Source organism: Diadema setosum, chromosome 22 (genome assembly GCF_964275005.1).
Source record: "Diadema setosum chromosome 22, eeDiaSeto1, whole genome shotgun sequence".
Taxonomy (NCBI): domain Eukaryota; kingdom Metazoa; phylum Echinodermata; class Echinoidea; order Diadematoida; family Diadematidae; genus Diadema; species Diadema setosum.
In genome coordinates, this window is record NC_092706.1 from 12,625,109 (window position 1) to 12,747,004 (window position 121,896).

Below are 121,896 nucleotides of genomic sequence, written 5' to 3' on the forward strand. Positions count from 1 at the left end.
CTTTTGTCCCATTCATTCCCCAGAGCACGGCTTGAATAGGCCCTAAACTTCAATGCCTCTTTTCTCCTTCAACACTTTTCCAGAGTATGCTCCTTCTGTCCATTATTTAGATAGGTTAAGAAAGACCACTGTGTTGAATTTTCATCATTTTAAAGCTTGAAAGTTCGTTCTTTCAGAATATGCCCTCAACTGAAAATCTATGTCTGGCGACTTTCTCCTGGTTTTCTGATGTGCACATAATATCAGTTGTGAAATGAAAATTATTTCAGTTCGCGACTACGAAAGTTTATTATTTCTAAGGTTCGTTAATCTTTAAGCTATATATACAATGTATATACCATATATTACATATATATATATATATATATATATATAGAGAGAGAGAGAGAGAGAGAGAGAGAGAGAGAGAAAGAGAGAGAGAGAAAGAAAGAGGTAGAGAGAGAGACTGCATTCTTATTATTGCTACATTAAAGAGCAGGGGCGTCGACGGGGGGGGGGGCAGTTGCCCCTTCAATGAAAATATGGGGGGAGCAAAACATATCATTTTGCCACCCACTCTCCCAATTCCCGAGATGAGAAGATTTCCTTGCTATTTTTATCTTTAAAAAAATGTCCAAATATTTCACCCACTAGATTGCTGCGTTTCAATTCTAAATATGAAAAAATTTCTCTCGCGTGGGACCCTCCCCATTTAGAGTATTGTTTGGGTCCTTTTTTTTATACATTTAGTACACTTTTAGACTGACAGATTTCCCAATGTTTCACCCAAAAATTGTGTACCAGATCTTTCACTTCACTTAGATAAAAATGCAAAAGTACTTTCGGGTGGGAGGGGATATCTTTCAATTAACCCTTTTCCCGTTTGATTTCCCTGCATGAATTTAGTAGCGCCTACACTAAAAGTTTTTTGGGGGGGATTGACAGCTTCCCAAATTCCATCAAAAATGTGTTGAATTCTGAGAGCGCAAAAGCGCCTTCGTATGCAAAGGCATCAATATCTGGAGGACAAGGAATACAAACATTTCATTTTGTCCCCTCAATAATTCCAGAAATGAGGAAAAATTTCTTGCTTTTTTGATAGAAAACTGTCCAAATATTTCATTCATTGTGGAAAAGATTGTTGAATTTCAATTCTGAAAAATCATGCAAAATCTCCCTCGCATGGGAGTCCCGCACCCTCCCCCGTTAGGTCCCCTTCCATACACGTACAGTACACTTGGGGGATGGACAAATTTCAGAATATTTCATCTAAATGTGTGCATCATATCTGTCACTTCAATTCAAATATATTCAAAAGTTCCCTCATCCTCTTTTAATATACCTTTCCCCTGCTGGGTTCCTGTCCATAGATTTAGACTTGAACACTTTGGGGATTGACAATTTTCAGAATATTCCACACGAGTGTGCATCAGATCGTTCTATTTCAATTCTGAAAATGCCAAAGCTCTGTCGTATAATATGGGAGGGTCTATCCACTCCTACCCCCCCCCCCCCGTCAACTTCAATATGACCACTTAAGGTCTACACAGTGATGTCGCACACGCAGAACAAGAGTTGAGATACCGCGATTTAGTCGTTCAGTTTCTGTAAATATTTATTTTTCTTACATTTTTGACAGGAAAAAAAAATCCACCAACAATTTACACCAAAAGTGCACCAAATCGCTGAATTTCAGGTCTGAATATGCAAAGTCTCCCTGGTATGGGAGGGGGATACCCGCATCCCCCACCCCCCCCCCCCCCACCCCGTCGCTCCACTCCCTCTCACAGATTGTCCAACTCCAAGTTTTGCCCCACCCCACGGATCGATGCTGCTGTAATAAGGAGGTAAATTCCTATCTTCTTAACGTTTTCAACCATGTCATATCCCACTCAACCCATGTTTTGCAACTGACAACGCTGTCTCCATTATTATCTCCCTTTAATGGGTCCAGGGTTAAAAATCTATAGATTACAAAGCCTTACACTTGACCACACAAACCACATTCACACACAATAGTCATCCACAATTCATCATCCACAATTAACAATAACACTTTCTAGCTTTCAAACAAGCTTCATTTCCTGGTTGTCTCGGATCAAATCGTAATTACCACCAAAATCAAACGAGAGAAGGAGAATAAACGACTCGGCCAAAGAGTGAAGAAATACAAAACTGCCAATGCAGATGATCCAAAAATGGGTCCATTAACCGATTAAACCAGTATCAGTGGGGGCAAGAGAACTTTGTACATCCCGAAGAAAAGCACGACATCTGATATCAAAGTGAAAAGATTGAGCTGAGGACTTTTTTTCCAAATCGATTTTTTTTTGGCTTTAATTACTTTCCGTATGCGATATTATCATCCTGAGGAGCGTGATGCTTCTCTATTTTTTTTTTTTTGCGAGTTTAAAGGCAGCTGGGATCAAATGAACCTTATACCGATAAGAAGTAAAACCGATAAAAGAAAAAAATGCCATGGAAATCTGATATGCAAAATTGATCTACTTGGTTTCAGGGCTGCAGCGCATATAGCTCTTTTGTATCAGTTCATTCGTTTCACATTGTTTTTTTTTTTTGTTTTTTTTTTTTGTTTTTTTTTGTTTTTTTTTTTTACAGATATTGTACTCCTACACAATGTAAGTAGTAGCAGTTATCGAGCAGAAGCTCAATCCGATAAGCAAGTTGTAAATCTCGCATCCGACAGATAGGAAAAGAGAAGTAAAGAAATAAAAATGAAGACTCCAACTCTTCGGCTAGCAACCTGGAACGTTCGATCTGCTGCATGTGCTTCAAAGATTGTCACTCAAGAGTGGGACTTAACGGATACAGCCACTCAAGGCGGTGCAAACTTCCTGCCTAGTGCTACGCCATCGTTTCTCGAGACGAATGGATGCCAACATACATACAGTGATAGAATGTAAACCTTTATACTGATTTATGATGAACAATGAGACTGAAATGAATCCATCAAATCAAATGAAATCCAAGCAAACAAAGTGCTTTTGTTCAAATGGCGCCATCTTGTGGTGTTACCAATGAAGTACAGTATCTCCCTGGCCTAACATGTTTCTTACGAGACAGATTTGAACTGGTGCTTTGTTCACAGGCACTTACACAAGGCCTTGGTATGCGATCGGTATCCCGCGACATATTCGTTCTCAGAGAAAGCTGTTGCGTTGGTAAACATCAAGTGGTCTTTCGGAGTTTGGGCGTGGAATATATACGATATTTCAGTGTCCACGATAAATCAGCGGGAACTTTATCACTGCTAAAAGAGTTGGTGGAGATATTCGTTCAGTGTCACGTTGAGAGTCGAGCTCGGAGACTTCTTCAGCCTTATACTGGTAAGCAAATTTGCGGTGTGCATTATGTTAGGGAGCTTTAGATTCACGACGCGGACGTTTAGACGACTGTTGCGTTGGGTGTTCTCCTCTCTCCCTGAGTCGTGCTGCCAAGTAGCTTTGGATTTCAGCCTTTACGGAGTAAAATGCCCCCACAGGATCATTGCAGCAAGAACTCTCTGCGTCGTGAATTTGAGCGGACGCAAAATTGGCCCAGAACCGAAATGAAAACTCAGACGACGCGAGATCGATTTTGATGAGCAATCTTTCGCATGACACGCACAGAATTTTTTTGTTTGTTTGTTTCCCCTGAACGTCCGCGTCGCGAAAATCTAAAGCTTCCCATAGTCATGCATGTGACGGGAACAGAATATTCATTCATCAAATTACTTGTATTTCAATGGGGTTTGCCTTCGTATGTACGCTTTTTCAGCACCATTAACACGCAGGGGCTCGTAGCCATGCTTGAATAGCACAGCCTTCACTGAGGAATAGCGACAGCACACCCATTGCACTCGTTACAAGTTTGTTACAAGTTTCTCCATTTGGAAGTCAGCCAACGATCGGAGCGGAAGATGCTCATTAGAATCGGGTAGATTCTAAAGAGGTTATGGATTTTTGACGTTTTACATGTTTTCACGCTACAATAACAATGCAGACAATCACATGATATAGACATTAAATAAAGTGAATAAATTATGTCATCACTCGTTAACCTATCTTTGGTCCTGACACAATATTTCCTATCCGGAAGCGGAATCATTGAGAATGGATATTGTGTATCATAAATCTTGCTACAGAGAAGAAATAACTTGGGACAGGGGGCGTTGTTAGATCATCGACCGAGATATGAATCTAAAATTACCGTGGATAACTTCAAAATCCTTGAATTTCTTCATTTACGTCCCATTAAAAAAAACGGTTACAGCTCGTTATTCCGAAGGTTCGTTATTCCGAAGGTTCGTTATTCCGAAGGCTCTTCAGTCCGAAGATTCCTTATTCCGAAGGTTCGTTTTTCCGAATTTCATTTTCAGATGAACAAATCTTCGGAATAACGAACCTTCGGAATAACGCCACAAATGTTCGGATTAACGAACCCTTTTTCATTTTCGGATTAACGAACCTCTAGGTATAGGGAATTTGCGTGTTTCGGATTAACGAACCTTCGGAATAACGAACAGCACCCTAAAAAACACGAAAAATTCTTGCAATCAATTGGAGCACTTGTAGCTCAGTGGATGAGACCAAGGATTATCAATCAGGACGTCCTCTGGAATCAGTTCTATCCTCTTTGCCGACCCGGCCTCTTCACTCAGGTAGTCATTCTGTGGCGCATGCGCCGTTCCCGACTTCCCCCGAAAAGGGGTATATTTTAGGAGCTCAGTTTTGGGGAAAATTCCCGAAAAAATCGTTGAAATAGTGTGTCTTAAAGGAATTTTTTTCCCTGAACTATTTTCAATTAGTATGATTAGGGGTTATTTTTAAACCTTTCCCCAACAATCCTAAAACATGGTCCAGAATAGCGTTAGTTTGAAATCACCAAAAAATTCCAAAATAGAGGTAGTGCGGATTTTTGGTGTTTACCCCGATTCTAACGAACGTGCTAACTGTGATGTTTTGTTGCAAAGCACGCCGGACTGACGTTCCTTTAGCAGGGAAGTAGGCATACGTCTTCTCTGGTTTATTCAGTATGAGAAAGTCTCTAAATACATTCCTGGACATGCAAGAACTGATATTGTGGGCACTCTTCACTTCGGAACTCTTCCTTCATTTAGGGAGTAATTCTGCTATCGTTTTGCTGTGGTAGGGGTAAATATGCACAGCCCTGTCGCTGCAAAAAAGTCGCGATAGGCCGTGCTTCGCACGACTGATTGAGCTTTGAAAGGGGGTGAATTTCAATTTCAATTCATTTTCAATTCATTTATTTCATACTTCTCATTTATGAATATTAGATCAGAAATAATAGCACAAGTTCTTTTACCGTGTCAACAATGTAAAAAAAAAAACAATATACATGATAATAACACAATAATTGTAATGATAACCCGTCGAAATCGGAGTGGGGATGTACAAAGAGATGTATGACGGGACCTACATGAAAGCAAGCTTGTTTGGCTGTAAGCCCCGAGTAATCAGTGTTTGTGAAAAAGAAACGGAGGACGGACAGAAGATTAGACCAGGCGATTAAGAGATGGCTTCCCTTCCAGAAGCCCGTGATAAGGGGGGTCACTATCCTGACCTATTTCCATCCCTATAAAGAGGGTATTTCTAAGTACCTGGAACAAGCATAAATATGGGTATGATTGACCGCCTGAGTAGGGGAAGGGGGAGGGGGGGGGGGGGGTTGCCAAGTCCTTAGGAGGGGACCCAAATCCGGTAATATCGTGGTTGCCTGCTTATAAAGCATTCATGGCTTCCATAGCGCTCATGTAAAAGAAATATTGTAATCAAATTCCAATCAAATTCTATTCGTTAAGATAAACGTGAACGTGACGTAAATTCTCCCCTTACAAACAAATCATGTTAAGGGTAATAATCCCCCTGCTTTCTCGAAGAGATAAGTCAAGTAATCTTTTATTATGCTATCAGAGGAGTGAAAACATGTTGATCAGGAAAACCAAGCTGCAGAAAGTACAGAAAACCAATGAACACAATCCACTACAAGGCTTTGAAGGAGGGGATTTTCAGCTTTAACGTGATCAAACCTCAATGTTTCTCACCCATAGGATCTGTGGGGGCGCTGTGGCATAGTGGATAAGACTCCCGACTCCCGATCGGAGAAGCCGGGTTCGATTCCCGCCCAGTGCTTACGTCCTTGGGCAAGATGTTTTACCCACAATTGTCCCTCTCGACCCAGGTGTATAAATGGGGACCTGGCAACGCTGGGGTAATAATAATGGCAGGGCCCTCTGGTAGAGCAGTGGCAACACTGAAGAGGCTACCCTGGATAAATAAGACATTATTATTATTATTTTTCATCGAGGTAAATGGTGAGAATTCAAACATGTAAAAGTGCCAGAAAAAAGTTCCTAGTAGAAATTTCAGAGTTAGTGATGTAAAAAAAAAAATAGAAATGTCAAAGGTACATATGTCAAGAAGGGTAAATGTGTAAAAGTAAAAAATGTCAAGGATGAAAATGTCTAGGGAAAAATGAAAGATAAAATGTGACAGAGGGAAAATATCAAGGGTAAATATGTCACAGATAAAACGGAAGGGAAAATGTTATAAGGGTACAAAATGTTAAAGGTATAATGTCTTGGATAAAAGTATCTGAGGAAATTTGTGAAAGGCACAATGCGGGGGAAATGTCAGGGGTAAGAATTTCACGACGAAAACTTCCGAAGAAAAATGTCAAGTGTAAAAATATCAAGAAAAATATACCGGTAAAAAAAATATCTACACTCATCAGACCTGGATGTTTACCCACCACAACAAATGACCCGGAAACTTAATGTGTAGGAGTGTTAATTGACAGAAAAAAAAGGATGTGTATTTAGGGGTCTTGGTAAGTCATTAGTGTTTGCTGATGAAGAGGATGTGATTTCAGGCATCTCTATCAGATTCACCTCAAAACCTAGTATACTCCTCAACGACGTTCAATTGATGAATATATCCAAGTATCAAAGCAAATGCTGACTGTTTAGAAAAGCGTAAGGTTTTCGTGTACTTCAAATGCAAGGTTCCTCACACACATGTATTAGTCCTTATGAGTGTTGGTTCCCCAAATCATGCACTTATGTTTTGTCACAGAAAACAGCAAGTCAACTATAAATTGGGTTTTTTACTCCAACGCATTTTGTCCTATTTCTGTAGAACACCGTCAGGGTATATTTGGCTCCTTTGAAACGAAATAATTAAAATGAATCGATAGGGGCATCATATTGTGTACAGGTCACTATATACGTTCGTGGAAACCCTGTATGTTATCAGTATTTTCGCTTTGTGAATATTAAGTTAGTCTATATAAATGCTTTTATCTATTGACAGTAAATTACATCATGCGGGTCTTCCAATCATGCAATGAATCAGCACGAGATAATGGCATTTTCGGGATCTACGAGAACTACTTTGGCTCTAGCGGTGCTCACCGGCATGGCAGGATTCTTCCTGCAATTATTTTTGCTACCTGCACCATCCACATCTCTGACCTTTGACCAAGACATCGCATCACTTCCGGCGCCTTGCCAGTACCTGGTGAAGTCTTCTAGCGTCAATTGCTCCCGTCGAGGTTTGACAAAGATCCCAACTGATATCCCTCTTGATACCCGACGTCTGTCTCTCTCCTACAACCGACTGGACCAGATTCTTAATGACTCTTTTGGTCGACTTCCCGAACTGGAGTTTCTGTCACTTCGATACAACAGGATCCGTTTGATCGACGTAGGGGCTTTCATAGGCCTTCCCCGACTACAAACCATCAATCTCATAGGAAACAATTTAACGCGCATTCCCAGTCAAGTCTTTCATCAAAACTTTTACCTGACTGATCTCTTTTTAAACAGCAATCGCTTTCAATCGATTCCTTCGCTGGACTTGAGAAGACAGAACTATATTCAGTCCATCGATTTAAGCAACAATACCATTTCATCAGCTAAATTCAACATTCTTCTTGCTAGTGGATGCAATTTGACAAACGTGGCACTCATTGATAATGAAATCAAGATGGTTGACGAAGGCGACCTGGAGAATTTAGGGAGCGCAAATTCAGTCAAATTAGTAGATTTCCGTGATAACATCGTGCATAAAGTGCACAGCGCAAGCTTTCAGGGGGTCCATATTGAGGGATTACAACTTTTCGGAAATCCATTATCCCCGACTGGCGCCAGAGAGCTCTTTGACGGTGTGGGAAAATCATCTCACATAACCTACGTTGGTCTCAGTGAGACCAAGCTTGGAGGCATTACCCAATCCGTCTTTGCCCCCCTCAAGGGATCGCAAATAACTCGTTTGTACCTGAGCGCGAGTAACATATCCCACCTTCCCGACAATGTGTTCTCATATCTGACAACTGTAGAAGTTCTATCGCTGAACAATAATTCACTAAAGACAATATCCTTTGTCGCCTTTACAAACATGACATCCGTTTCATTGGTGTATATTGCCTCATGTAGAATTTCACAATTGGTGACGCCACAGACAACTGGCACGTTAATGCCTCAGCTCTCCTCACTAAATCTCGCCAACAATAATCTGGTGGAGATTCCACCAGAAGCATTCGTCGCCCTTCCAAAACTCATCTATCTGAATTTGTCTTTCAACATCATACGACATATCGCTTCTGATGCATTTGCTGGCCTAGAACACCTGGAAAACATTTTTCTAGACAACAACAACTTAATCGATACTTTCAGTGTCAATGTGTTCCATAATTTGCCAGCCCTACGCGTCCTTGATGTCAGCTATTCAAACATAAATGGTCTTGATCCTGCTCGATCCTTCTCTGGACTATCAACCCTTGAGGAACTATTCGTGGCCCAAAATCCGTTGCACGCGTCTGACTTGTGGGACTCCGAGAAAAATGTTTCGGTCTTCCGGGATATGTATAACTTACGAGCCTTGGATCTCACTAGAACCATTCTCAAAGACAACATTCCGTCCTGGGGATTTGATGGACTGAGTCAGTTACGTCGGTTGTATTTGCAAGATGTTGGTTTGGTCACATTGCCGACAGAACTTTTCAAATCTTTGAGGTCCCTCGACACTTTGAGTCTTGACGACAACAACTTGCAAGAACTCCCAAATCTAATATTCCAAAGTTTGTCCAGGCTGGGTTCTCTTTCCTTGGGTCGAAATCAACTTTCGGGGTTACCCCCTCTGTTATTCAGAAATACAACTAAACTATATCAGCTTGATTTGACAAGAAGCGGAATTGATGTCATTCCCGAAGAGGTGTTTTCCCCCATCTTCAGCAGCATCGCTTCCCTTGACTTGTCTTACAATTCTCTCTTGTGTGATTGTCAGAATGAATGGCTTCGTAACTGGGTGCACGACAATTACGACAAAGTGTTCTTGAGTCATACCCTGTGTTCTGTTAACTCACCAGCCGAACTTGTTGGACACAGTTTTATTGATTTCCAACCGATTGTTGTTTGTGGTCCTCGCGTACTTCTTTACGCTTTCATCGCTATATCTGGCGTAGCAGTAATATTCATCGGGATCACAGTGTATTACTACCGATGGTGGATAAAACACAAGCTTTTTCTGTTGAAGCTCTGCATTATTGGGTATAGAGAAATAATCGACGATGATGAATATCGCTTTGATATCAATATCGTTTTCCATGATAACGACGAAGAATGGGTCATTGACCGAATGGTTCCCGTGGTCCGCGAGAAGTATCCCGAAGCTGTCCTCTGCGTGGGTGACGACGATCTCAGAGCAGGACTCTTGCGGCTCGATGCTGTTGCGGATGTCATCGACAACAGTTACAAATCAGTGTTTGTAGTCAGTTATGCTTCCATCGAAAGTCCCTGGTACATGACGAAACTGAGGTTAGCCCTTCAGCACATGAATCATTCGCGGCGTGACGCAATATTATTGGTGTTCTTAGAGAACATAGTAGACGACAGGTTACCATATGTAGTCCGCCTTCTTTTAGGCGTTAACCGACCTTTTCTTCGCTGGTTCCCAGACATCCGACACGAGGAGTATTTTTGGGATCAATTTTTGAAGTGTGTTAAAAAAGCAGTTAGACTAGATGTGACGCTACCAATATAGATTGTTCCATAAAAAATAAATAAATAAATAAAGGGGGAGGCACAATCCCCTTGCCTTGTTTGCAATGGAATGCTGTTTGGCATCCTCAAACTTCATCGTGTAACCGTGACTCTCAACTGCATGAATCTTAATGTTCTTTGGGATGCTTTTGAAATTGACTCTTACTTTTCATATTATCAACCGAAAATTCCCAATGTCATTGCACCTCAGTCTTCTGAGAAATGTGAAATCGAGGCATTGTATGGATATAAATGAATGTATCGGGAACGCATCCGAAAAGGAAGAGCCAGATTAACAACGTAATTATGATGTTATTCGGGAATAGATTGTTTGCTAACGTGTATAACATTCGTAAGAACCTTTAGGAGAACGGTTGTTCCTAAGAACCAGAAAGCTTGTCCAAGACTTTCTTCCACATGAATTATCAACAACAAATGCATGAAGTCTGTTTTCCAAGTAAATACCATATGTCCCAAAAAAAAGAAGAAGAATACAACGGGACCCTCCGCAATGATATCTTTAAAATAGTGAATCAATCCAAAATAATACAAATTCAGGGTATGAAACTATAACTCATTGCCCACATCTTACAGAAAACCCCATTCGATTTGCTTCAGTGGTCAAAGAGAAATGAGGAATTTTGTAGAGGATGTCAAGAATCTTTTCCCTCCAAGTTCTGTCTATTGTATTCACACACAAAAGCATTGAAGTGCTAAACTTGGAAGAATCAGACTCATGACATGCTTTACAACTTTTCACATTTCTCTCTGTGACCGCTTAACCAAATTGAATGGGGTTTTCTGCAAAATAGAGCTAAGACGTTATATTTTGAGACCCTGAAGTAGCATTTAGACAGTTTAATCCTATTGGGTGTTACCGATGCAAAAATTTGACTGTATTTTTTTTTTTTTTGGGGGGGGAACATACTGTATAGCGTGTTGTCAGAGTCAATACACCAAGCAATTTTGATGCGTTATCAAACTATCGGTTTCGGAAAGTTACACACTGAACTTCCTGTTTCCCGTAATGACGTATCACTCACAGTAGTATGGTACATAGGGCTGAGATGGAAGAGAAACACGGAATTTTTGTTTAAGAGTTATTTTTGGTGTCATTGATGAGGAAACAAACTAATTGTGCTATATTATACACCTATGTTCTGTATCATTGTCAACAATACGAAAATGTTTATAGCCCTACATTACTAATATGGACTTATGCCATAAAGTATACAACGCGAGGATAGCAAATTGGAGTCTATTGATGTTTACCCTCATATATTGTAGTTTTTTATAACCAATAACACACGAATGTTCAGTGTGATATTATTATACCCTTATAAAATGATTTATTTATATCATTATTGTACTTTGTTATATAACTATGAACCCATGGATTAAATGGTGATTAAAGACTCACATTACTTAGACTTACTCTGCTAACGAGTGCAGCCATGTTGTTGAATGTATACCAGTGATCCATCTTATGTATTATATATCTATATGTATATATATATCTATTTATATATAAATACATGCATACATACATATAAAACAAAGTGTGAACTACAATGGTCGGCAGTGCTCAACTACATAGGAGCTCATGTAGTACAATATACAATATAGTGACTCAGATGGACAGTCTCTTTCGGGCGAAGCCACGTCAGCAACTAAATCAACTTCTTATGCAGTTTCTTTGTGCAAGACAGGCAAGCATTATAGCTGTGTTGCACTCAAGCAAGCTGGTACACAAAAGATACATGCACGTGGCTACTACACACGTGAGTTAGTGTGGCGTGTGAAGGGGATGCGGATCTTAGGATTATTACTTCGGTAGTCTACGTAATGAGATTCATCCAGTGCCGAATCGGGGCCGGGGGCGCTCCGGGCGCGCGCCCCCTATTCATTTTTTGTTAAAAACAAGAATAAGTAGAGATATTTGAGTAGGCCTTCCCAGACAGAGTAGAGTAGCGAGGGATCGGAGCCGGTGCATGCCGTAAGTTACCAAGTTCGATACTGAAGTGAAATTTATTTCAACTTTCACTTAATAAGCATGACACAAAATGAACACACTGAAGTTTGGAACATAACTGGTAATGATTTGCACAAGTCTGTTTTGAGCAAGACAGAAGTGGAGATTTCAAGTTTTGCTTTAATCAAATGACAACCTAATAGATCACCTTCAATGCATTTACATAAAAATAGATTGGGATAACAAAAAGGAAATTTAAATGTCTATGGAATTAGCTAATTCCTCATAATTTCAGTAAGATCAAATCAAATCACCATGTTTCGTGTTGGTATAAATGTGAGGTTACATGATGGCGCTGCCCATTTGGAACGAGACCGGTACAGGGTCCCAACGCGTGCCTATGTGCACAAGGAAGGTGCCGAATAGAGAGTGTCATATCTACCGGTTTGTATATATTTTTGTTCAAACTATTGTATGTAGTATCCGTGCATGATATCCCTCGAATAACTTTGTAAAGTTTGGAAATAAATAATGTATATTGGAAGGTAAAAAACAGTGGTTACTTGCCTCATTCTATAGTTCCTTTATAAGATGACTTGGTATAATATGGGGAAGAAATTGGAAGGCGGAACTACAGTCATTTTATTTAACATTTTATTTACATCTAGTTCCTTTTCCTCTTGAAGTGCAGTCATGACCACAGATTTTGTATGTGTGTGTGCTTGAATCGTCCTATGTGTGTTTGAATGTAAATCTATACGTATACATGAAGAGTTACTTTCTAAACGGTGCTAAATCCTTTTGTCATCAAATTGAACATTTTTTTTTTTGGGGGGGGGGGTGGAGAAATGTTTTTATTTTAGTAGTCCGTAACATACCTCTTCAAATTAACAAAATTCAAGTGAGACAATGGAGAAATCGTGCAATGAAAAATTACTTATTCCCCATAAGATGATAAGCTATACGTCCAGCTCTATCCAATCAGAAACCCGAATGTATGATGCTCGACTGCATTTGACCCAAGAGGAAGGACGGGCTGGCTAGGTTTCCTAGCTGTGTTAGCTGTGCAGATGACCCACATATATTACCTGATTATTCATCTTTGCAATATTTCATTTCTATATGCGTGTTATAGAGATGATTTGGAGAGATTGAGGAAAATGGAGGAGAATGTATCGAGATTACAAATCGGAAAAAAAATGAATGAACTTACAGAATCTATAGTCTCTATAACGTTTACTTGTTGTTCATTGTCGTATAGCACAATTTTGTTCCAAAAAGGACTTAATCCTGAACCCCCCCAAAAAAAAAAAAAAAAAAAATCAGTTCTTAGAAAGTCAGATTTCTTCATGATGATAATGATGATGATGATCATGATGATCATGATGATGATGATGAAACAGCATTTGTATGGCGCCATTTATCTGTAGAAACATTCAAAGGCGCCCAGCTCCCAAAAAGTGTCACACATCATTCACAAAGTTGCTGGAAAAGATAAGTCTTCAGTGCAGACTTGAATGTATTGAGGCTGCTGCATTTCCGAAGCTGGACTGGTAGAGAGTTCCACAGACGTGGTGCAACAGAAGAGAAGGCTCTATCCCCGTACATCTTTAGGCGGGTATTGGGAACATGGAGAGTCAGTCCAGTACAACGTAGTCCTGGTCGTCGCTGACGTACACTGATAAGCTCAGACACGATAGCCAGGAGACAAGTTATGGAGAGCCATGACACATTTTCTTTATGACAGGGCCCTCTATAGGTAACACTGACGATGCTACCCTGGATAAATGAGACATTGTGTTATTAACATTATTATCATCATCATTGTTGTTGCTATTATTTTCATTATTATGGAGTACTCCTGTTGATATGGGACACAGCAGTCATTGCTGTCCTCGCCATCGAAAGTTGATTAGGTAATTTTTGTAAAGGAACTCTTTATATATTATAACTGAATATCATGAACGCTGTCTGTTCAGCAATCAAACAGAAAAAGCATGAAGACGAGGGTGTAGATAGGGGCATATCCCCTCCCACACGAAGGTGATTTTGCATTTTCAGATCTGAAATTCAGTGATCTGGTGCAAATTTTTGGTGCAATACTTTTTCACCGAAGTGTTAAAATCACGGAATTCAGCTCTTATTCCGAATGTGCATCATCTGTGTGTATGTACATGTACAAAGTCTATAGTGAGGTAGAGCTTAGGGGAAGGGGGATTTCCCCTCCCGCTTGTAGAGCTTTTGCGTTTTTAGATTTGAAATAAAGCGATCTGGAGCACACTTTTTTGTGGAAAATTCGGAAATTGTCATTCTCCAAAATGTACTAAGTCTATAGTGGGTAACAATTAAGCAATGGAAGGGTGGCATGATACCTCTCCCATATTCAAGGGAGCCTTTTTTTTTCAGTGTTAAGCTTTTAGAACTGAAATTCAACAAGCTGGCCCTCACTTTTGTTGGAATATCTGGAAATTTGTCAATCAGAAGAGAAGTGATGTAGCAAGTCTATGGAAAGAGATTCTGTATAATTTTCTGATTGCAGTTAAACGTTTTGGTGCACACATTTTGTGTCATATTTGGAAAACTGTTTATGTTCAAAGTGTAGCCACGGTCTACTTCTATGCATGGGGGGAGGGGGGGGGGAGGGGCGGGCGAGTGTTATCTCCACTCTTCCCGTACGATGGAGCTTTTGCCTTTTTAAGGTTGAAATTGAGATATCTTGTATACGCATATTTGATGAAATATTTGGGAAATCATTAAAAAAAAATGATGGGGGGGGGGGGACTGAGAGAGGAAAGGGTCGATTAAAAGGGGAAATTCCCCTTGTACATGAGGGAACTTTGAGTTTTCGGAATATAAGTGATAAGTCTTGTGCACTCAGAATTATTCATAATTTTTTGTAAATCTAAAAAGTGTACTAAGCTAGGGAAAGAGGCAGAGAGGGGGAGGGTTTGGGAGGGGGATACCCCCTCCCAAGCACGAGAGATTTTGCATATTTCGAATTGAAATTCAAACGATCTGGTGCACACTTTGAGTGAAATATTCAAAAAATATGATCTCATTTGATGAAAGGTTGCAAAGGAGACCCGCTTCATGTGCATGCATACAGTATACACGCATTTTTTTTTCCGCCTCCCAAATCCCCGGTCCAAATCATAGGGGGGGCGACCGCCCCCATCGCCCCCCCCCCCCCCCCCCGGCTGCGCCAGTGCTTAGAAACATCAGACACACATACAACACACACTCCCACACACATACAACACACACTCACACACACATCCACACACCCACAACAAACGCACACACTCACAACAAACACACACATACGCACGCACACACACGTACACACCAAACCACTTTTTTTTTTCAAATTCCAATACACACTCACACACACACACACACACACACACAAACAGAATGCATGTCTTGAGTCCAGATCATGCATAACTCAAGGCACAGACAGCAGGAAGGACTGAAAAACACTATTGGATATAGTACACTATCACCGTGTAGGCTTTAAAGCGCATATAATTAGTGCATGGTACACAATTATATGGACAGCTAATTATAATGTGCTATTCTGTCTTAAATGTTGCTGTTTGTGGCACCGGTTTATTAGCCAGTAGGCCTAGGTAATCATTCACTGACGGTAAGCACAAATATTCAGTGGTTATTCAGTGAGTGCCTCATCATAGTATTTGAGGCATTTGGGGCTCCTAAACAAAGTTAATCATGTCAGCACAAGTGAGAGTGATAGGTATTACGTGTGGTACCTTCGCGAATGCTCGACTTCTCGACCTCTTTGCTAATGGCGGCGGGTCTTTCAATTGGCCCCGCTTCTATATGCGAGTGCGCGCTCTATTACATATAGAACTTCTTTGGGTGTCGCCCAAACAAAGAGAATCAACAGTACTCTTTGTATCATGACGTAGTGAGTGTTACGGGCATTCTTCTCATGCCAACTTCTGGTACGGTTATGGTACACTTTTAGAGCACATCGGTAAGTGGTTCACTTTCGGAGCACATCGGTAAGTGCCTGGTTCACTTTTGGCTCGGTGTGGTTTACGGTATGGTACACTTAAGTTTGGGAGAGTTCGAGCGCTGCTCTGGAGCGAGTATAATGGTACGGTAGATAATAATGGTATGATACAGGCTGCCTCTATCTGACATTACTTGAAAAATATTGAGAACACTCTAAGTAACCTACAATTTTTACAACTTATACAAAATGTTCTCTTTATGCTTTGTAGAAAGATCGATACTTTACGTAGGTTGTATTTACCACTGTTTCAATTAAATAAAATCTTGTTTTATAGAAAACTTGGCTGTTTGTGTTACAATCGCATTAAAAAAAAATCGGCAAAAGATAAGTCACCTGTAATTGCTCAATTTTTGATAAATCTGTGTATTATAATGACGTCAAAATGGACCCACAGTTACGTCATATCTTGAATATGCATTCTCTTTGTGTGGCAGTTGTTTTTTGTTTTTTTACTTAATCTAGTTGCAGAACAGGTAAATGAAATAAAAATGAATTTAAATAATTTACGAGGAATCAGATACAAAAGCGATTGCATCAAATCACTCACATCAAATAAAATCCATGCAGACCTCATGATTTTTTCAAATGACGCCCTCTCGTGGTTTGACAGTGATAGAAAGCAAACTTTGCGAGAGAGATGCAAAGTTGTTCCCGTACGCGCTCTGATATTTGCGTGCAGGTATAATCCTGCGATGTATTGGTTCTCCTAAAAACTAACAAACATTTACGCTGTTACTTGTCTTTCTGGAATTGAGTATGGGACAACCACACATGATGTTTTATTGTTCAAGATATAAAAATCAGCGATAAGTTTAGAGCAACAACGACCACTATCGGTGCGGGAGCTGCTGGTGATATTCTTTTAGCGTCACGTCGAGATCTCTGCCTAGGGGACTTTGGACTCACTGAGGTAAGAAATATCGATATGTGTCTATTGAAAGATATTCAGGGTCTACTGTAATGTAGATGGAGGGAAGAATGTTTCTATTCATCAAAATAGTAGCACAGGGTGAGCCGTTGTATGTGCACTCTTGACTAGTAGACATGGTCGTGATAATGCTTGAATAGTTGCCACTGAGGAATGCTAACTGTACACCCAGCGTGCATGTTGAAGTGAAAATACAACGATCAAAACGGAACAGGTCTCTTTTAGAATTGGGCACACGCTAAGGAGGTACTAACGAAACCTCAGAATTCGACCCTTATCTTGTTCACGGATTAACGACCTTTCTTTCTGTCTTTCTTTTTCCTTCTTCATTTTCAGATTAACTAACCATCGGAATGACGAATCTTTTTATCATTTACAGATTAACGAAGTCTCTAAATTCATTAGATTTAAAAACAATCTGTAAGATTGTGGTTCGGGGCAAATCCCAAATCAGACTTGAAAATTAGATTGACTTCAGAATCTATCAGACTGAGATTTTCAATCCAATTTTGGATTTGTCCCTCATCTAAGTCTAATCAATTTAGAGAGAACCTTCGGAATAACAAACCTTATTTCATTTTCGTAATAACGAAACTTCGGGATTGCAAAATGTACAAAGTGTTTATCTAGCACCACAACATTTTAGTAGACAGACACAAAGAGTTTGAATAGATGTTACGTTTTCACGGAGGTATTCTCAGCTCAAACCTGATATAAGACTTATCAAACTACATATAGATGTTTTCTAATCCATCAAAATATATGACAAAAACGCGAACATGCAAGAGTACTGCCTGTGAGGAAAGAGGATATGAATTACAGTCTGGTCCATTGCACTTGGCAAGCCTTTAATGTTTGTGGAAGAAGAAGGAGATTTAACTTGTAGGCAACTTCAACTCTTTAACAGTATTCTAAATTCAGCATTCAGGGTCTGTGATGTAGAGTTTCAGATGTATTATGTGTTTGCACGAATGAGAGTATAGGTTCCCTAAATCACACATTTCAATTTTGATTTCAATTCCAATCTCAATTTATTTTCATATCTCAATGAAAAGTACATTCGTGTCCTGTCAGCACTGAAAACAACAAATCAACTACAAATTAGGTTACAAAAAAATTGTCCATTACCGACTGTTCTATAATGGGGAACTATGAAGATTATGCGAAATTAAGATTTTTTTTTTTTTTTTTTGCCTGAAGCCTTCAAAAAAGGGGGAGGGCAATGCTTCTAAATTAGATAAGTTAGACTTTTTTTCCTGAGACAGAAGTGATTGTATAGAGCCAAGTTATGAGTATCAGGTTAATAGATTCGTGACGGTACTTTCAAGTTTTTTCATGGCAGATATAGTGGTAGTCCCCTGGGGCCCCGTGGAAGGGGGAGGGACCTAATAAAGGCCCAAATTTAACATCGCTAAGGTGATAAAATATACAGGCGTAAATATATATGTATATATTATATATATATATATATATATATATATATATATATATATAAAGTATTCCAACTTTAGAGGGTCAATTTTTTTTCTAACTGTCAGCTATGGAGAGCCCAATGTTAGTTGAGAGGAAAGAAGAACTCTTCTTTCCATTGACACCTATCTATGTTAAAAAATACCATGTATGATTGAGCATATGAGCTTTAAAGACAACAATGACAAATTGCACATTTTCAAAGTTTTAGTGTCGGCTGAAGGAACAATGAATGTTTCACTGAATGTAAATGAAAGTGACCAAATAAATATGTCAGCTTGCACGACGGCAGGTTTGTGTTTAAGTTTTGTATTTGGGTTTCCTTTAACATTTTATGGTCCATAATTATAACCTTTAAAGGACAAGTTCACCTTCATAGACATGTGGGTTGAGTAAATGCAGCAATATTAGTGGAACACATCAGTGATAGTTTGAGGAAAATTGGACAATCCGTTCAAAAGTTGTGAATTTTTAAAGTTTCTGCTCACTCAGGGCTGGAGATAAAGACTACTATAGCTTGTGATGTCACATGTGTACACAATATAAAGAAATAATAAAGAAAATTCAACATATTTTCACTTTTCTCGCATAAAAAAAAGAACACTTGACTTCTCTCTTTCAAGAGGCAGGGGGAGTAATATTACCCTTATGTCAGTAACAAGTCGGAGAAATGTGCACTTTATTTAAAAAAAAAAGTGAAGTTTCATGAAATTCTCTTTTTATTTTCTTTACATCATTGTACGGATATGACATCATACACTTAGTAGTCTTCTCATCAAGCAGTGACTGCGTAGACACTTTAAATATTCACAACTTTTGAATGGATTGTCTGATTTTCCCCAAACTTTCAGATGTATGGGTTCTACTAATATTGTTGCATTCACTCAATCCACATGTATATGAAGGTGAACTTGTCAGCCATGTCCGATAACTTGGTCACTCTCACAATTGGCCAACCCACACAGTTCAATTTTCTCTGTTCATATTCAGCACATAGCTTGCTGCGTCTTGAATATGAATAGAGTAAAATCGATAATGGGTTAGCCTCTGTGGGAGTGACCAATCTTATAGTTATCAAAAATGTGGTCATATTAAAGGTTATCGACTATAGAAGGTTAAGAGAAACCTTAAAATCACAAACCTGCAGTCGTGCAGGCTGGCCTGTAAAATTGACCACTTTTATTGATAGATCTGATCATTCAGTGAGACATTAATTTTCCTTCATAATAGCAGGCAAACTTGGAAAAAATGCAGTTTGTCATTGTTGTCTTAAAAATGCAATTTGTCATTGTTGTCTTAAAAATTCATGTGCTCAGTCATGCCTGACATTTGCCAACATGATTAGATATCAATGGAAAGAGGAGAGTCCCCCTTCCCTCACAACTAATACTGCGCGCTCCATTAGTGACAATATTGTAAAATAGTTATCCTTCAAAGTTGGATTACCTTTTTTTTTTTTTTTTGATACGCTCTGGATATTTTAGTATACACGAATGTCCCCCTCCTGTTTTGTTCTCTTTTTAATAGGAAAGAATTCGAGGAAGGTGAATTGCAATACTCAGGTGAGCGCTATACCCCCGAGCCTGTTGTTACTTTATGTAAAGCTAATGTTTTTGTTCGTTTGTTTTATCTCTTGACATTACATTGCCGCAGGCGTCTTTCAATCAGCCATGAATCGGCAAGGGATTAAAAGGATGATGATGACATTTTCTAACTCTACCAGAACTTCACTCACTCTGGTGGTGCTCACCGGCATGACAGGATTCCTCCTGCAATTATTTTTGCTACCTGCACCATCCACATCTCTGACCTTTGACCAAGACATCGCATCACTTCCGGCGCCTTGCCAGTACCTAGTGAAGTCTTCTAGCGTCAATTGCTCCCGTCGAGGTTTGACAAAGATCCCAACTGATATCCCTCTTGATACCCGACGTCTGTCTCTCTCCTACAACCTCCTGGAGCAGATTCTTAATGACTCTCTTGGTCGACTTCCCGAACTGGAGTTTCTGTCACTTCGATACAACAGGATCCGTTTGATCGACGTGGGAGCTTTCGTAGGCCTTCCCCGACTACAAACCATCAATCTCATAGGAAATAATTTAACGCGCATTCCCAGTCAAGTCTTTCATCAAAATCTTTACCTGACCGACCTCTTTTTGAACAGCAATCGCTTTCGATCGATTCCTTCGCTGGACCTGAGAAGACAAAACTATATTCAGTTCATCGATTTAAGCAACAATACCATTTCATCAGCTAAATTCAACATTCTTCTTGCTAGAGGATGCAACTTGACAAACATGGCACTCACTCATAATGAAATCAAAACGATTGACGAAGGCGATCTGGAGAATCTCGGGAGTGCAAACTCAGTCAAATATGTTGATTTTAGTGATAACAGCGTGCGTCGAGTGCACAGCGCGAGCTTACAGGGAGTCCACATTGAAGGATTACAGCTTCAAAGAAATCCATTATCTCAGACTGGTGCCAGGGAGCTCTTTGAGGGTGTGAGGAATTCATCTCTTCTAACTTATATTGGTCTCAGTCAGACCAAGCTAGGAAACGTTTCTAAGTCCGTCTTTGCCCCGCTCCAGGGATCGCCGGTAACTCATTTGCACCTAAGCACAAGTAACATATCCTACCTACCTGACAATGTTTTCTCATATCTGACAACTGTAGAAGTTTTTTCGCTTATCAAGAATCCATTAAAGACGATATCCTTTGTCGCCTTTACAAACATGACGTCTGCTTCGAGGTTGTTTATTGCCTCGTGTAATATTTCACAATTGATGACGCCACAGACAACTGGCACGTTAATGCCGCAGCTCTCCACACTAAATCTCGCCGTTAATAATCTCGTAGAGATTCCACCTAGAGCTTTTGTTGCCCTTCTGAATGTCGTCTATCTGGATATGTCGTTCAACAACATCCGATTTATCGATGCCAATGCGTTTTCTGGTTTGGAACACGTTGAAAATATTAACTTACAGAACAACAACTTAATCGATACTTTCACTAGCGGCACTGTATTCCATAACTTGCCAGTGCTACGCGTCCTTGATGTCAGCAACTCAAACATAAACGGTCTCGATCCTGCTCGATCATTCTGTGGACTATCAACCCTTGAGGAATTATTCTTGACCGGAAATCCGTTGCATGCATCTGACTTGTGGACCTCCGAGAAAAATGTTTCGGTCTTCCGACACATGCGTAATTTACGAGTCTTAGATCTCAGTGGGATCAGTCTCAAAAATAAAATTCCATCATGGGGATTTGATGGACTGAGTAAGCTAAACCAGTTATATTTGAAGAACGTTGGTTTGGTTAGATTGCCAGCAGAACTCTTCAAATCTCTGTTGAAACTCGACACTTTGAGTCTTGACCACAACGACTTGGAGGAACTCCCAAATTTGATATTCGAATATTCAACCAGGCTTGGTTCTCTGTACTTGAGTCGAAACCAGCTTTCGCGGTTACCCCCTATGTTATTCAGAAATACGACTAACCTCTATAAACTTGATTTGACAAGGACTAGAATAGGTATCATTCCCGAACAGGTCATTTCTCCAATTCGCGAGAGCATTACTTCCCTTGACTTGTCTCACAATTCTCTCTCGTGTGATTGTCAGAATAAATGGTTCCGTATCTGGGTGCACAAGAATTACGACAAAGTGTTCTTAAGTGACACAAATTGTTCTGATAACTCACCGGCCGAACTCGTTGGACGCAGTTTTATTGATTTCCAACCGATTCTTGTTTGCGGTCCTCGCGTATTTCTTTACGCTTGCATCGCTATATCTGGCGTTGCAATAGTTTTCACCGGGATCATAATCTATTACAACCGATGGTGGATTAAATACAAGCTGTTTCTGTTGAAACTCTGCATTATTGGGTATAGAGAAATAATCGACGATGATGAATATCGCTACGATATCAACATCGTTTTCCATGACGACGATGAAGAATGGGTCATTGACCGAATGGTTCCCGTGGTCCGCGAGAAGTATCCCGAAGCTGTCCTCTGCGTGGGTGACGACGATCTTAGAGTAGGGTTCTTGCGGCTCGATGCCATCGCGGATGTCATCGACAACAGTTACAAATCAGTGTTTGTAGTCAGTTATGCAGCTATCAACAGTCCTTGGTACATAACGAAACTGAGGTTAGCCCTTCAGCATGTGAATTATTCTCAGCGTGACGCGATATTGTTGGTGTTCTTAGAGAATATAGCAGACGACAGGTTGCCATACATAGTTCGCCTGCTTTTAGGCGTCAACCGACCATTTCTTCGCTGGTCCGCAGACATCCAACATGAGGAGTATTTCTGGGATCAATTTATGAAGTGTGTTAAGAAAACAGCCAGGCTAGATGTCACGCTACCCATATAGATTGTTCCGTAAAAAAAAAGAAGAAAAAAAAAGAAGAAGAAAAAAAAGAAAAGCTGCAAACACCTCGATCACACGAGGAGGACAATAAGCGACATGTTCGCGAAGGACAAGAATGTAGTGGTGTGACCTCTTGCTATGGGTATTCTGCGATGCTACGGCACGGCTGGTTCGATGAATTTAAATGTTCTCTATTCATGCTAAGTTAAGAAAGTTCAAGCGCAATTTTCCTACGCAGTACCCGCTGCATGCTATAAGGATTAGAACCAATACTTTCTGTCGGACGGAAGCTCTGTGGTCTTGTGGAGATGACGCCTGTACGGAGATCAGGTCGTAGGTTCGAATTCTGCTCGAGTATGTACGTCAATGATTTTTCATCATGGCTACTACTTAAACACTGATCAATTCAGCGGTTATTTACGTCGATGTAGGGCAATTTGTCAATCAGTTGCAACAAAATATCATGTTGACCTCATTCAATTTCAAATCTGAATTTTACTGCGAATCCTACCTTGTGGATGGAAGTCAGAAAAGAATCAAGAAGAATTTAAGGTACATATTGGGAGGGAAAATGTCTGTACATAGGGCCTACATGTAGTAATTTGTATCATTATACTTCCTATATTCTAACAGGATATGGTGGCGATTGTGTTCCTGTCTCACTGACTATTATAAGTATTTTCACAACCTTTTCAAGCAAATGACAGGGTATCTGTAAGTGGACACTTTTAATGAGCAATTAACATTGTGCAGCTTTAAAGAAAAGGTCTATTCAATATGTTTACCCAATGAAGGCATCCATTCATAGTCTTTTGTTCCACAGTTTGTAATGGATTCTTTCAGACAGTAATAAACAATAGACCCTCGACACAGATCATTTCACATGGTCTTGAGCTGCTCATATCCAAACGCGGAATGTCAGTCATTTTATTCAGCCATTTATTTTCACTCTATTCTTTTTCCTTCTTAAGTCTCAATTACGGCCAAAAACTACCTACTTTCGAAGAGAGCCCAGTAAGTAATGAAGGATATCGCCTTGAAATGAGGCACTGATCGAAAACAAAAGTTGTCAGAATAAGCCATTAATCGAAATAGAAATAAAAAAAAAAGGTACTCTTAAAATACAATAACACCGAATAATGTGTTCACATATTAGAATATCGCGGAATCATAATCTAGCTCATAAAGATTGTAGACTTGCAGCCTCTTTTACTTTAACACCGTTGTCAGAATTGCTGTCATTTAACGTGTGTGTATGTGTGTGTGAGCTTGTGTGTGCTTGTTTGTGTGTACCTACGAGGTTTTGTATGTTTGAGCAGTGTATGCATACCCCAAACTTGTACAGCGGGATTGAGGGTAAGATGAAGGAATTTCAAATTCACCTCATTATTTCCATCAACCTGTATGATGAACATAAATCCGACATGGTTGTCTGAAAGTGCCGTGGTCGACTACACGGTTTGATGAAATCAGTTCACTTGTTTGGACAATGACTGAGTAATCATATTCGTACATCACAGAATCATGAAGAATTTTATTCCGAACATCATAATGTGTTTTTTGCATTAATCTAAAACTCAGTAATTGAACTGGGATCAGGTCGTGACACCATACGGCATACGATTATGAAAGGAAAAGGGCACAAAAACTTTATGATTCTATAGTCTGACGATTTTGATATACGTTCAAAATCACGGACACAAGCTAAATGCCTTGCACAATCTCGTGCAGTCAACTTGCAACCTCTTGATTAACATCATGATTTCATAAACCTACCAACTGTCTTCTTTTTAATACAATAGCAGCCCAATCATTTCAACTGTGAAAAGATTTGCACCTGCGGATAGTTTGTCTTCTTCTATTTACCTTTGGTAAGCCTACAACATGCAATGGAGGCATTCCTTCTGCACATAACGTCCTAACAAATTTGTCAAGTGTTTCCAAACAGTACAGGATTATATAACCGTGTCACAGAATACATGTTTTACGCTTCGAATTGCCAGTATCCTAGAGTTCTTTATGTCATGGTTCCAATTGCATGATGACATCAGGGCCCCATTTTATAAAACTTGTTATCAGTGACAAATTGTCATAGTTATTATAAGCTACTGAAATCCTTGCATCTGATTGGCTAAGAGCAAATTTGTATGAATCGGGACCCAGATCTCACACACTTAAACAGTCTGACACATTTTGTTTGAGAAATCCCCAAACCCCAACAGCTTAATAGAACTTTCTTACAGACATACAGGTTCTGACGTCTGAAATTCTCTATCTGTCGAAACTAGAGCCCTTTATTTATTGTGCTGAATTAAGAGAGCTGTGAAAAAAATTGTGTTCCTTTGTCAATGATGGTATTTGTAGAATTTATGTCAAACAATTCAATTCAATTCAATTCAACTCATTTATTTTCATTCTTCTTCTTTTTATCAACAAAACATAACACAAGATAAATCAGGTATTATATCATAAACAAAAACATTTGCCTTTGCAATAAATAAATGATATCGATAAACATAAGAGCGCATACTTGCAAAAAAGAAAATAATACAAAGTCATGCTACAGTTGAAAAGAAAAAGAAAGAATAGAGAGGTCCACTAAAAAGCAAAGCTTGTATATTGTGAACCACTCATAAAACTTATGAATTACTTATTTACAAACACTTGTGACAAATATGATGTACGACAGGACGGGACAAAACAGAAGAAACACAACAACATGACACAACTTGCCAGAATAGATGAAAAATATGGAAGGAGAGAAAGAAAAAGAGAGATTGAGAGAATGCCTACACGCTGAACAAGGGAAATGGAACAGGGGTTGGTAGAGAATGTGCTTCATAGAGTTGGCGCTGCATGCAGCTGTGCAAGGATTGTGATGGCTACTTCATTACGTAATAATGAATTCAGTGATTGAATGATTGGTGGGTGGATGATGAACCCTGAGATTGACGAAACCTATAGCTAATGAAAAAAAAAACATATCAGAGGGGATTTAATAATTTAAAAAAAAAATTCAACTTGCGCTTAAAAGAATACAAAGATGGGGAATTTTTTATTTCACAGCTCAGTGAGTTCCCAAATCTAGGACCGGTGTATATGAATGTATTCTGAGCCAATAAAGTTCTCAGGAGGGTTAAATGAAACTCATCAGATTGTCTAGTGGGATAGTCATGAAAAGACTGGACCCGTGGGAACATTGAGTTGAAAATACTGGGAAGTGCATTTACATTGTAATTAAACATAAACTGATGAATAAGTTGAAAAAAATACAAATCTTAAATTTTCAAAATCTTGTATTTAGTAAATAATGGCTCTGTATGAGAACGTGGAGGGACGCCAAAAATAATACGAATAAACCTTTTTTTTTTTTTTGTAATAACAGTAGTTTATATAGTAAATTTTGATGGACACTACCCCACGCTAGGAGTCCGTAATTACGATAAGGTAAAATTAAAGAAAAATACAACGTCAACAAAGAGGACAATGGAATATGAAACTTAAGTCTATTAATAATACCAATATTGGGTGAAATTATTGTACTAATGTTCGTAATATGCGGCCTCCACGAAAGTTTATCGTCCACTGTGACACCAAGGAATTTTATATGAGAAACTCGTTCTAACAAAGTGTCATCAAAAACAATACCTGTGCCTAAATCTTCTATAGAATTACTAAAAAGCATATACTTAGTTTTCTGGAGATTATGTTATAATTTATTAGCTCTTATCCACTGAGTTACTTTTTTCAATTCGGAATTAACGATGCGTACAAGAGTATCTGGATTTTGGTGAGAAAAGAAAATATTTGAATCGTCAGCAAAAAGTATAAATGAGAGTATGTCAGATGATCTGCAAAAGTCATTGATATGAAATAAAATGTAAATGTCCTAATAAACTACCCTGTGGGACGCCACATTTAATGAATTCTAAACTCGAGCTGTTCTCGTTCAGAGATACATATTGTTTTCGGTTTTGTAGGTAACTCCTACACTCCAAGGCCTTCCCCCGTATTCCATAATGAGACAGTTTATAAAGTAATATTTCATGATTAATTGTATCGAAGGCCTTGGAGAAGTCCAGGAAGATACCAATAAGATGAGAATGATTATCAATAGTATGTGCAGCGTGGTCAATAAACCGTAAAAGACCATGAATGGTGCTATGTTTCTGACGAAACCCAAATTGAGAATTTGTAAAAATATTATGCAAATTCAGAAAATTAATTGTTCTTGTAAATATCAATTTTTCCAATATTTAAGATAAAGATGAAAGCAAAGAAATATGTCTATATTACATATATCAGAATCATCTCCTTTTTTGAAGAAAGGGAAAACCTTAGCTACTTTATATAAAATCAGGAAAAACACCACTTGATATGGATTTATTGAAAATATATGAAAGTGGGTCAGCAATTGAAGATATAATTCCCTTTAAAATAAAATTACTGATATCGTCATAACCGGCACTTCGCTTGTTATTCATTGCAGTAACAATATCTATTATTTCATATTTTGTTGTTGGAACAAATAAAAAAAAATAGAACTGGAATTGGATTGACCTAAAAATTTTAGAAAAATGTATATTTGACTGCGGTTTTTTTTTTCTGCCAAATTCTCTCCAATCATTGAAAAATAAGAGTTAAAAATATTGACTATATCATTGGGATCTTCAAAAACTTTATTATCATGTCTTATTTTTGTAATTTCTGATTTCTTTTTTGATATATTCATAGCCTGCTTCAACACCTTCCATGTATTTTTGATATCATGTTTATATTTTTCTAACTGAATCATATAATATTTTCTCTTTTCCAACCGTATAATCTTCGTTAAAATATTTCTATACGAAGTGTATTTTTTTTACTTCTCATTTTTTTCATTTTGAATTTATAATATAACATATTTTTCCTATTTATTGAATGAAGAAGGGATTTTGTAATCCATGGTAATTTGGGGGAAGTTTTATAATCAACTGACTTTTCTTTTAATCTAGAAATACATTCATCTAAATATCTATTGATTATCCCTGAAAAATTCTCAAACGATACATTTATATCATCATTATCATAAACACTATACCAATCAGCCCTATCTAAGTTAGCACCAAGGCTAGCCGAATTTTCTGGTGCAGCTCTATGTCTGAATGAAGAAGAATGGAACTTATTAACACAGTGTTTAAGGTCAAAACATGCTATTATGGGGAAATGATCAGTAATATCAGATAAAATTATAAAAGAATTTAAAATCTGCACAGAATTAGCAAAAAAAAAAAACATTATCAAGGAGGGTGGCGGAATGATTTGTAACACGAGTTGGCTTCGAAATTAATGGCAAAAAAGAAATTCTTGAGATGTATTATCATTCTTAATCAAATCAATGTTAAAATCACCCATTATGAAAATACTTTTATTAATAAAAAAGGGCCTTTTAGTAAGTTTGTTATACAATCCAAAAAATCTTTAGGACTTGAACTTGGGGGTCTATAAACAATACCAATTATAATATTTTTACTTTGCGGAATAAAAATTTCCACAAACAGGGACTCTAGAATATCATTCATGATATTAAATTCATCACAAACACTAGATTCAAATTTTTGAGATAAAAAAACGCAACCCCACCACCCGTCCTGTTCACTCTGTTATTAACAATAAAATCATAACCATTTAATGCATACGGCAAATTATCATCAGATGATAACTATGTTTCAGTTAAGCCTATTACTGAAATTTGATGTTTATTTTGGTTATCTAATGATATCTGTAATTCATCAAAATGTTTATGAATGCTCCTTATATTTAGATGTAACATAGAAAATGTGCATGGTGAAAAACTCTTTGTAAAATCTTTGAATTAATCAACAGTGACATACTTAGAAGGAGTTTGAGTTAAATCATATTCAAAATCAAAATCATTATATAAATCTTTTGAAGATGAGTTAACATTGTTGGCAATAAGATTATCAAAAAAAGCAGACGAATGTAACTCATTCCGACTTAATTCCGAAGGGAAGCGTCTAAACAAATAAAAGAGTTCATCGTCATCAAGGGAATTAAATGCTGCATTGAGTCGATTAGCCATAAGGAGAGTCATAAAGTATATGAATGCATGTCAACTGACGAGTTTGTAAAGGAATGAAATATGATGGCACAAGGGAAGCACTAACAACCCCGGGTTCACGGATAGTACAGCGAGTAGGCAAATTCACATAGAGATAGATTTCTGGCAACATAAACAAAAACATAAAATACATAAACAGCATAGGAAAAGAACAAACAACACAGGTAGAAAGCGTACACACAATTAGTCAAAGTCTTTGAAAGAACTTTGACTGGACCAGTACAAAGCATGTAAACGGACTTAGAGATAGCTCCCGAATTTGGACAGATTTGCTGTTTGTAGGAAATAGTTATGAATATTATCTAAAAAAAAATATTGATTTATAGGATGAAAAAAAAAAACCCAAACATCTGTATATACATCCTGTATATCCCATCCTCGCTCCCGATTCAACCCTCCCGGTGTTCAACGCACTGATTGCATGTGTATAAAAACTACAGTTTAATTTGTAATGATTGACAAGGTGCAAATGGGAAAAAAAAACCAGTGGAATTAAAGACGCTCGCATGTAAAAAGAGCAAAAAAAAAAAAAGATCAAACAAACAGAGTGTTTTGATGAGGAGGGTGAAGAAGGCGAAGGTGGGATAGACAAGTATTTCATAGGCATGTGTTGAAAAAATTTGCATGAAAAATGCTAAGGCTGTTTAAACATACATACAGTTCAGTTTTTACTGGATGGTTGAATTTTCGTGTAGCCAAGGCAGACTAACGGCCGTCAAGTTACACCCGGCATTGGCTTACAAAATAAGAGAGAGAGAAAAAAATATGAGATCAGTTCACGCGTCATGTTACATGACAGGCAGAAAAATGAAAAAAAAAATGTGAAAACAGTTCACGTGCACTGTTACAAAACAAGGAGGAGTATACACAGGGATATACACAGGGGTATACAGGTCGGATCAGAATGTAGATTGAAATTGTAGCTAATCTGAAGGACTGGTAAGTAGCTGAGGTGACTGCCCTCGATTGGCGGGGGGGGGGGTAAAAAGAACCTACACGTAATGATCATCTAGTCGTATTGTAGCTCGGGTTGAAACAAATATATATGAATCAATGGACATTGTCAAAGAATACCACTGAAAACATTATGAGTATAACGACAAGTTGAATCCAAATTGGGATACACATGTACCTAGAATATCATTAAATGCGTCTGTGTATGTGAATACCAAAGCGTGAGTGGAACAGGTTTAAGTTAATTTGCTGACGTTACGCATGTCGGACAACTGCTGTAATGAGTGAACATGTATGTACTACTGATAACCCTCGCAGGGGCAGACGGGGCAACAGTATGCGAACTGAATACCATACTTACAAAAGGTGACAAGGAACAAAAACAACAACAGGTCATTCCAAAGTCTCAGGGAAAGCGTTATTCGTACATTTCCGGTCTATTGTTCGGAAAAGGATGTACTGTATATCCTGCACCTCCGCTCCCGATTCCACCGTCCTGGGGTTAAACGCACTGATTGCATGTATAACTTGTTTTGTTTGACAAGATGGGGAAAAACAATCGAATCATAGGCTCTCACGTATAAAAAAGAGCAAAAACGAGCAAAAAAAAAAAAAAAAACCACACGAACAAATAAAAACCAATTAAGTGTTTGATGAGGAGGGTGAAGAGGGCGGAGGTGGGATAGACGTGGGAAACACGAAGCTCCGAAGCTATTGTTCCATCCAAGCAGTTATACGTAGAGTGTATAATCGTCCGTAATCAGGCGCTAAAGTTGTCAACCGACAAAACATGATCCAGAAGCGGGAAGTTTATCGAACTTTACCGTAGTTCTCTTTTTACGACAGCTGTGCAAGTCACCAACGTGGAAATCTGATAATAGTCTGTTTTCTCTTCTTGTCTGGTAATTGCTACATGGATTTCTTTGTTTCTCGTTGTTTTTTTTTTATTCTTTAAGTAGTATTCCTTGCGGTCGGGAGAAAATGTGTTTCTTTTCTGTAAATGTATGACAGCGAGACATAAACCAATGTCTCAAATCAAGTCAAGTCTATTGAATGCATATTTTGCAGACACTGGATAAAAATGCAATGTCATAAGTGATATATTGTACATTATTACCTATACGAGGTAGTTTTGCGAGGCAATTGCAGTTGATATTTTGCAGGGTTAAAGGTCAGCAGTTGTTATTTTGCAGGGTTAAAGGTCAGCAGGCAATATTCGTTCGCCTCTGCCGGTTTTCGCCACGTCGCTGCGTGTCGGTTACACACACCTTACCGTACACAAAACAATGTGTGCAAACAGTGCAATCTTCCGGTTTTCGCCATTCACTTTACACAGGGAGGTGGGAAGAGAAAGAGTGGGATCTCTCTCCCTACCTCCCTGCTTTAAATGTGAACATTCCGATCGACCACGAAAAGAAAACATTCCAGGACGTCGCTGGGTGTCGGTTACACGCACCGCAGAAGAACGCTGATAAATCAACTCATACAAGGTCGACCACTTACAGCAGCACTACGCGTCAAGCAATTTGTGCTCAATAATTGCAGAGTGACCATCAGTTTTACAACTCTCCAAATTTAAACAGAAGTAGAAATAAAATGTAAAAGCGTTGAGATGTTTGAAGTTCGCCTGTTACAAGTACATATGTAGTTGAATGATATACATTGATGAACAATTTTTCAATTATTCGACATGTTGATCATCTACAGGTAGTCAAATGTGGCTTGATCTATATCATAGTGTATAGCCGTATTCACATATTTTCTTAAATTACCTAGAGGATAGGTAATAATTATGATATTGACTGGCCTTGAGGGAGATACCAGATAAATATTGCCCGCACTGAAAGAATACTGCCCTCGTCTTCGATTCGGGCAATATTCTTTCAGTATGGGCAATATTTTCTGGTATCTCCCTCGAGGCCAGTCAATATTATATAATTGTTGTCCGATTAACCACACTTGTCAACACGCGGCAGATTGCAATCTCGACCTTGCCATCACCCTCTCTGAATTCATCATAAGCAATTCCGCACTCTATTTCGTTTCCCTCTCTCCTTCTCTCCTTATTTCTCCCTCCCTCTCTCCCTCTCTCTCTCTCTCTCTCTCTCTCTTTCTACCCAGAGCTCGACGGCGGGCACCAAATGACTCGATAATTGTACACTTTTTGTTGTTGTTATTGTGCTTTCGAATATGCTGAATATAGTTCTGGTGCAACAACAACTCATGTTTACTCTAAAAGCAAATGATAGTTCGGTCACAATTATGGTTCCCCGTATGGTTCACATCTTAGTTTAGTTTGTTTGGTTGTTTTTTTTTTTTTTAATCATATAGGCATCCCTTGTTTCCTTTATTTGGTATTGTTAATATACCTGGTCTGAACTTCCTATCCGCTCTCCGTTTCTCATTCACAAACACTGATTATTCGGGGCTTACAGCCAAACAAGCTTGCTTTTATGTGGATAAGGTCAAGTTATATACTTCTTTTTGTACAAACCTATTTCGATTTCGACCAGTTATCATTATAATTACTGTGTATAATGATATTATCATGTATGTATATTCTTTTGTTTGTTTATTATTGAAAAGGTACACGAACTTGTGCTATTATTCTTGATGTGATATTTATATATAGGAAGTATGAAATAAATTGAAGTTAAAAGAAGTTAAAAGAAACGATGAATTAATGCTTATCCAACCTAATAAAGTCGTTCTTTGAATAGTTTTTGCCCAGAAAACTATAAGTTTTGAGTGAACTCCCTGATATTGTCACCATAAGCCCTTGAAATCTTTATTGTTAACAAGGTACAACGATCCATCTGCTACATTATAATACTGTCAACATTAACAGGGGCCGCGGAACGGGGGGGGGGGGAGGGGAGGATCTTGACCTTGACAATCCCGTCCCGCAGCCCCCACCCCCCCCCCCCCCCACACACACACACACGCTTAAAAAACATTCTGCAGCCCCTGAACAATACTGTTTCTCCATTCTTTTGGCGTTCAGGATGATTAGAGACTCAGTTTTACATTTTTTATTCTTTTTTTTTCCTTGAGCGCAAATTTGAGGTGCTTAAAAAGTAATAAAGTTCACATCGTGTTTTTTTTACTGTTTTTTTTCTTTTCTCTTTCATGTTTATTATCAATATCATCAAACATTGAATGTCTTTTTTCTTATGGATAATCCTTTTTGTTGTTGACCTAATGCTTTAGATCCATCATTTATTAGAATGTAGCCTTGCGCCATTTATTTGGTCATATATCATTGTATTTCATATTTCATTTTCTATGTTTCGAATACAATTATGATGATCTTTATATTGTTTTGTCGGATAAGATGAATCGTATTTGGTTGTGAAATATGAGAACAAATGAAATGAAATCAGACATCGAAGCTCTGGTCAAATGGCGCCATCTCGTGGTCTGTCACTCCCAGCTCGCAAATGTCTCGAGAGTTGAGACTGATATGAACTGAATTGCATTCTTTGTCAACGTATATGCACTCCTCAACTCTTTGACAATTGTCATCTGCCTGTTACCCTGCTGTGTATTGCTCCACCAAGAGAGTAGTAAACATACACTGTAAGTTTTCCGTGAAGTTTCAAGTGTCCAAGGTTATTCACCAGGAATTGTGTAGCAAGAACTTATCGTTGGTGGAGGAGTTGGTGGTGATATTCTTTCAGCGTCACGTTGAGATCTCTGCCCAGGGGACTTAAGACTCACAGGTAAGCAGTATCGATGTGTGTCTATTCAAGGAGCTTCAAGGTCTGTTTAATCATGGAGCGAAAGTTCGTTTGTAGCTCCATGGTTTAATGTAGGTGAAGGGAAAATTATGTTTCTATTCATCAAAATTCTAGATTTAGTAGAGGATGCGGTATTGTGAGTGGGGGTTTCGCCACTATTGACGCGTAGACATTATCGTGATAATGCTGGAATAGCTGACACTAGAGAATATCACGTGTATACCAACCACCCTCTGTCATAATAATGTAACAGGCCTCTCCATTTTGGATTCGAATATAGCAATTAGAACGGAACACGTCTCTTAGAATTGGGCACACGCTGAGGGGGTATAGTGAGGTACCCGCACCTCGTCAGGGGCCCTAATATATCGTCACCCTCGACTGCGTAAAATTGCTACAAGCGCCCTGAACAGAAATGTACGCCAGGGACTGTGTTCAGTACGCTTAGTGAAACGTTGCAGGGTTTCCTCAACCAAACAAACTGAGGTGAAAACCGAACAGTTTTTCTTGAAAATCTTAAATTCATACAAGGAATTCGTGTTTTCAGTATCATCACGGTCACCCGCGCACGTCTTTTACGTGTTTTGTCTCAGGAACCCGGGATGGCGAGGTGCGGGCCCCTTCCTTAGCTCACAATTACTCCGCATCGTTCGAGTTTGACGACGATAGCTGCAATTATTTCTGATATCGATCATTGATCTTGTTGTTCCATTGGCATTTTCAGCTATTTTCCTTTATACGAGTGGGATTTCACAGAATTTCAGTGACGTTATGGGATTTAAACATACATAAACATTAACTATGATGAGGTGCAGGTCACTCAAATATATACTTACAAGATTTCATAATTACGAACCTTATCTTCTTCCCATAAATTAACGATCATTCTTTTTCTTTCTTTCTTTTTCATTTGGGACTAACTAATCGTCGAAATAACGATCCTTATTTCGTTTTTTCATTAAGCTACCGGAATAAGGAATATTTTTGTCATATACAGATTAACGAACCTTCAGAATAAAAAAAGGCTACTTTCATTTTCGTAAAAGAAAAACATTTGGAATACAAACCCCTATTTCATCGTCGTAATGACAATTTTCGTAATATTCGGAATTTCAAACGGTAACAGTGTTGATCTTGCACCACAACATTTTAGTCGACAGATACAGGGATTTTGAATAGAGGTTATATTTTGTTATATTCCCAGCTCAAACCTAATATTTTGTAGACTTATCAAAGAAACATGCAAATGATTTGTATCCATCAAAATAAATGACGAAAACGCGAACATGCAAGAGTGGTGTTTGTGAGAAAGGAGGCCTTTATTATTTTCATATTTCGTAATGAAAAGTTCATTCGATCGTGTCCTGTTAGCACTGAAAACAATAATTCAACTACAAAGTAGGTTACAATTGTCCATTATACGTGAACTATAAAAATGAAACGAAATGAAGATTTTTTTTTTTTGCCTGAAGCCTTCATACAAACAGCAACAACACAAAAGAAAAGATTGGGAGGGCAATGCAAGTAATTCAGATGGTTTATTAAAAAACAAAAATATTCTCCTGAGTCAGAATTGATAGAACTAAGTTATGAGTATATCAGATTCGTAGATTCGTGACTATACTTTCAGGTTTGTTCATGGCGGATTTACGGGTAATCCTCTATAAGGCTCACCCCTGTAAATAAAATGGACTGTCCCAGACCCCTTCACAAATTCGTACCAAAGATACCAAAATAAATGAAGAAAAAAAGTAATTAAAAATCAATGATGTAGTTTGGCAAAAAACTGAATAGCTGTAGATATTGAGTATGAATTCCTCTACAAACTGCATTTTGGTTGGAAGATGAAAGCTTTTCTAATGGAATTTGAGAGGACTATATTTCATTGGGTACGTGTACGGAAAATAGGTGATTTTTTGAGTGACAAGAACAAGTAGTCTGGCTTTGCGGACCCTTGGCCAGAATTTGAGCAGAAGAACCTACCCTGGAAATTTGATGGATGAAAGGGTATATCTCACTTATCCAGGTTAGTAAAGCTGAAACACCTCATTTCTACCAGCTATGTTACAGAATTTTTTGAAATTTTAATTTTAACACACGTCTCTATGGGCAATTATTTACCCGTGTGAGCCCTATAGGGCCCTATTAAAGGGAGGAACGGACCTATAAAATTAGTGTGAGTCGTATATCTTCAGCTATTAAACCCCTGGGCCGTCGCATCTTTTAGGAGTGTGTATAACGAGAGTAAGGAGGCGGTAGATGTTGCTTTTGAATCCTCACAAGTGATTTTACTTCAAGCTTTCGGGCTTTCTGCCCTTTATCAAGACTGAGGACAAATCGGACAAAATACAGAACATGGATATCATATACAAAAAATGATGATCAAGACAATAGTGAAAATAATGACGACAGTTATAGAGGCAGAGACGGCAGAGAATAAGTACACAAATGGGAGTGTATGATGCATCAGTTTTACATGATATATAACTTGCATAAATACAATCACAAACAAGCATACATAATATTATAAGCATTTACAAATACGTATGACTAAACATCTGCGCATACACATGTACATAGATACGGATGTGTACGCATAAACACATATGTGAATCTCCTCGCGTATGTCAAAGCAGGCAATCATATAAACAATAACGGCAATTAATAAAATCATAATAGTAATTAAATCAAGGAGTGTATGTATAAATAAACGGAACATAGGCGCACACAAAAAAGGAGGAACAGAGCACATAAGTGGCGTTCTTAACCGGAAATAAGTGTATAATAATGTGTTTGACAGCATTCAAGGTTACAGGAAGGGAAGAACAGAATCTATAAATACGTACGATGTGAGATGTACACTTCACATTTGGCCCGGTTACATGCCGGCAGTCAATTGGCAGCCGGTTGTGGGGAACCGAAACATTCTGGTGGTATTGGAGAAAAAAATAAAAACGTGGGGGGGGGGGGGGGTGGGCAATTCCGGGAGGATGAACAGGCCAATGATCAGCTGATGGTGAAAGAGTGGGGCAAGGCGGGTCGCGTCGGGGGCTAGGCGGACACAGTGGAGTGCACGGGCTGTGGGCGCCCCGGACAAGTGCGCACGGTCGTGGGCGTGGGTGGAGAATGGGGGGGGGGGGGGGGTTAGTAGCTGAAGATATACGACTCACACTTATCATACTCCTAAGCCCTTTTTACACTTGTGTTTCTTAACCCCGGACTTTCTCTGACCCAGGACTATCGTTAGTCCCGTACCAATTTTTTCAGCTTTTTACACTGGCCAATTAGTCCCGTACTATCTGTTGTCCGGGACTAAGGAGAAAACTGACCTTTTTACACTTTTAAGGGCTTTTTACACTTGTAAATTTTTGCTTAGTCCCGTACCAACGGTGGGGCTAAGGGGGGGCCTTAGCCCCACCGTTGGAACGGGACTATCCTTAGCCCACTTTCTGTTTACACTCGTTTTTGCCAAAGTGGGCTAGCCCCACCGATAGTCCGGTACTATCTGGCCCTGCAAAATAGCAGGGTTAGCACCGCAATTGCGGTGCTAGCACCGCAATTGCGGTGCCAAGCAAGTGAGTGTAAACAGAACGAAAAAATAATCCTGGGCTAAGCGACGGAGACGAAGTGCGATCCTCACTGACCAATCAGAATCGAGGTAATCAAGTGCTGCCGGTGCGTGCGTGTGCGTGTACAGTACACAGCATAATCATGAATATTCATGTGGTTTGGAAAGTCCGTAGAAATACAAATAAAAAGGTCAGTTTTCTCCTTAGCCCCGGACAAGAAATAGTACGGGACTAATTGGCGAGTGTAAAAAGCTGAAAAAAATTGGTACGGGACTAACGATAGTCCTGGGTCAGAGAAAGTCCGGGGTTAAGAAACACAAGTGTAAAAAGGGCTTTATTTCTTAGCCCCGGACTTTCCAAACCACATGAATATTCATGATTACGCTGTGCACTGTACACGTACACGCACGCACCGGCAGCACTTGATTACCTCGTTTCTGATTGGTCAGTGGGGGTCGGACTTCGTCTCCGTCGCTTAGCCCCGGCTTATTTTTTCGTTCTGTTTACACTCACTTGCTTGGCACCGCAATTGCGGTGCTAGCACCGCAATTTTCATTTCATTTCATTTTCATTTCAATTTATTTTCATATTTTCTCACATATATCACAATAAAGTATATAAATACGAAAATTATACAAAACATAATTTAGATGAGACTTCATCGGAATGTACAGAAGTTTGATTTCGTATAAACACAAGGTCTGTATGCATGCGAATTAAACTGTGGTCATGATGCGAAAAAAAATATGATGGGGCCTGCGTAAAAGCAATTGCGGTGCTAACCCTGCTATTTTGCAGGGCCAGATAGTACGGGATTATCGGTGGGGCTAGCCCACTTTGGCAAAAACGAGTGTAAACAGAAAGTGGGCTAAGGATAGTCCCGTACCAACGTTGGGGCTAAGGCCCCCCTTAGCCCCACCGTTGGTACGGGACTAAGCAAAAATTTACAAGTGTAAAAAGCCCTCTAGTCTTCAGCTGGTATCCTGCCGGCAATCCGGCCGGGATCCCCCTGAGTTTAGACGGCTTATCCTCACCCCATCCACCCACCCGGACAAGCATGGATACTCACATGAATCCGGCTGATTACCACCGTACAATAAACGAAATTCATAAGAGAGTTGCCAGTGAAATCAGTGTACTCAAACGTATGAAGGAACGTAAAGTTAAGAGAGACGAAAACATTCGTCAAAGGTTCATGGAACCAGAACACGCCCCAACACCCCCCTCACCCCATACTGACCCCCACACTAATGCTGACACCCAAAAGAATAGAAGGTTAAAAAAAAAAGATTACTAACCCGGAAACGAAGACTCACAAGCCAATCACGCAAACATACCCAAAACCAAGATAGGGAACCACCACCAACAGACAATACTAAGTCAAGCACTATAACTGCGAGCCAAAAGAACCACTCACCTTGCGCTGTTGTGAACCTCTCCCCCTATCCCCTATCCCCAGCTGAAACGAGCCTACTATCAAAAGGTCTCAAATTTTGCCCTACTCCCCCCCCCCCGATGGACCAAACCCAAACCCAAAAAGATCTCAAAGAATTTGAAAGGAGAATGCTCCTCAAGGCACACTTCGCAAAAGAGACCTTGAACAGCGACCCCTCCCAAAATCCAGATCACGACCAAGAACCCACCCAACCCCCCTCCCAGAGTCCTGACATGCAAGAACAGATAAGAAAAACCCTCAAACCAAAAAGCATGTGATGTGGACACCAAGGGTCGACAACCTCAGACTCCAGGTGTACATTGATGACGTAAATACCGAAATCACGGAATCTGTTGAAAAATACAACATGTCCCAACACAAAGACAACATCAGCAAAGAAGGAAGAAAGGCACTACAGTCCTTAAGAAAAAAAAATCAAGACATTGTAATCAAACCTGCCGACAAAGGTTCAGCGGTGGTGATCCAGTCAAGAGATGCATACACTGCAGAGGGCATGCGACAACTGTCCGATACCACCACATACCGCAAACTACCCAATGACCCTACCAATGATCACCTAAGGACCGTAAAACAGACTGTAGATAAAATCCATATAGATTCAGACACAAAACCCTATCTAATACCCAACAATGTTCAATGCCCCAACCTATACTTTCTTCCCAAAATACACAAGGCCAACAACCCCGGCAGACCCATAGTATCAGGTTGTGCATGTCCTACCGTCCTCATTTCCAAATTCGTCGACCTCCACCTCCGTCCCCTCGTCCAGGCCCTCCCATCATACCTAAAGGACACCACCCACTTCCTTAACCACGTCCAGTCTCTTAACAATGCCCATGTCCCATTCAGCCCACGATCCATGATCCTCGTAACAGCCGATGTGACCTCCCTCTACACCAATATACCCCACACAGACGGCCTACAAGAATGCCGCAAGGCACTTGACACCCGCCCCACCCTCTCACCACCCACTCAAGACCTCATCAGACTATTACAATTAATTTTGACCCTGAACAACTTTCAATTCAATAACGATCACTACCTCCAAACTATAAAGGGAAAGCAATGGGCACACCAGTCGCACTCTCCTTTGTGAACATATTCATGGGCACAATAGATGCAACTATCACATCACTTCCCAACAATGGAATCCTCCCCGGCACATGGGTACGCTACATCGACGACATACAGTTCATCTGGCATCACTCTCCACGCTCCCTATCCAAATTTCACACCCAGATAAATACCATCCACCCCACCATCAAATTCACATTAGAATCATCCTCTGATGCTATCCCCTTCCTACACACCCGCCTTGAAATGGTAGACAGCAAACTGCAAACAGAACTCTACACGAAACCCAGACACCCACTCATACCTCCTCCCCACATCATCGCACCCACCACACACACTTAACAGCATACCATACAGCCAAGCCCTATGCGTGCGACGCATCTGTTCCTCACAAGAAACTGAAGAACACCACCTCAACAACCTCAAATGCCACCTTGAAAACCGACATTTATGACCCTAACAAGACCCAGACCCAAATCGACCGCGCCAAACAAATCCCCAGAGAGGACCTCCTCACATACAAGTCCGAACAACCCCTACAACGTATTCCCCTCGTAATCACCTACTCCAAAGCAACAGCAAAAATCCCCAAAATTTTGAAAACTCCCTCCCCACCCTCCACAGATCAAAAGAACTCCAAGCCATCTTCCCTGAACCCCCCATAGTGTCCTACAAAAGAAGCGCATCCCTCCGTGACATCCTTGTACGAGCAAGAGACCCACCCCCACAACCTACCCCCGCCACCGCTGGACCCTCGGGCTTCTTTAAATGTAAATCCACGCGCTGCATCATGCACCAGTACATCACAGAAACCAACGAATTCAAAAGTTCCATCACAGGCCAACACTACCCCATCGCCACCCACATACACTGTAAATCGGAATGGACAATGAATCTAATAACCTGCAAAAAATGCCGAAAATAATACGTCGGCAAAACCGAAACCTCACTCTACACAAGATTCTCTAACACCCGGTCAGAAATAAAAAAAAAATAAAAAAAAAATCCACACTCCCCAACGCAAAACACTCCCATACACTGTGCACTATAACCTGCCAGATCACACCATCAACGATCTCACCATCAGTGGTATCGAAGTCATCCACAACAGACAAAGGCCCACAATTCTCATGGTGAATCATAACAAACTCAAAACCCTCCAACCCAATGGCCTCAATGCCCTGCATGTGGAGTATTCTCATTACCCCCTCCCCCCCCCCCCCCATCCTCCACCCGCGCCCACGACCGTGCGCACTTGTGTCCGGGGCGCCCACAGCCCGTGCACTCCACTGTGTCCGCTGTAGCCCCCGACGCGACCCGCCTTGCCCCACTCTTTCACCGTCAGCTGATCATTGGCCTGTTCATCCTCCCGGAATTGCGACACACATTGCGGTAATTGCTGCTTAAAAAATGGATGCAGGCAGATGAAACCACACACACGCACATACAAACGTACAAACAAACAGGCACACACACACACACGCACATGCAGACACTCTCCACAACCCGACTAAACCCCACCTCATGCTCTAATAACTCCATCACCAGCCTCACAACCTCACTGAGCTTCCTCCTAGCCCACACACAACACCTCACCTTAGCAGGCCTAACTCCAACCACCACCACAGTAACAATCAACACCTCTTTTTTCATATTCACCATTTATTATAACAACCCTTAATGTTCCGAATATTCAGTGTTGTCACTATGTTTAGTTGTCCATTAGCCCACCCCCCGTTTTTATTTTTTCTCCAATACCACCAGAATGTTTCGGTTCCCCACAACCGGCTGCCAATTGACTGCCGGCATGTAACCGGGCCAAATGTAAAGTGTACATCTCACATCGTACGTATTTATAGATTCTGTTCTTTCCTTCCTGTAACTTGAATGCTGTCAAACACATTATTATACACTTATTTCCCGTTAAGAACGCCACTTCTGTGCTCTGTTCCTCCTTTTTTGTGTGTGCCTATGTTCCGTTTATTATACATACACTCCTTGATTTAATTACTATTATGATTTTATTAATTGCCGTGATTGTTTATATGGTTGCCTGCTTTGACATATGCGAGGAGATTCACATGTGTGTTTGTGCGTACATATCCGTGTCTATATGTACATGTGTATGCGCAGATGTTTAGTCATACGTATTTGTAAATGCTTATAATATTATGTATGCTTGTTTGTGATTGTATGTATGTAAGTTATATTATGTAAGACTGATGCATATATACAATCCATTTGTGTATTTATTCTCTGCCGTCTCTGCCTCTATAACTGTCGTTATTATTTTCACTATTGTCTTGATCATCACTATTTTTGTATAATGATATCCATGTTCTGTATTTTGTCCTTGACAAAGGGGCAGAAAGCCCGAAAGCTTGAAGTAAAATCACTTGTGAGGATTCAAAAGCAACATCTACCGCCTCTTTACTCTCGTTAATATATATGATTATACATATATATATATATATATATATATATGTTTACACGTATGCCCCGTCTCTAATTTTAATTCTTCTAATAATAGTTTGTAAGAATGCTTGGAAGGTGAAATAGTACTTAGGTGAGCGCTATACCACCGAGCTCTTGTTATGTCAAGCTAATGTCTTTTATCTCTTGGCATGAATCGCATTGGGATGAAGACAACGATGACGACATTTTCTAACTCTACCAGAACTTCTCTCACTCTGGTGGTGCTCACCGGGATGACAGGATTCTTCTGCAATTATTGTTGCTACCTGCACCATCCACATCTGTGACTTTGACCAAGACATCGCATCACTTCCGGCGCCTTGTCAGTACCTAGTGAAGTCTTCTAGCGTCAATTGCTCCCGTCGAGGTTTGACTATAAGATCCCAACTGATATCCCTCTTGATACCCGACGTCTGTCTCTCTCCTACAACCTCCTGGAGCAGATTCTTAATGACTCTTTTGGTCGACTTCCCGAACTGGAGTTTCTGTCACTGCGATACAACAAGATTCTTTTGATCGACGTACGGGCTTTCATAGGCCTTCCCCGTCTGCAAACCATCAATCTCATAGGAAATAATTTAATGCGCATTCCCAGTCAACTCTTTCATCAAAATCTTCACCTAACCGACCTCTTTTTGAACAGCAATCACTTTCGATCGATTCCTTCGCTGGACCTGAGAAGACAGAACTATATCCAGTCCATCGATTTAGGCAACAATACCATTTCATCAGCAAAATTCAACATTGCTCTGGCCAGCGGATGCCACTTGACAAATGTAGCTTTAACTGATAATGAAATCCAACTCATTGACGAAAGTGACCTGGAGAATCTCAGGAGTGCAAACTCAGTCGAATTCCTGGATTTTAGTGGTAATAGCTTGCATCGAGTGAATATTGCGAGTTTTCAGGGAGTCCGTATCGAGGGATTACAACTTCAAAGAAGTTTGTTATCACAGGCAGGTGTTAGAGAGCTCTTTGAAGGTGTGAAAAATTCATCTCACTTGACATACCTCGGACTTAGTGGGACGAATCTCGGAGGCATTACCGAGTCCGTCTTTGCCCCCCTCCAGGGATCGCAGGTAACTCGTTTGCATTTAAGCGCGACTAACATTTCCAACCTTCCCGACAATGTGTTCTCATATCTGACAAATATAGACGTTCTATCGCTGAACAAGAACCCATTACAAACAATCTCCTTTGTCGCCTTTACAAACATGACATCCGCTAAGTCGTTGTATCTCAGCTCGTGTACGATTTCACAATTGATGACGCCACAGACACCTGGCATATTAATGCCTCAGCTCTTGTCACTAAATCTCGGCAACAATAATCTTGTGAAGATTCGGCCAAGAGCATTTGTCGCCCTTCCAAAACTCATCTATCTGGATTTGTCTTTCAACATCATACGCTATATCGATTCTGATGCATTTTCCGGCCTAGAATACCTGGAAAACATTCTTCTAGACAACAACAACTTAATCGATGTTTTCAGTGTCAACGTGTTCCACAATTTGCCAGTCTTACGCGTCCTCGATGTCAGCAACTCAAACATAAACGGTCTTGATCCTCTTCGATCTTTCTCTGGCCTAACAACTCTTGAGGAACTAATCTTGGCCGAAAATCCTTTGCGTCCGTCTGACCTGTGGAACTCCGAGAAAAATGTTTCGGTCTTCGGGGATATGTGTAATTTACGAAGCTTGGATCTCACTGGAACTATTCTCAAAGACGAAATTCCGTCCTGGGGATTTGATGGACTGAGTCAGTTACGTCGGTTGTATTTGCAGGACGTTGGTTTGGTAACATTGCCGGCAGAACTTTTCAGATCTTTGCGTTACCTCGACACTGTGAGTCTTGACGACAACAACTTGCGAGAACTCCCAAATCTGATTTTCAAAAATCTGCCCAGGCTGGGTTCTCTTTACTTGGGTCGAAACCAGCTTTCGGGGTTACCCCCTCTGTTATTCAGAAATACCACCAAACTATATCAGCTTGATTTGACGAGGAGTGGAATTGATGTCATTCCCGAAGAGGTGTTTTCCCCCATCCTCGGCAGCATTACTTCCCTCGACTTGTCTTACAATTCTCTCTTGTGTGATTGTCAGAATGAATGGCTTCGTAACTGGGTACACGACAATTACGACAAAGTGTTCTTGAGTCATACCCTGTGTTCTGTTAACTCGCCTGCCGAACTTGTTGGACACAGTTTTATTGATTTTCAACCGATACTTGTTTGCGGTCCTCGCGTACTTCTTTACGCTTGCATCGCTATATCTGGCGTTGCAGTCATATTCGTCGGGATCACAATGTATTACAACCGATGGTGGATTAGACACAAGCTTTTTCTGTTGAAACTTTGCATTATTGGGTATAGAGAGTTAATTGACAATGATGAGTATCGCTACGATATCAACATCGTTTTCCATGATGACAACGAAGAATGGGTCATTAACCGAATGGTTCCCGTAGTCCGCGAGAATTATCCCGAAGCTGTCCTCTGCGTGGGTGACGACGATCTCAGAGCAGGGCTCTTGCGACTCGATGCTGTCGCGGATGTCATCGACAACAGTTACAAATCAGTGTTTGTAGTCAGTTATGCCGCTATCAACAGTCCTTGGTACATGACGAAACTTAGGTTGGCCCTACAGCACATGAATCATTCGCAGCGTGACGCAATATTATTGGTGTTCCTAGAGAATATAGCAAATGACAGATTGCCATACATAGTTCGTCTTCTGTTGGGCGTCAACCGTCCTTTCCTTCGCTGGTTTCCCGACATCCAACACGAGGAGTATTTCTGGAATCAATTTTTGAAGTGTGTTAAGAAAACACTAAAGCTAGATGTAACGCTACCCATATAGCTTGTTCCGTGAAAAACAGCGAGGAACACGAGAAACCAACTGATTTGTTTGCGAAGGAGACGAATTCCCTGATGTGACCTCTTTTGTATCCTGCCATGCTATGGCACGTTGGATGGTTCGATGAATTAAACTGTTCCCTTTTTATGCTTAACCCATCAAGTTTTTACTACAGAAGTTATAACCTTGATCTCATTCAATTGTCAAGTCGAAATTCTATTTGGTTTCCCACATTCCAAATGGAGCTAATTTATTCATGAAATCCTGCACACAAAGCAATGCAAAACTTCAAATGTTTGCCAACTTGAAGGAAAATATATCAGTCATCATATGCCTATTTCATAGGTTATTAATTAAGCAGGATATTTAAAGGCTTCAAGTAATAATACCAAAGTAGTCAATATTTTTCAATAAGTTTCTAAGCGCCTTAAATGTATCATAATTATACGGAAACATGATGTTACTTTATTCAACATAAATACAAACTCTACAATAATTTACATTACTCAATATACTTTAGCTATAATCAAGTGTTAAAATTAACATACTTAATACAATACAATATACAATACAATCGGATCATTTATATAGCGTCCTTACACAGTCAATGACTGTTTCACAGCACTTCACAGCACTTTAAAATAACAACAACAACACTTCACAACAAAATTCAGTCACAGATTAGCATCAAAAAGGAAAGTCTTAAAATTCTTCTTGAAGACATCAAGGGATGGGGAAATGCGGACGAACCGAGGTAGATCATTCCACAATCGCGGTGCAGCTGTCACAAAAGCATTGTTCCCCGCTCTACGGTTTTGGGTGCATGGACTAAGGTGCTATCTCCACTTGAACGTAGTCCAGGTCAACAGAACAGTATGGAATGATTAGAGATCTAAGATAAGTAGGAGCTTTCCCTTGAAGACACTTGTACACAAATGTCAAGATCTTGAAAGCAATGCACTGTGTGACTGGTATCCAATGTAGCTGCTTCAGCAAGGGGTGACATGATCACGCCTACGGCACATGAAGATGAGTTTTGCCGCACGATTCTGTACCCTCTGAAGGCGCTGGACCTGCTGGGAATTGATGCTATAAAGCAGCGAGTTGGCGTAATCCAGTCTGCATGCAAAAATGGTTCTGACGGCATCCTCACATGCTTTCCTGTGAAAGGGTCTAATGCGAGCTATGTTTGACTGATGGTAATACAGTCCACGACAGAGATCCGAAACATGCTTGTCCATCTTAACCCTATTCCCACCGGGAGGGGGGGGGGGCAAAATCTCGACGTTTCGCGTGATTATTCCGCAACGCGTGATGCTCTCGCCGTGACATTTTATGACTTTTTTCTTTCAAGTATCACACAACTTTTGAGACCAAATTTGTCGCTTCCGGGCATACCGTTTTGAAGCCACGCCCCTTTGAAAAAAAAAATTGTCGACCCAGAAATTGCTCAAAAACATGATTTTGTGTACAAATCCAATGTAAATTGTAAATTGTGTTTTTGCAATTAATTCATATAAAAATATATATTTTTACTTTCAATGGCTGATAACGATTTATTTTAGCCTGATTATGCTTTGAAAAGTTTCTGCGACAAATTTTGACGAAAACAAAACAAAAACAAAAAGTAAAAAACAAAGAAATACATAAGAAATTCAATAAACAATAAAATACATAAGAAATAATGATGAAGCCGAATTTTTGCTTCAATATTATTGTTGAGGGTATTGAAAAGAATATGTTCACCAAAAATTAGAAGTCTTGGAGCTTTATTTTTTTTATTTATAGGCAAAAAATTATTTTTGACTAAATTAGCATAAACTAATTAATATAAAATACATAAAATAAAATTTGAAAAACATAACTATACAGTCTTGTAGATTACATTGGCCTCTACCTTAGTGCAAATTTTCACGAGGATCGCGCGATCCAAGACCGAGATCTGAAGGGGGGCCAAAAAGCCCCCCCCCCCCCATGGTTTCAAGTCCCTCAAAAAAAAAGAAAAAAAAAACCCGGTGGGATTAGGGTTAAGTGCAGAGTCAAGCTGCACACCTAGACTCGTTGCTGACAGCTTAGCTCTCACACACACAAAACTCAAAGAAGAAAACGTAACATACGAAAACATAAAATCATACTAATTTCAATTTATATTGACTTCATTAAATGTGAAGATCTGATGTGAAAGGGGAGCTTGTTCCATAGTTGAGGCGCGGCGACGGCCAAAGCACGACTGCCGTATAGCGGGTACGTGGTATTGGTCCAGGGCTAAGTTGGAGATGGATTGAGCGGGATGATCGCAGGACACGGGATGAATTCTTGGGAACTAATAGTTCAGAGATGTATCCAGGGACTAGACCGTGCTTAACTTTGATAGGTAAGGGTTAGTATTGTTAAGGTCAGTAACTTGTCCTGCATACTGGTTACACTTCATAGTCAGGGTCAATGTCCTAATTCTTATCAGTATTTTCCTACACATATATCTTGTACAGATTGAATATCCTTTGTCCTAAAGTCATAAACTGGAGGGCTTAGTTAGCCCCTATGTGTTAATTGAACCAAGACACACACGTATAAGCTTAGTGTTGGTACCTAGAATAAAACAGTAATTGTAGCCCTTTTCTCATCTACTATGCTGACCATGCAAGAACCTTTCCTCTGTCCTCCCCTAGTAGCTAAACGTTTGATGTCACCCCTTTGTAATAATCTCAACTTTATGTCTCTTTGTCCTATTGTTGTAGCCATGCTTCTCTCCAATTACCACCCTATTGCCCGATTGTACCTGTATTAGTTTCTCATTTAATCTCTTCTATGACTGTGGAAGTAGCCAACTGGTTAATTATTTGTATACTTGGCTGGGAATGATGCCAAGCTAAAACTCCTGCTTGGGAGTCAGTGGGAATTTGGTCCTCCTGAAGTCAAGACGCCAATAAATGCAATGATTTTATGTTGGTGTGATTGATTCATTGACTCTTGTTCGAAACGCAACACTGGTGAGCAGCGGTGGGATCCAAACTTATACATGCCATCGAAACGCTAACACTTTCATCGTTGAAATGCCACAAATTTAATGACATCATGAAATGCCAACAACCTGAAATTGAGATGGACCACAAGGCGAAGGCTGGCGATTTCTGTTGGCTATGAGGTCTGCATGACAGCCGTCACCGCAAGGACAATGAAGGCCCTTACTCTTCTGTTGATGGCAGTATCTCTGGTCTACATGTACTTCGTTATGTCAGCAGATGTCAAAAAGATCATCGAATCATCGGCAGGACCAATGACCACAGAAAAATCTTTCTTTGAGATAGTGACCAGCGACAAGGAAGTGCTGAGAAATGGCGAGGACTTAACTCGTGGAGATGACATTGGAGGCGAGATGGCGCGGATGGCGACAGGGATAATGATAACGGCTTTAGGGCCAAGCCACCACTGACCTGGCTGGATGAATATGACAGGCGCTGGCAGGAACGTGGGCAAATTGCTGTTCTCCATAAGTAGGAGCGCTCAGCACCATCGAGACATCTTGGCTGGACGGGAAGCACATCGTTGGATAAATCAACTTGGCACATACAATATCACCATGACAACGAAGAGACTTTGACCACACCACGACATGAGTGCACTGATTGACGAATTAGCTTTTCTCCTTTCCGGTACGTTTCTCATAGCTACACATGCTCTTTGGCTTTGTAACTTGTAATTAATTTCATTATTTAAAGATATTGATGAAATTCAGTTAGTTTCACAACTGCTTTTTGAAAGTAATGCGTTGTGTTTCGATATTCTGTAGAGAAAGCGTGCAAAACAAGAAATGTGTGATGAAATTTTGCTATTGGCACGAAAATGAAGACGACATATGAAATTGAAACCCTGGGGTTGTCAATCAGATAGTGAGTAAAGGTGCCTAGATGTCATGAATTATAGAGATAATTCAGTAATGTGCATTGCTGCTCGTATGTGGATGTTTTTACTGGTGAATTGCCCTGCAACTATACAAAGGTGCCTTAGCTGAAATTTTCAGGCAGCAATGATCCAACTTGTAATAGCACACGTATGTGAATAAAGCTACAGTTTATCGAAAACATAACAAGAGGATTTCTGCGAAGGGTCGCTGGTAGTTAAAAATATTTATAGATACAGTTGTACCAGTAAACCGTGTGGAAAATTATGACAGCATCTTATCTTTCCTGGCTTGGCATACCAGTGATTAGGTGAACGTTTAAACATGTGTGATAGAATTTAGTTGGATATGTCAAGTGAATGCAATTACAGTACCCCTTTAGTTGAATTGACTAGTCATGCTAGTAGTGTACAAATAATACATGCCAGTGTTGTAGAGGTTAAGCTCCAAGGTTTGTAGAGTGTACAAACTTGTGTTGAAGCTAAGGAACAATCTGCCCTGCATCTATACAAAGATGCCTTAGCCGGATATATCCGGGCCGCAGAGAAATTCCTGTAGAGTTTTGCATGTAGTTGTTTCATAGAATGTTGAAGTAGACTAAGGGTATCAAGATTTGCGTCACCACTTGTCACCCAATTCAGGTTTTACACTGTGATGAATTGTTCAGTTGATGCTGGTATTTAATTTGCATAGGATCCAAGTTTCACATCAGGGTTTGTTGTCTCTGTTTATTCCATCCCTCACTCTAGTTTTCTATTTTATTTCATTACACTGAGAGACCAGAATGTTTACACCTATGCATTATGAACAGGAATTGGTGTAGTACCCATGCTCCTATGTTGCAAAAGGTTAAAAATGAATTAATATCCTACAGTACTGATCTGTTCTTAACTCCTGTTCGTGGTTAACCTTTAATTTTCTTGTCAATGGCAACCACATTGTATGTACACTGTACACGTCGTTTTACTCTTGATCTCGATGTGTTTACAAAGTAGCATCTCTTCCGTTTAATAGTTCACCTCGAATGAGGATATACTGTCTGTCTTCTCTTTCTTCTCTTACAACTATATAATGTAAGATTAAAGGTAAGCGCTATTTGTTGATAGATGGACGTAGAGTGAAAATGTGAACGCTGTGAATTTGGGTTGTTATTTCTGTTACATGCTGTCTGTTCGTGTCATTACTTTTTGTACATGTACATGTACATGATTATACATCGCTGTCATTTGTATTATTATTTTTGAGTGTTTTGTGATGGGTTCACTATTTGGGAGTTATAAAATATTTGGACTATTTATTAATTATAGTTTGGATAAATGTGACAACCTCTCTAACACCTTGTACAAAATCTTCACTATAGCATTCTGTTACACCTCCTAATTCTGTTTCTCTCTTCTCTTTCTGTAAGGTGTCTTCTCTCTCTCTCTCTGTCTTTCCATGTCATGTATCCATACTGCTACATTCACCCTGTGGTAGGTTGTGTATTGAGGACAATACCTCTTTTCAAAAGGGGGGAGTAGTGTTAAGGTCAGTCACTTGTCCTGCATACTGGTTACACTTCATAGTCAGGGTCAATGTCCTAATTCTTATCAGTATTTTCCTACACATATATCTTGTACAGATTGAATATCCTTTGTCCTAAAGTCATAAACTGGAGGGCTTAGTTAGCCGCTATGTGTTAATTGAACCAAGACACACACGTATAAGCTTAGTGTTGGTACCTAGAATAAAGCAGTAATTGTAGCCCTTTTCTCATCTACTATGCTGACCATGCAAGAACCTATCCTCTGTCCTCCCCTAGTAGCTAAACGTTTGATGTCACCCCTTTGTAATAATCTCAACTTTATGTCTCTTTGTCCTATTGTTGTAGCCATGCTTCTCTCCAATTACCACCCTATTGCCCGATTGTACCTGTATTAGTTTCTCATTTAATCTCTTCTATGACTGTGGAAGTAGCCAACTGGTTAATTGTTTGTATACTTGGCTGGGAATGATGCCAAGCTAAAACTCCTGCTTGGGAGTCGGTGGGAATTTGGTCCTCCTGAAGTCAAGACGCCAATAAATGCTCTCTCTGTAAATGCAATGATTTTATGTTGGTGTGATTGATTCATTGACTCTTGTTCGAAATGCAACAGTATTTTGTATTGTACCCTTTGAACCATGGGGAGCCAGCGAAGGATGAGGGTGATGTGGTCGAATTTCTTGCTGCGAGAGACGAGACGAGCTGCTGTGTTCTGGATCCTTTGCAAGGGGCAATATGGGCATAGGGAAGGTTGACATACAGGGAATTACAATAGTCGAGGTGCGTGGTGACAAAGGCATGAAAAGAGATAATCTATGAAGAGATGTCTCAAACGAGAAAGAAAAACAAATCTTTGCTCTATTTTGTGAAATACAGAAATAAAGTAAAAACAAAAACAAACAATGTAATATAAACAACACCAAACCAGAGAATGGGGATTTATGACAACAGGTTGAGTGTGCTCGTGTGACTTGTAAAGGGGATGGGGATAGGGGGATTTTAGCTGACTGATACAACACTTTATGATTTTGTATATAATTGTGTTTTCACAACCATTTTTTTTTTTCAATAAATGATGGGCGATTAATAAGTGTGTCCCTTTAAAAATCAATGAACATTGTGCACCTTTTTAAATGGATGCGTCTATTGTTCAGTATAATTATAAGGAAACTGTGTTCATCGAAAAAATGCATCCAATGTGGGACCTTTATTCCGGAGTTTGTAACAGATGCTTTCAGTCAATAATAAACAACGGATACTCGACATAGATCACTTCATGTATAGTCATGAGTTGTATTTTATCTAAATGCGGAACTACAGTCGTCTTATTCAGTCATTTATTTGCACCTGGTTCTTTTTCCTTTTCAAGTCTCAGTTACGCCCAAAAATTATCTGCTTTCTATAAGAAAGATCAATAAGTAAACTGCTCCGAATGAAAGATGTCACCCTGAAGCAAGGTATACTGATCGAAAACAAAAGTCGTTAGAGTATAGAATCAAGCGAAAAGAGATAAAAACGGTTCTCATAAAATAAACACCGACTAATGTGTACACAAGCTGACATATCATAATCAAGCTCTTAAAGGCTGTAGACAGGCTCTTTCATCTATAACATTGTTTCGAATCGATGTCACTTAACGTATGTGTGTGTGTGTGTGTATGTGTGTGTGTGTGTGTGTGTGTGTGTGTGTGTGTGTGTGAATGTGTGGTTTTGTATGTTTGAGCATATAACAGATGCATACCCTTAACTCGGCTCAACGGAAGTAAGGGTAAGATGAAGGAGGCTCAAATTCATTGAAACATTTTCATCAACCTGATTATCACAAATCCGACATCGACCGTTGTTTGAAAGTGCCATACATGTACATGGTCCACTTCGATTTGATAAAAGCAGCACACTTGTTTGGACGAAGACTCGGTAATCATAGTCATAAAACACAGAGTCACGAAGAATATTATTTCGCATGAGGTTTTCACTGTTATCATGATGCGTATTTGGATTAACCTAAAACTAAAGCTGAACCGGGATCAGGTCGTGACACGTTGGCACACGGTTAAGGAAGAGGGTACAAAAACGTCATGGAGTCTGACGAATTTAACATTATACTTTCACAATCATACGGATATATAGATTAGAGTTTGTTTTCTATAACTTTTTAAGCGTACAATGGAGGTATTCCGTCTGCACATGCAAAATTATGTAATGTCATAATAAATTTGTCCGAATGTTTCCAAACAGTGCACAACTACTAGTAAGTAAGTGTTGGTCAAATAACTGTGTCACAGAATACCTTTTTATTGTCAGTATCCTAGATTTCTTTATACATTGTTCCAATTGCACTGCGACGTCTGATCTTACACGCTTGGACAGTCCGATAAGTTCGGGTTAAGAAATTTCCAAACTTTTTTCGCCAGCTTTGAAATCTGTCAGGCATACAGGTTCAGAAGTCTGAAACTGTGCCTATTGAAACTAGACCCTTACATTTTTCGTAAATTTGAATTGATTTATGGTTTCTGCGTTACCATTGTACATGCACATTGTTGATAGTATATATACATGCTTACGTTAACAAATGTGTACACACCGTACAAAAAGTAATACAGAAGGGATATATATACAGCTTAAGACAGTGTAGCTGATATGCTTGCAGCCCCTTCACAATACATACAAAGAATTAAAGTAGAGGCAAAGATTGACTTGCGTAGAGAGATCTATAGGATAGAGGAATATATGGGAAGGAGGAAAGGAGAGGTTTGTTTGTTTGCATGTTTCATTTTCATCTGAGAAGATGGCTGGATAGCCCATATTTAGCTGCAATAGCCAGATAGCTGGTCTTCCATGGGGTCCAGTTGGATGTGAGGCGGGACCACTTCACCTGGTTAAACACCCTGCTCTTTGCGATGAATGAATGAAGCGGGATCTTTAACGTGCATGAGTTGTGACTCTGTCACACGCGGGACCTCCATTTTATGTCCTATCCGAGGGACAGAGTGTTTTGCCTCTTGCTAGAGGGGACGGTATGATTACACACAACATTGCTCAGTCTAGACTCGGGCTCGAACCTCCTGAGTCGCTTGGGTCGGAGGCAGACGCGCTATACCGACTGAGCCAACTCACCGCCCTCGCATGACTGTTTTCAGAAAAGATTTGCCCATTATTTTGTTCACACAAATTATCACCTGGATTGCAGTTCAGCACACATGTTACGCTTTTTTCTTCATATCTTTTACCAGTTGCAGATGGGTAATGATGGGTAATTTTATATGCCAGGTCATGATCGGTCATCACCATGGTTACGTAAGAGATCAAGTGCGCTTATACATATACCAGTAAATGTATTTAGAATCTGGAAGCTTATGTACAGCACATGAAAGGATCATTGATATCTGGAGAGCATCACTGTTTTCACAGCTTTCTCAAAAGAATTCACATAGACTATGTTTCGATATCACAAGGAAAAGAGTTCCAAATATCGGGCCCGGTGTGTCTGATAGATTTCAGATCCATCACCGTTTTAGGTTTATATAATATGAAATTTTCAGATTGTCTTGTAGGATATAAATAATGAGAAAAAAAGAAGAAGTTGGCAACTGACCGTTTTGTTAACGAAACATAAAAAAGTGAATTTTGAAGAAAAAAAATATCATTTACCTCCATTGTTTTTAATTCTGCGAATGTGGAATCTGAATGATCCTGAAACCGAAGTTAATGCATGTAGGTATATGGCTTTCTTTTACAAGAGTAATATGCTATTGTTATAGCTTTTTATTGAGGTTGCCCAGACAAATATTGCAATACAGGATGTACGACAATATTAAGGAATTATGAAGCATGAATAAAATGTTAATTGGAACGTAATAGGTACTTTAGCTTATGAAGTATACCTAAGTATTGTCATGATTTTCAATAGTGCTTCTCAATTCTTTGGCGTTCAGGCTGATGATTCAAGATCATTGATCTTTTTCCATAAACGTGAATTTGAAGACGTGCTCACTATAGTAAAATTCACATTGTATCTTTTTACCTGATTTATTTTTCTCCTTCTTGTTTATTGTCAAGTCACCAAACACTGAATATCATTTTCCTTATGGATAATCCTTTTGTTGTGGATTTAACGCTTTAGATCCATCATTTACTTGAATGTAGCCTTGCGCCATTTATTTGGTCATATATCATTGTATTTCATATTTCATTTTCTATGTTTCGAATTCTATTTCGTTGATGTTGATCTTGTTTTTTAGAGTGATATGTATTGTATTTTGTTGTGAAATATGAGAAATAAATTCGAGTCATGTCAAATGAAATGAAATCAGACATCAAGGCCATGGTCGAATGGCGCCATCTCGTGGTCTGACATTCCAAACTCGCATATGACTGGAGGCAAATGTGAACTAACACTTCGTTCTCGTCCCCAGTGGTTCCCGTATGCATTCCTCAATTCTTTGATATTTATCATCTGTATATTACCCAGTAGTGTATTGCTTCACCAAGAAAGCAGTAAACATACGCGTTGTAACTTTTCCGCGATGTTTTAGTGTCCAAGGTAAATCACCAGGAATTCTGTAGCAACGGCAAACTTTGTCGTTGGAGGAGTTGGTGGTAATATTCTTTCAGCGTCACGTTGAGATCTCTGCCTCAGTGCCTTTCGACTCACTGGTAAGCGATATCTATTTATGTGTCTATTTATGGAGCTTCAAGGTCAGTCGCAATGGAGGTGGAGGGAAAAATGTGTTTCTATTCACCAAATACTAGTAGAGGGTATCGTGTAGACATGACCGTGATAATGCTTGAATAGTTGTCATTGACGAATACCAGATATACAAACCAGTACTCTGTGTCATAATTATGTCACAGGCAAAGATAAAATGCAATGATCAGGGGCCCGTTTCATAAAACTTGTCATCAGTGACAATTGCCACATTTCTATGACAATTTTGCTCTCAGTCAATCAGATGCAAGGATTTCAGTAGCTTGTCACATCTATGACAACTTGTCACTGATGACAAGTTTTATGAAACGGGTCCCGGGACGGAACAAGTCTCCTAGAATCGGGCACATGCTGAGGTCACTGACGAACATTCCAAATTACGAATCTAATTTCGTTTTCGGACTAACATACCGTAATAACAAACCTTTTTATTATTTACAGATTAACGAACCTTCAGAATAACGAAACTTCGGAATTGCGAAATATAACAGTGTTGATCTTGCACCACAGTATATTAGTCGACAGATAGAGATTTTGAATAGGATTTACATTTTTATGGAGGGATTCTCAGCTGAAACCAGTTATAAGACTTATCAAACTACATGTATAGGCTAGATATTTCTAATCCATCAAAATATACGACGCAAACGTGAACATTGCAAGAGTGTTGCTTATGAGAAAAAAGGAATTAATTACGAGTCTATAATCTATTGCACTTGGTAAGCCTTCAGTGTTTGTGGAAGAAGAAGGAAATTTAACTTCAGGAAATTTCACAGCAGGGACCTTTAGTTTCACCTTAAACCTGGAACATGCACATTCTTTACAACAGTCTACATTCGTGCAGTCGTCAGGATTTGGGATGCAGACTTTCAGATGTATTATATGTGTTTCCACGTATGAGAGTAGAATCCCTGAATCACAAATTTCAATTTCGATTTCAATTTCAATTTTTATATTCTCAGTGAAATGTATACATTTGTGAGGACCTTTCAGCACAGAAAACAATTCAACCACACAGTAGGTTACAATTGTCCATTACTGACTGTTCTTTAATGGTGAACTATGAAGATTAAGCGAAATGAAGGCTGTTTGCCTTAAGCCTTCAAACAAACCAACAAAAATGGGGGCGGGGAGAGACAAAGCCTCTAAATTAGACAGTTTATACAAAATCTTCTCTAGAGACAGAAGTGATAGGGCTAAGTTATGATTATAAGGCTAGTAGATTAGTGACTGTACTTTTAGGTTTGTTCATGACAGATTTATGGATAGTCCCCTTGAGCCTTGTGTGGGGAGGGGACAGAATTATGGCCCAATTTTAACATCACTAGGATGATAGAATATATATTTACACGAATGCCCCCCATTGTGTTCTTCTAATCGGTAATAGTTTGCAAGATGTGTGGAAGATGAAGATGTGTTACTCTTGTGAGCGCTACACCCCGGGTCCCCTATTACTTTACGTCGAGGTAATGTCTTTTATCTCTTGACAGTATATTGCAACAGGCGTCTTCCAATCAGGCCATGATTCGGCACGAGATGAGGATGATGATGATGACATTTTCGAATTCTGCCAAAAATTCTCTCACTCTGGTGGTGCTCACCGGCATGACAGGATTCTTCCTGCAATTATTGTTGCTACCTGCACCATCCACATCTCTGACCTTTGACCAAGACATCGCATCACTTCCGGCGCCTTGCCAGTACCTGGTGAAGTCTTCTAGCGTCAATTGCTCCCGTCGAGGTTTGACAAAGATCCCAACTGATATCCCTCTTGATACCCGACGTCTGTCTCTCTCCTACAACCGACTGGACCAGATTCTTAATGACTCTTTTGGTCGACTTCCCGAACTGGAGTTTCTGTCACTTCGATACAACAGGATCCGTTTGATCGACGTAGGGGCTTTCATAGGCCTTCCCCGACTACAAACCATCAATCTCATAGGAAATAATTTATCGCGCATTCCCAGTCAAGTCTTTCATCGAAATCTTTACCTGACCGACCTCTTTCTGAACAGCAATCGCTTTCGATCGATTCCTTCGCTGGACCTGAGAGGACAGAACTATATTCAGTTCATCGATTTAAGCAACAATACCATTTCATCAGCTAAATTCAAAATTCTTTTTTCTAATGCATGCAACTTGACAAATGTGGCACTCGCTGATAATGATATCCAGGTGATTGACAAGGGCGACCTGGAGAATCTAGGGAGCGTAAATTCAGTCAAATTGATAGATTTCCGTGAGAACATCGTGCGTCGAGTGCACAGCGCAAGCTTTCAGGGAGTCCACATTGAGGGATTACAGCTTTCCGGAAATCCATTATCCCAGGCTGGCGCCAGAGAGCTCTTTGAAGGTGTGAGGAATTCATCTCTTCTAACTTTTATCAGTCTCAGTGAGGCCAAGCTTGGAGGCATTACCCAGTCCATCTTTGCCCCCCTCAAGGGATCGCAAATCACTCATTTGTACCTAAGCGCGAGTAACATTTCCCACCTTCCAGACAATGTGTTTTCATATTTAACAAGTGTAGAAGTTCTATCGCTGATCAAGAATCGACTAGAGACAATATCCTTTGTCGCCTTTACAAACATGACATGTGCTAGGATTTTGTATGTTGCTTCATGCGGAATTTCACGATTGACGACGCCACAGACAACTGGCACTGTGATACCTCGCCTCCGCACAGTTATTATCAGCAACAATAATCTCGTAGAGATTCCATCAAGAGCTTTTGCCTCTCTTCCGAAACTCTTCTATCTGGATTTGTCTTTTAATAGTATACGACATATTGATTCCGAAGCATTTTCTGGCCAGGAACTACTTCAATATATTCTTCTACAATACAACAACTTATTCGATGCTTTCAGTGTCAATGTGTTCCATAATTTGCCAGCCCTACTCGTCCTTGATGTCAGCAGCTCCAACATAAACGGTCTTGATCCTCTTCGATCTTTCTCTGGACTATCAAACCTTGAAGAACTATTCTTGGCTGGAAATCCGTTGCACGCGTCTGACTTGTGGGACACCAAGAAAAATGTTTCGGTCTTCCGGGATATGCATAATTTACAAACCTTGGATCTCACTGGAACCAATCTCAAAGACGACGTTCCATCCTGGGGATTCTATGGACTGAGTCAGTTACGTCGGTTGTATTTGGAAGACGTTGGGTTGGTTGAATTACCGACAGAACTCTTCCGATCTTTGCGGTACCTCGACACTCTGAGTCTTGGCAACAACAACTTGGAGGAACTCCCAAATTTGATATTCAAAAACACACCCAGACTGGGTTCTCTATACTTGAGTCGAAACCAGCTTTCGGGGTTACCCCCTATGTTATTCAGAAATACGACTAACCTCTATAAACTTGATTTGACGAGGACCAGAATAGGTATCATTCCCGAACAGGTCATTTCTCCAATTCGCGAGAGCATTACTTCCCTTGACTTGTCTCACAATTCTCTCTCGTGTGATTGTCAGAATAAATGGCTCCGTATCTGGGTGCACGAGAATTACGACAAATTGTTCTTAAGTGACACAAATTGTTCTGATAACTCACCGGCCGAACTCGTTGGACGCAGTTTTATTGATTTCCAACCGATTCTTGTTTGCGGTCCTCGCGTACTTCTTTACGTTTTCATCGCTATATCTGGCGTTGCAATAGTTTTCACCGGGATCATAATCTATTACAATCGATGGTGGATTAAATACAAACTTTTCCTATTGAAACTTTGCATTATTGGGTATAGAGAAATAATCGACGATGATGAATATCGCTACGATATCAACATCGTTTTCCATGATGACGACGAAGAATGGGTCATTGACAGAATGGTTCCCGTGGTCCGCGAGAAGTATCCCGAAGCTGTCCTCTGCGTGGGTGACGACGATCTCAGAGTAGGACTCTTGCGGTTAGATGCCGTCGCGGATGTCATTGAAAATAGCTACAAATCAGTGTTTGTAGTCAGTTATGCAGCTATCGAAAGTCCTTGGTACATGACGAAACTGAGGTTAGCCCTTCAGCACGTGAATCATTCACAGCGTGATGCAATATTATTGGTGTTCTTAGAGAACATAGCAGACGACAGGTTGCCATACATAGTTCGCCTGCTTTTAGGCGTCAACCGTCCTTTTCTTCGCTGGTCTTCAGACATCCAACATGAGGAGTATTTCTGGGATCATTTTATGAAGTGTGTTAAAAAAACAGTCAGACTAGATCTAACGTTACCCATATAATTGTTCCTGGAAATGTAAACTAAAACAAAAATCCCAATGAATACAATCTTACTGAAATGGAATACTCTTTGGTATTCTTAATTTCAACATGCCACTGTGCATCCGAATGGCATGGAATTGAAATGGAATGCAAGTAAAACTACCCTCTTAGTCCATGGGCCAGGCCAGATATTGGTACCACCTGAGGTGGCAATACCTGTTTGGTGCCATTATGTTTGTCGGGCATAGATATGCTTATCAAGCTATGATAGCATTTTCCAAATGAGTAGCTTAGTCATAATAAATGAATTTTAAACCAATGTGGTCTCGTTGTTATATCCCTATACTTCTGAATCGAGACCAACCGCTATACAAAGAAGAGCACTGTCTTCTGTATGTTCACAGGTGTTCTGTTGTAAACGCGGTGCGCTTAGTCTTTATTCAAGGCAGCTAAGGGAATATCCAAGGGTTATGATGTCCACAGCGCTTAGTCTAATATTCAAGACGGCGAAGGGAATATCCAAAGCTTATAATACAGTGTATATCCCTTTATTTAAAAACAACAACAACAACAAAAAATCAATTCCTCGTGAATTTCACCGTATTTTTCAATTATTTATCATTTTCCGGTGAAAACGCTACGGTGAAAACGCTAATACCACGCCAATGTCGCTTTATTTTCATCCAACAATCAAAGATAATGCAAAAACAATACCGGTACACTACAATACATTATAATAAATAATGTTGTAAATGAACAAAGTGATTTTTTGTTTAAAACTGATGTATTTGTTGAGAGGGTGGTATAAAAACAGTATAGATAATCCCTTTTATTAGGAACTTTAGATATGATAACGGTACATTGGTCTAGATAAAGACTAGGCGCACCGCGTGACAGCTGTGGACATCATAACCCTTTGGATATTCCCTTCGCTGCCTTGAATAAAGACTAAGCTCACCGCGTTTACAACAGAACACCTGTGGACATACAGAAGGCAGTGCTCTTCTTTGTATAGCGGTTTGGTTTCGATTCAGAAGTATAGGGATATAAAAACTAGACCAAATTGGTTAAAAATTCATTTATTACGACTAAGCTACTCATTTGGAAATGCTATCATAGCTTGATAAGCATAGCTATGTCCGACAAACAAAATTACACCAAAAAGGTTTTGCCACCTCAGGTGGTACCAATAACCCATTTTTCGGGTCTTGGCCCATGGACTATCTAGGTTTTTGTAAAGTCAAAATTCTTATTTTCCTTCTTTAGTTTCCCACTTTATTCTTGTTTGAGGATATAAAGAGATGCAGGGGAGCAACAAAACTTACTTTTTGCAATTATTTAGTCATGTCTCTCAATGTATTAAATTTGCCCTTGATACAATTGCTATCTTGCAGGGTATTTGCAAAATGAATCAGTACATGTGAAATTATTCAATTTTTGCTTTTGTGTCTTGGAAAGAAAAAACGATATAGTTGTAGCGTACAAGAATTTCCGAAATCTTTCTGCTTTTTTAGCAACTTATTTCTTAATCTACTTGTAGTGATCGTTCCGCTTCAGCAATCGGCATTCTTTCCTATGCAGGAAAATCGGACAATCACTTCAAAAGTTCTGTATTTTTCAAATTTCATTGTTATAAGTCAAGTGCTCTTTCATTATGATAGAAAAGTAAAGATATGATGGCGGGTTCTTTATATTTTCTTTAAATTATTGTCTATAATGAAGTCATGAAGTGTAATAGTCTGTCTAACCCAAGCATAACATTTGACTTAACTGCCCGATCTTTTTATTTTTTATTTTTTGCTGGAACTCCCACTGATGTATTCTTCTAATGTTGCTGCTTTCACCCAGTCCGCATTTATATTTGGCGGCTGATTTAATTTGATTTGATTTATCGGTTTCTGTATTATCATTGTACATGCACATAAATGTACATGTATTATGTGCATACATAAACATAAGTTGTTAACAGAATATTTTTTTCTTGATTGCCTTAACACCATGTACAGCAAAACGTAGGTGATACAAAAAAAAATCCCACTTTTGATACTTAATAGCTCAAAAACTATATATCAGATATTACTGACATTTATATGAGTTATAGCTGAATAGAGTACAATTTAGTTGGAGGTGATTTGAATATGAGAGCATGAATCAGTTTCGTTAAATTCGTAATCAATTTTACGTTCCAGATTTTGGTAAAATTTGAACCATCTGTACAAAATTGGACTTTACATAAGAACCAATGATGTGTGTGTGAGTGTGTGCTTACAATGACCCTGAACAATAGACATGAATATTACGAATACCACCTTTTCAGAGCTATTGAACAGGCTTCTGGACTCTTGCTCCAAGGCATATGAATGCTTTATCAATAATTCATGATAGATTGCCCTGGGCACTGCTAGTCTGAATTCCTGGTAAAGGGTGAAATGCATGCACATGAGAAAAATAGGAAAATTTTTCATGTGCTTGCATACACTTCATTTCAGGATGAATAAAAACTAGCTGTGATAGTGGAATTTCTCATGAATATGTAACAGAGCATTCCGATCCTGGCCATTGTTGCAGACCATTGTCAGCGTGTTAACCACACAGACCCATACACACCAATATTGACCCCTGTGCAAAATTAAAATTTTGTACAGAGGGTTGAAAACAGAGCAACATCTGAAACCAAACTTGAGAATGAATCTTGAATTTAATGAAACAGATTTATGCTATCATTTTAAAATTACCTTCAACAAAATTACACACCATTCAGCTATTGCTCCTATCAATGTCAGTGTTATCTGATATATAGGTTTTGAACTATTAAGGATCAAAAGTGGGAAATATTTTTTGTAACACCTATAATAAGCAGTAAAACAATGAATAATACAGTGGAACTACAGCAAAAGTGTGACTGGATTTGCGTGAAGCACCAGTACACAATACACATCGGAAAGAGAATAGGAGGGTGGAATAACTTGCGTATAGAGATCGGATAGTAGAAAAAAGAAATGGAAGAGAGAGGTCTGTCTGCTTTAACTAAAGGTTTACACAAAGTAAGTTCACCTGTATCACTGATCCTTTAAGCGATGGAAGAAAAAAAAAAGAAGTTGATCCGTCTGGAAGAGGATGCATGGGGAGCATTTGTAATAGACCTTTTACATTAGATTGAATACTAGTATTATGCATGCTTCCGGATGACAAGAAGTGTATGAAAACGGACCTTCTGCATGTAGTAATCTAAAGTAGCCAAGCAAATACGAGTACCTCCTTTGTGTAGCTATACCAAGGTGAATGAAATTACTCATAACTCATACAGTTGGGCTCAACTAAACAAATGCATGAACAAAGGCAGACACACACATACACCCACACACACACACACACACACACACATATATATATGTATATATATATATATATATATATATATATATATATATATATATATATATGTGTGCATGCATAGTTTAGAGTTTGAAAGCAAAAACAGTAACACGCTTTTTTCAAAGTTTTTTTTTTTTTTTTTGAATTAAGGTCATTATCAAATAGAAAAAAAATAAAACGTTTTCAATAATACTGCACTCGGTACATCATGAGAAACAGTTTATTAGATATTACTTAATTCATCACATATATTCTAATCATTTTCTTTGTTTTTTTAAGTGGCTTCAATTTCAAATATCTTAATTTGATAAAGATGGATGAATCAGTCGTGGCTTTTAAACTCCTCATTCATACTTACAAACACCATACAAGTTATCTATAGTTTTGTATAATGGCAACAGGAGTGTCTGACTGTGTATATAGTCCACAGTTCCAAAATTTGTTACCTGGAAGGTAGAAAGCTACTACCAAGCAACTTATTTACCCTCCACAGTTATTGCTCCTTCGTTACTCTTATGTACACGTATGTATGTATATTATATAGATGATGACTGGCGGGAGAGGGAACATACAGAATGTTCCACCCGAAGGGTTTGAAATGCTATTGAGGGAGGTTATAAGTCCCGAGACGAAGTCGAGGGACTTATAGCCTCCCGAAATAGCATTTCAAACCCTGAGGGTGGAACGTTTGGTACATGTTCCCGACAACAAAAATCATCATCTGTTATATTATATTGGTTAGTCAAATACGTCAAATACGTCAACGTCAACCACCAGCACAACGCACTCGATCGCTCGCGCAGAGTCAAATTCACTGTGCGCGGGTCCTTCTCTGTCATTTGTTACGTGAAAGTGTTTTCCCATGGGAGAACATTACAAAAATGTGCCTCCATCACGTGACTGTGTTTAGCCAATCACTAACCGGTATTTGACTAACTCATTTAATATAGTATAATGTATATTGGTTTAAATGCATTTTTTTTTTATGATGGGCAGCCTGAGGTGACCCAGACTTTACCCAGAAAGAGCCACGATGGGCTATTCACACACTGATTCATGTGGTAGTACGGAGAGCCCAAAATGTTAATATAAATCGACTGAATTGTCCTTGCCTTTAAACTGACATTGATGATTATCTAGGTATAGATTGAGTTTAAATGGCGTACAACTATAATGGATGTTACATCTATAATAAATCTGTATTGTATTTACGTTTGTCTCCAGTCGTTAACATGATGGGTCTAAAGTGCAATATACTCAGTATTCTTAGGATTAAACTGCACATGTCATTTAGGGTCAACATTTCATTAGCGTTAAAATGCATCTTATTAAGGATTGATATTACATTCACGCAGAGTAGTGTGCACCCTTGTATCACATTATGGTTGTCTTCAGTTCTGGCATTACCAATTAATAAAAAAAAATTAATGTATAGATTTAAGGTCGATATTACATTCAGGTTTGATATTACATGCAGGGTTTAGATGCTGAAGTAACATTTAGGGTTTATTGTATTAATTTAGGGTTTACATTGCATCTAATTTTGACATTTACTACGTTTAGTGTTGATGTTACATTTAGGCTTAAAGTTTATAATGTTTAGGGTTGATGATTCCTTTAGGATTAAAATGTATTACATTTAGGGTCTATATTACATCCAGGATCGATGTTTCATTGAGGATTAAAAAGCATTACATTAAATGGGTCGATATTACAATTAGGGTAAAGATGTATTACACTTTGGATTAATGTTCAACCTTGCTGAAGATATTCTCCCATTTCCAACAATCTAATGCCTGTAATACAAAATTGAAATATATGAAACTTGTGACATATGAAACTTTGTGACCAGGTGCTTGAGAGAAAACAAATTAAACTTTATTATCCTTTCAGTTTCGCAGTAGATGGTTCACTCTGCACTGCCACCTTCAGCTTTAATGATGTATCAGCTGTAATATCATGTTATGTTCAGGGTGTAGATGGAAGACAAAAAGTCAAAAACTTGTTTTAAGATCGAATTTTGCGATTATTCAAAACAAAATTTTGTAAGCAAACACACACACACACACACACACACACACACACATCATGTATAATATAGGCCTATATATAAGTATGTACATATAGATATAATACAAACAAGTTGACATAATGCATTAGAATCCAACTTCATTTATTTGTAAACCAAATTTTCGACCCTTGCACGGATCTTCCTCAGGGTAACAGATATAATACATGTATTTTTATTTGACCCGCGTATTTGCAGTAAAAGTAGTAGAAAGAATGACAAGATAGCGAAGTGCATCAATTGTCAATTGGTATTTATTAAAGTACCAGATTTTCATATAATTATATATAATTGTATATATATATATATATATATTTGTACTGTATATGCGTTTGTATATCAGTATAAAGGAACCTATGATGTGAAGGCCCTTTGTAAATAGTTTATGGTTTGGCTGTGTTGCGAAAAACATGAACCTTCGGGTATTTCATACCATGTCTTAGACTGCTAATAATAAGGTAATGTCGGCATAGTTAGTGACGTCGTGTGATTAATTGTACAGTGTGTAAATGTTTCTAGTGATGATATTGGTAGCACTTCATGTTGACTATGTCATGTGTTAATGTATATTGCAGGTAATTCTTTTTTTTTTTTTTTTTTGTTACGCTTCGATTATGTTTATTGTATTGAAATGAGGGAACCATCATGTATATCAAAACTAGTTTTTATAAAAGCACAGCACAATTGTGTTTTACCATAACGATAGTAGATAGTGATAGCAATAATGACAATAGGGTCTATTACCCAGGTATAGGTATAGGGTTCACAGGACATGGAGTTGGGGTACCATGTTCCCTTTCTTTTATGTGTTTTGTGTTGAGACGATGTGTTTGATATGTTTGTTCTTTTCCGTTTACCTTTTCTTTATCCTTTTTATACTCGAAATTCTTTCTTTTTCATTCTTAATACTGACAATGTGGAATTTATGTTGTCACAATGAAATTTGCATTGTTTTGTAATAAAGTATATTTTGTCTATTGTTTATATGAAAAAGAAACAAAAAGAAAAAAAAAGGTTGACAAAAAACAAAAAGTAAGTAATGAAGCTATATGGAAGTGATTAGTAGAGACAGTTTGTGCACAGCCGAGAGGTGAGGGGCGGATCACGCAGCAGGTGCAACCAAATCGAAATGTGGATGTCGAGATTTGTTGGTGCGTAATAATGCCACCCCAAGAGGACGCATGGAATCATGTGAGCGCACGAGACCGATGCCGGTCTTGTGCTGTAGACGGGCTAGAAAGTGTATACATGTATAACCTTATCATTTTGTGTAGGCTACATGCTGATTTTTTTCCACAAAAAAAGCAAAACAAAACAAAGCAAAAGCAATATCAGAGCACAACCTTTCTATAGTTAAATTTGGAAATAATCTTATAGTGCAATGTCATTTTGAAAGGTAAAATGCAGTGGTTATTAAATATTTGCGCCTTGACGACTTCTGTGACATGCAAGATGAAAAAAAAAAGGCAAACCGTTTGTCTTCTCCCACACACATCATTATTCTATTGCTGTGAAAGGGGCCCCGCTAAGTTGAGTCTTCGTACAAAGTTTTATGGCCATGACAGTAACGCTGTTCCCCTTGGGCTTTGTATTTTTATAGCATAACCAGCACATTACTTTAACTATATGCAGAACCCTAATTCATAGACTTTTTCTATCACAATGTACCCCCTTTGATTACAAAGAGTTCTACAGGAAAGCTGAAACAAAAATGAAGCAACTTTTGTAATGAAGAACAAACAGATATGAAGGTCTCATGAAATATAAAAATGATTTCCTTAACAAATTCTTCTTTTTTAGCAGTACATAATGTATTTATATTGTATTTGCTTAGAATTGAGAGTGGTTTAAAATAGTGGTAGCCAACAGCGTGTTTCCGTTGTTTTTCAGGAGATGTACTGTTTTATATTTGTTTCCACAAGTCAAAATAAATTGAGGTATTCTCTTTGGTTTTGATGATGCTTACCAGCAATGTAGTAAGTAATTACATCACTTTTATACAGTATGTACCAAAAAAGTTACACTCAGATTTTCGCATTGATAACACCCAATATGCTTAAATTGTCTAAATGCTACTTCAGGGTCTTGATTAACATTTTAGCTCTATTTTGCAGAAAACCCCATTCGATTTGGTTAAGCGGTCACAGAGAAATGTGGATTGTTGTAAAGCATGTCACGAGTCTGATTCTTCCAAGTTTAGCACTTCGATGATCTTGTGTGTGAATACAATAGACAGAACTTGGAGGGAAGAGATTCCCGACATCCTCTACAAAATTCCTCATTTCTCTTTGACCACTGAAGCCAATCGAATGGGGTTTTCTGTAACATGTGGGCAATGAGTTACAGTTTCATACCCTGAATTTGTATTTAGATTGATTCAGTATTTTTTAAGATATCATTGCGTAGGGTCCCGTTGTATCTTTTTTTTTTGGGGGGGGGGGGGGCATACGGTACTACTGACACTGGCCGTTGTTTTTTCTTTAATGGGATTTTTGAAGGAGGCGTTCATGAGGCTGATGATTTTCGTGGAGTGTCACCGGCATTCCTTTTCATCCTTGTTATCATGTGCCAGGAACATGATAAGAGTTCAACCCTATATCATTCAGCAAAAACATGGTCGTTCAAGTTATATTATTCTGTGATGTGTGGCTATGAATCATGTATGTATGTATGTATGTATGTCAGTATGTATGTATGTATGTATCCATATCATACATATTATATATATTATATATATATGTGTATATATATATTTAATATATATATATATATATATATATATATTATATATATTATATATATATATATATATATATATATATATATATATATATATATATATATATATACATATATATATATATATATATATATATATATATATATATATATATATATATATATATATATATATATATATATTGCGTCAGTGAAAGACAAGATGAGGTGGGTCTCTGAACCGTTTATCTTCGTGATAGTAAATCGGAGCATGACGTTGGCAATGTAAGTCCATTGAAAAGCTATCAGGGATTCATGTTTGTCATGTTTTTTAAACTGATTTCATCCTTTCATCTTTGGCTCTTCGTGGAGGGAACCAGTCCATAGATGCGTCGTTGCTACGCCAAACGCGCACATACAAACTGCGCGGTTACCATGCACTGTGGCAACAACTACCACCAGTTTAGACGCATTCCATCACAAGCAGGTTAGTTTTGAAATCCGTCCGACCAGGAGCAGACGTATACCCTTGTGTGTATGTTCTGCTTCAGAAACGGATTTTTAATCTAACATCACATCGCATCCTGGTCGCTGATGAAGAATGCGATGACTAACCTGTTTGGTGTCTTGTTACAAAAACATGCGCTTTCCTCGCCAGGATAAAGCGTTTTAATGCCATTTTAGGTTTTAATCTCATATATATAATATATATATATATATATATGTGTGTGTGTGTGTGTGTGTGTGTGTGTGTGTGTGTATATATATATATATATATTCATATTTGCCTCTCTATAGCATCCACCCGAGGGAGATGAAAGTAATGGCTGTTGTAGACAGGTGGTCGCTATCCAGATTTGACCATATATACATATATACATACATACATACATATACATACACACTAGGCACACATACGTTGTTTACCTATATGGATCTGGCTGTGTTTCAAGTTTAACGGACGTTATATGTTCTAGATGATTCAGTTTGTGACCAAACAACCTGTTAAGTGGTGTAACGGTCTTGATGGAAAGTGCCCACTTAGTCGCTCCTCGATACCATCTGGAAACGCCCATGCCGCACTTATACCGTCATAATGGGAGAAACGCCAAGGTTTTAGCTGGAACAGAAGCAGGCGGGGTTTTGCTTTGTTTTGTTTTGTTTTGCTTTTCCTGTTTTAGACAACTGTGAAATGAAAAGGCAGCTCTGCTCGGATTGGTGGCGGTGACGTAAGCTCGCCCAAGTAGTGCATCACATAGTGAGAAGAATGGCGATAATCGATGCTCTAGTGATTCTTTTCAATAGCCAAGAAACCTCCATACTTGATCTCCTTTCTCGCGGGCCTTCTCCGCCTTGCTCCGTGCAATCTACACGAACGGATGTCTTTTTTACGCTCCTTTCAGTACAACCCCTATGCTACACTGGTTTCTCGAGGTATAGGCTCACGCCAGCATACTGACCAGCACGGACTGTTATTCAAGATAGTGAAATTCGATAAGTCCCGACCGAGAAAGCGGCATCGGTGCGAGGTGATGTAAAGATGGCGCACATACGGCATCGAAAATCAACCAGTTTCTTCCTCTTTTTATCAACTATATCCGTATATCTTACACATGCTCAAGGTAAGTACATAGATCTTCTTTTTTTTTCCCTTGTCAAGAAGAGTACATACAGTAAGTAGTAAGATATCATCTACATGATTGTGAGATAGCTACAGGGTTGTTAATGATGCGAGTGCAGATCCGATATCTGTTATATGAGATGTCCCCCAGACGGAAGGGATACGAGTGATATCGGTGTTTTGCGGCATGTATTTCTTTGTTGGCGATATATTGTACTTAGGAGACGAGCGAGTGCTTTATACTTCATGTTTCGTACCTATCGGTGTCTGTACACTCATAATGCTAGTGTAGACATGTCTTATCATTATTGACCCCTGTTTATCATCATTCGCAAGCCTAAACTCCAACTGATCTTAGTCAGGAACAGATTAATGAAAACAAAATATTATATATTTCCACCTGGTAAGATGTCGATTTTTAAGTTTTTTTTTCAATCTTAATATTTTTTTCTCTGACTAACTAGCTCTCAAATCTGGAAAAGTAACTGAATTATCACATGGAAGATATAGAAGCAAAACATTTACAAATTAAAGTTCTGAAGTGCGCTGTTAACATTTGAAATCAAATTATTCAAATACAATCGACAATATACGACAAAATATTCTTATATTTTGTTAATTACTTGCAGCATTAGAACATAGTACGGGAAAAATGTAAGCTCCACACCGGTCACAGGCCCACAGGGTCTTCTCTGCAAATCATAACCGGTACAATGCAGGTGATACAGAAGGTGTTGTGCAGTGATTCACGTTTGAATACCGGCATGTAAGATGGATGGATGAAAATCATTCTAATGACCGCATGACTATCAAAAGAAAGCATAGAAATCTAGGTATCAAGACCCTAGACAATAATCATAATGTTTTTTATCATTCTTTTTCATTGTAAATAGCAGGGTACTATATAACCCCGTGAAGTGGCCTATCCTATACACAAGAACATCTTCGTTAGAGGCTACATAATATTCTGTATGTACAGTGTATATGCAGCCCTTTTAATATCAAGAAAAGAGGAAGAAGAGGGAACAAAAATCGAAACTTATACTCAAAGAGAAGACGAACCTCAAATATTAAAGTGATTTAAGCATTCAAGCTTTGTCACAAAATATCAAAAAGTAGTGCTTAGGTCCACAAGATAATGAACGCAAAAGAAGACATGATAAAAATGTTTCTTTTCAGACCACGTACCACTACTCGCACACACACACACACACACACACACACACACATCTTATTTATCAGAAAACTGTGTAATGGTTTAACAAACAAACAAACAAAAAAACCCCTAAAAGATGCACCCAGTGTTTTCAGATTTGAAACTAGTCTGGACACATTTTGGAAAAACGAACCCATGAAGTTAAAGTTTGAGGGAAAATTAAGCTTTGCTTCTATTCTCTACACCCAAGTATACCCAAGTATAAGAAAGTAATTAAGTTTGACGCAATTCCACCTGGCCATAATCCAGCCAACTTAAAGGGATGGTGTAGTATTGATGGAGATGAGGATTGTGCTTTCAACTTTTTTTGCGAGATACCTAGAAACCAAATATGACATAGTACAGAGCATACCATTTTAGGAATTCAAAGTATATTTGATGAAAATCAGTTTTTGGAATGGCTGAGGCATCCAAAAGCAATCATGACAATGTAAAACAATGCTATCGTAATTAAAGGTGGGTCCCACATTTTTTAGGATTGGTCTGCTTTGGATATTTCGGCTATTTCAAAACCAATTTTCATCAAATAAACGTTGAATCACTCTTAGAATGACATGCTCTTTCGTATTTCATAAGAAGTTTTTCATATCTTACCAACAAAAAAAAAAATGTTTGAAATCTGAAGTTAGTTGTCAACCAAAACTATAATGATCCCTTAAATGCATCGACTAGATTTGGATCTGAATACAGAATTATCCATAGGTATAGGTGACTCGATCTATACAATTCGTTAAAAAAAAAAAAAGAGTTTCATGTGGTCGTACCGCCTTCTTCTCTGCGTGATTTCCCCCAGTATAGAGAACTGTTAAGGTTGCAGGATTGTCCTATAACACTTGAAATCTCCTGTCATATCGAATGGTTGACATGCTTGCCACGGATAATTGCCCAATATCATAACAATTGACATGTAAGTCGACAAGAAAACTGAGAGAGAAAGAGACTCACACATTGACACAGAGAGGGATAGCATTCATCATAATTTTCCTAAGCAGCAATGTATAAGTTTTTACATCTCATAACCATTATCATAACCTATACCCACTCATTTATGACACACATTACAGTGTACACATTTGATTTCTTACACAGTTCTGATCTCGAATTTCAGCGGGGGGTTACACAGACATAAGAAACCATGTCGATGATGGATGCTAGAATAAACACACACACACACACACACACACACACACACACACACAACAACAGCAACAACCCAACAAACTAAAGAAAAAAACTGTCGAATTGGGTCCATCGACACAATATGATGTACATAAAAGGCGTTAAGAGTTGTCCAGACTATCAAAAACCCGTTTACTGTTAATGTGTATATACAAGTTATAGTACACTACAACGGAACAGGTTGCTCAGACCCGCAATTAGAGTAACGGGAATGGAATGCCTGTCACGCAGTCCGCCACAATGAACTCGGGTCTTTTCCCTGGTCTTACACCCACTTTTGGACCCGGTCCAGTGGTCATAATCAAAGATTCAGCAATCCTCGCCGAGTGATTGGCGCAGCACTTTCACTTTTTATATGTGATAATTTTACTGGGAATTGTAATATAGTTACCATCCACGCAAAGTCATTTGACTTCATCAATCAGCTTCTGCTACATATTATAATTGCAAAGAAAGAAAGGATTACATCTTAAACATCGTGGAAGGTGTTAAACGTACGTATATCACAGTGATATGCAAAACCCCAAGTCATCAAAACTAATGTGTGGGATTTTCAAATTATTTTTTTTTTCACCAAAAGAGCTTACTTGAGCAATTGATGTATTCCGTCTTATGGCAAAACTACATCACATACGTTATACCACGTAGAAAGTTGGTAAGAAGATTCGCCATCTCCAACCCCCAAAGAAAAAAAAATGAAATAAAAATAGGCTTTCTTCCAGTGTTTGTGACGGTGGTGCACACCAATGATCAAAAAAAAAAAAATGATGGCGCGTGTTCAGCAGGATTTGAGGAAATTTTGATGCCGTTCTATCAAAGTATAGGCCAACATCAATATCTTTAATTCAAACTGTGTAGTTAATGGTGTCACAACAACTCAGCTATTTTGATATAATCATGATAAACTAATCTTTTAAGCCAGTGGAAGTTCGTCAACCAAGCTGACTCAACAAGATCTCATACTGGCTTTTTGTGTGCAATTTTCTCGGAAAATATAGTGTAAATTTCTTACACAAAGTGAGTCACCGAAAATTTTGTCCTCTCTTCTTCTTTTTTTCCCTGTCTCTTTTTTTTTTTCTCTGTAACTTGTCGCCATCACCCAGCCTACAGTCAATTTGTGCATCAATGCACATCGCCTGAGAATGAAAGCGCCTAAACATTTTATGTAGTCCATTGAATCTCGACCCACACATACCGTATTTAGAACAACAACATCAACAGGAGCATCACCACAAGGCTATACCTACATTTTAAGAAGGGCAACATCGGAACAAAATGGGGTTGGGGTGATTGTTATGCAACTTTTCTTTGCCTGTGATTTAAGCAGCTCACTGTCCTTGTTATTCAAATCAAGACCGTATATTCACAATGCGCGATGCTATGCGGGCTGTCTGTGCGGCATTTTGTGGACTGAAGCAGTGGAGGGTATAGGAGGCCTATAATGTAGGATGTGGAATTGCAAAGCTGGGAATTGTGCGTGTCGAACGAGAAGATACAAATGTGTACCATGCCTGAAGGATACTAAACAGTGTTAAAACGACGGGAGAGCAGAAAATCTTAAAAGCGGCGCCAGAACAGCCCGTAAAAAGAGCAACGTTTTGATTCCCTTTCCATCAAACTTTTGATGCTGAAGTCAGCACTGTGTGCCTTTGCCTGAGGAATTAAATCTCCCAGATAGGAAAGATCAGACCTTAATTGCTTCTCTGAAGAAGTTTGCCGAGCATTCTCAATAGAAAGCAAGACAGAAGTCCAAGGCTGGTGCACCAACTCTTGCTCTTTGAGGATTTTGTTTCACTGCCTGTACAGCATAGCACTTCAGCTTTGCACACCATTTTTTATGATAAAAGCAATCGCGTGGTCTCTCCATTCCTATACACACTAGTCAAGAAGGGTACTGACTTTTTTCTTTCTAGTATTTATGACCTGCATGCGTGAAATCATTACACGAGATGAAATTATAATCATGTGGCATATATTCTGGGTAAAACATACACACAAACGCACGCGCGCGCGCGCACACACACACACACACACACACATACACACACACACACGTAACATACATTCTCTACTGCCTAGAGGAAGTGCAACGGAAGATAGACAAACGGAAGCAATATCCGTTAACTATATGCAATAGGCTGTGTCTCTGCAATTGCATTAATGTAATTTAGTTTCATTTGCATTGATATCTCGCACGACACTTCCTTTTACCTTGCACTCAGAAGACGCAGATTATCATAATCAACATTCCCAGTATACTCCGCATGCATACATTCTTTGAATAATTTACGCAAAAATACAGCGCCTGTGCTTGTTTTTGTCGATTCGCTGCTTGTCACAAAGCCAGGAGTAGCAGCTACGCAAAATACCCTGATCATCTCTATGGCTTCAGGCTGCGCTGAAAAACAACCCAAACTTTTTAATCAAGAAAATTCTTGTGACATCCATCTTGTGTTTCGAGCCAGCTGTGTAAAATTATATACTATATACAAAATGAACACTCAAACAAGGACATTCTAATTCATGAAATGCTTTCGTCGAGTTGTCTTTATTGCAACTTATCAATTGACAAATTGCCCTACAGGGACGTAAATCGAGTATATACGTATATACGCCCATGATTTCTTTTGTCATGGCTACTTATACTGAAACACTGATCAATTCATTGCTTATGTTAATCGATGTATAGGGCAATTTGTCAATCAGTTGCAACAATGAACAGGTTCACTATGACACTGAGCACGTGATGTAATCTATAAATGTGTGTGTTTCTTATGTATGAAATGATACATATTGTATATATATATATATATATATATATATATATATATATATATATATATATATATATATATATATATATATATACATGTATACATATATATATTTATATTTATATATGAACCAAAAAAATATATGTATATATTCATATACTCTTCAGCTACAACAATACAATTCTTTAAAATAAGAAAAAGCATGCGAAGTCTTACAATCAACATACCGAAAGCAGCTTATTACACCGTATGATTTTTATTCTCAGTACGTTTGTGATCGATAATGGCAAGTTCGTTTGTTTGTCTTTTTATTAAACAAATTTAAAGCACTAACTGCAAGAAATCTAAAGTGTCACTCGTTTGTCCAAAAGTCTTCAGGAATCCGCCCCATGTTGTTGTGGGATTTTTTTTTTTTAAAGATATGCTTTTAAAGGAAACCAAGACCAAAATATAAATTTGGATTGAGTGAAAGCAGCAATATTCTGATATTAGTAGAACAAATCCGTGATATTACCCTGCTTAGAATATGTCAGTAACAAGTCAGTGTACTTTTCATGAAAAATGAAATTTTGTGAAATTTTCTTTACATTGCTGTCAATAATGACGTCATGAAATGTAGTTGTCTCTTTATGCAGCGATGACGACACCGAAACTTCAAAAATTCATAACTTTTGATTGTCCGATTTTCCTCAAAATTTCATTGATGCGTTCTACTAATACTGCTAATTTCACTCAATCTACATTTATATTTGAGCTTCACTTTCCTCTACAGAGATCAGAAATTAGGAAATTGTAATCGAAAAAAGGAAGTTTTCCTGGACTTTCTGCATAAACAAACGTCCTGAGAATTATATGCGTGGTCATTCTATACCTGTTATCTAGCTTGGTATACGTTCTGTATACTTTAAAAAGGGCGAACTCTCCATTGGCGTTGACAACAATGAAAGTATATAACAAAAGTGGGTATAATGTGGTGAGAGATATTTTAAAAGAATCTAGCCTCGTTTCAAACACTGACCGAAATTAAACGCGATGCATGATTGTAAAGAAAAAACAACAACATCAACCACAAAACAAAAAACAAACAAACAAACAAATCTTTAATCACACATAAAAAAATTAGCCATAACGGTGTAAGAAACTCAGAGCTAATGTAAAGGCGTCATTCGTTGTTGTTTTATCATGATTAGTATAAATCGTATTTATTACTATTATTATTATCTTCATTACCATCAGCATCATTATTATCATTAGTCATGTTAGTAGTAGTAGTAGTAGTATAGTAGTAGTAGTATCACTATATCATCATCATCATCACTATTATCATGACCATCAACAGCAGCATTATTATTTACTTCTTAACATATATTGCATTGGTTATGAGTATATTCAACAATGGTTCAATTCACCATGCATTTATCGCTTATTTGGAAACGGAGTACAGAAGAGCGTTTTAGGTATACGTTGTAATCATACTATCATGCATATTATATAGAATAGTAGTAGTAGTAGTAGTAGTAGTAGTAGTAGTAGTAGTAGTAGTAGTAGTAGTAGTAGTAGTAGCATGTAGTATGGAGTAGAAGTAGTAGTGGATAATGGTATGGTAGCAATGCTCAGTGGAGTAGTAGAAGAAGTAGGGATGCTGGACTCTGGTACTTACCAGTACTGATATTTAAGTATAGGCCTTATAAAAAATAAAGTAATAGCAGTACTTATTGTAGTAGTTATCAGCATGGCAGCATTTTTATTCTACTCTCTGACTATTGCATCATAATTCAGATATATATATATATATATATATATATATATATAATTGTATGTGTGTGTATATATATATATAAATAAATATATATATATATATATATATATATATATATATACATATATATATATATATATATATATGAAGAGCTTGCTTCCAAAAGCGCTAAATCCATCATTTTTCATTGGATTTGGCGCCTTTTGGTTGCAAGCTCATATTATATACATGTAATATACATATACATACATATATGCAGGGCAATATATATATATACATGTATATATATATATGTATATACATAATAATGTAGGGCACTATATATATATATATATATAAATATATACATATATATATATATATATATATATATATATATATACCAGCACGATTTAGACGGTGCCTTGGATATCGTGAGAGATATCAGTGATGTGTATTTTTAAATGTTATGGGTATAATCACCAGTCATGACAGTGAAGTCTCACACTTGGAGAGACAGATGTCCATTAACCTTAATGGCTTTAATAATGGGCAAAGTCGCATCTCTGGAGAGTAGATACTACACTAGGGAGAAATTACTTATTGTCTAGCATATATGTTCGTATTTTGGCCATTTTGTTGCAGTGATGCTAATTATCTCCAGTTTCATTACGGTATTACATGTAATAAGAGACACACTGCGTTTAGGCCCTATAGTGTTTCGTCGGATCTGAAGCATGTGGAGATGACGTGTTTTTGTTTGTTTGTTTTTTTAATCATTTATGGACTTGAGTTGGCAGAAGAACTATAAGGCCTAAACGCAGTGTGTCTCTTATTACATGTAATACCGTAAAGAAACTGGAGATAATTAGCATCACTGCAACAAAATGGCCAAAATACGAACATATATGCTAGACAATAGACATATATGCTAGACCCTGTTATAAAACAATTCTTCTGCCAACTCAAGTCCATAAATGGTAGTTAGTTGTTTTTTCGTATCTCTCCTAAAAGTCCCCCGTCTCTCTCGGAATTCATTTGCTAATCTTTTTTTTTTCTCACGATTTTGAACTTACTATGCCTCTTACAGAAAACGACCCCCCCCCCAAAAAAAAAAATAAATAAATAAATAAATAAATAATAATAAATAAAAGAAGAGAAATGAATAATGAATAAAGGTGCAGCTGGACATCTGCACACTACATTATTCTAAGCCCCCCCCCCCATATCCAAATAAGATTTGTTTTTAAATTTGCTTTTATTTTTGAATTAAAGTTATTTTTTTCATTTTTATCCCTCTTTCTTTATTCTTGCATTTTCATTCATCAATCCTTCTACATCTGTCAATCATTATTTTCTTTGTATTTTTCTTTCTCTCATTTCTCTCTCCCCTCTACTTCCGTTGTATATTCTTCTACTCTTCTTTCATCTTTCTCATGTTTTGGTGATATTTTTGGCTATTTTTTGTTAAACAACTAATGCAGAATGGGAAGGGTTAGGATGAAGTGAATGAGATTTTTTGTTTACATTTTGGTTGATATCACAATGAGAATGAGTATTTTTGCTGTTTTAAAACATTAAAGAGAGTCAGAAGCCAGATTTATGTTTCATTCTTCTGTGTATCTAATGTTTTCACATATTAATCAATTTTAGCTTGTATAAGGGTTAAGTCCATATGTTGTAAATTGTTTTATATTAAGTATACCTCAGAGTTTTCAGTATGTTAACCAGTGTAATTTTGAATAATTGCAAAGTATAAACAGAAATTCAGCCTGCTGACTGCTATGTTTTACCGTGTGTGTGTGTGGTGTTTGTTTTTTTTTAGTCAATAAACCACTTCAATTTCAAAAGAATGAATGAGAGTGATGTTAATGTAGAGCATATTTTGCTCGCCTTTATTGTGAATGTTATGATGTAAATTTGTGATTGTTCTGTTCCTTTTGATATGTTGATCAGTGATATAGATTTGCTTTGTACCCACTAAATAGAAGCATAACTCTCAACCACATTTATTTCCTATATGAAGTTCCAACATGCGACAACTTCAACGGTGGCTGCAGCGATACATGCACATCTCGTCCTGGACTTGCCGGGGTCACGTGTTCATGCCCATCAGCCAATCAGACGTTAGCAAACGACAACAGAGTTTGCGTCCGTGAGTACTCAAACGTTTTCATTGATATTTTACTCCGTGATGAGAATTCTGTTGTCAAAAGGGGTATTGGAACTTAAATTGGAACAGCATTAAATGCTTAACAATGTAGTGCCTACCTCATCATTTTATGTCACCATGAAAACCTCTGTCTTCTCCAAGGTCTAAGGACTATTTAATCGAGGAAGGATTCCACAGGGTAGAAAATATTCAATCAAAATAATAGGTCTATTGGCAGTCAATGATTTCCTGTTTACTGCAACCATGGCAGGCAGCTTTCTTTTCTTTTTTTTTTCCTTTTTTCAGAGGACCCAAAGATTATTTTCACTCCAGCGTTTTATCAAGTATCCATAGTTGATGTTTAGGCCTTCTGATCATGATGGGTGTGGGGAAATTTTACCGAAGATATAATTTGTCTAATGACATAAGCTGTACACACCAGCCGGGAAACAAACCCACGATGCCACGTTAGATTAACCGGAGTCTTGAATAGGAGAGGCTACCACTCAAGTGCTCACGAACCGGGCTAGATTTCCTCTGGGTATACTGGGCGTGGCGTGTGTTCTGAGCCTTCCTAAATTGTTGAATTCCCCAGTTGAACCCACACATGTATAAACGCCCACTAATGTAGAAATACATCAACCACAAATGAGGAAAATTGCTCGCAAATGTAGAACGTAGACAGCGCCCACAAAATGTATAAACGCCCACAAATGTAGAAATGATTCGCAAATTCGCTCACAGGTAATGGCGTAGGCCTACTTGTAAACAGTAAATTGGTCATTGGCTGTTGTTGATAGACATACTAGGGTAAAATATGCTAGGTACGAGTGCGTGCGGGTGTGCGTGTCTGTGTGAAATATGATGGTATTGTATGCAATTGGTGTAGATACTATACGTGGATAGTAGATCTATGCCTGATTACAAAAACATTTCTCTTTTTTTTCCCCGGTCCGCAAGCTTGTGTTTCTATTTCGGTTCTGTCGGTATACTCACAATTAACTGTACTCCACCAACGTTGTGGCTAATAGTACGGTCGTGTACAAATGCAGGCCGGGAGAGGTATTTCTATTGAAGACTAAGTACACTGGATGTAGAAACCTGACTGTTAACATTAAAGATATTAACTTCGTTACTACATCAAAGTGGGTCGCGATTTCGACATTATTTGGCGCTATGATAGCCTGTTCTTTTCTACGTTAGATTCATGGTTGACATTTTCTATTGACATTTTTTACAATATTGTGGGCGATGTTCTCTACATTTATGTCGTTGATGTATTTCTACAGTTAGTGGGGGTTTCTACAAATTTTGTGGGCGTTTTCGTTTTCTAGTCATCACAAAGTCTAGTGGCGCCCTGTTTGGTCCATGTGGAAAACGAGTACTTACTGTATTTAATTACTACTTTCCCGGCCAATTTCGCACTTTTGTCAGTCCATTTGATAAAACGTTCATTCAATTTAGCGAAAATCCTCGTCACTGCACATTCTGTCATTCAAAATTGCAACTTGTTCATTCAATTTAGCGTTTCGATCAATGGAATTCGCACATGTGTCTTTCGAATTCGTAAAACGGGCATTCAAATTGGCACATGCTCTTCAGTCATTCAAATTCGCCAGCACTGGCAGAAAATGGTATTTCAGTCATTCAATTTCGCGTATGGGCAGTCAAATTCCAAACATGTTCATTCAAATTGGCGTAATATTATTTGTACTTTGAAAAGGTGAGAACCATGATTTATTAACCGTGATTGAATTGAATTGAATTGAATTGAATTGAATTGATTTGATTTATACGTATTTAAATGTGAATTTTTGTTTCATCCACACACTGTTAAGAATATAGTAAAGGTATCTTTGACCATAAATAACTCAAGCTTGTTGTTCTGTAACGCCCCTCTTCTTTCATACATGTTATCAGAACTATACATGCACCAGTACCATAGATTCACTTCACTTTCTTATGTCCAGTCATGGCAGCACGAGCTACAGGCGTATCTCTCAAGAAGACATGGAAAGAATCATAGAAGCATTTGAGGGTATTAACCTTGACAAATTGATGGCTAGAGCTGATCCAAGAACTTTATTCGTAATGATGATTAACGCAATATAGCACCCATCAAATGAAAATAATGAAACCTGTAGATGAAAGAAATAATCGCGATGTAAATTGAAACCTCCTTCTCCCAATTAATGTCAAAACAAACTTAAGATTACTGTATCTGTGAATGAAATAATGCTATCGAACATTTTAGACACATACACATACATTGTATTTTGAAATTACTGTTGCAAAGATAATATCAGAATAAAGAATGAATACGAGAATATGAGATGTTATGTTTGCAAACAATACCTTTGATGAATGAAAATGAAAAAAAAAAAGAAGGAATGAAAGCATAAACGTGTCTGCTAAATTGACTGCAGTAAATGCGAAATTGGATGCCCAAGAATGAATTCGAATGAACGAGCGCAACGTATACGTGATCACGTGACTATATCATGCTAAATTGAATGAACGATTTTCGAAATGGTGCTTGTCTTACGAATTTGAACTGAAAAAGTGCTGATTCGAATGATGTTAAAGGTAATTTGAATGCTCCAAAATGAATTTGAATGAAAAGATTATACAATTGAAATAACGAACATGCCATCTAGGCTAAATTGTGCTAAATTGAATGCAGCAATTAGGAATTGGACTGAAAAAAGTGCGAAATTGGCCGGACTATATTTAAATTGTTATCGTACTCGTATACTCGATACATCGATCATATCGATTTCCTGGACAGTGATAAATCACTCTTCCACTGAGTCCTCGTTCCATGCAGAGTGTATCACTGTGTATGAGCTTGTATGTAAGGGTAGTCGTGTTTTGACTGTCTGAAAAGGTGATCCCAAGAACACGATCAAAACATTTACCAGTATAATGAATGCAACAACAAAAAACAACAACAACAAAACAAAAAACAAAAACAAATTAGATTTTGGTTCGATTATAAAGATGCGTTTCATCTCTTTTGGAGAACTATAAAACCAAGGGTATATAACTCAGAGTCATTGTTGCACGATTATAAACTAGCCAGAACATGATCTGTTTGTTTCTTTTCGCTCAACTCACTCCACCTTCTCCATCAACCCGGCTGCTGCGACACCATAAACAGCTGATCAGTCGTCATGTGACCCAACCACCGAATTCACGTGCGCGGACCTGGGAAACTGTATCCCGATATTCGCGGCCTGTGATGTGGTGAGAAACTGTATGGATGGCTCTGATGAGGCTGAAAACTATTGCTGTGAGTCTTTTCTCTCTTTTGTTGTTACTTGAGCGCCAGTTGGCAGAACTGAACTTTACATAAGTTGCCACAATTATTGCTATTTAATATTGTCTATCCCTTGCAATGGTTTTTGCCTGACAATTGTGACCGAATTCGATCTCTACATCTGACTATGTTGATATGCCATGCCCAGTGGCCATGGTATTTGCATTGCATTAGCGGCAATACTGTATTAAATTAGCATGATATAGAGCTAGACCTAGATCTAGACGACTAGAGACTCCTGTCCAAGTATTCTTGGGACTCGTCTTCTCTAAGGACCATTTTCCATGGTGATGTTGGCTGTGACATATCACTTTGGTACTCTGTCGACAGACTGTCGTGTCCCCATCATGGCCCCAGGGAATAATTTCAGTGGAAGAAATACTTGACTTCGGGGTCTTCGATGGGCAATTTTTAAATTTTATCCAACATCAGACTCAGAAAAAGATGAGATGGAACTGATAGCATTAAGTCTGCACAAAATCATGCATTTTTAAGAGAAACAGCAGAATTAACCTTTATTTCAATCTTCTGTACTTGTGTGTTGCCTGTTTATTAACAGAACTAGGTAAAATTTTGTAAATTCGGAAAAGAAATTGAGAAAAAGATGGTAGCTTTTCAGATAAGCCTTCTGAAAACCCTCATATCTACATCACTCGTGATATCATTGCTGTTATATTGTAAGCTCAAACAAAAGTCATAGACAGTTATGAGAAATTAATCAAAGGCACAATTTAACAATGTTTCATAAAAAAGACAAAATATAATGGAACTGTGCCCAGTCCAATATGCTAGGTACCACTATAAATACAATACCAACATATTCTCTGACATTTTGTAACTCTAGAGTCTATAATGCTATCTATGAAAGGCGTATCATGGTTGAGAACGAATATGAAGTGCTTCATAATGTGCACATCAATGAGTGACCAGATTTACCAGTTTTGACCAAATATTTGATCATATTGCAGACAATCACCAGTGTGCCAGCGATCAGTTTACATGTTCCAACGGGCGCTGTATCTACCAGCAGTTCCAGTGTGACTTCTTTGATGACTGTCTGGACAACAGTGATGAACAAAACTGTGGTACATCATCTTTTGCTTTGTCATTCGTGTGACAATCTTTATGAACTGTCAAGCAAAGAAATGTAACAAATTCTCTTTGCTATATTTAGCCTATACACACACAACACTGCTCTTATGTTCCATTGAATGTCTGTTAATGAAAAGAATGTTCATTGTGCAGTCACTTCTTTCAATTATCAAATGCCATGCATGACTACACATAATGAATTCATATTTTAGTGTCATTATTTTTCAGCCGTCTTTCCAAGGATATTCCCACAGTATGTGAACATTGAAACATGATTTATAGCCCTTTTACTAGGACTTTTCTGAAGGGTGTGCTGACTTAACAGCACCAAAATAATGTTATATGAATGGATCAAGATTTTGCATGGCGTCATGAAAAGGTACGTATGTATGGACCTGATGGCAGTAGCAATGTAATTTGAGTTTTGATACCCCAACAGGATAGCTTCTAATTTTAGATCATACCGTCATTCAGATGCCAACATGGGGCAGCTCAATTCGCTGTGATAATTCACTGTAGGTCTACCCAGTTTCTAAGATAAGAATTGCTGAAGCTCTTGGTAAAGAGATTGCATCAAAATATGTTGATTCAGTTAAAAGTATGCAGCTTCAACATGAGTTGATGCAGTACATGGTAAAAGTACCATTATCGCATTAACATCGAGTTGATGCAGTTCAGGCTCAATTATAACTAGCTTAGCATTGTCTTCACTAATTCTCAATCTGAAGCTTGAATTAAGAAGATCATTTTATTAATTAGTGCTACTTTCAATTTGTTATTCCATTGATTCCTTATGGGATCTTGCTGCAAAAATTACCATCTCACTACAATTTTGTACATCTCAATTTTTGCTGTGTACAATATTTTGGAAAAAGATTAACGTTCGATGGAGCTGAATAAACGCAGTAAATTGTGCTTAAAGATCAGAAAGAAATTTGGAAAACCTGGCAATATGGAACAGAAACATGAACTTAGTGTTCTGAATGTGTTGTCAATATAAGAAGTGGGTATAGATTTAGCAATGTAAAGACTCTCGAAAAAAAAAGTTCCCCCAAAGCAAACAGTACCATGAAAAACAAGAGGTTAAAAACATTTTTTTTTGGGGGGGGGGGGGGGGGAGGGGCCTTCATTTTAGTTTAAGTCTGAGTGATAGATCACTAAAAGCTCTAGATCAGAGTCTAGCTCCTAAATATGTTTGTATGATTTTAAGGAGTACCGCTGCTGATGGGTTTCAATCTGCCAGTCATGATATTATGTCATGCAAGCACTACCATATGCCATTATTTAAAGGGGCATAGTTCCGGTAGTGTAGATGGCGCTGTTGATGATACTGCCGATCACTGTTAGCATTGATACGAAGATTACCGAAGTTGAGCTGTCATCAAGAGTAAAGCGCGTAGGTGTTGCTAGGTAACATTGCCTTCGTTGTCTTCTCTGCACATCACGCAGTCTGTAGTGATGCCAGGAAGCGTGCTTATGTGCTTCTTAGTGTGACATCACAAAAGAAGTTTGCTAAAGCTGCCATCCCCCCAGCTGAATCATGAGCCGAACTGTGATCGGACCACTGACTACAGTGGATGGGACTTCTTTGGACTTGGGGAAATGGGCCACAGCGTAAGTGCTAAAGAGGAGTCGATAGCGAAGGTCTCTATGGGAAACTTGCGCCATGTGCCCGCGTACGCATTTGACTAAACCACCGGGACCATGTGCCTTTAACACACAGGATTATATTGAAACTGTGATTAACTTGTCATTTCCAAGAGCAGAGTTTACAGTAGCAACATATTAGGAAAAACCATGTTTTAAAAAAGCAATTATGAGATAATTTGAGACAATGTTGTATCTTAAGTATTCAAAAACAAGTGTTAAATGGCTGCTCTCATGCTGTTTGTGTAAATTCAGAGTATACATTTTTTTTTTTCTTGTCTTCCAAATCGAGCAGCAAGTGATGGTGGTATGCACTCAAGCAATTAAGCCCCCATCAAAGTGAACATTTGTCACTGGTATTTGCCAATTGCATGAAGCAGAATAATTGTTAATATCTTTGTTTTGTTTTCTTCATGTCACTGTGTAGAAAATCCCACATGCGACCCAGTAACCAGTTTCACGTGCGCCAACGGTATTTGCATATCGGCCGATGGCGTCTGCAATGGCTTTGCTGACTGCCCGGATGGCCAGGCGTCCGACGAGAAAGACTGCCGTGAGTACCCCATGATATATCGCCTGACAGCGTCGTGGACTTTGGCTGCAGATATTGCCATCTCGTTTTTAAATTTGCACCGCTGAATTTCACTTTTTAGCTTTGTATTGGAGAGAGATCAGATGAAACTGATTAGATTCATTAAATTTGTACAAAATCAAAAAACAAATTATAACACTTTGGCAATTAGATTTGTGACAAAATTTTGTTAGAACAGAGTTAAACTTCAGGTCCCCAAATTATCATCAGTAACATCTGTGGTGCAACGTACATTCCCTTCAGTATAACGAAATTGTGATGTTAGTAAAGACAACTGCTGGCCTTGAAGACAATGTTATTTACATGAGTCGCCTGTACATCCATCAAAGGGTCAAGACATGAAATATTCTAAATTGATGGCAGGTTGCTTTTAGAACCACCAAAGACAAATAAGGAGATCTCCGGATAAAGATCAGTACAGAAATAAAATGCAATGACCTTAACCTGTTGAGGACGGACTGATTTTGCTATAACATGCATTTTTCATAGACACCTGCCCAAGTATTCTCCAGACTCGTCCTCAACTGGTTAACAGCCATATGAACATTTCCGTAAGACAACACAACATCTTTGATGTTAATACATCTCACACGTTTTAATGCCTACAGTGATATTTTTTTTTCAGTTCTTTTCAAACTTTCACTGATCTGTTTTTGGACGTCTCCTCTCGTCCCAATATGATCTTCGGACCTTTGACCTTTCTTTCCCCTGCAGCGCCAAGAGAATGTCCAGAAAACTACATTCCTTGCCCGGGCAACAACATCTGTGTGTTCTCTCAGTGGCTGTGTGATGGAAGCAACGACTGTGGGGACAATTCCGACGAGGAGCCACTGTTCTGCGGTGAGTGCCAAAATAGCTTGCAAAGTAATCATTATCTCCACAATAGAGGTTGTGTGTGTTTTTACTGATGTTTGTGTGTTTGTTCATCTGCTTGCAATATTACTGGGTACGTCCTGATGTTGAATGAATACAGACAATTTGATGAATTCTCAAGATAGGTCTGTTGTGGTGAAATGACCAGGTGATTAGGTTTTGGTGGTGGTTCAGGTTGTTATTGACGTACAGGATTTTTTAAAAAAGAACCATTGCACAGTTCTGTTGTGGCATCAGTGACCGTAAGGCTTTCAATGGGGGGGGGGGGGGGTGCTCTGGGATTGTTTCAAGTTTTGTGCTATCACAGCTTGATTGTGCAGTGCCCTTGTTCAAACAATTATATGCAGTTACTATGTATTAAATTGTCAACAAATGTGCATGCCCCATGACCAACATGTGTGCACTCATTTACCAAATGCCTTCATGTCAGAAGACAGGTGTTGTCAGAGGTCTATTAAACATTTCTTTAAATGAATGCTATGAAAAATGACATCAAAATGCTTTGTGCCAGGATCATCAATCAAATTTTCACACCATAATCTTTGCTGTGTAATATTGATCCTTTATGAGGGATGTTTTAGTGACATCATATTACAAGTTAAGGGCAGTGAATTAGCTCAATCGGGAACACGTCCACCTCACGATCCAAATTACCCCAGTTCGATTCTCTGGTCCCACTGAGCAGTGTTGGGTGTAATCATACCGTCTCCTCTAGTAAGAGGCAAAAACACTCTGTCCCTTGGAATCCCCAGGACATAAAATGGAGGTCCCGTGTGTGAGAAAGTCACAACTTCATTTATTCATCGCAAAGAGCAGGGTGTTTAAGGCAGTGAAGTGGAGCCACCGTACATCCAGCTAGACCCCATGGAAGGCCAGCTGTTGCAACTGAATATGGGGGATCCAGCCATCTTCTCAGATGGAAATGAAACAAACAAACAAGTAACTGCAACAGATCGTATCTTTGCTCAAGAACTTCTTACAGAATCGTCAGAATGCTTTCACTCGCGAACTGCAACCCTTTTAACTCTACTGCATTAATTTACCACGCTCTGCCCCTGCAGGTTCCAGGACTTGTGCACCGGAGGACTTTCTGTGCGACAGCGGGAGATGTATACCTGGTTCCTGGCGCTGCGACGGAGAGAGGGACTGTATGGGCGGTGAAGATGAAGATGAATACTGCTGTAAGACATATTGTGCAACTCAAGACGCTCTTGTCAGCTTCAACAGAAGCATGTTGATAGATAACAGTGGTGGATCCGGGGGGGGGGGGGGGGGGGGGTGTCACCAGGCACGCACCCCCTCTTTATTTTTTGGTAAAATAAAATGAATGGGAAGAAATATGTGGGGGGTGCATGCGCCCCTTTAATTTTGTAAAGCCCCCCCCCCCCCCCCCCACCCCCCGGGAATTCCTGGATCCGCCCCTGTATGATATGCTATTAAGACACTGCACTTTTATCTCTCAGGGTAGAAGCAGTGATGGAATATATCTACTCCTGTTACTTTTTTCAAGCCACTATCAATCTTTTGTTTTTTCCCTTGTCTGGTTGAATGTGTGCATCTGTCCAAGTTGTTCCTGTTGTTTCAGTCATGCGTATGACAAGCCATTTGTTCCATAGCCAGCAGTAGAAATTGATGAAACAAGGAATTTAGTGATTTTACAACTGAAGTTTAATAACTGTCATATCTCCTTTCAGGACGGAAATGAAGTAATGACAGTATTTGTTATAGTATCATGACCTTTTCATTGTTAGATGTACTGTGTGCCAAAGGGGGCATTTAAGGAGAACTTTGTGCGATTTGACATGCATATGTTTAGCTTAGCTATATGAGTGGATTGCAAGATGTACCCATATATTATACTTTACTTTTAGTTATTATACTGTGCTTTAATCCAAGACATTGATGAATGCTGTAATGTACTGGATGAAACAAAATAAGTCTAAGTGATTGAAAATAACTCTTAACCATTTGTGATTCGACCTTTGACCCTAGCCTCACCTGAATTCACGTGCCATGCGGGTCTCTTCACGTGTGATGATGGGACGTGTATCACAGATGAGTGGGAGTGCGACGGAATACCGGAATGTCCAGATGGCTCAGACGAACATGACCAGTGCGGTGAGTGCCTAGGCTCGTTCATCTTCCTTGACCAATAGCCGTTGTCTCAGTGTAGTTTTAGTACAATGCATTCCCATAAAAACTTTTCAGAAGGTAAAGATGTATTTAATCTTAATGATAGATGGTGCAATATCTCTGTGTAGTAAGCAATTTGGCAAAACTGCCATACAAGTATAAGAAAAAAAAAAAAAAATTGCAAGGATTCTTGGAAGATTGACTCCAAAAGACACTAAAATGACTGGGTTGTGGCACTAAATGGTTCATAAGGAGGAAAAAAAAAATTAATATTCTATGTTGCTTTCAATTGGGAAAATTACATGGTGCTAGTATTTACCATCCAAACATTTGCGTAATTTGAAAAAATTCTAAAGAAGAGCATATTAATGATTGTAAGATCTCTCATTTAAAATTTTAGAGATTTCTAAATTTGATCGCTTTATACAAAAGATCATAATTTCAGTCACTTTTTTTCTTTTTTTTTAGATAAAATGGCTACTTGTTCCAGAAAAAAAAGGATTAGTGTAGATTAACATGTCCCACACACACACACACACACACACATTCTCATGCAGTGTTTTTGATTAAATTTTAGTTGTTTTAGTCACTAATTGATTTTGTTTTCTACCACTTGCCCATTAGGAGAGTACGTCTGCCCAGAAAATTTCTACAGATGTGAGCAAAAGAAGCATCGACAGAACCGCTGCATCCCAACAACGCTTGTGTGCAACGGAGTTACCGACTGCGAGAAGGGTGACGACGAACTAGCAAACTGCAGTGAGTACTCACCTCTGTCGCTTTTCATCTTCATATATGTGTAATCATGGAGACCTGTTTAGGTATAGCAGGTGCATGCATCTATGCAAAGTTTGCCCAAGCAACTACCAAAGAGAGAGACTTGAAAAAAGGTTTGATAAGATGCAATTGTTGCAACTGATTGACAAATTGCCCTACATCGACGTAAATAAGCACTGAATTTATCAGTGTTTTAGTAGTAGCCATGATAAAAATCATTTCTATCATGGCTACTACTGATCAATTCAGTGCTTATTTATGTCAATGTAGGGCAATTTGTCAATCAGTTGCAACAAAAACATCTCGACGGAAGAATTTCATGAATTTGAATAATTACGCAGTACCCTTATAATATCCTTATAGTATACTATAAGGATTAGAACCAACACTTGCTGTCGGGCGAAAGCTCGGTGGTCTAGTGGAGATGACGCCTGTCCGGTGATCAGGAGGTCGTAGCTTCGAATCCTGCTCGAGTATGTACGCCCATGATTTTTATCATGGCTACTACTAAAACCCTGATCAATTCAGTGCTTATTTACGTCGATGTAGGGCAATTTGTCAATCAGTTGCAATGAAAACATCTCGACGGAAGAATTTCATGAAGTTGAATAAGGTGCAATTGCTTCACCCTTCAAACTCAAGAAACTAGGCAGCACACAGAATATTGAGATCCTTCTTGGTCAAATTCATGACTTTCCCATCATGCACATACAGGCAGCCTTGCTTAAGTTGAATCTAAAGGGACCAGGGCCCTGTTTTATGAAGAGTTAAAATTGATTATATAGTTGATTTCAACTGTAAGTCTATGGCAGCCTGTGTGGTAAGGAAACTTAAAGGACAAGTTCACCTTCATAAACATAAGGATTGAGAGAATGCAACAATATTAGTAGAACACATCAGTGAAAGTTTGAAGAAAATTGGACAATCGATTCAAAAGTTATGAATTTTTAAAATTTTTGTGTTGGAACCGCTGGATGAGGAGACTACTACAGCTTGTGAGTCATATGCGTACAACAGTATAAAGAAAATGTAAAGAAAATTCAACATATTTTCACTTTTTGCGCATAATAAAAGAGCACTTGACTTGCCTCTTTCTAAAGGCAGGGGGAATAATATTACCCATAACATTTGTCGGTAACGAGTCGGGGGAATGTGTACTTTTTTCAAAAGATGAAATTTTGTGAAATTCTCTTTATATTTTCCTTATATTGTTGTACGCATGTGACATCTAAGTTATTCACACACTGCAGTAGTCTTCTCATCCAGCGGTTACTGCACAAAAACTTCAATAATTCATAACTTTTGAACGGATTGTCCGATTTTCCTCAAACTTTCAATGATGTGTTCTACTAATATTGCTACATTCTCTCAATCCTTATGTTTATGAAGGTGAACTTGTCCTTTAAGATCAATTTTATCTCTTGATAAAACGGGGCCCAGAGATAGCAGTTGAACTTTACATTGATTTTAATTTGAACTTACACAATGGAATTCACACATTCTTTAATGTCTGTTTTGGATGGAATTTTTCTTCAACTTAGCCAATTTTTCGTCTTGTGCGAAGTTGACGTAGACAAGGTTAACTGTGTATCAATTCAAGTGAAATCTTTGACGCCTTTTCCGGCCTGTACTTCTGTTTCAGAAGAACTAATTGCAAAGGTCATTAAAAGTATGTGTCCACAAATGTCATGATTAATTCATGCAGTAGCCGCTTTCAAAGTCATTCTGATGTGTAGATTGTATACACTTAAAATAAATCAAACTGAAAGAAACTGTTCACACATCATGGATGCACATTGAGTGCTGTGTGAAAGATGATGCTGTATCAAACAGAATTCTAACATTGGGGGAAATTGCGAAGATCAATCTTTTATGCATCTGGAACCAGAGCATCCAAAATGCAACTGACTTATCATGCACTATCATTACCTGTGGTAATGACCGAGTTAAACAAACATGCATCCAAATATAGAATGCCACTCTACCACACAGAGTGCTTTGGTGTAGCATGGTACTTCTTGAAACAAAATCAAGTCATCCTCACAACACCTGCAATGAAATTTTGAAGAGGCCTTGCATCAAATTCTCCCCCCCCCCCCCTTTTGCTTGTGTACAGCCTTGCGCACCTGCAATACTGGAGAATTTGCCTGCAGCAATGGACTCTGCATTCCACAGCTCTTCCAGTGTGACCACAACAACGACTGTGGAGATCAGTCAGACGAAGGATCAAATTGCGGTGAGTCTATGTCCACTTTGACCGGCATTTGCAGATGTTGTGCATATGAGTTCCATCAACTTTTGTATGTGTTGTGAAAATCTATGATGGGTAGAAATGGACTTTATTAAATTTTCTGTTTGATGAGTTGATAGATTAGATGTTTAATACATCTTACATGACCTTTTCAGGCATCATACAATGCTTGTGGACCCAGTATTACCATAGTAATGTGAAGTCAAATGAATGTTTCATAATATGTTGTTGTTTTAACTCAGTTCTTCAATCCAACATTTAAAAACTCACAATATCTGTAGTCATCATTTGCTGGTGATGTATTTTGAAGTGACACTCACACACACACACACAAAAGAAAAATGGTGGAAGGTGCCATAACATTATGCAGGTGGTGGTGTCCAAAATATTGTGCCCATTTCATTATGAATCAAGAGAAATTGATTATCACCATGCTCCATGGATTGCCCAAATTATCTTGATATGGATCTGGAGATATGTGATTAAATCTTTCTGTGCTAGAGGGTCAAATGTACACAAATTTTACACATATACCTATGGACAAGAAATTTATATGGCAAGCAAAGGGTTAAGTGCTGATTTGTGTCAAAATAAATGCTGAGGAGCAATCTTTGTCACTCCTTTTTAGCTCGGTTATCTTTTCCGGAAATAAGTGTAACCTGCTACAACAAAAGGAGCCAAAAGTTTGGGGAGCTAGGACAATTTTCTGAAAATGACATGACATTATTCCCTTACTCTTCCACTTTTATTTGATATATAACGCAACTCATAAAAGTACTTGGTTTGGAGGTATCAATGATTTTATTAGAGCATGTCGAGTGAGCATATCGAGAAAACCGCCTTCAAAGTTTTCCTTCCGATGCTATCATGATCAAGGGGAGGCAAAGACAGTTTTCACTGCTTGACAGTACAAGGTATGCTCCTAGCAACCTCCACAAAGTTCATCAAGCTTAGCCCCAGCGGTCTACGCACGACCAATCAGTAACCTGGATGCCATGCACTGACCAATAAGATCACTCCCTCGTTGCTGGGGGCGGAGTCTAGCTGCGGCGCTAAATCCAAATCTTCGGACGTGTTTCTGTTCCATTGAAAGTCAGAAAATCATGGCTCAGAAAATGCTATTTTCTTGCCTTTTCTTTGATCATTTAGCTTTGAAACTTTGACGGATGATAGACGATACATTAGACTGCAAAAGTATGCCAAAAACAGAAATCCGATCGTTTTGACCAATTTTGGTGATCTGACTTCAAACTCTGTTTTCTTGGCTCAGCCTTCAGCGACTTTAGGATTCTTTTGTTGTAGTAGGTCACAAATGATTTCATCTGTAAATGCATGATATTGATCATTGTGCGACTTCCTCGTGCGTCTTTTTATTTTTCAAGTTTGCTTGAAACGGCAGAATTGGAAGGGTTATATGGTGTTTTTTTTCTTTTCATACAGTTTATGCGACATGCAGCCCCGAGACGGAGTTCACATGTAACAATGGCCGCTGCGTCCTCATGAGTTGGACGTGTGACGGACGTGATGATTGTCGAGACAATTCCGATGAGAGTGGATGTGGTATGCACAGCCTTGCCTCCTAATTTCTTGATGGCTTTGTCTCTTGATCTCAGGATGCCAAGAAGAAGTGTTGTGCAGATATTATTTTGTTTCTCTCCTTTTAGATTATTGAAATAAATTCAAACAATATAGAGAAACTGCCCTTTGGAATAAACTCAACCTCTTCATATTCAGAATGCCTCATCTATTAAATCATTTCAAACTCCTCTCAGAACTCATCTTTTTAATCATTTGTATTTGTTGATGTTCTTTGATAACTTTTATTTCAAAAATAATGAAATTGATTCACATCCCTCTTTTCATCCCTTTACAAGAAAACTTGTAAAAATGGATGAAAATTGAATGAGATGGTTTTATATATATATATATATATATATCCTCTTTTTATACCTCTCAATAGATTCTGAAGGACCAGTGTGCAGTGCTGGGGAGTACATGTGCAGTGACCGAACCTGCATAAAACAGGAATTGATCTGTAACGATGATGTGGACTGCAATGATGGGCTGGATGAATATCGATGTGGTGAGCACGGTCATGTGGTGTATTGTGGTTTTTACACTGTGTAGGCTTACCGTGCACTGTGTAAAAGGTGTAGTCTTGAGATAGGCATTGTACAACTGTACGTCTCCTGGTGTATTGTGTAAGTGACATAGGCTCACAGCTGCGCTGTGCTAAGGTGAGCACAAATTGTGTGGTGTCTTGCCTCAGTTATCACTACGTGGGCTTCCTGTTCACCATTTGATAAGTAAAGTGCAAAGTTTTGACATGAACATAGGATATACACTGTATCACCAGGTGTATAAAGTAAACTTCATGTAGTTTGACATCAAGTTCTGTAAACTCTGTAAAGTGCGATATCAAGTTTTAAGTCAGCAAGGTAAAACCACTTGTGTATTGTATCATGACAGTGTAGACCTGCAGTGCTCATTTGCAAAGGGAATCAAAGTGTCCAAGTTTTGAAAAAAGCATAAAGTGGTGTTTTATTTTCATGTTTATCCGTTGAGGATGGACTGATTTTGCTACAACACACATTTCCCATAGACACCTGCCCGAGTATACTCGGGACTTTTCCTCAACGGGTTAATATGTGGGTTCGTGGTGTTGGCACTGCTGTATAAAGTTAATTGTTCAGCTATGAGATGAGCATTTATCATGGGGTGTAGGAAAGTGAAAATACATGGGAGACGGATAGATGTTTTTTTGTTTGAAGTTTTTATGAACAAAAATAAATGAAGGGTGAATATTTTCAGTAGGATGACTGTGTTTCGGTGACATATTATAAAACACTTAAGAGTTCTAAGTCATAGCTTGTAGATGAAAAGTATGTCTGACAAAGGAGGAGGTGTGTTTACATCTGAAGTTTCATAAAATCTCATGTGATGACTTCTTTGCTCCCTTCAGGTGTGAATGAATGCGATAATGAGCAAACCGGATGCCAGCACACGTGTGTGAACACAGCCAACAGTTATTATTGCACGTGTGATGATGGGTTCAGGCTGAATTCAGACGGAAAAACGTGTGCAGGTAAGTGCGTCTACACTGGTATTTGTGAATATGATGTCCCCCATGATGTGAAGCTAAAGTTTCTGCCTGGGTGTCGACACCTCTGACTTGAGTACTTGTTGTGTTTCTCTCTCAAGTGTGTATACCGCATATTATCGTTTATTCAAATGATATCGACCTAGCTTTTATTAGCTGTACTCAGAAACTTCCAGTGGTAAGACCATGAAATGTTTTCCATGCATTATGCTTATAATGTGCATATAACTCAAATCAGCAAAATAACTTAGTCTTGCTCATTATGTTTTTTACAGGCAATATATTGTTATATGGCCTGTGCAAGGCCAATAAAAAACCAAAACACAAAAACAAAGTATGATTGTGGTAAGCCACAAATTTCCTCTTGTATCTCGTGCATTTATTATTTACTTGCACCATGCCTGATTCCCAGAAATTGATGAATGTGAGGAGATGCCAGATCTGTGTACTCAGCTGTGCGAAAACACAAGGGGCAGCTACATCTGCAAATGCGCGACGGGATACGTCCTGGAGGCCAACGGCCGCTCCTGCAAACACGCATCAGGTTTGTGTCCCGTTTTCTTGTTTTCGTGCTCGTAACTTTGCCGTGGCCTTTGACACCATCCCATACGGGGACGATTGTGTCACAAGAGTGGCAAAATATCTACTGGTTTTTTTTTTTAAGTACATAAGTGTACTCGATATGATTTTGCATAATATGTTTTTCAGTGATCTAAGCCTTCCAAATACGCTCAATTAGGTATTCATCATTTTACAATATTTTTGCCAATTCTTTTTACTTTTAGTCATTTCATTCACATCACCATTGTGGTTGCAAGACATGACTAGATAGGTAGTTAAAAAAAAAGTTATATGTGCAGTAGGTTGTATAATTTTATAGTAATAGTATTGATAGTGGTAGTGATTACTGCTGATTGCCGATTTCGAATGGCTCACAGTTAGTGAATGTGTCAAAGAAATCTAGACCTGCTTTTTTGCAAAGTATTAGACGCCTATTTTATATACATAGAAACGATCCCGATCCGTTGCTCTCCGATTTTTGTCTTACGGACCATCTGTTTTGGCACCAACAGGTATAGACCCGCTCATTATATTCAGCAACCTGTACTACGTGCGGTCGCTCTCGACCGACGGTCGGGAGTACACCCTGATCGCCGAGGGCTTCTCCGGCGCTGTGGCGCTGGACTTCGACTACAGCGAGGAGAAACTGTACCTCCTTGACGTCAACGAGAGACACATCCTGAGAATGGGACTGGACGGCATGGATCAGGAAGTCGTCGTCGACGAGTTCGTAGATGGCGGCGAGGGGCTCTCTGTGGACTGGGTTGGCAGGTGAGGAAAAAGTGTTTCTCTCGTTATTATTACCTCTGCCAAGGAAGTTACGTTTTTGTCGGGGTTTGTTGGTTTCTTTGCAGAATAACTCAAAAAGTTGTACCGGATTTGGATGAAACTTACAGGAAAAGTTGATAATGACAACTTTGCAATGACGACACACTGCGTGGAATGTCAGGGGGGGGGGGGGCTCAAAGGTTCCCTCCCAGGCCTAGTTAGGGTTAAAAAAGAGATATATTTCTGTCATGACCAATCACTGAACAGCAATCTTTTGCCTGACATTAAAGGTATGCATATGCATACTGGGGGGGGGGGGGTGTGTTCTACCAGTAGATGTATGTTCAGCACCATTGTCATTCCTGCTGAAGATAACTGACCTATTCATTTTCTTTATTCATATTGATACTTGAATCATACATAATAAGTTTCAAAGCTGTCAAATTCAGGTTGGAAAACCAAATTTTGTCATTATTTGTTGCCTTTTGATTAACTATTGTTTTTTTTACGAACTGTTCTGTAAGAAATTTAAGGAAAACATCCAATGGAAGTTTTGTTTGTTTTCCTGTGATAGTGTGATTTGCTTGGCAGTTTGATTGTTCCTTTTTTCAATTCGTAAAAATATCTTTTGTTAGTTTAGCTACAGTACTTATTGTATCTCAAAAGCATAGGAAACGTCTCTTAGAAAATCACTCCAAAACTGTACAACAGCATCATAGACAGATATGTTGCCACAGGGAGATTTTTTATTCTGTAAAACTTTGTTAAGCAGTATGCTTAGTGTGTGTGTGTGTGGGGGGGGGGGGTATTTGGTTTTTCCTATCTTTTCAAATACAACATGAGGCAGTGAACTTCATGTGGTAGATGCATTTATTTGTTGACAGGAAGTTGTATTGGGTGGACAGCGTCAACGACGTGATGGAGGTGGCCGAGCTGGACGGAAGTCTGCGGAAGACCCTGGTCTACTCTGGCATGGACCAGCCCAGAGCCGTGGTGGTCAACCCAAAATATGGGTAAGCTGCACCGTATGGATTTGAAGGCGTTATCCTATTCAGTCTTTTGATGAGTATGTAGGCATCATACATGCATAATGCATTCACACTTTCCTGTGATAACTGCGTCCCATCCCACATCCAATTAGTACGCCATTTCTTCGAACATCAAGGAGCAATGCAGTCTGTTGATATGATAGGATTGGCATTTTTTTTTCCCCCACACACTTTCAAGTTGTTATTCAAAGGAGCATTAATAAAGGCCATCGTAGAAGGCTGTGGCTATTAAAAACAATTATATTTTGATGATTAGGACAATGGGATTTTTCGTACCCATTGTACCATTATTTCTTTTGACAGTTTTCATGACAATACATTCATTCATAGATCGATGATTACATTGTATGTATAGAGATAAATGAATGTACCTGTGTGTATGATTTTAGTTACATATCTGCACCAGTTTTTGTTTGAAGAATGTTTCATCAATATTAAGGTTTTGTATTAAGATTTCTTTCCAGTGATGTTACAGGCTATGCCATGACGAGGAGTAGTTTGAGTAGTTGTTAGTGCTTTAAAGATGCTGATGCTTCAGTTTTCAATTTCTAAGACCATTATTCATGCTCTTTTCTCCACAAAAAAAAAGGTATGTGTACTGGACTGACTGGGGCTTGAGTGCCTACATTGGACGTGTAGGAATGGATGGTAGTGACCGGTCCAGCTTCCACAATGACCGCATGGTGTGGCCAAACGGTCTCACCATCGACTACGCTGCAGAGCGCCTGTACTGGTGCGACGCCCACATCGACTACATCGCGTAAGTCTTCATACAGCACATGGTCAGCAAATTTCACATTGCCCTTTACTCTGTGTAATGTATTCATGTAAGAATGGAAACCTGCTATACAAGGATTCATGTTGTCTGTTTTCAGAACTGGTGAACAGTATTTGCTGTGGGGTTTTTTTTTTTTTGTTTTTTTCTTGCAGATTGGTCCTTTATATGATATTACTTCATGTATTGTAACTACATTTTCTTTTAAAAGTCTTTTCTTTATGCATTACCCTTAATAGTATCACATATATTGTGCTAAATGTTAGTGGTTGGGTTTAGATTATAGATTAGCAAGAAGCAAATGTCCAATCTGGGTGAGAAATGTAGCATATTATAGTAATATTCATATGTGCAGTTTTGTATTATTTGAGCTACCAGTAAGTGGACTTGCATTGATACAACATTATACTTGCTTTCAGAACTGCTCCAAGTCTCTGACAAAGGGGACCCATACATTTACTTCCAACTAGAAGATCCCTCAGTGACTGCTTCCTTCCTTTTCTTTCTTTCCTCTCTGTGATTGAGCTGTCCTTTAATTCCTATCCAATCACAAATCTTGTTTGATTTGCTTGTATCCATCACGCTCTTTGCTCATCACCATCCTTCCACAGATTCTCCGATCTGGACGGCAATGGGATCACCATCCTCCCGCATCCGGAGGAAGAGATGTTCTCCCACCCGTTTGCCATCTCCATCTTCGAGGACTACGTGTACTGGACGGACTGGACCAGCATGAGGGTGAAGCGGGCCGACAAGCTGACCAGCGCGGGCCTCTCCCGCTACGTCCAGAACATCCAGCTGCCGATGGACGTCCAGATCTACCATCCGCTGCGCCAGGACCAGAGTGAGTGACCGTCCGCCCATCTGTCCTGCTCCAGATCTTGAAGCAATTCCACAACCTTATTTGAGCTAGCCTTAATAGATGCAGAGTATAAAGTGTAAAATCAGACATACAGTACCAGTTCTTTCACTGCTTACTACAGTTACATTACTCCAACATTTAGCATCAGGAGCCCATCATTAGGAAAGCCATTAATAAAACAAAAACTCACAACATTTTCTTAAATTATTTGATAAGGAGAGCAAAAAGGAAATCTGTAGGAGGCTAACTATGTGAGAAAGATGTCATATAGATAAAGGTTTAAGGCATATTGGTGACAAGATGAACAGATTCTTTTCAGGATGTGAAATGTATGTAAAATAAACAATAAAATAGGAAAGTGTGTTGTAAAATTGTGTGAAGAATATTGCTGAAAGATCAGTGTACTTCATTTTTATTTTGTTGGATGTTTGTTTTTCCACCCGAAAGCGCTTACAAATCCATGCGGTGCCCACAATGGGGGCTGTTCACACCTGTGCCTCATCGCCCCCGGCGGGGAATCCTCCACCTGCGCTTGCCCGGACAGCTTCCAGCTGGACGAAGACAACCTCACCTGCCTACCGGCATGCACTGCCAACCAGTTCAGATGCGAGGACAACCAGAGGTGCATCCCGTTGTCATGGCGGTGTGATGTGGAGGAGGACTGCGCGGACGGATCGGACGAGCCAGATGATTGCCGTAAGTGTGGCTAAAAGTGATATACTGTAATCCTCTCAAAGTACTTTGATAGCAGTGGAATTGGCAAACAAATTTACTCCAGAGTTAATGTAATTAAACTGTTCTCACATCTCATGTAGTAAGTCTCATCTTGATTTCTATCTAAAAAACATCTCATCTATTAACAATTTTCTTTACTCAATATGCGTAGCCCATCTTGTTGCAGTAGATTGGCTACTCTTTTATATCTTACACTTTTTCAAATACTTAACAGTAGTTAAAGTATTTGATTCATGCTCCAAGTCTGTTTTGTGTTTTGTTCTCTGGAGAAGACACTTAATGTTAAACCATCATTGTCTTCTTTACCCTTTCTCGCCTCCATGCAGCTATTCGCTACTGCCAGGCTGGAATCTTCCAGTGTGCCAACAACAACTGCGTGCCCCCGACCCAGCTGTGTGATGGTGTGGACGACTGTCAGGACGGAAGCGACGAAGCTCACTGCAGTAAGTCATTGTCAACTGTAGCAGGACAACGACAATTTACCGGCTAATGATGATGATGTTGATGATGACGATGATGACGATGATGACGATGATGACGATAATGATGACAGTGATGATGACAATGACAATGATGATTTTAATGGTGATATTGATGATAGAAGATGATTTTATAAACTGTAGTTATCATTGTCATTTCTCTTTGCTGCTATTGCTTTTATGGTGGCATTGTGGCTCTCTTCGTATTCTGTTTAAACAGAAGCCTAATGAAAATTTTATTCATCCAATAAAAGATTTACCTAGACATAATCCACAAGAAAAATTGTGAGACTGGTGCTCCCTTATTTCCTCTTCTGTGCAGATGACACGATGTGTCAGCCATGGGAGTTCCGATGTGCCACGGGGTCGTGCATCAGTCAAACTCTCGCCTGCAATGGCAACGAGGACTGTCTGGATGGCTCAGATGAGGATCAGGGCGACTGTGGTACGTGGAACCATCATCTCCAATCCTCATTCCAAGAGTTTGAAGTCGGTGCAAGTGTTCTAACTCAGAATAATGCCAGTTTACTTTGAATGTTACATTAGAAATTCTTGTGTCTCTGTGATGATATAATCGGGTTAAAATAGCAAGTTGTTCTATCCAGCTGTTCTTGTGAAATACTCTTCAAAAACTGCATTAAATGTTGCTCTGTCAGACAACTCGGGCAAGCTTTCTGGTTGTCGGGAGCAATCTTTTTTCTCAAAAGGGGAATTTGAATATCTGAATTGGTTTATTGGATAATAGGACACATTGTGGAAGTGTTTATGAGAAAAGTCAACCTCTCTTCCTGGAAGAAAGCCTTAAAATCTTATTGATCTGTACAATATTATACTGTACCTTTTGGCGTTTCATTTCGGACAAATCAGGCGTGATTTTTTTTTTTGCCAAGCAGGTTTTGTCATTCATTAGTGCAATTTTACTTGAGGTTCAGTACAATCTGAGTTTTGCATAATCATGCCCCACCTTCATCCCCCTTCCCCTCCGTCCTCCCCTCCCCTCCCCCTCCCCCTACTTCTCTTCCCCTCCAATCTGGATCTGCCTCACTCTGATCTCTCACTCCACCATTAGCCGCCTCCGAGTGTGCCGAAGGCTTCTTCAAGTGTGGGACGGGTTACTGCATCCCACAGTCCTGGGTGTGCGATCTGGATGACGACTGCGGCGATGCCAGCGATGAACCTCTGCGAGAGTGTCGTAAGTATACTTGTAGTTCTTGGCTGTAGAGTTGCTTTTTAATGAATCAAATTTCTTTCTTTTCATCATGAGAGGTGATCTTTTGACTGATGTTTTCTTTTTGTATTTTTTTTTTTTTGGGGGGGGGGGGTAATTCTCTTCATCTTTTCTTTTCCCCAGCTACGGTGTTCTATTCTTAGTATCTTCAAAGTTGGTAACTTCCACTTTTGCATCGTTGAACTGGCCTAATTATTAAAGGGACTGTACAGTACTGGTTGAGGTGGGGATTCATGTTTTGAACATTCCCAAGTGAGATAATGGGAAACCTCTGATGAAATATGAAAGGCCGTGTAATTTTAAGAAAGATTCAATGTTTATTTGATGAAAATTGGTTTTCAAATGGCTGAGATATCCAAAAAAGTGAAAATAATAAAAGGCGACAGGCCACGCCTTGTTTTGGATATCTCAGCCATTTTAAAACCGATTTTTATCAAATACACTTTTGATGCCCCTTAGAATTACATGCTCTTTGACATCTCATAGAGTGGTTTCTGAATATCTCGCAAAATGTTAAAAGCTAAATCCTCACCTCAACCAGAACTGTACACACCCTTTAAGTTGTAAGAAAGAATCAAGAGAGAAGTAAGTGTCAAACTGAACTGATGCTATTGTAGAAGTACCAAAGTGTACTATTTACCACTTCATCTATCCTAAAAGTATTCTAGACTTTGGTGTGTGTGTGTATAGGTGTCAATATTCTTCAGCATAGAGAATGTCAGATCAGTGAAATGATGAAATGATGAAGAAAACCAGATTCTCAAGGTATTTACATTAAAGTAATTGCATCCTAGTTTGTCGTCGCTAATGTCATTACTCATTATTTTATTTTGCTTTTCTACTTGTTTGTATATCTATTTCTCTGTCTGTCTGTCTACCTTTCTCCATGTCTGTCACTTTGTCGCTGTCTGTATGACCATGTCTGTCTTTTTTCTCTACATTGCCTCTCTTTGTCTTTCCCTGCTTGTCTATCTGTCCATGTTTCTGGCTCTTTCTTTTTGTTTATTTCCCTGTCTATTTGTCTGTCTGTTGACTGTCTTTCTGTTTATCTGTCTTTCTCGCACTTGCATAGAGAGTAGACCTGGCTGTCCAGACGGATGGTTCTCCTGCCAGACTAACTACCGCTGCGTCCCTGGCTGGGCGGTCTGTAATGGCATCGACAACTGCCGAGACAACTCTGATGAGAGTCAGTGTGGTGAGTTACAAATCCGAAACAAAACAAAGCAAAAAAAAAAAAAAAAAAAATGTGTGGGGTTTTTTTGTGTAAATAAAGAAAACTATGACGTGTTGTTGCCCCCTTTTCAGCACTTTGCCTCCATTTCTTTCTGTTTTCTTCCATACCATCCTAGCATCGATCAGCATTGTGTACTTCATATGAAATGCATTTGACCTAAATGTGAGATCTTGTTAGACTGAGAGATAGAATCACTGACTCACCATTTCTGTGGTACAATCACAGATATTGAAGCTCAGAGCACAGCAAAGTACACTGATTGAGGATGAAAAAAAAAAAGAAATGTGAAATTTTTTCAATAGTAGAAAGTTTGATATTATATGCAAATTATCTCATGTCTGAATTTTAAACTTTAGGAATGATTTCAAATTTTAATAACTTGGCATTTTTTAAAGAAATGTAAAATTTTTTCAATAGTAGAAAGTTTGATGTTATATGCAAATTATCTCATGTCTGAATTTCAAATTTTAGGAACTGATTTTAAATTTTAATAACTTGGAGTTTTTTAAAGATTTTACAATCATGTGACATGCCATAATACATCACAGAGGAGAGGGTAAAATATTTGCCATTGGATGCACCATATCGCTATCTAAAAAGAGAGAAGTTCAAAGTGGTGTTTGATGGTATTGTTGGTGATTTCTATTGCAGAATCGGCCACCTGTGATACCGGTGAATTCCAGTGCACCAACGGCGACTGCATTCCTCCCCGTTGGGTCTGCGACTTTGACAATGATTGTGGAGACAACTCGGACGAGCAGGCTTGCAGTAAGTCACTGTCCATTGCACATTCATGTAAAGGAATCATGCTTCAAATTGTGTCAATCAAGATATATGGACAGATGTAATAGATTTTGAGAGTTATGCAAAGCGAGGGGCAAGGGTATCGTTTTAAAATTTGTCAAACAAGAGAGGTAAACCTACTTGATAGTATTTTGAGTTTATATACAGAGCCTGATGTGATATATCCTGCATGCAGTATTCCCAAGCATTAAATATTCGTTTGCCTTATTTTAAGAATGATTATCAAGAAGTAAGCTCATTTAGAATCAAAAGAATGAAGTCATCACATTTATGCTCTGCTTACCTGACAAAGTTATTCCTTTTCTGATAGCAAGTTTTACCTGTGAACCTCAGCACCAAACCCCTTAAATGACTGAAGTCCCTGCATAAAAAAGTACTTCCTAAGATAGTCTGTTCCAAAACCGGACAAGTTTATTGTGGCCCTGGTGATGTAGACAGTACTTAAGGTAAGGGAAGAATGTCTCAAGTCTTTGTGTTGTCCATCTGAAAGGTTAACACTGCTGCAATGAATTTACCGGCTCTGTTACGACGTTTTTCTGTCTCTTTCAGCATACAGACAGTGCTCGGAGAGCGAGTACCGGTGCCAAAGCAAGGAGTGCATCCCAAAGCGTTGGATCTGCGACCACGATGAGGACTGTCCCGGCGGAGAGGACGAAGCCACCTGCAGTGAGTCTCTATTGATCATAAAAGCCATGACTTATCTCATGAATATATAATGTACATGGCTGATTTATTGCGCCATAATGATGATGATGATGATGGTGGTGATGGTGGTGGTGGTGGTGGTGGTGGTGGTGGTGATGATGATGATGATAATGATAATGAAGAAGATGGTGGTGGTGGTGGTAATAGTGGTTAGTATATTGTGGTGATGATAATTATGATGATGATGATGACGACGATGACGATGACGACGATGGTGACGATGGCAATGATGATAGATGATGATGATGATGATGATGATGATGATGATGATGATGATGATGATGATGATGATAGATGGTGATAGATGATGATGATGATGATGATGATGATGATGGTGGTGGTGGAGGTGGTGGTAGTGATGAAGGTGGTTATTGTGGCAGTGATGATGACGGTGATGATGATGGTGGTTGTTATACCGGTACTGATAGTGTTGACAATAATGCTGATGATTGTGGTGACAACAATGAACAAAATTGAAGATGGTGATGGTGACAGTGGCTATAAAAGATGATGATATATAGGGGATGTAGTGTAACTAGGATGTAATTGTTCCAGTATGAAAGTTATTTAAGTGCTGCATTATATACTATTTATGCCTACAAATTAGAATGTGGTGATACTGATGTAACAATGGGTCCGCCACTGTTTGATCTTTTAAATTTTGCAGTGGACACCATGTGCCTATATGCTGACCAGTTCCAGTGTGCCAGTGGTCACTGCATCGACCAGGACTACGTGTGCGACGGCGTCAGCCACTGCCAAGACTCTTCCGATGAAGTAGACTGTGGTATGTACATTGCATCGACATCTGCTGCCCCCCCCCCCCCAGTGTTTAAACTTCATATACACAGCTGTTAAAAAGTGACACTATGCAGCATGCTTGTTACATTCAGCTTAGTTGGAATGTCATGATAAATCTCTATATACTGTATATGCCGAATATTTTGCGAAGTTTTTATTCTTGCGAATTTTTGGAGTCAGGTATGCAAAAATATTGACTCTGATGCAGATATGAATGTGATGAATGTGTATACATTTCTCTGTTCAGTAGAGGACTCCACGATCGCGAATTCAACTACACCTGTACCCATGCAATTGTCTGGAAGACCCGCTTTTGCGAAAATTTAGACTCACTCAATATATGGCGTATACAGTACGGTGGTACTTCGCAAAGAATCCATAATATGCAAACTGTATATGGGCCCATATATGGCCAAGAAATTGCGTGGCTGCATGAATGTATGATGCCATGATGTATTTAGCCACAGTATGCACTGACAGAAAAATGGCTTACTTCCCAAATCTGCTAGGTCATTGTAATTGCAAGTTCAGACTTGTTGAGTATACTGTTTCTCTTTGGTCATCTCCACAGGGACGCGGTTACCGGGAGGGCTCTACTGCTTCCCGGATCAGTTTACGTGTGACGACACCGTCTGCCTCCCTCTGGACTGGCGATGTGACGGATCGGCCGACTGCCCCGATGGAAGTGACGAGACGCTCAGTCTTTGCTGTGAGTCCTAATTACCCATCACCTTGGTGAAATCATCGAGGGGAATTGCTATAACTTGTTAGAAATTGAGAAATCCCAACAAGACCTGTGGGACTTCGCTTATACCCCCAACTTGCATTTAGTTCCTTAAAAAACAAGATAAGATTTGCGCAGTTTACATCTGCTAGATTGGCATCAAGGGCTGAAAAAGGAAGAGGTTTGAGGTGACATACATTGATTTTTTTGATCTTGTCTTTCCAGCTTCCATCCCATGTGATTCAGAAGAACGATGGCGCTGTGACAACGGATTCTGTATCCCACGGACCTCGCTCTGCGACGGGATTGATACGTGCGGGGACGCCAGCGATGAGAACAACCATGAGTTTTGTAAGAAGCCGGATTAACCCTTGCCCATTTGCTTTTTTTTCACCTTATTCTATGATACAATTAAGTCGATCTTGTAGTCTGCCAAGATAATGCAATTCACTCCAGTTATAATGAACATGGTTGTAATTAAATTCTTGTGTCAACAAAGTAAGAATTCAGGTTCCAAAATTATCATCTATATATCTTCATGTACTTTACCGTTTAACTATAATAAAATTGCGATATAACGAAAGTAAAGTGCTGGTCTCAAGGACTTTGTTATGATGGGAGTGACTGTAATAAAATGCTCCTCTTTATTCAGGGTTGCCTCTCTACTGTTTCTAGAGGTCTACCAGAGGACCCTGCTATTACTATTACCCTAGCATTGCCAGGTACCCATTTATACATGTGGGTTGAGAGGGACATGGTGGGTAAATACATCTTGTTCAAGGACGTAGGCTCTTGATATGATTTGAACTCGACGGGGCCTTCCAACTGAAAGTCAAGAGTCTTATCCCCTTTGTCACAGTCCCCCCAAATTTGTCGACAGTATCTAATTTTTTGGCAATGTGAACTATAGTAAAATGTCCATCATCTGCTTTTGTTGTTGTGTTTTTAATCCCTTGACTGGTAGACATTTGAAAAGCCATGCAAAGTAGAATTAACATGTTTACCAGGGGTCCAAAATTAGATTACTGCTGGGAATTATGAGCTATATACTGCATTGGGTGAATGCACAAGCTCACAAAGTCACATGTTTAGCAGCCAACATGATGGTTGCAGATTTCCTATTTGTTTGTAAATGATGCAGTTGAAAGAAAGAGAATATCAAGCAGAGGGATGCTTATAGATCAGCAGTTCCGATCTTACAAAGTTAATATGTAAGGGGAGACAAATTGAAGAAAATGCACACCTCAATGATGCTGTTGTTTCGGTGAGATGTTTTGATTGCAACTTTCTTTGTGTCTTTTCGTCGATGCAGGTGAGGTTGTCAGACAGTGCACCGAGGAGGAGTTCAAGTGCCAGAATGATGAGTGCATCCCGCTGTCATATGTCTGCAATCTCCAAGATGACTGTGGTGACCAGTCTGATGAGATTGGCTGCCGTAAGTCTCGCACAAAGTTTGATTTTCTTGAATCCTACAGCCATGGATTTTATCCGGACTTATCGTCGCTGGGGTGATAGAACCTTGTATCTCAAATTTTTGATTAATTATCTGATGATCACATGAGTAATGTCCTGTCTAAATCATAGCAGCTGTCTTACCCCAAAAATGAAGCCTCCAGGGTGTGTCAAAGGAAAGATGATTCCATTTGCTACTGTGCTGGGGCTGCCATGCTCTTCGCTCTCTTGAACACTTGACATATTTGAGATACAAGGTTCTGATGTCTCAACAGCGATATATTTATTAGGATCAGTTCTTGTTGGGTGTTTGCTTGTCCTTTATCAAACTTTCAAAATGAAATGCAATGAGAATGTCTGAGGTAGCTGGCTATGATACACCTCAAACATTGGAAGGAAAAGAAATTATGCCAATAAGCATTATGAAGATCTGTGCACTAACACAAGCAACAGAGGTCCTTCTATGCTGCAATTTTTACGACCATTTCGGAATGAATAACTTGATTTCATAATTATTGCAGTGGAATTATAAATGTCATGACAGATCACAATGGAACTGAAAAATAGATTAGAAATCACAAAGGAGTGACATATGCTCAATGCTGGCAGACTAAACATAGGTAGTCATGTTATGTGCTTTTCTCGCTGCTGGGTCCATTCATACCTATATTCGGTCTTCAATAAACACTTTAATTTTTTATGCCTCCGCCACGAAGTGGTGCCGGAGGCATTATGTTTTCGGGTTGTCCGTCCGTCCGTCCGTCCGTCCTTCCGTCCGTCCGTAATGAATTTTGTGGACAAGGTAACTATCAAAACCTGTTGAGGTATCCTAATGAAACTTGGCATGTATGTGTATTAGGGGGTGAAGTTGTGCCTATCAACTTTTGGGTGCACATGCTCAAGGTCAAAGGTCAAAAGGTCAAGGTCAAATACATAAAATTTCACTATTTCCACCATATCTATTGAATGCCTCAAGATATTTTCTTGAAACTTAGTGTATACATGTATTACCCAATTAAGATTCTCTGGTGAAAGTTTGCGTCATGAGGTCAAAGGTCAAAGGTCAAAAGGTCAGGGTCAAATACATGAAATTTCACTATTTTCGCCATATCTATTGAATGCCTGAAGATATTTTCTTGAAACTTAGTGTATACTTGTATTACCCAATTAAGATTCTCTGGTGAAAGTTTGGGTCATGAGGTCAAAGGTCGAAGGTCAAAAGGTCAAGTAAAAATATCAAAACTTCTTTTTTTTCTCCGTGCCTTGGAAAATTGTTCAAGGTATCTTCATGGAACATAGTATATACATGTACTGACTGGAAGTGATTATCTAGAGAATGTAGGGTTCATGGGGTCAAAGGTCAGGGGTCAAAGGTCAAGTGCAACACTTCAAAATTTTACTATTTCCCTCATATTTATGCAATGCCAGTATTATATTATTTTTTTACACTTGGTGTATGCATGTGTAACCTAATAGAAATTCTCTGGAAAGTTTTTTTTTTTCTTCTTTTTTTGCCTCAAAGGTCAAAAGGTCAAAGATCAAGTGAAAGTGCTGAACTAACTTTTTCCTCCATATCTCGAAGTGGCTCAAGTTATCTTGAAACTTAGTACATATTATGCATGTTCTACCTGAAAGTGATTATCTTATGAATTTTAGGGTCAAGGGCCAGATGAAAATGGTAACAATTTACGATTCAATTCAGAAATTGCACTTTTTCTCCACACCTGTACCTTGAAAATTACTCAATGCCTAAATGTATGAATGGGTCAAAGTCAAGTTAAAGTCCTTAAATCCCTAGATACATGCTCTCCTATTCATCCAATTAAACCTAGGTCAAGGAAGGTGAACATTCAACACATTTGTGACAAACTTGTCATTTCAATATTTTGCCAATTTTGTGAAAATGTAATCACACATTGTCCACATGTACTATCTAGACCTATTGGGAAAATCATGCATTATGGCAGAGGCATACCAGTCGCCAAAGCGACATTTCTAGTTTTTTCCTGAGATTGCTCACAATTTTTATAAAATATCTCTTTAGATGTGTCTGGTAGCTGTGCAGAGGACAACGGAGGATGTGAGATCCTGTGTAACGACTTGCAAGATGGCGGCTACTACTGCTCCTGCGGCAACGGCCTGAGGTTGGCTGATGATAGAATGGGCTGTGATGGTAAGAGGTTATTGATTAGTTGTTTGTTTGTTTGTTTGTTTGTTTACTAGACTCAAGATTTTATGTTTAAAGGGGCATGTCTGAAGTTCTTAGCCACATCACTGGATGGGTTTATTAAATCTTAATGATCATGTGGGTACTACAAATACGTGTATATAATATGACGGGAAAATATTGTTCACTAACATTTCAGTCATATTAATTTCACTTGTTAAAATGAATCATATAAATGTACCATCATGTTTTGCCAGAGCATGATTTGTAGTGTTGCAAATGGGTCTGACTCTAATCCTTCGGTGTTTCAAAAATGTATGCCATGGTTATTGTTTTATTTGTCTTGCTGCTGCCACTTGTGATAAGTGTTTTGATGACAATGTTTTTATTGCCGCCTCAGTGTACGAGTCTGTAATTATGAGGTGATAATGATTGCTCAGCAAGTGTTTTCTCCCTATTCCCCCGGCACTACCTGTCAATAAATGGTGCTGAGTGATGATATTAAGATGTCATCTTTGTGGCTACCACAGTACAGACCTGCCTCTACTCTAGAGCTGTAACTTCTAAAGAGATAGCGTTTGCAAAGAGCTTGCGTATTTGCTCTTAACCTCTCCAGATATTGATGAGTGTGAAGCCAACCTCTGCATGCAGACCTGTGCCAACACCAAGGGTTCCTACACCTGCACCTGTGCTACGGGATACCAGGATGCGGGGGATAGAGGACTGGACTGCAAGGCCATTGGTAGGTTGATATACCAACCCTAAACCCACAAATGTTAGATCTGGTAGCATGGTGGCACTTAGGCCATTGGTAGGTTGATATACCAACCCTAAACCCACACATACTTGGATCTTGTAGCAGGAGGGCACTTGCATGCCCCTGTGTCGCATATTACATTATTTTCCTTCTATTTTGTCATTCTTTTTTACTGTCTTTTCTGTCATATTCTTCTTTTTATTCTCCTTTTTCCCCTCCATCATTTGTTTGTTCTTCTTTTTCTTTCCTATTCTTCTGCTTGTACTGTATATCTTCTTTTTTCCTCTCTTCTTCTTCTCTTTATTCTCCTGTATCTTCAGGGTTCGCTTCTTCTCTTCTTTTCCTCTTTAGTCTTTCAAGGGACATAAGTGGTAAAAGTGTCTGTAAACTCAAAAAAAAAAAAAACCCAAACTTTGGCTGTAAAATATTTCATTTTGAGATTGCACAATAGGTAATGGTAGTGAAATGTGAACCAAACACTAGCACTTGTTTTGCTAAACAGGTGACAGACTAAAGGTTGTTTATGTAAATCAATGTGAAGTATGCTTTTCCCAGACCTTCACATTGTAACATCAACATACATGTACAAGTAAAATTGGGCACTTTTCATATGAATTTGTCAAAGTCTGTCATTCATGGCATACTCTTCTTGAAATTTCCCAGGCGACAGGCCCAGGTACTTCTTCGGCCAGGATGATGAGATCCGCTTCTACGATGAGGCGATCGACGACTTCGGCGTCATGCTCACCACCCAGGGCTCCGTCCGATCTCTGGACTACAACTATGACGAGGGTGAGGAAGGATCCTTGTCACGGGGCTAGCAAGTGGATGAAGTGTGAACAATGACAACATAAATTGCTTTTCTTATGTGTGCAGCAGGGAAGTGCTCAATAATTGTCAAATACGTACCTTTAGTTATAGGAGTTATAACTCCTGTGTTACACTCTTTGTCCTGTGTTCTTAACCCATTGATGGTGGGCTGATTTTGCTACAGTACGCATTTCCCATAGACACCTGCCCGAGTATACACGGGACTCATCCTCAACGGGTTAAAGGGTGATGTATAAATGGTCAACCAATCCACCAAGAGAATGCTAGTATGGTTATGTTTCCATTTCATGCTGAAATTTTGAGCTCTGCTGTGCATGCATACAAATTTGCTGCCCTTACTGTGCTTTCTTCGTTGATTGGCACAGATGTGTGATGATGCTAATTAGTGATGAATAAAGAGTGCATGGCACTCCTAATTTGTATTGTGTCACCTTTGCCTTCCTGTTGGACTGAGGCACGTCACTACATGTGAGTAGGCTTGCTATAAACTTAACAACTAGGTCAAGTTTAGAGAGATAATGAACACTGGTGATGAAAGCTTGCCAAGTTAAGCTAAGTGCCTGGACTCCTTAAGGGTTAATTGTTAACAACAGAGTGTGTTAATCCCCCCTCTTCAAACATTTGAATGTGTCTCCTTCCCTGTACAGGGGTAGTTTACTGGATTGACCCAGACCTCCCCGCCCTGATACGAGCCTACATCCCGGGGGAGGATGAGACGGCCAAGGAGGACGTGCTTCCCATCTTTGACCTCTACCGACCCCAAGAGCTCGCCGTCGACTGGTATGGCGGGTAAGCTACGAGGACACTTCCACTACATTAACCTTTTGTGTGCTTTGAGTGCTGATCAGCATGGATAACCCTCTAGCATTGTGCACACTGTCCAAAGACCCTGGTACAGAGAGAGTTAAAAGGGAGTGGGGATACCCCCAAATGAATTTTGGGATATAGCATATTCAGAAAGAGCAGTGAGATAATTCAAGTGAAAAGTTTGAGGAAAATCAGGCCATTTGTCCCAAGGTTAGGGATTTCACAAAAATGTGGAAGCGTATTTCAGTAATCATTCAAAGGAATGTGTCCTTTTTCTTTAAAAAGAATGAAAATGATTTGTTAGAGTCCTTTTTCTTGATAACTTTCTACTACTGTGGCACCAGATATTGAGATGTGTGTGATGCAGCCCTCTCTAGAGTTTGTAACTTTTCAGTGGAACCCCCCAATTTTCCCCAACATTTCACTGAGTGTGTCGCTGATCTTTCAGCACTCAATGCATTTGTACATTTATTTTATGAAACTTTTCATTCAAAAGAATATTTCAAGCTTGTATGCACTTCAAGGATTGACTGAGATCATTCTGAGGTGCTAACTTACTAAAATCAAGAAGAGATAGCACTTCAAAAAGGGCCTAAATTGAATGAAGTATCTCCCCACAACATATATTTTTATTCCAGGTGCATTTGTTAAGAGGAAGGGTTTTTGTTAAAGCAGAACAATTTTGATATGTTGAGCATGCTTGAAAAGGTTTTTGCAAAACTATTTGGTATGTATTCAGAAGGGACATTCTAAATATTGGGAAAGGTAATTGCAAGATCTTGAGTTACTCATATTCCTAATTATGGATATCACAATATAAATTCAGTTTTGTAAGTATAGCTAGTATAAAACATTTAAAGGGTATCAAATGAATCAAATATTTATGCGTGGAAAATGATTCGGAAGTTCTCGATGGCTCTTTTACTTTCACCAAATGAATATCAACCAGCATATGTGGTGTAAACAAGTGTGCCCACAAAGACACCCAGGGTCCAAATGCTCGGCCTGCTTTGCTATATAGGAAATCCAGTATTGGTTGACATTTTGTAAATGAAATATGTGTATGGTCTTTACATACTGTATACGCTGAATATTTTGCGAGGTTTTTTTGCGAGTCAGCTGCAATTTGCGAAATTAAACACACGCTAAAATATTAACTCTGATCCTGATTTGAATGTGATGTAAGCGTATACATTACTCCATTCAGTACAGGACTCCGCGATCGGGAATTTAACCACTAGTGAAGTCGTTGGGAAGTCTTGATTCCCGAAAATTTAGACTCGCTAAATATATGGCATATACAGTATGTAGGGGGTTGTTAAAGACATTTTTATCAATGTTTTCTCTCTGTGGGATGACAGAAACCTGTACTGGACCGACCTGGGACAGGCAGAGGAGGACAACAACTCCGGGAGGAAGAAAAGGGATGGACATTTGAGCTCAGCAACCATCAGTATGGCAACGCTGGACGGACGCTACTACCGCGTCCTCGTAGAGGGTGACATTGACTCTCCAGCAGCTCTCGTCGTGAATCCAAGCAGAGGGTAACTGCAATGATGTACTTCTCGTGCTCGAGGCAAACTTTGATTTGAGTTACACCGGGGAAGATTGTCCTGTGATTTGGTTTTACTTTGAACATGATAGCATCATTAATTTGCCATGATCCTGTTTATCATGTGATACATATTCAGGTAACCTGATCTGTAACGTCATGTTGTATCATGTTGTGTCATGTTGCAGTGATAGACAAAAGAAATAATCTAATCAATTGTATTTTGTTCTTAATGAAATTGAATAATTTGGCCCTGCAGCTGCAATTTAATACATATATAGGCATTGTATATATGAAAATGTGATGTTACGTTAAAAGGTTATATACAAATTATTCGATTGTTGCATGCAATTTGGCTCAAATCCGTTTGCAACAAGCTTGAAATTTGCAGTGATCTGAGAATTTGTTGAGTTCCCTTAGCGAACTATTCTCACATTTCTGTCCCTTTGGGACCCATGTTTGCCATGATAAGTGACTTTGTCATAAAACTCAGCAGTATAATGTCTATTCGATGGCTATTGTGAAAACCAAATCGTCCCAAATGGTCCAACATCTTCTGTTCCTCCCTCTCTACCATCAGCGTCCTCTACTGGTCAGACGTTGGGGACAGCCCCAAGATCGAGATGGTGTGGATGAACGGAGAGGGGCGCGAGGTCCTCGTCAACACCACTGCCGAGCAGCCCACGGGTCTGGCCATCGACTTCGCCAACGACGGCCAGGTGTACTGGTGCGACCAGGGCCTGAACATGATCCAGACCATGAGGTGGGATGGATCCAACCGGCAGCTCCTGCGAGCAGCGACCAGTAAGTTACAAAGTGTCTTACTTCCTGAAGTTGAGTGAAGATCTGGAACGGTTTTATTATGCACTTTTTTTTATACCAGGCTGATTTTTTTTTTTTTGTGGTGAAAGGAAGAAAGGGCAGTTGAACTCCATAACTAGTGCAGAATGTCATTATTGAAGCATGTCGTGTGCGAAGCAAACATATATAGCTTGATCGTTGTGATAATGACAATAGTGGTAGCATTAGAAGTAGTTGTTATAATGATGGTGATGATGATGGTAATGATAATAATAATGATAATGATGATAATGATATCAGTAATACTAGTAATAGAAATTGGCAGTAACATTCATGAAGAAAGAATTAGAATTTAGTTTCTTTCGAAAGAGTATCTTTGATTGGGATATTAGGTTGAGAATTTAATCTCAGTAGCTTATTGTGATTAGTGCCTGACTCGTAAAGTTTGCAAAAATAAAAACCCTGCAAAATGTGTAGGATTTATAGTGTATGTAATTAATTGTTGTTATTGACAGATATGTGTTTACATCAGTCTACAACCAAATTTCTGTTTTAGTCTACTGTAAGAGCTGAAATTTTCGCGGTGGTTTTATTTTCGCGAATTTCGCGAATCGCCTTTGAACCGCAAAATCAACAACACGCGAAAAATGACAACGCGCGAATAACTAAGTTCGGTTAGACCCTCACAGCCACGAAATTAACAACACGCGAAAATGTCCACCAAGTAGCAATTCGCGAAAATATCTGTACGCGAAAATTTCAGCTCGTACAGTATTGTTTTTGCAGGTTCTACAGATAACTTATATTTGATTTCTAAAAAAGGGAACTTACGAAAGATGCAGTAAATGAAGGAAGTGCTCTTAAATGATTTTCATTGTGATTTCCTTCTCCTTGCAGCTCTGTTTCGGCCACGCTCCCTGGAGGTGTTTGAGGACAGCATCTTCTTCACCACCTCAGCCCTGGGGGTGGGGGAGATCCGCCGGCTGGACAAGCTTGGACGCGGCGTGTCGGTCACCGTCATACCGGACATCAATCAACCGAGAGGACTCCGTCTGTACCAGGCACAGCGATATAGCTTGGATGGTAGGCAGTATTCATTGTTTAGTCCTAGACTACTTTGATTGTCTGTAGTTTGAAAAAATACAGAAAAATATGAAATATGCCTGACCATCTAGATCTGTTTTAAAGGTATGCAACAGCTGTATCGCACATGCAATGGGGGAAAAATTAACAGCTGAGAAATGTATTATATTGTTATATATTTTCTAAATTTTTCCATGGTGGTAGAATGTTCAGTGGTGGATGGTTTAGTGGTACACCATGTATTCGCTCGTGGATATGAGTGTGGCCCTGAAGAGGACCTACACAGTTGTATGTAGTCTTGCCCTTTCAGTAGGCATGATCTTACCATCCTAAGGAGTATGTTGTTATTAACTTTGTTTTCTCAGGCAGAGAAAGATAACTGTTTTTATATTACCTCCGTCAGACTGTTCAGCCGTGATTATTACATCAGCATTACCAGAAAGTCTTTCCTTACTACAATGTATGTGTACGTATATGTATGTATGAATGTACATTGTATGTATGTATATCTCTATGACTGGATGGATGTACAATGTAGTTCAGTCAGTCTGTCTTTATGTATGTACACTTGTATTGTATATATGTATATGTGTATTTATGTAAGTGTGATTTCCATTCAAAACATTTTTTTTTCTGGACTTTCCATTTTGTCTTGGTCAGTTCCGAACCGATGTGACAACAGTCCCTGCAGTCACCTGTGTTTCCTCATCCCCACGATGATCGGAGACACGCCCACCCGCGGCTACAGGTGCGGCTGCCCTGAGGGGGATGACTTTAGGCAGGGGAGCAGGACGGAGTGTCAGAGTGGTGAGTTTTTTTTTGTTTTTTTTTTGTTTTTCATAGGGGGGGGGGGTGGAGATTTTTTGTGGGCGTGTTGTGCTTTGCTGTGCAAGCATGCATACCATGTGTTTCTCCGGTTCGGGTATAGTTTAGATGATCAAGTATAAGTAGCTCAGAATCAATTTTCACTTGGTAGGTTTTGTTATGACTATATCACCGAGGACGAGCCATATCAACTCGTTCATTGATACCTTCCAAATCAGCTACAGATGTGATATGATTCTGAAATTGTATAAATGTCAGCATGTGATATGAGGAATCGAATAGAATCATAGAACTTTTAACAGATGCTGTCCTGTTTTTGAGATATTTATGGTCTGTGATCTGCATATATATATATATATATATATATATATATATATATATATATATATATATGTAGATAGATATTATATATATATATATATATACACATTGTACCTGCTTGCCTCAAATTGAAATAATAGTGTAAAAGCAGAAATATTTGCAGTATGAAACTTTGGCAAATTGGAGCCAACAGCCTTTTTTGTGACATGAAACTATTGCAGTTTTGCAACTGGCATTCAGTGCTGACTTTTTAAGGGAAACCTTGTATCTGCATTTTTTTTCATTGCGAATCCTGGCTCGTGAAATTAGCGAAAGTTTTTATGAACATGAAAATTTCCGGTTTTGCAGTATAATCTTGACAACTTGATTGACATTGTGCAAGTTTGTAACAAAGGAGAACCCTGTGCCAAAGGGTTCTTTTTGACTGCCTGTCAATTATTTCTCAAAATCTCTCTCTATCTTTTTCTTTCCTTAATCCTCAGCGGTGATACCCGTCCGGGACCTCCCAGCACCGGTTCCAAACTGTCCCTGCCTCAACGGGGGTTTCTGTCTGCCTGACGGATCTTGCAGGTATCACACTAAGTCTTGCATCAATCATCTTGCCTAAGAACTGAATTCCCCATGATTTGTAAAGGAGGGGGAAAAAGAAATGGCATGCATGTCAAACATGCCTTTATCCCTCTGCTTTCTTTGTGTTTTTCTGCATTTATTCAGTGTCAATTTGTCATCAGTATTTGTCAGTAAGACCAAAGAGCTGCTATTAACCTTAATGGACGCATGCTTAGAAGGATTTTAATTCTAATGATGATGGTAGAACAGGGCAGTCTTGGTAAGTGTTGGCAGCAGTGATAGTGGTAGCAGTGGTTGTAGTTGTCATAGTAGTTAAAGTCGTAGTCATTTTTATTTTTGTAGATCGTGGTGGTAGTTGTAATAGTACTAGTGGTAATTGCAGTTGCTGTAGTACATTGTAGTTGTAGTAGCAGTGTTTGTACTCAAAGAAGGAGTAGTATTAGAAAATGTTACCGGAGCAGCATAGGAGCAAAAAGAAATTACATATGTTTAAGAATGTGTAGTGAAAATGTCAAGTACATGTACACCTTGATGCTTGTTATGTTTACAGTGGGAATGCTGAAGAAAATCTTACATGAAGATAGGAGGTATGGTTGTTGTTATCCTCTATTAATCCTTGAGTTTGTTTGTTTTTTTAATTCCCTAGTTGTGTTGGAGACTGGACAGGAGAAAATTGTGGTGCTCAGCCCAGCACTAAAGTCGGACTCAGTGAGTATGATAATCTGTCGGAGAGCTGTAATGATTAAACTTAGTTGTTTCTATTAATTTTTAGATTTGAAATATTCATTTCCTCGCTGTTTCTTATTGTTCATAGAAAAAAAGGAAAGAAGAAAACACTGGGCGTGGTAAGCACTCTTGCATGATATGTATTTTTATCACATACAAAATTTGTAAACACAATATGATACATACCGATACATGTACAACCTGTAAGCTGTGAAACTACATCAGTTTCTGTCCAAAAAAGTATAGCAACACTATACAAAGTGTCTTTTATCAAAGAAAAACCAGTGAAGTCTTGTTCTTTGTGATGTGTTGTGTGTGTGAAGGTTAGCTCTCTTTTATGGGGCCACCTTTCGCTGGTCTCTTGATTGACGTGTGTCAATGTGATGATGCCTTGTGGCAAGAGACATGTCATGTGACATACAGTATTTTAGATGAGAGTGACTATCAAGATTATCCAGTTGAGGCAAATATATAGAACAACAAAGAATATAGTGATAATAATACACTGCTTTGGTTGCTTCCAACCCGAAGGCATTGTTATTTCTGTAATTTTCTGGCTAATTTTGCTTTTGTGTGCGTTATAATTTCTCTTTTTGTTCATCCTTCATCTTCATCTCCTTTGTCTTTTTTTTTTCCGCTCAAACCCTTTCTTCATTTCACACCCTCTTCTTTTATGCACTAAAAGCGAGCTTCAAATCTGTGTTAAGACGATGGTTGCATTGACCTTTCTCCATTCATCCTGTGTTGTGTTGCAAAGTAGCTTTAGATTTTGCAAAGATGCAGCCTACACAAAGTGAAATAGTGTCCCTGTATGTCTTTCGTCATAATGGCATCAAGTAGGCCTGTGCATTGTGAGTTTGAGCTCAGATGAGGCGTGGTTCATTTTGATGAACCGTCTCGTGCATGGGCAGAATTTTTTTTTTCACTTAACATTTGCATAGCAGATCTAAAACTCTGTATTTTTTTTGTTACTATGTATGCTAAACCAAGTAGTAAATCACAGACTGCGACATGTTGTTTGCTCACCATCAGTGTATCAATGGATATGTTTTTTGTCACGAAGTCTTATGGCAAAAGATTTAAAAAAACACATGATTTTTATGTTATCATATATGGTGATTTAGATATCATATCTATATAATATGGGCACACACAAACACACATTTAGACAAAATCATACTCTTTTTCTCGTTATGTTTCAGGCACCGGTGTTGTGGCTGGCATTGCTGTTGGAGCTGCCGTTCTTGTGACGGTCATTGCAGTCATCATCTTTGTCATTGTCAGAAGAAGAACAGGGTGAGTTTTTAATCCAAGATCCCATAAATGTTCCTTTGTTAAATCAAGGAATTCAAATTGCTTGTGAGTGCTATCATTAAGCATTGTATTGTGTTTAGACACTTCGACAATCATTGCTCCTGTTTTGGCATTGAAGAGTCCTTCTTTATCAAAGAAAATGCATGATGAATTTTGTGGAAAATGCTTGGTGTGAGCATAATGCTTTGACACCAACATACACACACACACACACACACACACAAATCACATATAAGTTTGCTTTTCTTCAACAATATAAAAAATAAAATATTTAAAAAAATGAAAGAAGTAAAGAATGTCAGCAGAATTGTGTCTCAGTCAAAGGTGCACATTGTTTTAATAAAGCTAGAATATTTGTAATAATATTATAGGTCTCTTATGATACCTACATTATGTATACTGAACAACAGCAACAACTACAGAAACTTCCAATCTGTAGAACCGCCTCTTTACATTCATTTTGTTTCCATCCTCTTTTCTCACCCCACACAGAATCATCAAGCCCCCTGCTCCAGAGGGTCATGTTGCCTACCGGACAGGGACCAACGTTGAACTCCCCTTCCATGTCCACGTAAGCCACCTTCAAACTCCCTCCATTTTTTCAGCATCCATTTATGTTGATATAAAATTTTTCAGTGATTCTCAATGCTTTGAATACCTTGAACCTCCCTTCTGACAAACTGTTATAAGCTACCGAAATCCTTGCATGTGACTGGTTGAGAGCAAATTTGTTTGACAAAATGCTTCATAAAACGCCCCCTGAAAGAGGTGAGCCAAGTACTTACTCATTCATTATGCTACAAAAATAAAATACATTGAATTTTCTTTATATTTTTTCTTCATATTGTTGTCTCACTTGACATTTTCACATCAGTCCAAAAATCGTCTTCCATGCAAATTTCCAAGTGTCGCAAAGCTTAACTCTTTATGTGCCATGGTGGAAACCCCCTGTGTGCCACGTTATTCTGAGACACGAATGTTGTAGTCATACTTTGAGAAAGAAATTTGTTTTTTCCAATTTGTATTAACTTCTACAAATTTCTGTTAAGCTGGACATAATAGTGAGCAGAGTTAAAGAGGAATGCCAAACTTTGCTTCCTTATACAATGTATAACAATTCTATTCTCAATTTTTCTTTTGAATTACCAGTTGCTACATTACTGTAAAGGCATGACTTTTGCACATAAAGTAGTGACAGAAACTTAGAATGTACACGTAAATCTAGTTGGGAACACCGCTTGTTAGTCAATCACCACATAGAATGTGAGCCGTATGTGAGAGGAACAAAAGCGCCAGAAACGCTTTGATTGTACCACGGGATTAGCGATTTATCGATCGGTTGTGGCGGCTTTGTTTGTTGAGCAGAATATGCGAAGTTGGCACGCCGTCGACTGAGCCGGACGTGCGAACGTGGCACATAAAGAGTTAACGGCGTTTGTTACAGATTCTTACTCAATGCACAGTTTGCTGTGGGATTGACTGTTTCATTGCAAATGAGATGAAATGGATTACCGTCATTATCATTCTTGTATTTTAGGATATAAATTTTTACAAAGATGGTTCTTGAACGCTACATGTGTGACAGCCTGCCCAGCTCAGCTGATGAACTGATGAGTTTTCCTATTGTTAATTGGAGTTGCTTGGTACAGAGAGAAGATTGTAGAAGACAATTGAACTTATTAGTGACTGTCCAATATCCCATTGTGTTGTTTTAGGATGGAAATGATGCGGGGGCATTCGAGAACCCAATCTACGCCACCCCACACGACGAGGAGGCCCTCTATATGAACGAAGACGAGATGGCAGCGACGGGGACCTTCCATCCCGACCCCGACGGCATCTACAAGACTGCCTTGCCTGGTAACGACGACGCTATCAGGCTACCGGAGAAGACCGGTCCCCCGGAGGGCGGGATCGACGCCTCCCAGATCCCCCCGCCCCCCGATGAGCTTCCCCCTCCCCCTCCCGAGCTGGTCGTCGGGGGCGACGCAAACGCGAACATAAACGCAAACGTCAATGGGAGGGTCATGGTGCCCCTCCCTGAAATGGACTTACATACCCCGCCCCAGTCCCCCACCTACAGTCCAACGGAGGCGGAAGGAGACAGGAATACGCTTGTGATGCGTGACGACAATTAGAGAAAGAGTATTTTGATTTGATTGTATATTCTATGCCTTTACATGAATGCAGGCCCAGGGCTGTATTTGTTTTTAGGGTGTATGTATCATCAAGGCACACCCATTAAAATGCCTGCTGTATAGGTCACTAGCCCTGCCAGAAATGTTAACATTGACTGTGTTATGGCAGGCTTTCCCTGTGAGTGTTTAAGGCTTAAGTGTGCATAGAAAGCTATGGAAGATGTCTTTCGTTGCTTGAGAGTGGAATTTATGTATGTAAGTGCATTAATTACAATGGCATGCCAATCATCACCTTAAACTCAAACAAAACTCATTGTTGGAACCACTGGCATGCCGAAGACTGTGCAATGCATTCAGAGTTTGCTGTAAGCTTTTGATAGTGAGCTGAATATATGAGAGCAAGTTCATGTGAAATGAGTCAGGGTGATTTCTATAAATCCTTGCAGCTTTCCACTGCTTCAGAATGTCTTCAACGGCATCAACTGATATTTTCAAGTTGTGATTTGACGCCAACAAATCACCTTCTATCAGAGTTAGAGTTGAATGCTTGAACAATCTAGACTGGATCTCTGACAATTTTTTAAACTCTTTGTGAGGGCTCGCGATGTTAGATAGCTTCAACAAGTCCACTTCTTTCTGTCAGAATATTACTCTGAAGTTTTCCAGTCTTCCTTTGTTTGTGTGCCTACACTGATATAACCTTGAGTAATCATCAGGGCCTATTCTCTTTCCATCTTATGTTGTATTTAGGTATTTTTCTGTATATTATAGAATGTGTACTTCATGCATTTAGTGGCATAAAAGACATCCATAGTGATATGGTCTCCCAGGCGTCCCACCTTGTTTTTCTGATATTGTTCTGTTGTAGGTAATCCTTGTGCTTTATTAATGATTACAAGAAAGCGAAGACTGAATTCAATCATAGAATTCATACCAGACTGCCATATGCAAGTGAAATATTTGAAAAAAACTGAATGTAGGAAGATCATAACCTGTAACATTTGGCAGGATTTTATCACTAATTTTTACATGGAGTGATGGCTTTTTATATTTCAGAGGGAGAAAAACTTTTGGATTGTGAAGAGATGTTCATGACATCAGGGTTACAAGCCTTGTCATCGTCCAATGATTCATAAGGCAGCATTGTCGTCTTATGACTTTGTAATTTCCTTAATAGATGGCCAGATAGACTGTAACTAAGCAAACTCAATTCATCAGAAATGAAGTGAGGTAAATCTTTTTACATCTGCAAGTGTTTGTTCAGGTACAAAGTTCTGTTTACTTCAGGATAAAAAGGGGGGTATCATCACCAGTTACCTACTGGCCTGCATTGATGTTCCTTGAGTCAATTTGACGTGACATTGATAAAGAGATTATTTCACCTTTTTTTAACATCATTCATCGCTTAAGGTAGCAATGAATATGAATAAGGAAGAAACAGAAAAAATACTAGCAAATAACTTTGAAACTATCGAAAGTTTTGAATTTACTTTTAAGCAGTTAATTAAAGCTCATCTTGTTGCTTTCAAATTTGAACAGAAGATGAATGTTGCATTTGGCATATTCTGGGTGAAGTATTTTGCACTTGAAATGAAACCATGCGAAAGTAATGTCCACTTTATTGCATTCTGTCATGCATGGCTTTCATGAAGGTAATGCCAGAATTGCTTCCAGAAATTTAGAGTGTCTGGACTGAAATTTGAAAAAAAAAGGAAGCAATACAAACACAAACAAGCAAACAAACCAACAGCAACAACCCTCGGAATCACAAGGATGCATAATGCTTGAAA

At 39.0% G+C, this 121,896-nt stretch overlaps 2 protein-coding genes across 2 annotated transcripts; both read left to right on the forward strand.

The window, feature by feature from the left end:
* Window positions 1-56,723: 56,723 nt before the first annotated feature.
* Window positions 56,724-59,432, forward strand: LOC140245142 (toll-like receptor 4). The gene has a single exon (XM_072324742.1). It carries the CDS (start codon window positions 56,724-56,726, stop codon window positions 59,430-59,432), a length of 2,709 nt encoding a protein of 902 aa, XP_072180843.1.
* A 16,540-nt stretch (window positions 59,433-75,972) lies between these two features.
* Window positions 75,973-120,106, forward strand: LOC140245143 (low-density lipoprotein receptor-related protein 2-like). The gene is made up of 42 exons (XM_072324743.1): window positions 75,973-76,015; window positions 78,128-78,256; window positions 81,414-81,545; window positions 82,541-82,657; window positions 84,739-84,864; window positions 85,618-85,743; window positions 86,838-86,957; window positions 87,769-87,894; window positions 88,534-88,668; window positions 90,803-90,922; window positions 92,378-92,497; window positions 92,898-93,020; window positions 93,900-94,022; window positions 94,450-94,581; window positions 95,111-95,369; window positions 96,251-96,379; window positions 97,005-97,175; window positions 97,802-98,034; window positions 98,500-98,748; window positions 99,114-99,230; window positions 99,589-99,711; window positions 100,336-100,458; window positions 101,567-101,689; window positions 102,380-102,496; window positions 103,082-103,198; window positions 103,905-104,024; window positions 104,610-104,747; window positions 104,988-105,113; window positions 106,075-106,197; window positions 108,259-108,387; window positions 108,998-109,123; window positions 109,802-109,930; window positions 110,617-110,758; window positions 112,138-112,320; window positions 112,909-113,132; window positions 114,027-114,212; window positions 114,873-115,019; window positions 115,841-115,928; window positions 116,575-116,636; window positions 117,857-117,950; window positions 118,461-118,539; window positions 119,684-120,106. The coding sequence occupies exons 1-42, from the start codon at window positions 75,973-75,975 to the stop codon at window positions 120,104-120,106; spliced, it is 5,952 nt and encodes a 1,983-aa protein (XP_072180844.1).
* Window positions 120,107-121,896: the final 1,790 nt, after the last annotated feature.

Coding starts and splice junctions, on each gene's coding strand:
- LOC140245142 (XM_072324742.1), top strand. CDS start 56,724: ATGATTCGGCACGAGATGAGGATGATGATGATGACATTTTCGAATTCT.
- LOC140245143 (XM_072324743.1), top strand. CDS start 75,973: ATGCTCAGTGGAGTAGTAGAAGAAGTAGGGATGCTGGACTCTG. Junction 98,749..99,113: donor GGACGAGCCAGATGATTGCC/GTAAGTGTGGCT, acceptor GCCTCCATGCAG/CTATTCGCTACTGCCAGGCT. Junction 106,198..108,258: donor GTCTGATGAGATTGGCTGCC/GTAAGTCTCGCA, acceptor ATATCTCTTTAG/ATGTGTCTGGTAGCTGTGCA.